The sequence below is a fragment of the Oncorhynchus mykiss genome, chromosome 5, assembly GCF_013265735.2.
Source record: "Oncorhynchus mykiss isolate Arlee chromosome 5, USDA_OmykA_1.1, whole genome shotgun sequence".
Lineage (NCBI taxonomy): Eukaryota > Metazoa > Chordata > Actinopteri > Salmoniformes > Salmonidae > Oncorhynchus > Oncorhynchus mykiss.
The window spans coordinates 47,996,652-48,140,830 of record NC_048569.1 but is presented as its reverse complement, the minus strand read 5'-3'; the positions used below and the strand labels follow the sequence as shown (position 1 = coordinate 48,140,830).

Sequence of the window (144,179 nt, the reverse complement as noted above, 5' to 3'; positions counted from 1 at the left end):
AGTTTAATAATTCAATGGGGCAGGCGATAGACAGGTCCAGACAGGCTGGGGTCAGCAAACCAGAGGTGGGGCAATGGTACCGGATGGCAGGCAGGGTCAGGGTAAGGCAGAGGTTGCTAATACAGAAGGGGACAAAGGTACAGGTCGGCAGGCAAGCTCGGAGTCAGGGGCAGGCAAGGGTCAAAACCAGGTGGACAAGGAAACAGGAGACAAAGGGCTGTGAGACATGAATTTGACTCTGGACTCATGAAAGGTGGGATGTATACAAAGTGTACAGGACAACAGAAGACGAACATCAAATGGGCTAATGATCTGGGAGATGGAAATGGGCTGATAAACCGAGGGGAGTGTTTGCGGGATTACACCTGGAGGGGCAGATCCCGGGTGGATAGCCATACCTTCTGCCCGAGACGATACCGGTGAGCTGGGGTCCGATGGCGAGCCGCTTGTCGTCGATACCTGGAGGTGGACTTGAGGAGGACCGACTGGGCTCTCCTCCAGGTACGACAACAGCGGCGGACAAACATCTGGGCAGAAGGTATGCTGACCTCCTCTTCCTGCTCAGGGAAGAGCGGGTGCTGATACCCCAGGGAACACTCAAACGGTGATAGGCCCCTTGGCAGAGCAGGGAAGGGTGTTGCGGGCGTCTTACACCCACACCAGCTACTGGCTCCAGGTGGTGGGGTTGGCAGAGAACAGTCAGCACAGGGGAGTCTCAATGTCCTGGTTGGCTCGCTCTGACTGGCAGTTAGACTGGGGATGGAACCCAGAGGACAGACTGGCCGACAACCCAATGAAGGTGCAGAATGCCTTCCAGAACTGGGATGAGAATTGAGGGCCACGGTCGGAGACCATGTCCACGGGCAGTCCATTGATCCAGAAGACGTGCTGCACCATGAGCTGGGCCGTCTCCTTGGCAGAGGGTAACTTGGGGAGAGAAATTAAGTTGCCGACCTTGGAAAAGTGATCCACCACGGTCAGGATGGTGGTGTTGCCATCAGACGGGGGAGACCCGTGACAAAGTCCAGGGAGATGTGAGACCATGGGCGGTGAGGGAAGGGCAGATGTTGGAGGAGGCCAGTCGGAGCTTGTCGATGGGTCTTGTTCCGTGAAAAGACCGTGCAGGTGGCGACAAAGGCGGCAACGTCCGGAACCATGGTAGGCCACTAAAAGCGTTAGAGCACGAAGGCCAGGGTTTGCTGGGAGCCCGGGTGCATGGCAAGCCTGGAGGAATGGGCCCACTCCAGGACCGTGGAGTGGACAGCATCAGGCACGAACATCCAGTAACCTGGCCCCCCCCCAGGGTTCGGCTGGGACCGCTGCGCCTCCCGAACCTGTTTCCCGATTCCCCAGCTGAAGTGCGTCGCCGGGCACAAGGTGGGAAGAATGGTCTCGGGCTCTTGGGTGGTAGCCGTGGGGCTATAGTGGCGAGACAGAGAATCCGGCTTGACGTTCTTTGATCCCGGCCGGTCGGAGAGGGAAAAGTTGAACTGGGAAAACAGCAGGGCCCAACCCACCTGCCTGGAATTGAGACATCTGGCGGTGTGGAGATACTGCGAGAAGCTCCCGATTCCCCACATCGTAATTCCTCTCCGGTGGCGGTGAGGTGATGGGAGAAGGCGCAGGGATGCAGCTTAAGCTCCAGGGCAGAATGTTGGGACAGAACAGCCCCCACTCCGACGTTCCTGCAGAGATGATGTAGCCCAGAAAGGGAATGGTGGAGCGATGGAACTATTTTTTCTGCCTTAACGAACAACTGGTTCTCCAGAAGGTGCTGGAGAACCTCCCGAAAATGGTGCACGGGTTCTTGGGGGGAGCGGGAGAAGACGATGATGTCATCAATGTAGACGAAGACGAACAGGTTCAGCATGTCAAGGAGAACGTCATTCACCAGAGGCTGGAACACGGCAGGGCCGTTGGTGAGGCCAAAGGGCATCACCAGATATGTGTAGTGGCCACTGGCCGTGTTGAAGGCAGTCTTCCACTCGTCCCACTCTCGTATCCGCACCAGGTGGTAGGCATTTCGTAGATCCAGCTTGGAGAACACAGTTGCCCCATGGAGCGGCTCGAAGGCTGAGGAAATTAGTGGTAGCGGATAACGGTTCTTTACAGTGATGTCATTAAGTCCCCAGTAGTCAATGCACAGGCGCATGGTCTTGTTCTCCATGAAGAAGAACCCCTGAGCCAGCGGGAAAGGAAGAGGGACGGATAAATCCAGTAGCTAGGGAGTCCACAATGGAGTCCTCCATAGCCTTGGTTTCAGGTCCCGACAGCGTGTAAAGACGCCCCCGGGTAGTGCTAGGGAGAAAGTCAATCCCACAGTCAGAGGGGCGGTGCGGCGGAATGGAAGTGTCCCGGGACTTGATGAACACCTCCCGAAGATCCTGGTACTCCGCAGGAATGGCGGAGAGCACCGGGAAACACCTCAGAGGACTCAGGAAGGGGTCCCAGGGGCATGTTGCGCTGACTTCAGACAATGGCCGTGGCAGAACAGACTCCAGTCCATGATGGCACCCGTAGACCAGTTGATGTCACTGGAGCCAGGAGAATTCCAAAACCACAGGAATCTGCGGGGCCTTGATGAGCAGTACTGAATGGTCTCACTGTGATTCCTTGACACACGTAGGTTGATGGAAGTGGTGTCATGGGTGACCCAACCTATAGAACGCCCGTCCAACGCTCTAACATCCACGGGAATGGAGAGAGGCTGAGTGGGGATGTTCAGCTCGGAAGCCAGTGTGACATCCAAAAAGCTCTCATCGGCTCTAGACTCAATGAGGCCCTGGAGACATTTGGACTGGTTTCCCCACAGCAGAATGACATGAAAAAGGCTGCAAGTAAGGCAAGCAAAAAGGTTCCCCATATGGCCCACTAGGGTACTCGCTCCTACCGGTGAGCCTGGTCTTTTACCGGACACGAGGACACAAAATGAACAAAAGTCCCGCAATATAGATAGCTCCTTGTGCTGATCCGGTGTTCCCGTTCCGCTGGCGACAGCCCAGCCCTGTCTAGTTACATGGACTCGGGAAACAGTGCCTCGGCACTCCTCTGTGACTCTCAAGGAAGGTCGCGAAATCTCAGAGGCTCTTGGCCACGGGACTGTCGGGGTCTTCCAGGATGAATCGGAGGTGAGGTGGAATCCCTGAACGTGTGAGTGAAATCAAATATCCTCTCCATCCGCCATTCCCACAATTTCCCATCAATGCGGATGGTCAAAGCAATGAGGGAGTCAAAATCTATGGGCAACTCCAGAGCCACAAGCTCGTCCTTAACCTCCTCCGAGACATCGTGCAGGAACATGTCGAACAGTGCTTTCGGGTTCCACGCACTCTCCGCTGCCAACGTATGGAAATCCACCGGATAGTCAGCCAGAGATGCCAGAGATGGATTAACTTCCCTGGCAGCTTCTCTCCCGGAGAACGGGACATAAAAAATCTTCCTCACCTTTCCCAAGAACCACTCCAGGCTCACGCTTATGACCGGCTGCTGTTCCCATACCGCGGTAGCCCAGGTGAGCGCCCTTCCAGACATTAGTGTGATGAGGTAGGCTATTTTGGAGCGATCCGAGGGGAAGGAGGAGAGCTGAAGCTCGAAAATGAGGGCACATTGAGCAAAAAATGCCCGACAGGTGTTCTGCTCTCCATTAAAGGTTTCCAGAGGAGGTAACCAGGGCTCCCGGGAAGTTGGAATGGCCGGTGGAGTGGCACTGCTAACTGCCGAATTGCTGAGGGACGGTGGGTTTACCACCGAGGCAGGCTGCCCCCCAGATGACCCGCGGAATTGCTCCAGCAGCATGTCCAACGCCCGGTCATGGCACTCAGCCAACGTTTGGACCCCCTCCATCAGCCCACAAAGCAATTCCCTGTGCCTAGCAATGGAGGCTCCTTGGGAAGAGATGGCGTTGCGCAGCTGGTCCGGACCTGCTGGGTCAGTTATGGCCAATTTGTACTATCAGGTATGTAGATAAGACACAGATGCAGGCCATGTCGAATAAACAATAGTTTAATAATTCAATGGGCAGGTGATAGACAGGTCAAGGCAGGCAGGGGTCAGCAAGCCAAAGGTGGGGAAACGGTACCGGACAGCAGGCAGGCTCGCGGTTAGGGTAAGGCAGAGGTCGGTAATCCAGAAGGGGGCAAAGGTACAGGTCGACAGGCAGGCGAGGCAGACGTACTGGCAACAGACAAACAGAGAACACAGGTATAAATACACAAGGGATAATGGGGAAGATGGGCGACACCTGAAGGGGGGTGGAGACAATCACAAAGACAGGTGAAACAGATCAGGGTGTAACAGTTATACTTAAACCCAAAATGGTTCTTCTGTAGATTATAAAGAAAGGCTCAGCCGTCACAAAAAAAATCATTTTTGCCTTTATACAGATTACAACTGATTTCAGACTAATTGAAATTTTGTTTAAAGTGTCACCCTTTCTTAAAACCCTGAAGGGAACACGCCCTCCCATTCAGCTGATAAAAATATTATTTAGAAATATTTAACTTTCACACATTAACAAGTCCAATACAGCAAATGAAAATGTTAAAATGTTTTACAGCAAAAACACAACATATATTTATGTTAGATGACCACCAAATTCAAAAACACACAGAGCGATATTTCACAGTCACAAAAGCATAAATATAGATAAAATGAATCACTAACCTTTGATTATATCCATCAGATGACACTCATAGGACATCATGTTATACATGTATTGTGTGTTTTGTTCGATAATGTGCATATATATATATATATATATATATATATATATATATAGAAAAAATCTCAGTTTAGATTGGCGCGTTACATGCAGTAATGTTTTGATTCCAAAACATCCGGTGATTTTGCAGAAATACTCACAATAAACATTGATAAAAGATGCAAGTGTTATTCACAGAATTAAAGATAAATGTATCCTCTATGCAACCGCTGTGTCAGAATTTTTTTATCTGAGAACGGCGCTTTTTGGCATCAACAGAAGCTACAAAAAACACTATAAATATTCACTTACCTTTGAATATCTTCATCAGAAGGCAGTTCCAGGAATCCCAGTTCGACAATAAATGATTGATTTGTTCCATAAAGTTCCAAAAAGCCCATCATTTAGCCACTTGTTGTTAGCTTGTTCAGCCCAGCATTCAACCCTCAAAAAGCACGAGCAATTCCTCCAGACAAAAACTCAAAAAGTTCCATTACAGGTCGTAGAAACAAGTCAAATGATGTATGCAATCCATATTTAGGATGTTTTAAACATTAATCAGCAATAAGGTTCCAACCGGAGAATTTCTTTGTCTGAAGAAAAGCATAGGAACGGTAGGACACTCTCTCGTGACCGCGCGTAATGAGACCAAGGCTTTCTACCAGACCACCCACCCAAAGAGCTATTATGAGCCCCTCCTTCATAGTAGAATCATACAACCAGAATCTAAAGACGGTGACATCTTGTGGAAGCCGTAGGAAGTGCATTCTCATCCATATCTAAGGTGGACATCCAACGGCACTGTTTTCTATATTAAGTTCTCACTTCCTGTTTGGATTTCTTCTCAAGTTTTTGTCTGCCATATGAGTTCTGTTATACTCACAGACATAATTCAAACAGTTTGAGAAACTTCAGAGTGTTTTCTATCCACCAGAAATAATACTATGCACATATTCCCATCTGGGAAAGAGTAGGAGGCCGTTTACTCTGGGCACGCCTTTCATCCAAAAGTGAAAATACTGCCCCCTAGCCTCAACACAAGTCATACAAAGCTGGTTACAATTTAAAATAAACTAAAATAAAATACAATGTATTTATATAGCCCTTCGTACATCAGCTGAGATCTCAAAGTGCTGTACAGAAACCCAGCCTAAAACCCCAAACAGCAAGCAATGCAGGTGTAGAAGCACGGTGACTTGGAAAAACTCCCTAGAAAGACCAAAACCTAGGAAGAAACCTAGAGAAGAACCAGGCTATGAGGGGGGGCCAGTCCTCTTCTGGTTGTGCCGGGTGGAGATTATAACAGAACATGGCCAAGATGTTCAAATGTTCATAAATGACCAGCCTGGTCAAATAATAATAATCACAGGCAGAACAGTTGAAACTGGAGCAGCAGCACGGCCAGGTGGACTGGGGACAGCAAGGAGTCATCATGCCAGGTAGTCCTGAGGCATGGTCCTAGGGCTCAGGTTCTCTGAGAGAGAGAAAGAAAGAGAGAAAGAGAGAATTAGAGAGAGCATATTCAAATTTCAGTTTTATCCTCCAGAAAAGAGAACAATTATTACCACAAATGTTATGGTTAAACTCAAATATACTGATTAATAAAGCATTATTTTTTACGGAAGAAAATGTTAATTTTTTAAATTATATTTATTAATTATTTTATGAATATAAACAGTGCAGCTATCGAAAATGTATGAGAATGTCTGCCCAATCCAAACCAACTGATTGCAGCATTACCACAAAATGGAGGAGGCAAGTGGAAAAGGGAGAAGGTAGGGAACATCTTTCTCTGCAATATATTTAAGATACAAATTGGCTTAAAGGAATTGGTAAAAATAGAAAAATATACCAGTTTCATTTGAGGACAAAAATGTTGACAGCTGCGCCATACAGGTTGCAAAATAAATGGTAAGAGATTTTTGATGTACTGATTCCATGGCAAATGGTTTATGAACTGGTACAAAAAACACTTGATTCAACACTTCGAGTTTTTCAATTTCAATTATACAAAATTCTTTCCACCAACAGAAAGCTGTATATATGTGGCGTACAACAATCACAGCTCTGTAGATTTTTCTTGGAAGAGACAGAATTACTAGGCCATTTATTCTGGTATTGTATTGTATTGTTTCTGGTCACAGGTTCAGGAATGGTAAAAAAAATCACAACGTTCACTTAAAATTGACCCTGAAAATAGCAGTGTTGGGCGATTTGGAAAGCCATAGACAGTCAATAAATAACATAATAATACTTGTAGGAAAGGTTTTCATCTTTAGCTCACAATCTGTGGATACTATACGATTAGAAAGGTTCAAAATGTATGTAAAACATCACAGCACAATTGAAAAATATATGGCACATGGAAACCAAATGAGGGTGGTCTATGGTGATAGGTGGTATGGGCTGAGAGTGGGTGAGGGGTGAGATTAAAAAGCTTATGTTTAGTTAATGTATTGATTGTATTAATATATTGTTATGAGATTGCTTTATATAAAAGTACCATGTATGTAAAATGTGTATGCAAAATGTATGTACAGTATCAGTCATTCATTTTTCTTTATTTTTACTATTTTCTACAATGTAGAATAGTGAAGACATCAAAACTATGAAATAATACATATGGAATCATGTAGTAACCAAAGTGTTAAACAAATCAAAATATGTTTTATATCCCCGACCTCAACTCTATTAAGATGGTTTGGGATGAGTTGGACCGCAGAGTCCAGCATATGTGGGAACTCCTTCAAGACTGTTGGATAATCATTCCAGGTGAAGCTGGATGAGAGAATGCCAAGAGCGTGCAAAGCTGTCATCAAGGCAAAGGGTTTGTCACGAATACCACCAAAGGTGGCTCCCCTTCCTGCTCGGGTGGCGCTCGGCGGTCGTCGTCGCCGGTCTATTAGCTGCCACGATCCCTTTTTCCTTTTCGTTTGTTTTTGTCTAATTGTTTTCACCTGTTCCTTGTTGGGGTTTTGGGATGGGTGTTATTTAAGTTTGTTTTGCCCGCTGGTGTTTGTGCGGGCTTGTTGGTTGTTACGTTTGGTGATGTATCGTGTTTTGGTTTTGGGTTTTTCGCTGTCCAGTGTGCGTCTAGGTTTTGGGTTGGTTTTGCGCCAGTGTTTTGGGCATTCACCCATGTTTTGGACCTGTTACGATTTGAAGGACATTAAAGCGTTTTCCCGTTCATTTCGCTCTCTGCATCTGACTCCTCACTCATTCCACTCACCCGTCGTTACAGAAGCCCGCACCACCAGATGGAGTCAGCAGGAGCAGCGACCACCCCTCTCCCCACGATGGAGAAGAGAGTCCTTCATCATATGTCCATCCTCCATCGGATCAGCAATAGATCAATGATGGAGGGGATGGATCGTTGGGAGAGGAGTGGTCTCCCTACTACCCCACCTACCCTCCCACCAACAACTCTACCATCTCCTCCAGCGGGATCCGGTGCCACTGCTCTGCGCATCACGCCTCCGAGGGAGTACGATGGAACGGCGGCGGGGTGCCAGGGATTTCTGCTACAACTAGAGCTCTACTTGGCCACCGTTCGGCCTGCTCCCTCAGATGAGGAGAGCGTGAGTGTCCTCGTCTCCTGCCTGATGGGTAGGGCCCTGGAGTGGGCCAATGCCGTTTGCAACGGGCCCGACTCAGCGAGGGGCCACTACCTGGAGTTCACCCGCCGTTTCCGGGCTGTGTTCGATCATCCTCCGGAGGGCCGAGCGGCGGGTGAGAGGTTGTTCCATCTACGGCAGGGGACGAGGAGCGCGCAGGACTTTGCGTTGGATTTCCGGACTTTGGCCGCTGGAGCTGGGTGGAACGACAGGGCCCTGATAGACCATTATAGGTGTAGCCGAAGAGAGCACGTCCGCAGGGAGCTGGCTTTTCTTTTCGGGACACTACGCTCAGCTTGGATGAGCTGATCGGCATGTCTATCCGGCTACACCATCTGCTGGCTGCTCGCGGACGTTCTGAAAGGGTCCTGTCAGTTCCACCACCTGCCCCCCCCCCCCCCCCCCCCCCCGCTCCAATCCCAATGGAGCTAGGAGGGGCTGCGTCTAGGGAGACCGGAGGAGGAGGCTCCTCCTGTACCCATTGTGGCCAGAGAGGGCACACTTCCGGTCGGTGCTGGAGGAGTCCATCTGGGAGTCGAGAGGGCAGGCGGAACACTCCTCGGTCACCCCAGGTGAGTCAGCACCACACTCTCCCAGAGCTTCCTGTTGGACACATGTTTTTGTTAATCTGTTTCCTTAAGATTTTCCCCTCTCGCCAGTATAAGGCACTAGTCGATTCAGGTGCAGCGGGAAATTTTATAGATCACGGACTCGCTCAGAGGTTGAGGATTCCGTTAGTTAAGGTAGATCTTCCCCGTGCACTACTTAGATAGTTGACCGTTAGGGTCAGGGCTGGTCAGGGAGGCCACGATTCCTCTGGAGATGATTAAGCAGGGGGATCATAAGGAACGGATTAGTCTGTTCCTTATCGATTCACCTGCGTTTCCGGTGGTACTGGGGATTCCCTGGCTGGCTATTCACAATCCTAAACTTTCGTGGAGATGGGTGATTTGTGGGTGGTTTGCGTCCGTGTATTGATTATCGAGGTCTAAATTCCATCACTGTGGGTTTTATAGTTACCCACTACCTCTCATTGCAACGGCGGTGGAATCATTTCACGGGCGCGATTTTTCACGAAACTGGATCTCAGGAGCGCGTATAATCTGGTGCGTATTCGGGAGAGAGATGAGTGGAAAACCACATTTAGTACCACATCTGGCCATTATGAGTACCTTGTCATGCCGTACGGGTTAAAGAATGCTCCAGCCATCTTTCAATCCTTCGTTGATGAGATTCTCAGAGACCTGCACGGACAGTAGTGGTGTATATTGATGACATCTTGATCTACTATGCTACACGCGCCGAGCATGTGTCTCTGGTGCGCAAGGTTCTTGGGCGACTGCTGGAGCATGGCCTGTATGTGAAGGCAAAGAAATGTGAATTTTCCAAACGAGACGTTTCCTTCCTGGGTTATCACATTTCCACCTGGGGGGTGGTAATGGAGGGTGATCGCGTCAAGGCTGTGCGTAATTGGCCGACTTCCACCACGGTAAAGGAGGTGCAGCGGTTTTTAGGGTTTGCCAATTACTACCGGAGGTTTATCCGGGGCTTTGGCCAGGTGGCGGCCCCTATTACCTCACTGCTGAAGGGGGGGGGGGGGGGGGGGGGGGGGGGGGGGGGCGGGGGCGGTGCGTTTACAGTGGTCAGCAGAGGCGGATGGAGCGTTCCGCCGTTTGAAGGCGCTGTTCACCGAAGCGCCAGTGTTGGCGCATCCGGACCCTTCTTTGGTATTTATAGTTGAGGTGGACGCATCCGAGGCTGGGGTTGGAGCTGTGCTCTCCCAGCGCTCGGGTACGCCACCGAAGCTCCGCCCCTGTGCTTTTTTTTCGAGGAAGCTCGGGCCAGCGGAGCGGAATTATGATGTGGGGGATAGGGAGTTGTTGGCCATGGTTAAGGCTCTGAAGGTGTGGAGACACTGGCTTGAGGGGGCTAAGCACACTTTTCTAATCTGGACTGACCATCGTAACCTGGAGTATATCTGATCAGCTAGGAGACTGAATCCTCGTCAGGCAAGGTGGGCCATGTATTTCACCCGATTTCGTTTTACGATCTCGTATCGACCAGGTTCCCTCATTACTAAGGCCGACGCGCTGTCCCGCCTATACGACACTGATGACCGGTCCATCGATCCTACTCCCATCATTCCGGCTGCGAAGCTGGTAGCACCGGTAGTATGGGAGGTGGACACGGACATCGAGCAGGCACTAAGGGAGGAACCTGCGCCTCCACAGTGCCGGGAGGGTCGTAGGTACGTGCCGCTCGCTGTTCGTGATCAATTGATTCGATGGGCACATAGTCTACCCTCATAAGGTCACCCGGGTATTTCGAGGACGGTGCGAAGTCTTAGAGGGAAGTACTGGTGGCCTACCTTGGTGAGAGACGTGTGATTCTATGTCTCCTCCTGTTCGGTATGCGCTCAGAGTAAGGCTCCTAGACATTTGCCACGAGGGAAATTACAACCCCTTCCCGTTCCACAACGGCCGTGGTCCCATCTATCAGTGGATTTTCTTACGGATCTTCCCCTGTCTCGATCCTGGTCGTTGTGGATTGGTTCTCTAAGTCCTGCTGTCTTATCCCGTTGCCCGGACTCCCTACGGCCCTGCAGACTGCGGAGGCACTATTCATCCATGTCTTTCAGCACTACGGGGTGCCCGAGGATATCGTTTCTGATCGGGGTTCCCAGTTTACGTCCAGAGTATGGAAGGCGTTTATGGAGCGGCTGGGGGTCTCGGTCAGCCTGACCTCGGGTTATCACCTGGAGAGTAATGGGCAGGTGGAGAGAGTGAACCAGGAGGTGGGTAGGTTTCTGCGGTCGTATTGCCAGGACTCCAGGGGAGTGGGCGAGATACATCCCCTGGGCAGAAATGGCCCAGAACTCACTAAGCCACTCCTCTACCAACATGTCACCGTTTCAGTGCGTGTTGGGGTACCAGCCGGTTCTGGCTCCATGGCATCAGAGCCAGACCGAGGCTCCTGCGGTGGAGGAGTGGGTGCAGCGCTCTAAGGAGACCTGGAGAGCCGTCCAGGAGTCATTGCGTCAGGCGAGTGGACGGCAGAAGAAGAGCGCTGACCGTCACCGCAGTGAGACCCCCGTGTTTGCACCGGGGGACAGGGTCTGGCTCTCGACCCAAAACCTGCCCCTCCGCCTGCCCTGCCGGAAGCTGGGTCCGCAGTGTGTAGGGCCATTTAAAGTCCTGAGGAGAATAAACGAGGTGTGTTATCGATTGTTACTCCCTTCGTATTATCGTATTAACCCCTCGTTTCATGTGTCTCTCCTCAGGCCGGTGGTAGCTGGTCCCATGCAGGAGAGTGAGGTGCCGGAGGTCCCTCCGCCCCCTCTGGACATCGAGGGGTCCCCGGCGTACACGATACGGTCCATTCTGGACTCCAGGCGCCGGGTGAGGGGCGGGGGATATATTGGATCCCACTATACTAAGGGAGTTCCATCGCCTCCATCCGGATCGCCCTGCGCCTCGGGTTGTCCCCGAGGCCGGTGTCGGCGCGCTGCGGGAGCCGCACGTCAGGGGGGGGTACTGTCACGAATACCACCGAAGGCGGCTCCCCTTCCTGCTCGGGTGGCGCTCGGCGGTCGTCGTCGCCGGTCTATTAGCTGCCACCGATCCCTTTTTCCTTTTCGTTTGTTTTTGTCTAATTGTTTTCACCTGTTCCTTGTTGGGGTTTTGGGATGGGTGTTATTTAGGTTAGTTTTGCCCGCTGGTGTTTGTGCGGGCTTGTTGGTTGTTACGTTTGGTGATGTATCGTGTATTGGGTTTTTTGCTGTCCAGTGTGCGTCTAGGTTTTGGGTTGGTTTTGCGCCAGTGTTTTGGGCATTCACCCATGTTTTGGACCTGTTACGATTTGAAGGACATTAAAGCGTTTTCCCGTTCATTTCCCTCTCTGCATCTGACTCCTCACTCATTCCACTCACCCGTCGTTACAGGGTTTGAAGAATTTGAAATATATTTTGATTTGTTTAACACTTGAATGACTGGTACTGTACATACATTTTACATACATGGTACGTTTATATAAAGCGATCTCATTCCATACTTGTTATTTCATAGTTTTAACGTCTTCACTATTATTCTACAATGTAGAAATAGTAAAAATAAAGAAAAACCCTGGAATGAGTAGGTGTCCAAACTTTTGACTGGTACTGTATGTGATAGTAGAGTAGTGGCTTGAGGGAACACACTTAATGTGTTGAGAAAAGTGTTATGAAATGTAATGTCCTGTAATATTTTAAATTGTATATAACTGCCTTAATGTTGCTGGATCCCAGGAAGAGTAGCTGCTGCAAATACAAATACAACGACTCAGCTGCGAAGTGGTAGGCCACACACGCTCACAGAACGGGACCGGTGAAGTGCGCAGCACGTAAAAATCATCTGTTCTCGGTTGCAACACTCACTACCGAGTTCCAAACTGCCTCTGGAAGCAACGTCAGCACAAGAACTGTTAGTCGGGAGCTTCATGAAATGGGTTTCCATGGCCGAGCAGCCGCACACAAGCCTAAGATGCGCGATGCCAAGCTTCGGCTGAGTGGTGTAAAGCTTGCCACCATTGGACTGTGGAGCAATGGAAAAGCGTTCGCTGGAGTGATGAATCACGCTTCACCATCTGGTTCTCCGACGGACGAATCTTGGTTTGGCAGATGCCAGGAGAACGCTACCTGCCCCAATGCATAGTGGCAACTGTAAAGTTTGGTGGAGGAGGAATAATGGTCTGGGGTTATTTATCATGGTTTTGGCTAGGCCCCTTAGTTCCAGTGAAGGGAGATCTTAACGCTACTGCATATAATGATATTCTAGACTATTCTGTGCTTCCAACTTTGTGGCAAAAGTTTGGGAAGGCCCTTTCCTGTTGAAGGATGACAATGCCTCAGTACACAAAGTGAGGTCCATACAGAAGTGGTTTGTGAAGATCGGTGTGAAAGAACTTAACTTGCCTGCACAGAGACCTGACCTCAACTCCATCGAACACCTTTGGGATGAATTTTAACGCTGACTGCGAGTCAGGCCTAATCACTTTCCAACCTCACTAATGTTCTTGTGACTCCTGCTTTATTTAACTAGGCAAGTTAGTTCAGAACAAATTCTTATTTACAATGACTGCCTACACTGGCCAAACCCGGACAACGCTGGGCCAATTGTGCGCCTCCCTATGGGACTCCCAATCACGGCTAGTTGTGATACTGCCTAGAAAAATTCATTAGTCCAACAAGAATCATTTTGACAGTTGTGAGGGTGAGTGAGTGTCAACTGTTATTAAGTTGTGAGGAAGACTATTATCCCAATCACTGGGAAAAAACATTTTGCAACAGACCAATGTTTTGCAACATAATCTGACTAATTAAGGTTTTGTCTAGATGGCGTACAGCTTTTGTCAAAATGTACTTTTCGTAACAAATTAGGAGAATTTACGCAGCAGGTTAGGATAATTAATGTAACTGGTTAGGATAATTAAGTTAAGGTTCGAGGTAGGGTTATTTAAAATGCATAACAAAAGCTGTATCCCTTCTAGACATGACCACTAATGAATACACCCCAGGTGAGGTGTAGATGATGTGGCTTTTCAATTGACCAAGACATTGTGTAGCCTATGTTTTATGATGATGTAAACTAGATGCTCAATTTCAAATATACAGTAGAAACTAGAGCATTGAATTGCTGTCTGAAAAAAAACGTTTTTATAATAAATTCACTATTTCAACTTATATGTTAGAACTATATCAACTGAACGTTTAATTTGCGGGGGAGATTGTGACAGCCTGTTAAATGGCGTCCCTTGAGAAGGCAAGAACAAAATGTCTGTCAGAAGTGCAGTATTATTATAAGGAGGAATGAAGGGAAAAGAGAGGTAGAGGAGGTCTGAGAGAGGGAGGAAGAGGGCGAGCTTGAGTGACGGGAAAAAGGGAGATGGTTTGTTAATAAAGAAGACTGGTAGAAAGTGTAAGCAGAGTGAGCTCAAGACAGGAGGAGAAATGGAAGTGAATGAGTGCGAACTATCTGAGGTGGTAGGTGTGGTGAAGTTCTCTTAGCCCGAGGCTTGCACCGAGGGTTAGGTTAAAGATGAGTCTGTGACAGTAGGAGTTGAGTTTTTTTTAAAAAGTGGACAGTTGCCTTTTGGCTGATCCATTTGTGGTTTCAGGGTGAGTGAAAACAGAGTTGGGTGCTGTGGAATCGGTGAGAGTAACCAGAAGTGGTCTTGTGATAATTGGATGTGTTTCTGCTGGTTAGAGAGAGTTGGCGCTCCGCGTTAAACGAATGGGGGCAAGAGATGTGAATTGTTTTGCTCGCAAGAAAAGGGCACAATTTTTACCATTGAGAACCACTTTGGAAACAAGCATTTTAATTAAAACTTTTAAGTGATATCCTTTGGGTCCACATTGTACATTTTGTTGTATATGTCTGTTACCCAAAATAAATGCAATTCAAAGGAGTGATTACTGGGGTAGTGGTAAATGTGAAAGCTGACCAACTGAAGGGGAAGATTCCTGGTGTTTGTGATACTCGTAGTATACTGCGATGCAGACAGGGTGGTGTGAGTGGTGAAACAAAAGAGTTTTGTCTGTTCTTTTGAGTTTCGATGTTGAGGCTTTGCCCGACAATGTGAAGTCAGGATATATAAGTTATTTTGCACAAGCTTTTGTGCCGAATATATTACATTTTTACAGGTGTCAAGCTTATGGGCATGTGGCAGCAGTGTGTAGGAGGGAGGTTACTAGGTGTGAGATGTGTGCAGAAGGGCATGAGACCAAAGAATGTGTAGCATTGGGGAAAGTAGTGGTATACTGTATGTAGGGGTGCCCAGGGGGCTGGGGATCAGAAATGTCCCATGCGAGAGAGGCAGGTTGAGGTTTCCAGGGTTATAGTAGTGCAGAGGTTGTCATATGCTGAGGCAGTGAAGAAAGTAGGGGAAGAAGGGTCAAGGATCCTGAGAGGAGTGGTGTGAGTAGATCGGTACCAATACAGAGGGATAAACCAACAAGTGATATATGTTTCAGTTAGCATTTATAGCAATGGTTATGAACTGTACTGCAGGGATGGAATGTAAGTCGCAGAAAATTGAGGTTGCGGTGGCAGATGCAGAGAGGTATTTGGGTGTGCGAGACTGAACGTCAGAAGAGTTACAGGGTGTGTTAAGTGGTGGTGTCCCATCCTTTCAGGCTGTTGGCCTGAAGTAGGACTAAATATATTTAAACATTGGAGTATGCTGTTTTTTGTGAGTGCAGTGTTAGATAGTAGGGTATTTGTTTATTTGTTTAAAAAAATTAAAGCAAAGTTATAAAGCAGTTATACTCCAGTCTAGTAGGTGGCTGTAATGCAACATTTATTGGATGCCAACCACCATTAAACCTCATCAAAGAAGAAGAAAAATTTATTTCGCGGAACTATACAATCCAACGACACTTCCTGCACGGACCCAATTTGCTGTGAACAGGAGTAATCATGGCGTTCAACTTTGGCGGCGCTGCCACCAACCCAGCAAGTAAGGAGATATTTCCATCTATTGATATCGAATTTATGAGAAAGCACTTTACATTAATATCAACAGCAGAGATTCTGATGGACGGATGGCTATGATTTCATTTACGTACGCCACAGCTAACGAAACCACAAAAGTAAGAAAGGCGGCCTTGACTGCAGGTCAAGCCAGTTAAGGTTAGCTAACTAGAATGTTCATACACTAGCTAGCTAGTCAGTTTGTATGAACTATTCTCACATAAATAGAGAATCATCGATTTAAGTCAGCTTGCTATTTAAACTGCCAGTTGTAAGCTTTCTAATATAGTTAACTAGCGAAGCAAACTAACTACACTAGCTACCTAGTCGTCAGCAACATTCTGTTGAATCCCTTATTTTGCGGACGAGCAAGTGTAAGGACGTCAAATATTCATCCTTCCGCATAGACTCTAGTTTAGATCGCCTGGTTAAATTGTGTTTAGGATTTTTTTAACAATTTTTTTATCTATCTAACTGGTTAAACTAGATAAGAATATAGCAATGTGGTAACATCTGCGTTTGCTTCATTTACTATTATCCTAAATTAGGATATTAAATTATTTTACCACATACTTCTTTCCATGATGTTATGATTGTGTTCCTACATTACACAAATTTACGTTTTGACTACATCAAATTGGCGGGAATTACACACAATTGTTCCCTCAGATTGGTGATGTTAGTTTAAAAGTGTATAGTCAACACAATGACACAATTGCATAAAATGTATCAATATCTTTGGTTTTGTACTCATTTTGCAGGATTTTCACAAATGGCACGGATAATTTATATTTTTCTCCCAACTAGCCATTTAAGTGACCATTTAAATTAACATTTTGACTGACTTTTAATGTTAGATGGCTAGTTGCCGATTATGATTTTTCAACGCGCCGATACAGATTATTGGAGGACCAAAAAAAGCCGATAGTGATAAATCGGGTGATTTTTTTAATTATTTTTTATATATATATATATATATATATATATATATAGTTGTACTAATGACAATTACAACAATACTGAATGAACAATGAACACTTATTTTAACTTAATATAATACATTAATAAAATCAATTTAATCTCAAATAAATAATGAAACATGTTCAATTTGGTTTAAATAATGCAAAAACAAAGTGTTGGAGAAGAAACTAATGTGCCAAACAAATGCCAAGTTCCTTGCTCAGAACATATGGAAGCTGGTGGTTCCTTTTAACATGAGTCTTCAATGTTCCCAGGTAAGAAATTTTAGGTTGTAGTTACTATTAGGACTATTTCTCTCTATACCATTTGTATTTCATATACCTTTGACTATTGGATGTTCTAATAGGTTCTTTAGTATTGCCAGCCTAATCTCGGGAATTGATAGGCTTGAAGTCATAAACAGCGCAATGCTTGAAGCATTGCGAAGAGCTGCTCGCAAACGCAGTAAAGTGCTGTTTGAATGAATGCCTATGAGCCTGCTGCTGCCTACCACCGCTCAGTCAGATTGCTCTATCAAATCATAGACTTAATTATAATATAATAACACACAGAAATACGAGCCTTAGGTCAGTAATATGGACAAATCCGGAAACTATCGTTTCGAAAACAAAACGTTTATTCTTTCAGTGAAATACAGAACCGTTCCGTATTTTATCTTGTCATCCATAAGTCTAAATATTGCTGTTACATTGCACAACCTTCAATGTTATGTCATAATTCTGGCAAATTAGTTCGCAACGAGCCAGGCGGCCCAAACTGTTGCATATACCCTGACTCTGCGTGCAATGAACGCAAGAGAAGTAACACAATATCCCTAGTTTAATATTGCCTGCTAACATGAAGTTTTTAACTAAATATGCATGTTTTAAAAAATATACTTCTGTTTATTGATTTTAAGAAAGGCATTGATGTTTATGGTTAGGTACATTCGTGCAACGATTGTGCTTTTTTCGCAAATGCGCTTTTGTTAAATCATCCCGTTTGGCAAAGTTGGCTGTCTTTGTTAGGAAGAAATAGTCTTCACACAGTTCGCAACGAGCCAGGTGGCCCAAACTGCTGCATATAGCCTGACTGTTGCACAGAACGCAGGAGAAGTGACACAATTCCCCTAGTTAAAAGAAATTCATGTTAGCAGGCAATATTAACTAAATATGCAGGTTTAAAAATATATACTTGTGTATTGATTTTAAGAAAGGCGTTGATGTTTATGGTTAGGTGCACATTGGTGCAACGACAGTGCTTTTTTTTGTGAATGCGCTTGTTTGGCAAAGTAGTCTGTGATTCAATGATAAATTAACAGGCACTGCATCGAATATATGCAACGCAGGACAAGCTAGATAACTACACATGGTTGATGATATTACTAGTTTAACTAGTGATTATGTTAAGATCGATTGTTTTTTAAAAGATACATTTAATGCTAGCTAGCGCCTTACCTTTGCTCCTTGCTGCACTCGCATAACAGATAGTCAGCCTGCCACGCAATCTCCTCGTGGAGTGCAATGTAATCGGCCATGATCGGTTGATGATTACCGATTATTATGAAAACTTGAAATCGGACCTAATTAATCGGCCATTCCGACTAATCGGTCGACCTCTAGTATTCACATTTTCCACCGGAAACACTCTTCTACGTCTAGGGGCTGCAAAATTAGAAGCCCTGTAGAACAGACTCAATGCTGCCACCGATGGTCGACCAAAATAACTGTCATGTACTGCTTGAAGACACCGACACACTGGCTGCGGTCCAAACACTTAAAAGACACCCTACCCGCTCAGCCCTCAAGTTAAGTTGACACTTCTGATGACGTCTGACGAGTATACACTTGCAGGGAGGAAGGCATGATTTTTTTTACTTCTTATGGGCAAATTCAAATACCAAATTCAAATATTTAACATTCTTGAAAATATATGTTATACATAGAAATAAAGTGTAACGTCTTGTTAATCCAGTCGCTGTGTCAGATTTCAAAAAGGCTTTACGACGAAAGTAAACCATGCGATTATCTGAGGACAGCGCCCCGCATACGAACACATGGAAATCATATTTCAACCAGGTAGGTGTGCCACAAAAGTCAGAAATAGCAATATAATTAATGCCTTACCTTTGAAAATCTGTTGGCACTCCAAAGTGTCCCAGAAACATCACTAATGGTCCTTTTGTTCGATGACGTCCTTTTTTATGTCACAAAAATGTTACCTGTAGACTTGGTCCAAACATTTCAAACAACATTCCTAATCCAACCTCAGGTACCCTAAAATGTAAATAATCGCAAAAATGTAAGACTGAATAATACTGGATAAAATACCAGATAAAAACAACATGGAGCAAGCTCCAGTTCATGCGCACCAAAACAGTGGAGTCCACCTGGAGTGACACTTAAAATGAATAGGACTACTTCATTTCTCAAAAGAAAAACATAGAGCAATTTCTAAAGACTGTTGACATCTAGTGGAAGCCATAGGAACTGCAACCAGGTTCCTAATAATAAGGGTATCCCATAGACAACAATTGGAAAATCCTAAGGCATCTATTTTTTTTCCCCCTGGATGGTTTGTCCTCGGGGTTTCGCCTGCCATATCAGTTCTGTTATACTCACAGACATTATTTTAACAGTTTTTGAAACTTTAGAGTGTTTTCTATTCTACCAATTATATGCATATCCTAGCTTCTGGGCCTGAGTAACAGGCAGTTTACTTTGGGCACGCTTTTCATCCGGAGGTGAAAACACTGCCCCCTACCCGGGAGAGGTTATCTGGACCACCCTTGGCCGTGAAATTCGTCGCTCGTTTATTCCGCGATGATTGTGTTTTCAGCCACCGGTAGCTTGTGGGTGCTTTATATGCGCTACAGTCAATTGAGTGCATGTCTACTTATATTAAATATATTATTATTAATACACGCCTACTCTATGAAAGCTGGCAAATTTAATATAAATGATAATTTAAATGGCTAGTTGCGGTACAAAGCTAGGTACATTTGGGCAGTCTCTACAGAAGTCGCTGGCCACACCAATACACGGATTTGAAAGTCAACCAACATATCACTTAAATAGCAGCCAACCGTGGTCACTGTTGATATCCTATGGCGGGTCGTGATTCATTAGTTAACTAACAGAACTTATTTATGTTCCCATTACCATGATGGAAGCCTCCCGAAATCAACACCCGCCATGCCAAACTATAGATGGATGCTTTCAACAAATTCTCATCTTAACCAACCATGTATACGTTTTTCCAAGTTTCTGTGGCACCTTTGAATAGTGTTAATTTTAAACAGTGTTACACCCCAAACCTTTCCCCCCTGTTCTATTGATTTCAGGGTGATCTCAATGGAAGTGATAAACCCACTTAAAAAAAATTAGATCTGCCTTCTACAAATTGTCTTTTAACCAGTGATGTACACATTATTGCCAGATTCCATGTGGTTTTTGAGCTGTTTGTTTTTACAGGACTTGCAACCTCATATCCCCCCTCTCGTGCAATTGATTTCAATGTGATTATTGATAGGAGTGATTCTCAAAGCAGTGTTGTTTCTCTTTCTGTATTGTGACCCTCTGTATCAAAATGCGACATTCTGAAATGTAGCAGCCTGTTCTGCAGGTTGTCTTTTAACTCAGGGATGCAGTTGCCCATTGCGGCATCAACTTTATCCACTTCATCCATCCTCATAACATTCCACTGTCTGACTACGTATTTTGTCGTTGGTCAAGACACCAACGGATTTTAATTTGGTTCATTTGCTGCCAAAACAACAGCACCCTCAGCTTTTGGCTTTGCCATGACCACCACCAGTGCCTCATCGGGATTTGGTAGTAAATATCTCTGTTCATTTTCAAGGCACAGCAGCTTCCCCATTAACCAAAATGCATTCTCATCACTCAGAAGAATAAGAGTAATCTGCTAACTAGCTAGGCTACTTGCTTGAGAATGTAGACCGGTGTAGAGGTTTCTCAAATAATCCCAGGCGGAGTAAACAGTAGCTCAACCAAGTTCAGCACAGTCTGTAGGCGCAATAGCATGCTTATGCTGCAATTTCCTATGCTGAATAAATGAGGTTGCTTTATCCAACAAAGATCAACTTTTTGTAGTCTAGCTATTAAGGACCTTTATGATTGCAAATAAAGCAGATCACTCTGCCAGCACCCCACAAAAGACTTGATGATTAAACATGAACAGGACCTTGAGAGAAATTATTTATCATGCTCCACCACATTTCTCGTCTCGTTGGCAAGAATGATGAGACAAGGTTCACTGGCAGTATTCTAATACCACTGTTTAGTCCCTGGGGACTGTCTTGCATCTTTGATTGGGGCTCTGTGAATACATGGGTGGTGAAATGGAACAGAATTCTGGCAAAGCAAAGGATGACTGAAATATTCAGACTCAGCAGCAGTAAGTACATTGCAATGGCCCTGGCCCCACACACTATCACTGATTCATGGAGGTGAAGGGGAATTTTAAACTGCACTGTCTCATCCTGCTCTTTCTCTCCTCTCCCTGAAGAGTTTGTTGTGGTTCTTCCCCATTGTAAAGACTTAAATTATTTTCTTCCTGGCTATAGCAGGTCTTGCAGTCCCTGGTTTCGGGACCACCACCACTGCTGCGGCCCCCGCTGGCTTCGGCGGCTTCGGCACCACCACCACAGGTAAGACTGGGACTGTCCACTACATCAGTGTTTGACAGTCACGCCAACTTCACTAACTAACCAGCCAACTAGCCCTGTACCACATCTGTTTGTTCTCTTGCTTACTTCATTGGCAAACCAAACAGCATGATGATGTTTTGCATGACAATGACAGAAAGAGTTTAGTCTTTTTAGACAGACTGATTTCCTTCCAGCCTAACTTGTCTGTACATATACAATGTCAGTTTGGAATAGAGGAAAGGGCAGAGTTCTGCTTTCATAACTGCTTTATCTGCTTGTTGCCCTAGCGTAAACGTCTCCTGGACACACAATAGTATCATAGAGGTTATTTTAAATGAGTGTTTTTTTACTAGTTTGCCTCAACTACCTACACTGAAACCACTGCAAAGGTTTTGATTGTGAACTTAGGTATAGAATCGTGACGTTCTGGCATGTCTGCCTATGGTAAGTTTTTCATGAGCACAATTCCTGCCTACATTTTAAGCCTTGCCTACCCAAACTCGTGATTTGTTGGGAGAGTTGTCTGTTTGAAGAGAACTCCCCAGGATCTTTTCTTTTTCGTAGTTGCCAAGAGAATCCGTGCTATTTCTGCCCTAGGTCTGGGATTTCCGAAACTATAAGGAGTTGGCAAGAGAGTAGAAACAGACTGGCACCCAGGCTACCAGCTTACCACATAAGTGTGAAATGTGGTTACTACTAAATAACCATCCAACTACACCCGTGTATTCAGCATAATACTAGTATCTTATTCATTTACTGACTGATTAACAGAGCAGGGAGTTGAGGTTTGTGGCTGTTAATTAGTTTCAGTTGCATCTCCTCTGCTTAGTAATTCCATCAACTGAAAACATCACTGTTGGGGCTCATCTGTTATGACGCTACCGGGCGTACTCTTGTACATACAATGTGTTTGAAGCTTTCCCAGTGTGCGACTGTCGCGGTGCTCTTCTCTACACTAACCCTCCTCTGCACCCCTTTCTCTCTCTCTCTCACTGCCTGCCTTGCCTGCCTGATGGCTACAGGATTTGGGGGGCTAGGAGCCGGGAGCACCACGTCTGGTGGGTTTAATTCTGGGGGGTTTGGATTAAATGCAGCATCTCCCAACGTGGCTGCAATCAGCTTTAATGTTGGGGGCTTTGGTGCAGCTACCACAGCAGCCACTGTGTTCAATTTTGGTAATAGCCTGGCTAGCGCAGGCCTTTAACAAAAAAATATATATATTAATCAGTCAATCCGTCTAGTATGTCTACAGCACATATTTGTCCTCTCCATTTCTCCCTACACGACTGTGTATTATTTTGGTGTGGTGTTTTTGTATATCTCCATCTCACCCTATGCATATGTTAAATGCTCATCTAATGATGTTTTGCATGTTGCCTGTTTTGGATACATCTGCTACAACAGCCTTTGTCAGCACAGTCCCTGTGTCAAACTGGTGGGCTCTGATTACGGAGTTGGGAAAGGCTGTGCTAGATTCTTTTTGTGGAATGTTATGTGTTTCTTATCGCATTTTCCTGAATCTGTTAGGGCACTGTTTGCCTGGCAGGCACATGACATGTTCTGTGTTATTTCTCAAGAGTATTAATCCTCTCCACTCTAAAAAAGCATTAGGGACCCCCTCCCTTGGAGAAATCAATTGATCTCTTCTAGGGTTGCACATTTGGGGGAATATTTAGAGGTGGAAACTTTCCGTGGGATATCAAGTCAAGTCAAATTTATTTTATATAGCCCTTCGTACATCAGCTGATATCTCAAAGTGCTGTACAGAAACCCAGCCTAAAACCCCAAACAGCAAGCAATGCAGGTGAAGAAGCACGGTGGCTAGGAAAAACTCCCTAGAAAGGCCAAAACCTAGGAAGAAACCTAGAGAGGAACCAGGCTATGTGGGGTGGCCAGTCCTCTTCTGGCTGTGCCGGGTGGAGATTATAACAAAACATGGTCAAGATGTTCAAATGTTCATAAATGACCAGCATGGATATATGGGAATTAACGGGAATATATTCAAAATAATATTAATACCATTTAAATGTAGATGTTTTTTGCATTGGATATATTTACCATATCATATAAACCTTTTACCTTATCATAAGTTGACATAATTGCAAATGATTAAATCCTTCCAATAGACATAAAAAATAAAAAAAAATTAGTTACGAATTCAACTTTAATTAAATGAGTTGACTCTAAACATGGGACGATTTCACTGAACAACAAAAGGGAATTTTGAATGATCCCCAATGATCCATCGCCTCTCCCAAAAACGTTTTCAACATATCTGTACAATGATAGTCTAGAGACTAAAGCTTTGGTTGTCTTCCTCTCAGGCTTCCATGTCTTCTCCCGGGACCTCCTCAATGTCCACCTCTTGAACATCAGATTCTGAGGCCTCATCTTCACTGTCACTTTCCAACCATTTTGGGGATGGCTCATTGTCAAATGCCAAACGTCCTGCACGGTGTTGGGCTGTAAGCACAACCCCCACCTGTGGACGTCGGGCCCTCATACCACCCTCATGAAGTCTGTTTCTGACCGTTTGAGCAGACACATGCACATTTGTGGTCTGCTGGAGGTTATTTTGCAGGGCTCTGGCAGTGCTCCTCCTTGCACAAAGGCGGAGGTAGCGGTCCTGCTGCTGGGTTGTTGCCCTCCTACGGCCTCCTCCACCACTCCTGATGTACTGGCCTGTATCCTGGTAGCTCCTCCATGCTCTGGACCCTACGCTGACAGACACAGCAAACCTTCTTGCCACAGCTCGCATTGATGTGCCATCCTGGATGAGCTGCACTACCTGAGCCACTTGTGTGGGTTGTAGACTCCGTCTCATGCTGCCACTAGAGTGAAAGCACCGCCAGCATTCAAAAGTGACCATAACATCAGCAAGGACGCATAGGAACTGAGAAGTGGTCTGTGGTCACCACCTGCAGAACCACTCCTTTATTGGGGGTGTCTTGCTAATTGCCTATAAGTTCCACCTGTTGTCTATTCCATTTGCACAACAGCATGTGAAATGTATTGTCAATCAGTGTTGCTTCCTAAGTGGACAGTTTGATTTCACAGAAGTGTGATTGACTTGGAGTTACATTGTGTTGTTTAAGTGTTTCCTTTATTTTTTTGAGCAGTGTATTTAAAAATGGCAGTTTCCTCTGCTTGGAGCAACAGTGAAGTGGGCAGGACGGTACGGACTTCTTCTCTTATATTTGCAAGCAGAGTCTGAACATCAGACAGGATGGCATTGTCTCCCTCAATCCGTGCAATGGCTACTGCTATCGGTTTCAGGAGTTTCAGGCTACTTACCACTCTCTCCCAAAACACATAATCTAGGAGGATCCGTGCTGTCCATATCGGCAGACTGTGATATGGCCATTTCTTGGAGACACCTTCCCCTCCAGGAGACTGTCAAACATGATGACAACACCACCCCCACGGGTGTTGCTGGGCAGTTTGAATGTGGTGCTCTTCTCCTCACTTTGCTTGGTGAGGTAGATTGCTGCTATAACTTGATGATCCTTCACATACCTAACCATTTCCTTGGCTCTCTTGTAGAGTTGATCCATTGTTTTCAGTGCCATGATGTCATTAGACCAAGCAGCCGTCATGTTCGCAGCATTGTCTGTCACCAGTGCAAATACCTTCTGTGGTTCAAGGTCATTGATGACTGCCTTCAGCTCATCTGCTGTACACAGCTTTTCCTTCTACATTAGTTGCAGTGAAATATCTCCACACATCAGATAGTGCCCGTGGCATTTTCCTGTCAAGATTAGATGTAAAAAAGAATATATATATATATATATATATATATATATATATATATATATATATATATATATATATATATATCACACACACACACCATGTACATATAAATAGTTAAGCGGTTAGATTAAACAACTCCTTTGTAAGATAAATGTTTTAAAATGAAACATGTATGGAAACAGGTGAATTAACACTCAGTTAGCAGGCTCAAGCAAGCCAAAACCCACAGTTTTTGCTACCAACTAGCAAAAATTGTTAACTAGTTAGAAATGATTTAAACACACATTGTTGTAGGTTACTATTTACTAGTTAACAAAAAATAATGTATGCCATATAGAATATATTCACCTCACCCAGTATTGTAATTAAAACTTACCAGAAAGTATGTTGTCCTTGGCTCAGACAGTGTATTAGTGTTGGCTCAATAGCATCTCCTTAGTGTGCAAGCTCTTGAGAATCGGCATCATGTGATGGAAGAACGCACTGTGCATGCAGAGGGTTGCAATTCCATTGAATTGGGGATAGTTTAACCAAAATATGCCACAAGACCTAGAATTGCCGTGTGTGTATTCCACAAAAAAGGTTCACTGTTATAAGCTAACTTTTTTTTGATGAATTTAAGCAACATTACTGGGCTTAACTTACCATGAAAATTTCCGGAAAGTTCTCGACCCTTTGCAACCCTAATCTCTACGCCCTCCCTCTCATCTTTCTTTCCATTATCCATCCATTCATCCATGCTCTCTTACTTCTGTCTGATGGTCTGGTTTGTCTTGCTCAGGTGCTTTTGGGGGTTTTGGGACAACCACTACATCCGCTGCTGCGCCTGGGTCAACTTTCAGCTTCGCCGCTCCTGCAAGCACAACAGGTCAGGACTGTGGAACTCGCTGGGGCAGGGCTGGGTACAGACAGAGAGAGCCAGGGCAGGAACGGCCTTGTCCTACTCTGCTTGCTCCTACTATTCTGCATGGCAACTACTAGATGGTGCACTCTACCATAACATGTTATCTCCTTGCCATAGCCTCTCCCGATACTAGCATTCCATTCTCAGATTACCAACACACTATAACCCGAACCTAAGATTCTAAGCCAAAATACTCAACAAATCCTTATATTTTCCATTTAATGGTTTTATTGATATAATTATTTATCCTTCCAGGAGGACTGTTTGGTAATACCCAGAATAAGGGATTTGGGTTCTCCTCTGGGCTGGGCACTGGCACTACTGCTGCAGCTGGGTTTGGAACAGGTCTGGGGACAACTCTAGGAGGTGGATTTGGTGGCTTCAATATCCAGCCACAGCAGCAACAGCAAGGTAAGTGTTCCTCTGGCTAAGAGCAGGGGTGAATCTCAAAAGTCCTTCCTCAATTCCTAGGGTCCTCTCCTCGCTGCCTTAACCTTAGAGGGAACAGAAGATCCAACGATTTGAGACTGAGACGAGGAGAGAACGCAAGGAGGAATTAAGGATAGACTATTGCGATTGACCCCCGGTGTATGCAAACCAAACAAGTTATGTTTTGCTAGGATAGCTAAGTTCTCTTTTGTGTTGCGCTATATAGGAAGCTTTTTTGGGCAGCAGGCCCAGGCCCCGGCCCAGTCTAATCAGCTCGTCCACACAGCTAACGCCCTGTCTGCCCCCACCCTGCTTGGGGACGAGAGAGATGCCATCTTGGCCAAGTGGAATCAGCTCCAGGCCTTCTGGGGAACAGGCAAGGGCTATTTCAACAACCAACTCCCCCCTGTAGACTTCACACAGGAGAACCCTTTCTGCAGGTTCAAGGTAATGCCTCGTATCAGCATATTTTGACATTAAGTGTTTTGTTATTTTAATAAAGCAAATTGCTGTTTTAATCTTAAACTTGTTTTCACATGTTGATGAGGTTTGTTGTACTATTCCTTTCTTTTACCGTCTGACGGTAACTGCAGTGGTGTAGACCAGTGCTTTGGAGTTCAATTAACTGTCACAAATATGTCGGCATAAGGGAGACCATCAAAGTTCTATCTAGAGAATACAAAGGACATAAACTGCAAGTTTATCATATCTGTTTGTGTCTGCAAGGCGGTGGGCTACAGCTGTATCCCAGGCAGTAAGGATGAGGATGGTCTGGTTGTCCTGGCCTTCAATAAGAAGGAGGCTGATGTTCGTAGCCAACAGCAGCAGCTGGTTGAGTCTCTACACAAGGTGCTGGGAGGGAACCAGACTCTCACCGTCAACGTAGAGGGAGTCAAAGCCCTGCCTGATGACCAGTGAGTAGTAGTAGACACTACCAGGCACAGTCTATGGGTACACAACAGAGAATATACTGTATGTAGTATCGTTAAGTTTATCACATTGACCTCATGATCTGTCAGTCCCTGCATCCATTGTTCAATGTATGAGCCTATTAACAGAGATTACATTTCTCCAGCCCCAATACTCACTTTGATAGCAAACCAAGTGGCAGGGCTGCCATTTTCTTGTTTTTCAAATGAGTGAACGTTTAGAAGCCCTCTAAGTGGACCGTGTAACACTGAATGCCTGTCTATCTTTCTAGGACGGAGGTGGTGATCTATGTGGTGGAGCGTTCTCCTAACGGCACATCTAAGAGGATCCCAGCTACAACATTGTACAGCTATGTAGAGCAGGCTAACACTAAGGCCCAGCTCACACAGCTAGCAGTTTTCATGTCTGTTACACGCACTGAGCTCTCACCAGCACAGCTCAAACAGCTGCTGGCGAATGCACCAGCAGGTAAATTTGGTTGTGTGTCTTCCCCATACTCGCTCTTCTCTCACCTCCGTCACAACTAAGTTAACTGAGTCATTATGTTGAGAGCATGGTCCCATTCCCCGGCTCAGACGTTGCTGATGCATGCCAGATTTTACAGCGTCTGAATAGGTATTTTCCATATCAGCTTAAGCACATTATGTTATAGCAATCTGGTGCCCGGATGACACAGTCGATGATCTGACACGCAACCATTGGTTTATGCATGCAACGTCTGAGCATGGGAACAAGGCCATGGCTTTTAGGTAACCAGATGTCTATTGTACAACAGCTGTGGCTTCATGGATTTCAGTTTGGTTTCATTTAATGGTTTATTGAAACAACAGCGTATGGACTACTTGGTTCACATGTAGCACTAAGAATGTGATTTGTATATGACTCAGAGTTTTGTTGCTTGTTTTCAGGAGTGGATCCCATCATTTGGGAACAGGCAAAGGTGGATAACCCTGATGCGGACAAGTAAGTTGTTCAATGTGAATCAAGGTTATTAAAAGCTTATCATTAATTCTTCTGAGCTAGATGATCATTTTGAAACTGTATATGGAACTGATGATATTCGTAATCCTACAGGTTGATCCCCGTCCCCATGGTTGGTTTCAAAGAACTACTCCGCAGACTGAAGATTCAGGACCAGATGACCAAACAGCACCAGTCCAGAGTAGACGTGAGCTTTCCTCTACAATTGCGCTGCTAACCCGTACACATACAGTGGGGCAAAAAAGTATTCAGTCAGCCACCAATTGTGCAAGTTCTCCCACTTAAAAAGATGAGGCCTGTAATTTTCAAAATAGGGACACTTCAACTATGACAGACAAAATGAGGAAAAAAAATTCAGAAAATCACATTGTAGGATTTTTTATGAATTTATTTGCTAATTATGGTGGAAAAATAAGTATTTGGTCAATAACAAAAGTTATCTCAATACTTTGTTATATACTCTTTGTTGGCAATGACAGAGGTCAAATGTTTTCTGTAAGTCTTCACAAGGTTTTCACACACTGTTGCTGGTATTTTGGCCCATTCTTCCATGCAGATCTCCTCTAGAGCAGTGATGTTTTGGGGCTGTTGTTGGGCAACACGGACTTTCAACTCCCTCCAAAGATTTTCTATGGGGTTGAGATCTGGAGACTGGCTAGGCCACTCCAGGACCTTGAAATGCTTCTTACGAAGCCACTCCTTCGTTGCCCCGGCGGTGTGGGTTCTGTGATCATTGTCATGCTGAAAGACCCAGCCATGTTTCATCTTCAATGCCCTTGCTGATGGAAGGAGGTTTTCACTCAATCTCACGATACACTGCCCCATTCATTCTTTCCTTTACACAGATCAGTCGTCCTGGTCCCTTTGCAGAAAAACAGCCCCAAAGCATGATGTTTCTACCCCCATGCTTCACAGTAGGTATGGTGTTCTTTGGATGTAACTCAGCATTCTTTGTCCTCCAAACACGACGAGTTGAGTTTTTACCAAAAAGTTATATTTTGGTTTCATCTGACCATATGACATTCTCCCAATCTTCTTCTGGATCATCCAAATGCTCTCCAGCAAACTTCAGACGGGCCTGGACATGTACTGGCTTAAGCAGGGGGGCACGTCTGGCACTGCAGGATTTGAGTCCCTGGTGGCGTAGTGTGTTACTGATGGTAGGCTTTGTTACTTTGGTCCCAGCTCTCTGCAGGTCATTCACTAGGTCCCCCCGTGTGGTTCTGGGATTTTTGCTCACTGTTCTTGTGATCATTTTGACCCCACGGGGTGAGATCTTGCGTGGAGACCCAGATCGAGGGAGATTATCAGTGGTCTTGTATGTCTTCCATTTCCTAATAATTGCTCCCACAGTTGATTTCTTCAAACCAAGCGGCTTACCTATTGCAGATTCAGTCTTCCCAACCTGGTGCAGGTCTACAATTTTGTTTCTGGTGTCCTTTGACAGCTCTTTGGTCTTGGCCATAGTGGAGTTTGGAGTGTGACTGTTTGAGGTTGTGGACAGGTGTCTTTTATACTGATAACAAGTTCAAACAGGTGCCATTAATACAGGTAACGAGTGGAGGACAGAGGAGCCTCTTAAAGAAGAAGTTACAGGTCTGTGAGAGCCAGAAATCTTGTTTGTTTGTAGGTGACCAAATACTTATTTTCCACCATAATTTGCAAATAAATTCATAAAAAATCCTACAAGGTGATTTTCTGGATTTCTTTTCTCATTTTGTCTGTCATAGTTGAAGTGTACCTATAATGAAAATTACAGGCCTCTCATCTTTTAAGTGGGAGAGCTTGCACAATTGGTGGCTGACTAAATACTTTTTTCCCCCACTGTATATGGCCTGCTTCTAGAAGTGTTATAAACGAGTGTAGAGGGATAGGGAAATTGCAGTACCATAAAATGAATAAAGAACCTTAGGTTGCTGGTTCTTATTCAGCTTGAAGGACTGTGCAAAGGAGACTCTGATAGACGAATCTGGGTACCCGTGACCTATCCAGGAGGGGAGCTACGTTACGCTGGCCTTTGTTACAGCTGTCCTGTACTGCCTCAGCTTCTCAGTACCCTCCTTTATATGCTGTCGGTGGGTTCCTCCTATGTAGTTATGTACACGTTTCCTGTGGTCTTTCACCAGATCATCTCTAATGACATCAGTGAACTGCAGAAGAACCAGGCAACAACAGTGGCTAAGATCGCTCAATACAAGAGGAAGCTGATGGATCTCTCTCACAGAGTACTACAGGTATGTGCCATACATTATTATTAAGTCAAGTCATCTGGCTGTTGTCAGTTGGTACAGCGGTGTGTGAACATATTTTGAATGCCGACAGTTAACTTAATGATATTCTGTCTTGATTAAATATTTATTAAACTATGTGTGTATAATAGGGCTGACCCCAGTTAGTTGATTGTTTGGTTGTTAGGCTGTTGGTCGACCAAGATTATTTTAGCCGAGCAGTAATATACAGTACCAGTCACAAGTTTGGACACATCTACTCATTCAAGGTTTTTTCTTTATTTTACTATTTTCTACACAGTAGAATAATAGTGAAGACATCAAAACTATGAAAAAACACATTTGGAATCATGTAGTATTATTAATTGTATTAATTGTGCTTTTTGTGACTCCTCTCTTTGGCTGGGGTTTTCTGGGAGTTGGTGGTGATCTAACATAATCGTTTGTGGAGCTTTCGCTGTAAAGCATTTTTTAAATCAGACACTGTGGCTGGATTAACGAGAATTGTATCTTTAAAATGGTGAAATTTGATTTGAGATTTCTGTTGATTTGTATTTGGCGCCCTGCAATTTCATTGGCTTTTGGCGAGGGGTTCCGCTGATCCTAGACCGGGTAACTTTTTACGGATAGGGGGCAGCATTTTCACTTTGGATGAATTGCGTGCCCATAGTGAACTGCCTCTTACTCTGTCCCAGATGCTAATATATGCATATTATTATTACTATTGGATAGAAAACTCTGACGTTTCTAAAACTGTTTGAATTATGTCTGTGAGTATAACAGAACTCATATGGCAGGCAAACTTCCAAACAGGAAGTGGAAATTCTGGGGCTGGTTGATTTTCAACTCATCGCCTATTCACATCCCAGTAAGATATGGATCTGTTCCCACTTCCTACGCCTTCCACTAGATGTCAGTCAGTAGAACGTGGAATGAAGCCTCTAGTGTGATGTGGGACCGGATGGCAGCCATTTGAGTCAGTGGTCTAGCAGAATGCCAGTTCCTGGCCAGGCGCATTTCTCATGATATTGTCATGTGTTCCATTACTCTGTAGACAAAAACGAATGCTCCGGTTGGAACGTTATTAGATATATATGATAACAACATCCTGAAGATTGATTCTCTACTTAATTTGACCAGTTTATTCAACCTGGAATATAACTTTTTAAAGTTTTCGTCCGAGTTCGCCTGGACTGGCGCCAGCGTTTGGACATGTGAACTAAACGTGTTAGCAAAAGTAGCTAATTGGACACTAGTAATGGACATTATCGAACAAAACAACGATTTATTGCGGAACTATAATTCCTGGCACTGCATTCTGATGAAAGATCATCAAAGGTAAGTGAATATTTATGATGTAATTTCGTATTTCTGTTGACTCCAACATGGCGGAGACATGTTGTGTACTTCTGAGCACCATCTCAGATTATTGCATGGTATGCTTTTTCCGTAATGTTTTAAAAAAAGTCTGACACAGTGGTTGCGTTAACAAGTGTATATTTTTTCTGCTAGCGGAACATGTGTCCTAGACAGGTTAAGAAGGAAAGAAATTACACAAATGGACTTTTAACAAGGCACACCAGTTAATTGAAATGCATTCCATGAAGCTGGTTGAGAGAATGCCAAGAGTGTGCAAAGCTGTCATCAAGGCAAAGGGTGGCTACTTTGAAGAATCTAAAATATATTTGATTTGTTTAATACTTTTTTTTGGTTACTACATGATTCCATATGTGTTTTCTTAGTTTTGATGTCTTCACTATTGTTCTACAATGTAGAAAATAGTAAAAACTAAAGAAAAACCCTTGAATGAGTAGGTATATCCAAACCTTTGTGTGCGTTCGTGCGTGTATGTAATATATACACATACATACATACTACCATTCAAAAGTTTGGGATCACTTAGAAGGCACATTTTAAAAAATAACATCAAATTGATCAAATGCAGTGTAGACATGGTTAATGTTGTAAATGACTATTGTAGCTGGAAACGGCAGATTTTTAAATGGAATATGTACATAGGCGTACAGAGGCCCATTATCAGCAACCCTCACTCCTGTGTGCCAATGGCACGTTGTGTTAGCTAATCCAAGTTTATAATTTTAAAAGGCTAGTTGATCATTAGAAAATTGCAAACAGGTTATGTTAGCACAACTGAAAACTGTTCTGATTAAAGAAGCAATAAAACTGTTTGAGTATCTGGAGCATCAGCATTTGTGGGTTTGATTACAGGCTCAAAATCACAATAGTGCAAATTGTCTCTAACCAGAATAGAAAGAAGTGGGAGGCCCCGGTGCACAACTGAGCAGGAGGACAACTACATTAGTGTCTAGTTTGAGAAACAGATGCCTCACAAGTCCTCAACTGACAGCCTCATTAAATTAAATGGTACCTGCAAAACACCAAGATTTTTTTTGTTGTTGTCAGGGACAGCCTTAGTTTATAAACTGTGTGTGTGTGTTTAGGTGCTGATCAAGCAGGAGATTCAGAGGAAGAGTGGCTATGCCATCCAGGTAGATGAGGAGCACCTAAGAGTGCAGCTGGACACCATCCAGTGTGAACTCAATGCCCCCACGCAGTTTAAGGTAAGTTCACTGCAACATCTGGTTATTCCATACAAACGCTGGCACTCTGCCATGCCCTACGTGACTATGCTAAAAGCTGACTTTTAGCTGCAACTCTGGACACCCTACCTATTTACATTTTGGTCATTTAGGAGACGCTCTTCTTATCCAAAGCGACTTACAGGTACAATTAGGTTTAAATGCCTTGCTCAAGGGCACATCAGCAGATTTTTCACCTAGTCTGCTCGGGAACTCAGCAACATTTCTGTTACTGGCCCAATGCTCTTATCTGCTATGCTACCTGTCGCCTCTCACTGATTCAGATTTGATGACCCTGCTCTTTTCTTGTTGGATGTACAGTATTTCTCATGTAATTTGAGGACCTTGTCTATAAAATTCACTTGAAATGGTTGTTGCTCTATAAGGGGCGTCTGAACGAGCTGATGTCTCAGATCCGGATGCAGAACCACTTTGGGGCGGTGCGCTCAGAGGAACGATATAGTGTGGACGGAGACCTTCTCCGAGAGATCAGACAGGTGAGACTGTTAAAATTCTATTTTTTTTTCTTTCTTTTTTCAGTAGTTCTAGGTGTCTTTGTTTATGTGTGTGGTTGGTCAGTATTGCTGACCGAGTGTCTCACCGTTCTCCTCTCCACAGCACCTGAAGCAGCAGCAGGAGGGTCTGAGTCAGCTTATCAGTGTGATCAAAGATGACGTGGAAGACATCAAACTGATAGAACATGGCCTCCTGGACAGACTCGGCTGACCTCAAAGGTCCTCCCAGGCCCCACGTGACCCTGAATCTCTCTCTCACTGCTGACAAAAGTTAAAGGTTTATGCCTCTTCTTAGCAAGGCATATATCTGTATTTTCTATGGTCTGTCTGTCTTCAATTCAGAGGTGCTTTCTCACACAGATTAATCCTTGTCCTGGCTAATGGCTCAATATTGAATCTCAATCAAAAATCCTTTTTAGTCCAGGACTAGGTATAATTTTTGTCTTGGAAACTGCCCCTAAAATCCCCAAACATCTAAACTGGAACAAGACTGCCTTAGAAAAACTGCCAGACCGTCTGGTGGACACTCTGGTTGACAGCCAGTGAAATGTGACTGTTTGATGATTTGGTGTGATATTCAAGTGCGATATTCAACACATTGTAAATAAATACGCCTTTTATTATTGCTTTAGTAATATTTTATATGATTGAATAAGAATTATACACAACCCCAACATGGTTTAATAAAATGTCATTGAGGAGCCTTTTTCAACATGACTCTCCTTCGTTTGGATCTCTTTCTTACCCAAGTGTAACCGGTGTCAGTGCTAGCTTAGCAGCTTTGTTTCCTCCCTCAATCTGCCTCTGACTGGGCTTGAACCAGGGTCCTCTGTCTCCCATGAATGCCCGCTTGACAACATACAAACCAGTTGTTACACTGAAAAGGATCTGATTCAATGGCACCATTAGCAACATTTTAGTCTGTTGGTGAGTTTATCCGGTACAGTCTTAATCTGTTACACAAGCATAGGCACCATTTCTAAAACGAATGCTTTGCAAATCCATATCCCGTGTTCTGTCTGGGTCTCTCACACAATGACTAGCCAATGGCTGTATAGTTTTCATCTATAGAATCAATATTTCCTTAGGTCATAATATTATTATGGTCACCTATTGAGAGAGGCCTGTATGAATAATCAATATGCCCCAAAATCTTTTCAATCTTGTTCTTTTTTCTGACTATGTTGCATCTTTTCTCATTGGTTCTAAATATCTGTCCTTTTGGAGATGCTGGAAATGGGTCCATTGATTGGAATAAGTAGATTCCCAGTTTGTAGTGTATTTTCTCTAGAAGTAGGTATCAGAGAAATAAACTCAAGAGGTTCATCCCCCTCCTTTTTCACTAGCATTCCTGTAGTCCCTCCCCGCAGCATGGTGGAGCACCATGAGGCTGGCAAGCAAGACTACTGTTAATGTGGCAGCAGGTTGCTGGAAGCCCTCGCCCGATCATACTGTTGACCCCCTCCAGGGCTAGGCCATTGATTTGAATGGGTAGATTCCAGTTGGTAGTAATATACTGTATTTCCTCTTGAAGTGCTTTATCATGTCCGTTGTTGCAGTAGGTCGGCTGGAAGCCCTACTATGGTACTGTTGACCATTGTTTGCAATGAGTAGATTCCAGTTTGAAGATGTGTCAGTGGGGGTCACCTTCATTCTGCAGTAGGTCTCCTCCCACTAGCCGGAAGGCCTCCATGAACTCGTTGATGTCTATGCTGCCGTCTTTGTTGAAGTCGATGGAGACGGCCAGGTCACTGATGGCCTCGTCACTGATCTCTGTCTGCAAATGGGAGCTAAGCAGCTTCCACGTCTGACGGAACTCTTCAAACGATATCAGACCTGGGAGACAATGAAATAGAATAGTGCTTTGTATTTTAGATCATGGGCTCTATTCAATCTGCATCATGGAAGTTTAGCATTAAAGTGTGATTGACATTTAAATGCAATGTTATGCAGTGTTAACCGTGAATGCAATACAGTGCCTTGCGAAAGTATTCGGCCCCCTTGAACTTTGCGACCTTTTGCCACATTTCAGGCTTCAAACATAAAGATATAAAACTGTATTTTTGTGAAGAATCAACAACAAGTGGGACACAATCATGAAGTGGAACGACATTTATTGGATATGTCAAACTTTTTTAACAAATCAAAAACTGAAAAATTGGGCGTGCAAAATTATTCAGCCCCTTTACTTTCAGTGCAGCAAACTCTCTCCAGAAGTTCAGTGAGAATCTCTGAATGATCCAATGTTGACCTAAATGACTAATGATGATAATTACAATCCACCTGTGTGCAATCAAGTCTCAGTATAAATGCACCTGCACTGTGATAGTCTCAGAGGTCCGTTAAAAGCGCAGAGAGCATCATGAAGAACAAGGAACACACCAGGCAGGTCCGAGATACTGTTGTGAAGAAGTTTAAAGCCGGATTTGGATTTCCCAAGCTTTAAACATCCCAAGGAGCACTGTGCAAGCGATAATATTGAAATGGAAGGAGTATCAGACCACTGCAAATCTACCAAGACCTGGCCGTCCCTCTAAACTTTCAGCTCATACAAGGAGAAGACGATGCAGCCAAGAGGCCCATGATCACGCTGGATTAACTGCAGAGATCTACAGCTGAGGTGGGAGACTCTGTCCATAGGACAACAATCAGTCGTATATTGCACAAATCTGGCCTTTATGGAAGAGTGGCAAGAAGAAAGCGATTTCTTAAAGATATCCATAAAAAGTGTCGTTTAAAGTTTGCCACAAGCCACCTGGGAGACACACCAAACATGTGGAAGAAGGTGCTCTGGTCAGATGAAACCAAAATTGAACTTTTTGGCAACAATGCAAAACGTTATGTTTGGCGTAAAAGCAACACAGCTCATCACCCTGAACACAACATCCCCACTGTCAAACATGGTGGTGGCAGCATCATGGTTTGGGCCTGCTTTTCTTCAGCAGGGACAGGGAAGATGGTTAAAATTGATGGGAAGATGGATGGAGCCAAATACAGGACCATTCTGGAAGAAAACCTGACGGAGTCTGCAAAAGACCTGAGACTGGGACGGAGATTTGTCTTCCAACAAGACAATGATCCAAAACATAAAGCAAAATCTACAATGGAATGGTTCAAAAATAAACATATCCAGGTGTTAGAATGGCCAAGTCAAAGTCCAGACCTGAATCCAATCGAGAATCTGTGGAAAGAACTCAAAACTGCTGTTCACAAATGCTCTCCATCCAACCTCACTGAGCTCGAGTTGTTTTGCAAGGAGGAATGGGAAAAAATTTCAGTCTCTCGATGTGCAAAGCTGATAGAGACATACCCCAAGCGACTTACAGCTGTAATCGCAGCAAAAGGTGGCGCTACAAAGTATTAACTTAAGGGGGCTGAATAATTTTGCACGCCAAATTGTTCAGTTTTTGATTTGTTAAAAAAGTTTGAAATATCCAATAAATGTCGTTCCACTTCATGATTGTGTCCCACTTCTTGTTGATTCTTCCCAAAAAAATACAGTTTTATATCTTTATGTTTGAAACCTGAAATGTGGCAAAAGGTCGCAAAGTTCAAGGGGGCCGAATACTTTCGCAAGGCACTGTATATCGACTCAATCGGGAATGACCTTTACATTTCTATTGTGGAATCTGGTTGCTTCAGCTTTACATATTTGAATAGAAATGTGTGTCCCCCCCCCCCCCCCCCCCCCCCCCAGATCACTCATTATTTAATCTGTAGTGCACCAGAATAATTTTAGGGGTCTTTGAGTGAAAGACGGTGACAATCTGCCGTTTTAAACCTGGCTTCATATGGTACTGATTTATACTAATTCGGGTGGGTTTATTTCACATGTAAGATATATAGCCCACAGATCAGACAAGGAAAAATAAAGTACATCAGGTCTATGTGTTCTGATATGTGCCTGTGTAACAGAGTTGGATTCGTAGCCTCACTCCCCAGCTTGAAATGTCTCTAGTTGCCCTATCGATTCACTAGCTTTTCTATAGTGTAATTGGTCAAGGGATGCGATCACGTGTTTGCGCAAGGCAGAGGATCTGAGATTGAGTACCACCAGTGTGGGCTTTTAGGAAAGAAACTATAGCCTACTGTAGGCTGTCATTGTAATTAAGAATTTCTTAACTGACTTGCCTAATTAAGTACTGTTAAGCAAGCACAACGTCTGTTACATGCGTGTCTGTTGTTCCTGTAGGTGTCCTATGCTGGTGACACATCCAATTTTCCCTCTGGGGATCAATGCAGTTCAATTAATCTCTTTGTTTTCAATGGAACATCATATTCAGCTTGTTACTAATAAGCTCTCTGTATGTTATGACAGAGAGGGGCCTGAGAGGCTTGAGAAAGGTCATGTTTGTAAAACACAACAAGGCAGGTATCTGGGCCAAGCTGATTATTTACTCACCTGAGTTGTCTGTGTCTATGATCCTGAAGATGGTCTCCAGGTTGGAGTGGTGCTTATACATGGTCTCAAGCAGACTGGCATTCGAGAGCTGGTAGATAAAAGGCAGCAACCAGGAATTTTGTTAGGCGCTTGTTTGCTGGGTTTTTTTTTGTGTGTGTGTGCGTATGTATGTTTATGTTTGTGTGTTAGTAAACCTCACCTCTGTGTTGGGCTCGGTGATGGACAGTTCTCTGAACCAGAGATGGTAGTCCAGCATGCCATCCAGAGTGTCTCCCACTAGCTGAGTCCGCAGCACCCTCCAGGGTAGACCCAGCCTCAACACAGCCTCCATGGCACAGGCCCAGTGGCCCAGAGAGATCAGCCCTGAGAGACCACACAGCCATATTACAGAGACCATGCCGCAGTCACACAGTCAGCCTCAAACTGCTACACTAACCCTTCAGGGTAAAACCAATCTCAACACAGCCACAGAGAGATCAGCCCTGGGAGAGAGACCAGACCATGCAGTGATCACACAGATAAACATAAAAAACGGACAGACTTTTTACTGCATAAATAACTTTTATCTATATCCTATACTGGGCCATGAAGACAATCATCACAGAGAGAGATAAAATAAAACATGATTTGATGTTGACACCATTCAGTGTACATTTGGAACCTTTATGGTAGGATTTTAAGACTGCTAAATATACTGTTGCCACTAGATGGTGATGAATAGTAGTCAACATTATATAATGTATTCACTAAAGTACTAAGGGGAACAGAGGTTCCTGGTAGGTGATATGAGTGAAACGGTGAGTGCGTGGTTCAGTACCTGTATTTTCCGGGTCGTATTCTTGAAAGGAACTGATAAGGTCTGACTTATGTGCAAACAGCTTTTCCCTCAAAGCCCTGAGAGCTGAACGCTCAGTCCGCCCAACACTGAAAACACAAGGCATCAACCACCTCACACACAGTGGATAATGTGTCTGAGGTATACAAGGAATTCACTGCAGGGTTTTTAGTGTGGTATGTGTGAGATGTCAGACATATACACATCTGAGGTAATCTTATTTTAGTCTGATATTCAATTGTTCAGAGTGCCATTTCATGACCTCCGCACAGATGACACAATGGTTGTGTTTACACAGGCAGTCCAACTGATCTTTTTCCCCAATTATTGCCAAAAGAGCTGATCTGATTGGTGAAAAACACTAATTAGCTGGGAAAAATATCAGAAATTGGGCTGCCTGTGTCTGAGTCATTTAATCATCTATCTGTGGCTCGTGTGACCTATGTTACCTTTGTCTCAGTGTGAGTGCCCTGGTAGCCCTGTTGGCCTGGTACTGGATGAAGTGAGGCACCAGGTCAGGACCCATCCTGATGTACGCTCCTCTGTTGCTTCCCACCTCATAGTAGTTAGATGCAGAAAATATAGTTAGGACCTAGAGAAAGAGAAAGAACAAGCATTATTCAAAGGTTCTATTTTGCTTTAGAACTCAAAGCTATTTTGCCTACTCTTAGAGGATTTTATCAAACACTCACAGAGTTTGTATTCCTTTTTAATTTGAAATAGATGGCTGCAGTAAAAACATTTTGCTACAGTTTATTGCATATTTCATTCTCTTTTGATTGTGCTATGTCTGTGGCTTTCCTAACCCTGCGGTTGTGGCAGAACTCGTAGCCCTCTTGCTTGCACTCATGTGAGCGTATAAGCAGTGTGAGGTTGTGACGTCGCAGGACCTCTTCTGTCACATCAGGACCCCAGTAACATCCTCCACCTCGCACCTCGTTGGGGACACAGCCATCCTGGGGCATGGGGTCGCTCCATAGCATGTCTACAATCTGCAGCCCAGACAGACAACACCAGGGTGTAGTTACTAGTTAACACCACCACTAGGGGAATGGCCATTCACTGGTTCTGTAGACTAACAATGTCCACCCAAATCAGTCTATCTCTTGCTTTCAATCATCTTTGCTATTCTTCAAATAAAGGTAGAACTCAAATCAATTCCACCCCATAATATAAACAAATGTCAGCCTTTAACTCCATCAGCTCCTGCTATCCTAATCCTTTCACCCCAATATGGATAATCCTCCTAAAACATCACAAACTGTTATTTTAACTTTATTCATACTCTAACAAATATGTGATGTAAATGGTGTATGATCTCAGTTACCTGTTTCCACTCGTCCCCGTACGACTCCAGCAGCTCTCCAGAGTCTGGGTCAGAGTCAGAGTTAGCCAGGGAGTTACGGAGGTCTCCGTAGGACTGGCTAAGTCCGGCCTGCCTGCGTCTCTCCTTCAGCTCCTCTTCTACAGAGCACGTCACCCTGTTGTTCAGGCCCTGCAGGGAGCGACGCTGGACCTCATGCCTGGTCCCCGTGCTGCTGCTGTGGGTCAGGGAGTGGACACGGCGCCTGCTGCTGTCCACAGGCTTGGCGGTTGGGTCATCGTCTTCTAGATCGGAGTCCGTCATACCTGACCTGTTTTGCCTCTTCCTCTTGGGAGGCCGGAGAGCTGAAACATACTACAGATACAAGTATTGTCATGATCCATTCTACAGTGAGCAATGCTGCACTTAGCACAGACATTATTAAACAATGAGCAAAGTGATCTGGGCATGCAATAAACTTAAGCTTCTCAGGCCCTCTATATATTTAGGCTTAGGGATATTTAGGGACCCACTATTTTGGGGTGTTCATTACACCTGTCTATACTAAGGCTAGAATAGGCTAAGATGAATCATCAATTAGTGTCTAATTGATGCTCAGCTACATTTAAGTAATGTGGGTGAACTAAAGAGAAGGGTTCTGTAAGGTTATACTTTGTTACAGGTGAACTATTCCTTTAAGTGAGGTGTTAGTGTGGTTTTACTTTGTGTCTGTCCACCCTGGATATGAGGTGAAGGTCCGTGGTGTCTGAGATACCGCCGTGCAGAACCAACACCTTGTTGTCAATTACTGTCGCCAGGGGCAACCAGCTAAAGATCTTCTGGAGAAGCTTTAGAATCTTCTTGCCATGAAGCTAAGCACAAGTCAAGTGACAACAATGTCGATCAGAATATTTCTTATTATGCATATGTTAGTATAAGATTCAACATGTCAGCGTCATTGATTATATTGAAAACTATAAGGCCTGTGCAGTAACCTGTGTAGTGCTATTTTTTCCTTTTGGGATACACACTATTAACACATCAAATACAGTAGGTCTTTAATCAAGAACTAAGCGGATGTGGATGGTGTTATCTACCAACAGTTTATCCATTGGCTACTGTAACCATGTAACCTAAAACAAACAGGTATTCCTGACTAACTGGGTCAGTGTGCTGGCTATTTAAGACTGACTGACACACGTACACAAACACACAAAGATAGAGAGGAAGAGGAAGAGAAAGAGAGTCACGAAGAGTCACACAGTTGACGGAGAGAAAGATCCTGTAATCTCCTTAGTCAAGAGGGAGAGTGACCCACATTACACACTGAAATAGATAGGCTTGATATAAGTGGACTCTGATCACTGGTTAACATAATACTCAGGAAGATTAGATGATTCTGATTAGCAGAATAAATTACCTATGATGTGGTTCATCCATATCAAATAAATAGGACTGCCCTGGGAAAATCATAGTTTTTTTAAAAAAACACTTGGTTTGGGGCAGAGGCAAAGCAATTTTAACAATTATCCAATGTTATAGAATGACACAAGGTAAGACCTACCCTGTATTTTCCAAGCACCTCTTTGGTAAAGCCATATCTGGGGGGGGAAAGAAATGTGTGTTGAATGATGTTTCTACTGGGGAATACCAGAGAAGAAGATATTATTTGTATTTGTATTTGTATTTATTATGGATCCCCATTAGCTGCTGCTAAGGCAGAAACTACTCTTCCTGGTGTCCAGCAACATACATACAGTTTAAAATACTACATTTTCATAACACCTTACCCATCACATTCAGGCCACCACTCCATCACCACATATTTACAATACAACATCCAGGTGCACGAGTGTAGAGTGCGTGTCTTATCATGTGTATGTGCCTATGTGTATCTCTTTACAGTCCCTGCTGTTCCATAAGGTGTATTTTATCTGCTTGCATCAGTTTCCTGATGTGGAATAGAGTTCCATTTATCCATGGCTCTATGTGCACCTCTCATATTCTGTTCTTGACTCTGGGATTGTGAAGAGATCTTTGGTGGCACGTCTTGTGGGGTATGCATGGGTGTCTGAGCTGTGTGCTAGTAGTTTTAATTAACATACACCTTGGTGCATTCAGCATGTCAAATCAAATCAAATCAAATTTTATTTGTCACACACACATGGTTAGCAGATGTTAGTGCGAGTGTAGCGAAATGCTTGTGCTTCTAGTTCCGACAATGCAGTAATAACCAACAAGTAATCTAGCTAACAATTCCAAAACTACTGTCAACACTTCTTACAAAAATAAGTAGAGCTGTTCTGACCTGTTTGCAAATCGGTTATGTAGCCAGACTTATTTGCTGTTTCTTTTTCCTCAGTTACTAATAGGCATGCAATTTTTCAATTCCTCAACAATCCACAGGGATATAACAGTTTTTACAGTCATTTTCTTAATGTGTGCATGCTTATTAGTAACTGAGATAAGCAACTTCATAAATGTGTCAATTGCAGCATCTGGTTGTTCCTCATTACACACAACAGACCAACACATATTATTTACATCAACAACATAGGAATCACTACAAAACATATTGTATGACCTCTTATACACTATATTAGGCCCAGCCTTTGGAAGTTTGGTTTTCCTAGATATGGCTACTGTAGTGTGATCACTTGTTCTGATTGTAAACGGCAACATCTCCACCTTTGGCATTTCTGTATTTTCTGTAGAATACATGTTATAACCATGTATCATCAAAGGTATTATCTAAGTAAGTTTCAGAATTGTCAGAATAGGAATGTCATCTACATATGTTAATGTGGGCTATTTTTAGCACAGCTTGACTGTTTTCATTGCTTTACTGGGAAGCTTAGCTGAAGTAGACATGTCCATGTTATGTATGTTAATGCAGGGATTATACTGTACATAGAGTATGTCTGATAGTACCTTAGGTTAACGATATGGTCCTCGTGGTTGCCTCTGTTCAGATGGACATCATTAGGATAGACCAGGAGAAAGGAAAACAGGATGAGGAGGATCTCCAGGGAATCTTTTCCTCGATCCACAAAGTCTCCATTGAAGACATAAGGCTTCTCAGATGATGGTAAACCATTCTAATCAGGATAGGTAAGCACATGTCAAATACAAAGAAAGCTTAAATTAGTTTGCCTTCATTATGAATGAGAACCATGTCATGTGAATTGTGATGTGGTGCGTTGACAAAAAAGTGGCATCCACCTTGTAGAAGACCAACAAAAGATCCTCAAGATGTCCATGTAAGTCTCCTGTTGGGAGGGAGAGGGTTTACCAGTGAGTGACAAGAAGCAATAAAGCTATACAACCAGTGAATTGTTTAAAAGCCTGATGTGTGGTTATGTGTCTACCACAGATGGTGATCTCCTTGCTGTGGCAGGTGGAGATCTGACTGATGTTGGGGAGGATCCTCAGCAGCCTCCAGGTCTCCCCAAGGAGCTGAAGGACATAGCGAGAATGGAGCTGCTACTGGGAAAAACAGACAGAGAAGAACAGAACGCTTGAGGGAAAAACGAGAAGTCAGAGGAAAGTCGTTAGTAGAAAGTCAACAACAGACGGCAGTCAGCAGAGAAAACTAGCATAATGGCAAGCCTCTGCCCAACAGTTGGTGGTAGAATGGATGTTTGGCACATGGAGGCCACTGATGGCCCTGCCTACACTTGCTTGCTGGATCACTTGTGAGTAGGAATACCTACTTGTTTGTTCTTGAAGGCCTCCACCAGCTCAGCTGCATTGGAACATGTTATGGGGAAAGAGAGATGGGGACCAGAGTACAGCTTTGGTACCTCAATGCTCTTGTAGCAGAAGTACCTCTCCCAATCTACATTACGGCAGATGTTGTTCTCACGGAAGATGTGTGAGATCAGGTTCCCTAAGACAGAGATAGGACACAGGTTTTTCAGAGGACGTACTGTAGGTAATTAGTCAAATTAGCTAATGGGAGGAAAGCTGGGCTGCATCCCCAATGGCAATCTAGTATTCACTATGTTGTGCACTACCTTTGACCAGGGCCCATAGGTAGTGCACAATATGAAGAATAGGGTGCCATTTGGGACACATCCCTAATCTCGTACACCTGACTTCTTTGCCTATAGCCTGGGGATGAGGTGAGAGGATAGCTTACGCTCACTGCTGGCTGGAGTGAAGTGATCCATGAGGTAGCCAAAGAAGTTGTAGAGCTGAGATAAAGAAGTCGAACAAGAAGAAGTAGAAGAAGAAGAAGAAGAAGAAAATACACAATTGATTAAATTCTATTTGAAAAAAAAAACTAAAAGAATCACATGGTGTCATATGAATGTGTAGTTTTTCCGCAATGCTAGGTATGTGTGTCTGTTGTCCCACCTTAATCTGATCCTGCTCTCCTGCGTACTCGATGGATTGGAAGATGTTCCAGGTGCACCTGCGTCTCATCTCCAGCCGTGCCACGTACTGACGGTACCAACGTTGGATTAGGAGAGCTGCCCTCATTGCTGGGGGAATGAGTAGCGTCGGGAGAGAGCATATTACGCATACACATAGGCACTTACAGTATGTGATCCCTGTGGGACTTGAACTCACAACCCTCTCATTGCTATCACGATCCCATTACCAAAAGAACACACAGGTATACAGTGCAAATGTAGATAGTTATCATTATGGGACCTACTATATCTTATAGTTGTTTCACTTTAGTTTTTAAAAAAAAACAGTATTACAGCTATTTGTAGCTTGTCTGAGTGTCTGATACCCGTCTGAAGAGTTCTACAGCTATTCTTAGCTTGTCTGATGATAATATTAACGGTAACTACTGGAGCACTCAGTCATCAATTACAAATTCAGATCCTCAAATACCCCATAATGATCTGTAGTGATTTAGTCCTCGAGCTGAAGACTGACTGACTCACCTGTGGCAGCTTCACATCACGTTGTAGGTAACAAAGACACATAAACCAAAGAAGTACAAGTGTTAATCTTAGTTAATCAAGTGTTATCTTTCACAGTATGTGATGTTGATAATAACATTGATGTCCATTTTGAAAACAAATTTGAATTAGCCAAATGTTGAATTGTAAGACTTTACCTGGGACTAATAGGCTGGCTATAAGTAACAGAAAAACAAGACAGAGAAGATTAGTTAATTTCTCTCTATGCTAATCCAAACTGGTTTATAATGGTTTAATTGTTTATAGAGGTGATAATACATGAGAAAAAGCATTTACTTTCTCTGTCGCGTTTCTTCAGCTGGTCTGATTTTGCAAAGCCACATCCCATGACCTTGTGTGAGGTACAATTGTAGTTATATAAAAAATATAAAAAATAATATGCATTTTTTTCATTGAAGACATTTACAAGCACTATTTCCATGATTAAAATTTGCATTTAATTAACTGTTCTGTGATTGATTAATATTTGGACATATAAAATGGGCCTGGCAAGATTAGCTTGAAATTATAGTCAACCAACAAACCCTATAATGATCATATTTTACAACAACCTTCTCTATTTCAAGCAGTCAAATCCCTTCATCACACTAGAAAACTGCAACACAATTGCAAGACCCATCTTACCTGGCCAGGTTGCCTCTCCACGATGAGGTCTCTCCCTCAGTATTTTAGCACATCAGCAGCAAAGACCTTATTTTTCTAACTCTTTTCAGCCTCCAGAACACATTGAAGGAAGAGAAAGGGATGTTTGGAGGATTTTTCAGACATATTTATTCAAACAGGAGACAACTTGTTCCAGTTGTTTTTGTGATGATGGGTGGTACCTCTAGGTTGGTACACACATGGCCTCAGTCATTCTCCAGGTGTAGTATAGCTCTCTCTAGTCCAGTCCATGGCTATAGGCTGGTAGTGAATATCGCCAAGTGTCTTCTCAGACAAGCCCCGTGACCACTTAATCAAAACAACAAGCCACAAATGGATTAGGATTAAGCCTCACAGTCACTATGGCTGGCCTCTATACTGAATATATGGATGAAGGATCTGATAAAGGGCAACACATGGCAGAAGGAAACATACATTGCTGTCAGAAAGTATTAATACCCCTTGACTTATTCCACATTTTGTTGCATTACACCATCCACACATAATACCCCATAACGACAAAGTAAAAACATGTTTTTAGAAATGTTTTCATATTTATTGAAAATGAAATACATAAATATCTCATTTACATACATAAAGGGCACTTTTCGGCATTTGCTGTATGATCAATGAGAAACTCCATATTGCAAATGTACGGTCCCTTACTAGACGGCCGCGAATGTTTGTCAAATTCGCCGATGGCGGCGGGCCAGATCTTGCTGGCCCCGGTTGTCTCTCAGACATTCAGTTTCCGTTTATTCAAATGTTCAAATTTTGGTAATTTTTCCGCTGTCCCGGTAAATTCCAGCCGATGGTGAATGGAATCTTATTGCAAATGTACAAAACATCACCAATCACGACATGGCCATTTCTCCTAAAAGGAAAAGACTTTGAAGACTAAACTTGGTGAGCATAGGTTTGGACTAATGGGCTGTTAGCCCCGAAACAAGATGGCGTCGAGGCCTCAATGCTTTTTGAGTTAAGTGTTACGGGAATTAAATTCCTATATGTTTTAATACCCAATTAAATTAAACACTCTGTCCACTCCTAAGAATTTGTAAGATTCTTATTTTCATAAAATGGACAGAGACCAGTCCCAAAATCAATCTGTAGTGTTTATTCTCGAGAGTAATGAACACGATACTGTCACGGCCGTCCTCCTCTTCATCTGAAGAGGAGAGGCGAGATGGATCTGAGGACCAATACGCAGCGTGGTAAGTGTCCATGGTGAATCTTTAATAAAGAAAGACTGAACACTATGCAAAAGAGTAACAAAAACAATAAACCAAATACGACCGTGAAGCTACAAAATGAGACCTGTGCTGACACAAGCCACTAACATAGACAATCACCCACAAACAAACAGTGCAACCCAGGCTACCTAAGTATGATTCTCAATCAGAGACAACTAATGACACCTGCCTCTGATTGAGAACCATACTAGGCCGAAAACATAGAAATGCCCCAAAACATAGAAAAACAAACAGACTGCCCACCCAACTCACGCCCTGACCATACTAAATAAATACAAAACAACGGAAATAGAGGTCAGAACGTGACAGTACCCCCCCCAAAGGTGCGGACTCCGGCCGCAAAACCTTGACCTATAGGGGAGGGTCTGGGTGGGCGTCTGTCCGCGGTGGCGGCTCTGGCGCGGGACGCGGACTCCACTTCCTCATTGTCTTAGTCCGCCTTATTGTCCGCCTCCGTGTTTTTCTCACCATGGCCCCCCTACTCAATGACCCCACTGGACAGAGGGGCTGCTTGGGACAGAGGGGCAGCTCGGGACAGAGGTGGGGCAGCTGCTCGGGACAGAGGGACAGCTCGGGACAGAGGTGGGGCAGCTGCTCGGGACAGAGGTGCGGCAGCGGCGCCGGACAGGCGGGAGGCTCCGGCAGAGGCGCCGGACAGGCGGGAGGCTCCGGCAGAGGCGCCGGACAGGCGGGGGGCTCCGGCAGAGGCGCCGGACAGGCGGGGGGCTCCGGCAGCGGCCCGGCGGGAGGCTCCGGCAGAGGCGCCGGACAGGCGGGAGGCTCCGGCAGAGGCGCCGGACAGGCGGGAGGCTCTGGCAGAGGCGCCGGGCAGGCGGGGGGCTCCGGCAGCGGCGCCGGGCAGGCGGGAGGCTCCGGCAGCGGCGCCGGGCAGGCGGGAGGCTCCGGCAGAGGCGCCGGACAGGCGGGAGGCTCCGGCAGAGGCGCCGGACAGGCGGGAGGCTCCGGCAGAGGCGCCGGACAGGCGGGAGGCTCCGGCAGAGGCGCCGGACAGGCGGGAGGCTCCGGCAGAGGCGCCGGACAGGCGGGAGGATCCGGCAGCGGCGCCGGACAGACAGGACCACCTGCAGGGAGGAGACAGAGAGACAGCCTGGTGCGTGGGGCTGCCACAGGAACCACCAGGCTGGGAAGACCTTCAGGAGGCTTGGGGTTAAGAGGAGGCACCTGAAAGACCGGGCTGTGGGGGAGCACTGGAGCTCTGGTGCGCAACCTTGGCACCACTTCCCCAGGCTGGATAACCACTCTAGCCTGGACCCTCCAGAGTGCAGGCACAGGTTGAACCGGGCTGTGGGTAAGCACGGGAGATCTAGTGCTTACTACACGCACCTCTCCCTTAGGCTCCATTCCCACATTCGCCCGGCATGAGCGGAGCGCAGGCAGAGGACGCACTGCACCCTCCCAGCGCCCCGGAGACACAGCACGCAGAGCCGGCGCAGGATACCCTGGACCAAAACTGCGTACCGGCGACCAGACCGGCTGAGCAGGCACCATACGCCTTGGCTCGATGCCCGCGCTCGCATGACACTCTCGGGGGGCTGTCCTATAGCGCACCGGGCTATGGACACGTACTGGCGACACCGTGCGCTTAACCGCATAACACGGTGCCTGACCAGTAACGCGCTGCTTATAATAAGCACGAGGAGTGAGCGCAGGTCTGCTACCTGGCTTAGCTTCACCCCTCGTGTGCCCCCCCCCCAAAAAAATTTGGGGCTGTCTCTCGTACCTGTCGCACTGCCGTGCTGCCTCCTCATATCGCCGCCGCTCAGCTTTCGCTGCCTCCAGCTCTGCTTTGGGGCGGCGATATTCCCCAGCCTGTGCCCAGGGTCCCTCTCCGTTCAGTATCTCCTCCCATGTCCAGGAGTCCTGTGATACCGGCCGCTGTTGTTGTTGCTGCTGCTGCTGCTGTCGTCGCTGTTTTCTACCACGCCGCTTGGTCCTTGGTTGGTGGGTGATTCTGTCACGGCCGTCCTCCTCTTCATCTGAAGAGGAGAGGCGAGATGGATCTGAGGACCAATACGCAGCGTGGTAAGTGTCCATGGTGAATCTTTAATAAAGAAAGACTGAACACTATGCAAAAGAGTAACAAAAACAATAAACCAAATACGACCGTGAAGCTACAAAATGAGACCTGTGCTGACACAAGCCACTAACATAGACAATCACCCACAAACAAACAGTGCAACCCAGGCTACCTAAGTATGATTCTCAATCAGAGACAACTAATGACACCTGCCTCTGATTGAGAACCATACTAGGCCGAAAACATAGAAATGCCCCAAAACATAGAAAAACAAACAGACTGCCCACCCAACTCACGCCCTGACCATACTAAATAAATACAAAACAACGGAAATAGAGGTCAGAACGTGACAGATACAGTTTACCACAGGTTATAAACTGAAAATGACGTCATTAGATTTCGAACTGTCCCGTCTCTTCTCCCACCCTGGTACAAAGGCAGTATCTCAAGCCTTCCCACATCGTCTCCCTACCAATTTAATATAATTTATGACCGAGCCAAGGTCTTCCTGTGTAGATAAGCATTCTAGCCAGTCTGACGATAAGTTCATTCATTTCTACCAAGGAACAGACAGTCATTGTTCTAATTTTGATTATATTTACACACATTATATTCAGTACTAAGATTAAAAGAAAATTCATACATCTATACAGTAACATAATCATATTCTAATTAGTCAGTCCTGATTGAAATGTATACATAATTAGTCATTATTGATAAAATAATAACATTAAGGCCATTTTTCTGGGATTAAAGGTCAAAAATGAAAATGCATTGCTAATTTGACCGCTTCACATCAAAGTACATGAACCTACGGTGTAAGGAAAAAAAGAACCAGACATGTATCTATCATAATGTAAGAGAAATCGTACAATGTACAAATGTGTTTTTTCCCCAAGAAATTACAGATCCAGTTGCGGCATGTTCAGACGAATATGTTATGGTGGGTTTCGGAACTCTACGTGATTTTTGTGATTTTCTGTGATTTTCTGAAATAACACTCAATCATTCAACCCTCTGTAAATAAGTCAGTTCTTAACGTAAAAGACTTAAAACTCAAAAATCTGTAAGAGCCTACCCCAAGGAGGATATGTGTTCACTTTCAGTTTCCTGCGTCAACCGGAAGTGCCTTAAATTGGGGTCATAGCGGCTGTTTTGAAGGGTTAAAAAGATCACATCTTTCCAAAACTTCATATGTGTGATTAGGCAACCCGTATGAACTGTAATCAGTCATTTCTCCCAACAGAAAATAAAAACTCACACACACACACACACACACACACACACACACACACACACACACACACACACACACACACACACACACACACACACACACACACACACACATACACACACACACACACACACACAGCAAGGATGGAGAGACACAGTGCGGGGCTTAAAGAAGCACAAAGCCATCAGGAGCATTCCTGAGGTCCTCCCGATCTGTACAAGCCTAACCTTGACCTTGTGGCATTAACCCTTAACAGTGAAAATAAGGTGTTTACATCAAACAGTTTGCAATGACTTCTCTCCCCATAGGAATACATTGCCTGCTCCCCGAAATTCAACCGGAAGCCTATGTGGGTTATGAATGCCTTATGAACGTGTCTTCGATGACAATTCCTCAGGTCGCTATGAGGTCTACCTGTGTTGATTCTAAGCTTCCTGGATCAACCGGAAGTGGTTAAAATCACCCTAAAGGTGTTTTGATGTACAAAACCTGTGTAAATCAATCAATTCTTAGCGTAACGACTTTAAACTCAGGATTCTGTAAAAGCCTACCCCTATGAGGATATGTGTTTACTTTCAGCTTCCTGTGCCAACCGGAAGTGCCTTAAATTGGGGCTGTTTGGAAGGGTTAAAAAGGTCAGATCTTTCCAAAACTTCATATGTGTGATTAGGCAACCCTCATGAACTGTAAATCAGTCATTTCTCCCAACACATATCAAAGAAAAAACTCTCACGCACACACACACAGACAGCAAGGATGGAGTGACACGGTGCGGGGCTTAAAGACACACAGAGCCTGCAATGGCATTAGCATACTCTCTAGGCCGTGCCGAGTTCAACGAGATGCCCCGCTTGACCGTAGCTCACTCGGCCTGAGCGGTGACAGCGAGAGAACTGTTAGGGTTAGAAGCACAATTTGACCTCAGGAAGGTTCCTGGTTCCTGTCAGCGGGTGTATAAGAGGCGAAGTCATGATGGGTTAAATACAAGTAGATTGATTGGGGACATGAAAACCAGGTGTGTATGAAAACAAGACAAGACGAATTGATATATGAAAAATGGAGCGGCGATGGCTAGTAAGCCAGTGACGTCGATCGCCGAACACCGCCCGAACAAGGAGAGGCCCCGACTTCGGCGGAAGTCCTGACACATATACTCGGAAAGAGAGAACAATTATAAAAACCCAGAGACAGGGGTAATAACCAATAGACAGAGTGCAATAATCAGAAAATAAAAATAACGTGGATATCAACAGGAGGGAATAGGGTGTGGTCAAGCCATCAAGGGCTTAACAGACCGTAAGGAAGATTTAGCCCTGGGCCAGTAGGGAGAAATCTAAGAACAAGAGAAAGAGAGTGTCACGACTCCTACCGAAGGTGGCTCACCTTCCTGTTCGGGTGGCGCTCGGCAGTTGTCGTCACCGGCCTACTAGTCGCCACCTCTTTTCCCCCTTGTCTGTTTTTTAGTTACACCTGTGTTTAGTTAATTGGTTGGGCTTTATTATCCAGCCGGCCCACCTGCTGAGTGTGCGGGATTGTTTTCTGTGTACCTTTGTGCACGCCTGTAAGTCACGGTTTTGCGTATACATGTGTTTTTCTGGACTGTTTAGTTCCCCTGTGTTTTGGGGCATTTGTTTGAGTGGCGTCGGTGCGGTGAATAAAAAAGTATCGCAACTCTGAACTCTCTGTTTCCTGCGCCTGACTTCTTCCTCCACTACACCCCGGGCATTACAGAATCCCGCACCTCAAGAATGGAGTCAGCAGGAGCAGCTGCCAACCCCCTCCCATCGATGGAGGAACGTGTCCTCCACCACACCACCGTCCTCAATCGGATCGGATCCGCGATGGACCAGATGATGGAGAGAATGGACCGATGGGAGAGGAGTGGTCTACTCTCTCCACTTTCGGTTTCCCCAGCTCTGGATTCCCATTCTCCTCTCTCCCCATCCCCCGGCTCCAGCGCTCTCCATCTTGCATTCCCGAGGGATTATGATGGAGCGGCGGCGGGGTGTCGGGGGTTCTTGCTCCAACTAGAACTGTACCTGGCGACCGTGAGGCCCACTCCCTCGGGAGCGGAAAGGGTGAGTGTCCTCGTCTCCTGCCTGACGGATCGTGCTCTGGAGTGGGCAAACGCGGTCTGGAATGGCCCAGACTCAGCGAAGGAGCACTACCGGGGTAGGAGAGAGTGATTGTTCCACCTTAGGCAGGAGAAGAGGAGCGCCCAGGATTACGCTTTGGAGTTCCGGACCTTGGCTGCTGGGTCTGGGTGGAACGACAGGGCCCTGATAGACCACTACTGGTGTGGTCTCCGGGAGGACACCCGCAGGGAGCTAGCGTGCCGGGACACCGCTCTCTCCCTAGATGAACTTATTGACATGTCTATCCGGCTGGACAATCTGCTGGCTGCCCGCGGGCGTTTGGAGAGGGTCCTGTGCATTCCACCACCCAACGCCCCCGCTCCCATTCCTATGGAGTTGTGGGGGCCGTGCCGAGGGGTACCGGAGGAGGAGGCTCCCCCTGCACCAGCTGTGTGGCCGGAGAGGACACACGGCCGATCGGTGCTGGGGGGGCCCGTCTGGGAGTCGAGATGGCAGGCGGAACACTTCTCGATCACCCCAGGTGAGTCAGCACCAAACTCACCCAGAACCCCCTGTTGGTCACATATTTGTCTTGATTTTTTAAATGGATTTTTCCCCCTTCCCAGCATAAGGCGCTAGTCGATTCAGGTGCAGCTGGGAACTTTGTGGATCACAGACTCGCCATTAAGCTGGGTGTTCCGCTCGTGCCGATAGATTCTCCCTTCCCCGTGCACTCCCTAGATAGCCGGCCATTTGGGTCAGGGTTGGTCAGGGAGGCCACGGTTCCAGTGGACATGGTGACGCAGGGGAATCATAGGGAGCGTATACGTCTCTTTATTATCGATTATTCATTATCGATTATCATTATCGATTCATTATCGCCTGCGTTTCCAGTGGTGCTGGGGATTCCCTGGCTGGCTAGTCACACTCCTAAGATTTCGTGGAGACAGGGGGTTCTCCAGGGGTGGTCAGAGGAGTGTTCTGGAAGGTGTCTGGGAGTTTTCATCGGTGCCACGTCGGTGGAGAGTCCAGGCCAGGGTTACACGGTGCGCATCTCCCCCGAATATGCTGATTTGGCAATCGCTTTCAGTAAAAAGAGAGCGACTAAATTACCACCTCATCGACTAGGAGGGGATTGTGCGATAGATCTCCAGGTAAACACTGCGCTTCCCAAGAGTCACGTGTACCCATTGTCCCAGGAGGAGACATTGGCTATGGAGACATATGTCACAGAATCTCTGGGACAGGGGTACATTCGGCCCTACATCTCACCCGTCTCCTCAAGTTTCTTTTTTGTGAAGAAAAAGCAGGGAGGTCTGCGTCTCTGCCTTGAATATAGAGGTCTAAATGCCATCACAGTGGGGTTTAGTTACCCACTACCTCTCATCTCTACGGCGTGGAATCATTTCACGGAGCACAGTTTTTCACAAAACTGGATCTCAATAGCCCGTATAGTCTGGTGCGTATTCATGATGGAGACGAGTGGAAAACCGCGTTTAGTACCACATCGGGCCACTATGAGTACCTCGGCATGCTCCAGCCGTCTTTCAATCCTTTGTAGACGAGATTCTCAGGGACCTGCACGAGCAGGGCGTGGTTGTTTATATCGATGATATTCTGATCTATTCCGCCACCCGTGCCGTGCATGTGTCTCTGGTACGCAAGGTGCTTGGTAGACTGCTGGAGCATGACCTATACGTCAAGGCTGAGAAGTGTGTGTTCTCCAAACGAGCCGTCTCCTTCCTGGGTTATTGCATTTCCACCTCGGGGGTGGTGATGGAGTGTGACTGCATTAAGGCTGTGCGTAATTGGCCGACTCCTACCACGGTGAAGGAGGTGCTGCAGTTTTTGGGGTTTGCCAATTACTACCTGAGGTTTTTCCAGGGTTTTGGCCAGGTAGCGGCCCCCATTACCTCACTGCTGAAGGGGGCCCCGGTGCGTTTGCGGTGGTCGGCAGAGGCTGACAGATCCTTTAATAGGTTGAAGGTGCTGTTCACGGATGCACCCGTGTTGGCACACCCGGACCCCTCTCTCCTTTTGAGAGTAGCAGGAGAGGAAATGTCACATATTGGTGTATAGCCTCGGTTCGATCGATAGTGGTTCGTAGAGATTACAGTTTCTATGTGAAGGAAGACGTATGAGATCACGTCTTACCACACTAGTAGAGGCCAGGGATCAAATATCGCAGATTCCTTATGATAAGAAATTAGCTATATTTGCCACAGGAAAACGTAACTTGGGTTGAAGAATCTAGGCAAAATGCCAGGGGAATGGATTCTAAAGGTAACAAATGTAAATTATCTGGCCAAACACTCCTTGCAAACTCAGAAAGCCTTGGTTGTAAGAAAAAAAATTGATTTACATTTTATGTTGTCTTATTCTGAAATAGATTTCTAGAATGTAAGAAAGGGTGGAGGGGTAACAAGGAATTAGCAAAGGGGTTACTAAACCTAAAATTAACTTTACGTTTTTTCAGTTAGCTCATGAACATTATGGTGTGGTGGATATGGAGAACAGTGCATGCTAAAGAAAAGATACATAAACGTTGGTGGATTGAAACAAACATTTATTGATTGGAGTAAGGACAGTGGATTTACAATTATCATGTTTTGGTTTATAATTAATACTTTTGGCTTGCTGATTAAAATGTAGCATAGTGAATGCTAACGAAATGTACACTTTCTTTTCCAGAAGAGGGGCAAACAATTTGGACTAAATATGCATTGAGAGACTGATCTTTCATTACCAGCACTCGTGACAGGAAAACAAGGGACACAGGGGGGCTGTAATGGAAAGCGTTATTACAGGCAATGAAAGGTTCTGTTTATAAATGAATGTTCATACAGGGATGATGTGTGCTAAATTGATAAGCTAGAATTTGAGTCCTAGACTCGAAAGTAAGCACTAAGGACTGTCATTCTGAATTTGGGTTTGATCATTTGTAAAATGTTTTAGTTATGATTTGGGTACAGCGAGAGATAGTTGCTTTCAAACGGTGAGGGGTGGGGGCACTGCTACATTTATTAGGCATAGGAAGGCTCTAGAAACCTTATCTCTAAGTATCCTCCGAGAGGGAGCTTGTTAGAGAACTCACTGGATGATAGCTTGGGTCAACCATGAAGGTATTTGTGTTCTCTTTTGTTTTACCATGTCATCAGCATTGTACTGTTAAATCGCATTGATACATGGAGATGGCTGGATGATACGGAACAAGTAATTGCATACAAGGCTCATAGTCTGTGTTTTGCGATAACACCCATGGATGAAAATTAAGGAGAGGGCATGGAGACCAGCATAACATGGGCTGAGAACATAACTGATGGATGGTTCTTTCCCCAGTTTTAGTCATATCAAGGGTAGTGTGAAGTTGTTAACAAACTATAGTTATGGCAAGTCGGTTAGGACATCTACTTTGTGCATGACACAAGTCATTTTTCCAACAATTGTTTACAGACAGATTATTTCACTTATAATTCACTATATCAGAATTCCAGTGGGTCAGAATTTTACATACACTAAGTTGACTGTGCCTTTAAACAGCTTGGAAAATTCCAGAAAATTATTTCATGGCTTTAGAAGTTTCTGATAGGCTTATTGACATCATTTGAGTCAATTGGAGGTGTACCTGTTGATGTATTTCAAGGCCTAGCTTCAAACTCACTGCCTTTTTGCTTGACAACATGGGAAAATTTCAAGAAATCAGCCAAGACCTCAGAAAATAAATTGTAGACCTCCACAAGTCTGGTTCATCCTCGGGAGCAATTTCCAAACGCCTGAAGGTACCACGCTCATCTGTACAAACAACAGTACGCAAGTATAAACACCATGGGACGACGCAGCCGTCATACCACTCAGGAAGGAGACGTGTTCTGTCTCCTAGAGATGAACGTACTTTGGTGCGAAAAATGCAAATCAATCACCGAACAACAACAAAGGACTTTGTGAAGATGCTTGAGGAAACAGGTGCAAAATTATCTATATCCACAGTAAAACGAGTCCTATATCGACATAACTTGAAAGGCCGCTCAGCAAGGAAGAAGCCACTGCTCCAAAAACTACCATAAAAAAGCCAGACTACGGTGGGGACAAAGATGGTACTTTTTGGAGAAATGTCCTCTGGTCTGATGAAACAAAAATATAACTGTTTGTCCATATTGACCATTGTTATGTTTGGAGGAAAAAGGGGGAGGCTTGCAAGCCGAGGAACACCATCCCAACCGTGATGCACCGGGTTGACCCCAAGCATACTTCCAAAGTTGTGGCAAAATGGCTTCAGGACAACAAAGTCAAGGTATTGGAGTGGCCATCACAAAGCCCAGACCTCAATCCTATAGAGAATGTGTGGGCAGAACTGAAAAGCGTGCGCGAGCAAGGAGGCCTACAAACCTGACTCAGTTACACCAGCTCTGTCAGGAGAAATGGGTCAAAATTCACCCAACTTATTGTGGGAAGCTTGTGGAAGGCTACCCAAAACGTTTGACCCAAGTTAAATAATTTAATGGCAATGCTACCAAATACTAATTGAGTGTATGTAAACTTCTGACTCACTGGGAATGCGACGAAATAAATAAAAGCTGAAATTTGTCATTCTCTATACTATTATTAGGCAAGTCAGTTAAGAACAAATTCTTATTTACAATGACGGCCTAGGAACAGTGGGTTAACTGCCTGTTCAGGGGCAGAACGACCTTGTCAGCTCGGGGGTTTGAACTTGCAACCTTCCGGTTACTTCCGGTTACTAGTCCAACGCTCTAACCACTGGGCTACCCTGCCGCCCCTGAGGCAAGTTTGATAAGGACTCACCCCGCTCCTGTACAAGGGACTGAAGACAGCCTTTTAACAAAGTGACTTTTTAACATGTTTTTCATGTCTTAAAAATGTTTTACCTTTGTTAGATCATTAGTACATATTTTAAATGGCTTTTTACAGATTTGATGTTTACAACAAAGTACTTTTATTCATGGTGGTTTTCATTGATTTTAACACGTACTTTTTAACAAATGTAAAATGTAACTTTCAAATGCCGTGTTTTATTCTTTGTTGCCGTTTTTATGTGTATAAATGATGTAAAAAATGTATGAGCTGTTTTTAAAGGAATTGTGTTAATAAAACTTTTCCAAAAGAAAAAATTATGTTGTAGTGGCATGTAAATGCATCATAATGCAGAAACCTCAACGGCCCAACTGTCTAAATACAAGCCTTTAATGTAGAGATGATAATACATTTAGATAATGCAGAACCTGATACATGAGTTAAAAGTTGAAGTCCATTTCCCATCTAATAATAACATACCAAACACAACATATGAACTTCCTGTCTAACAGAAATGCACATTGGGACACACTCTATTCTATTGGCCAAACTAAAATACTATTCTGTAAATACATTCTAGAGGAATCTGATCTTCAAGTTATACATTTTCATAGCCTTTATTGTTTACTTTTAGACAAATTGACCCCACACTATATGGCACAGGATAATTGTCTTAAATGTCAAACCTTGGTTTGATCAGCAAGTTCAGTCTAGAACCTGTCCTTATTTTACAGTGTGTACAGTGAAATAGGTTTGTTAGCTTGTCCACAATGGTAACAATAAGCCAATGATATGGTAGTTTCATAGAACTGCAGAGATACAGTGCAGACTGTAGTAGGATTACACATTTTAGACACCACACTCACCTAAGCAATGTAGGCAGATGTCACATTTCAAATGTCATATACATAACACTTAAAAATGCTCACTGTCACAGATCCCTCTGGAACTTTCATTGTGCACACCTGGCCCCTATTCCCACTGATTGTATTTGTATGTATGTGCCCTTTGTTCACCATAGTTGGTGAGTGTGAGTACCTGTGCTGTGTGTTTTGGCTTTCGTGCCATTCTGGATTGCGCAGATGATTACGGGTCTCGTCCAGTGTGTTAATCATTGTGTGCATGTGTTATTTATTTGAGGAACTCCTCGCTCTTTTGTTTTGGGTTTCTACCCTGTGTTGCTTTACGTGTATGTTTGGTCTTTGTCCCAGTGCCTTTACACGGCAGGGCATAATTTGGGCTTAATTAAAAAAACTATTACGCATTCCTGCGCCTGTCTCCCGAATCTATTCATACCAACGTGACACTGACTTGCAACCATATCACCACTTACAAGTTCATAGTGAAGGTAAACTATGTATTAGGTATGGACAGAGACATTTTCTGTAACATATTTTTATAAACATAGTTAGACTTCATTTTCGTTCCTTACATATTTGAACTTATTCAACTAACCAACTATCAATTTAATCAGTGCATTAAAAAAGTGATAAGCTGTAGAAATGTAATAATTAGAACGTTTAAAAAATTGCAGTGTTAACATGAATCCAAATTCATAAAAAGGACATCCTCATTGCATTAATTGTTTAGCCTTCGTTGCTCAATAGAGCATTTTACCACTTCCTTGACCTTCTTTGACAGTCATGGGTAGAGAATTATACTACATTTGAATCCATCCCATGATGCACAAGGGCATAGTTCCTAGCATAGTACCTAAATGAGTATACATACACCTTTAGGACACACACATGGAGTAGGGCTGGTTTCCCAGACAAAGATTAAGCCAGGTCCTGGACTAAAAAGCTGTTTCGATGGAGATTATCCATTGAGAAGGACTAGGCTTGATCTGTGTCTGGGAAACTGGACCATAGTGATCAGCTGGACTCAAACAACATGTTCCCTTCCCTTGCCATCTCTAATCATGCAATATAGTGATGGCTTTACTTAGCCCTCCACCATACTGTTTTCATCCATTCAATCAGGGGCAGAAGGAAGGATGCATATTTTTGTTAGAGGATATTTTATTTTTATTTACATTATATTACAATGAGATTAGAAGTGAATAACAGGTATCAAACAGTTAAACTTTTAGAGAATGTCTGAAACAGCAGGTCAAAGGGTCACATGTATTATCAACCAATATTACAGGGACTCTTGGAAGAATAGCCTCCATTGTGGGTTAAACGAGATCCAAACAAACAAACAAATGGGGAGATATCACAATAATAGTGTAACTTGTGTCACATTGATCAAGACTATAACTTTGAGGCACAGAAAGGCAACAATTCAACTCTGAACAGCAACTCACACACAGTAGATCTGTGAATCTCAACAACAACAAAAACGTCCCATTCCCTCCTCAAGACTTTTCAATAATTGGAGTCATGCCAATGTAGGTGCTGACATTTTTTTCGTCACCCTCCTTGTTGCTCACAGGAGAATAAGATGTGTCCTCCTTTGTTGTCATCTATAGATGGAGAGAGTTTAGGGAGGGAGGGAGGGAGGGGGTTACAGAGTACAATATTAGTGGCAAGACATTGGACAAAATAGCTTTTCAGGATCCTAATCTTTCAGATACAGTATTTGTTGTCCAATGGCGCCGGAGGAGAGGACTGCATCCTAACAAATTATGTGTGTTATTTCGCGTTATTTGTAACTTTTGTAAATAATGTTTCTGTCACCGTCGCTTCTGACCCAAAATAGGTTCTGGATATCAGGACAGCGATTGCTCACCTCGTACTGGACAAAGATTTTTTCTTTAACGAGTCGGATGCAAAGGATTTACTTCAGACATCCGACAAGGACCAAATTCCTGTCATTCGCATGAGAAAGGCACAGAGATATCGGGGACTTAGGTCGAGGTGCCTTGTAATGATCCGACGGTGAGTGGGCAATCTGCCTATTCAGTCCTAATCAGTCCTATTAGGCAATGTACAATCATTGGACAACAAAATAGATGAACTACGATCATGAAAATCCTACCAACGGGATATTAAAAACTGTAGTATCTTGTGTTTCACCGAGTCGTGGCTGAACGACGACATGGATAAGATACAGCTGGCAGGTTTTACGCTGCATCGGCAAGATAGAACAGCTGCCTCCGGTAAGACAAGGGGTGGCGGTCTGTTTATATTTGTAAACAGCAGCTGGTGTGTCACGACTCCGACCGAAGGTGGCTCCTCTTCCCGTTCGGGTGGCGCTCGGCGGTCGTCATCGCCGGCCTACTAGCTGCCACTGATTATTTTCTCCCCCTCCTTATGTGTTTATTGAGTACACCTGTTTTGAGTTGGTTATAATTAGTGAGGCTTTATTAGTCAGCCGGCCCGCCTGGTTCTTTGTGCGGGATTGATTGTTGTAACCCTGGTGTTTGCATTAGATGTACATGTTAGTGTATTTAGTGCTAGACTGTTTTTGTTTCCCTGTGTCTGGGGCATTTGGTTTAAGCACCCGTAAGAGTGGTGAACATAGTTCACCGTGTGTGCATTAAAAAAAGCACTTTATTGAACTCTGCTTTCCTGCGCCTGATTTCACCCTCACGACACCCAGGACCTTACATGGTGCACAAAATTATGGAAGTCTCGAGTTTTTGCTCACCTGAGGTAGAGTATCTCATGATAAGCTGTAGACCACACTATTTGCCACCACAAACCAATACTGGCACTAAGACCGCACTCAATGCGATAAGGCTATAAGCAAACAGGAAAACACTCATCCAGAGGCGGCGCTTCTAGTGGCCGGGGACTTTAATGCAGGGAAACTTAAATCCATTTTACCAAATTTCTATCAGCATGTTAAATGTGCAACCAGAGGAAAAAAAACTCTAGACCACCTTTACTCCTACAAAGCTCTCCCTCACCCTCCATTTGGCAAATCTGACCATAATTCTATCCCGAATCCTGCTTACAAGCAAAAACTAAAGCATGAAGCACCCGTGTCAATAAAGAAGTGGTCAGATGACACAGATGATAATGTACAGGACTGTTTTACTAGCACAGACTGGAATATGTTCCGGGATTCCTCCGATGGCGTTGAGGAGTACACCACATCAGTCACTGGTTTCATCAATAAGTGCATTGCTGACATCGTCCCCACAGTGACCATACGTACATACCCAAACCAGAAGCCATGGATTACAGGCAACATCCACACTGAGCTAAAGGGTAGAGCTGCCGCTTTCAAGGACCGGGACTCTAACCCAAACGCTTATAAGAAATCCCGCAATGTCTTCCGACGAACCATCAAACAGTCAAAGCGTCAATACAGGACTAAGATTGAATCGTACTACATCGGCTCTGACGCTCGTCAGATGTGACAGGGCTTGCAAACTATTACAGACTACAAAGGGAAGCACAGCCACGAGCTGCCCTGTGACCTGAGCCTACCAGATGAGCTAAATTACTTCAATGCTCGCTTCGAGGCTAGCAACACTGAAGCATGCATGAGAGCATCAGCTGTTCCGTACGACTGTGTGATCACACTCTCCATAGTCGATGTAAGTAACACTTAAAAAATAGGTCAACATTCACAAGGCCGCAGGGCCAGACGGATTACCAGGACGAGTACTCCGAGCTTGCGCTGGCCAACTGACAAGTGTCTTCACTCACATTTTCAACTGAATCTGTAATACCAACATGTTTCAAGCAGACCACCATAGTCCCTGTGCCCAAGAACACTAAGGTAAGCTGCCTAAATGACTACCGTCACGTAGCAATCACATCTGCAGCCACGAAGTGCTTTGAAAGGCTGGTCATAGCTCACATCAACACCATTATCCCAGACACCCTAGACCCACTCCAATTTGCCTGCCGCCCCAACAGATCCACAGATGATGCAATCTCTAATGCACTCCACACTGCTCTTTCCCACTTGGACAAAAGGAACACCTAGGTGAGAATGCTATTCATTAACTACAGCTCAATATTCAACACCATAGTGCCCTCAAAGCTCATCACTAAGCTAATGACCCTGGGACTAAACACCTCCCTCTGCAACTGGATCCTGGACTTCCTGACAGGCTGCTCTCATTTGGTAAGGGTAGGTAACAATACATCTGCCACGCTGATCCTCAACAAGGGGGCCGTTCAGGGGTGCGTGCTCAGTCCTCTCCTTAACTCCCCGTGTGGCCAGGCACGACTCCAACACCATCATTAAGTTCACCGAAAGTGGTAGGCCTGATCACCAACAACGACGAGACAGCCTATAGGGAGGAAGTCAGAGACCTGGCCGGATTGTGCCAGAATAATAACCTATCCCTCAACGTAACCAAGACTAAGGAGATTATTGTGGACTACAGGAAAAGGAGGACCGAGCACACCCCCATTCTCATCGACAAGGCTGTAGTGGAGCAGGTTGAGAGCTTCAAGTTCCTTGGTGTCCACATCAACAACCAACTAGAATGGTCCAAACACACCAAGACAGTCGTGAAGAGGGCACGACTAAGCCTATTCCCCCTACAAGAAACTAAAAAGATTTGGCATGGGTCCTGAGATCCTCAAAAGGTTCTACAGCTGCAACATTGAGAGCATGGTTGCATCACTGCCTGGTACGGCAACTGCTCGGCCTCTGACATCACTGTGGCTAAGCTGCCTGCCATCCAGGACCTCTACACCTGAAGGTGTCAGAGAAGGCCCTAAAATTGTCAAAGACCCCAGCCACCCCAGTCATAGACTGATCTGTCTACTACTGCATGGCAAGCGGCACCGGAGTGCCAAGTCTAGGACAAAAAAGGCTTCTCAACAGTTTTCACCCCCAAGCCATAAGACTCCTGAACAGTTAATCAAATGGCTACCCGGACTATTTGCATTGTGTGCCCCCCCCAACCCCTCTTTTTTACGCTGCTGCTACTCTCTGTTTATCATATATGCATAGTCACTTTAACTATACATTCATGTACATACTACCTCAATTGGACCAACCAACTAGTGCTTCCGCACAGTGGCTAACCGGGATATCTGCATTGTGTCCCACCCACCACCCGCCAACCCCTATTTTACGCTACTGCTACTCTCTGTTCATCATATATACATAGTCACTTTAACCATATCTACATGTACATACTTCCTCAATCAGCCTGACCAACTCGTGTCTGTATGTGGCATCGCTACTTTTATAGCCTCGCTAATGTATATAGCCTGTATTGTTTTATTTCTTTACCTACCTATTGTTCACCTAATACCTTTTCTGCACTATTGGTTAAAGTCTGTAAGTAAGCATTTCACTGTAAGGTCTACCTACACCTGTTCTATTCAGCGCACGTGACAAATAAACGTGGATTTGATTTGACAGCCTATAGGGAGGAGGTCAGAGATCTGGCCGTGTGGTGCCAGGATAACAACCTCTCCCTCAATCAAGACAAAAGAGTATTGTGGACTACAGGAAAAGGTAGGACCGAGCACTCCCCCATTCTCATTGACAGGGCTTTAGTGGAGAAGGTTGAGAGATCCAAGTTCATTGGTGTCCATATCACCAACAAACTATCATGGTCCAAACACACCAAGACAGTTGTGAACAGGGCACGACAAAACCTATTCCCTCTCAGGAGACTGAAAAGATTTGGCATGGGTCCTCAGATCCTCAAAAAGTTCTACAACTATCAAAACTCAGGAAAAGACCCAGATACAGATAGCTAGAGTCACAGATGTTTATTGACCCAAACAGGGGTTAGGCAAAAGACAGGTCAAAGGCAGGCAGAGGTCCGTAATCCAGGGCTGAGTCAATAAGGTACAGAACAGCAGGCAGGCTCGGGGTCAGGACAGGCAGAGGTTTGTAAACGGGTCAGAGTCAGGCATGTACAGAACTGCAGGCAAGCTTGGGGTCAAGGCAGGCAGAATGGTCAGAACCGGGGAAACTAGGGAACAGCACTTGAGAAAGCACTGAGAAGGGAAAACACGCTGCTAAGACCTGACAAGACAAGACGAACTGGCAACAGACAAACAGAGATCACAGGTGAAAATACACTGGGGATAATGAGGAAGATGGGCAACATGTGGAAGGGGGTGGAGATGAGCACAAACACAGGTGAAACAGATCAGTTTGTGACAACAGCTGCACCTTGGTTGCATCACCGCCTGGTATGGCAACTGCTCGGCCTCCGACCGCAGGTCACTACAGAGGGTAGTGTGTACGGCCCAGTACATCACTGGGGCCAAGCTTCCTGCCATCCAGGACCTCTATACCAGGTGGTGTCAGAGGAATGCCCTAAAAAATGTTAAAGACTACAGCCACCCTAGTCATAGACTGTTCGCACGGCAAGCGGTGCCGGCGCGCCAAGTCTAGGTCCACAACGCTTCTTAACAGCTTCTACCACCAAGCCATAAGACTCCTGAACAATTAATCAAATGGCTACCCAAACAATTTGCATTGCCCCCCCCTTTTACGTTGCTGCTACTCTCTGTTTATTATCTATGCATAGTCACTTTAATTCTACCTACATGTACATATTACCTAAATTACTTCGACTAACCTGTGCCCCCGCACATTGACTCTGTACCGGTACCCCCTGTATATAGCCTTGCTACTGTTATTTTACTGCTGCTCTTTAATTATACATTTTTCTACATTTTTACTTATCTATTTTTTACTTAACACTTATTTTTCTTAAAACTGCATTGTTGGTTAAGGGCATGTAAGTATTTCAATGTAAGGTTGTATTCGGTGCATGTGACGAATGCAATTTTATTTTATTTGACCTATGTTATGCTGTACAAAGGTCTCGTTTTCTGGATACAGATTAGGCCTAGTCTTGGACTAAAAAACATGGTCAATGGAGAATCTCCACTGAAATACCTTCTTAGTCTAGGACTAAACGTAATCTGTGTCCGGCACAGGAAGCTGCAGAGAGGAGAACGGCTCATAATAATAGCCGGAACGGAGCAAATGGAATAGCATCAAACACCTGGAAACCCCGTGTTTGATGTATTTGATACCATTCTACTGATTCCGCTCCAGTCATTACCACGAGCCCATTCTCCCCAGATAAGGTACCACCAACTTCCTGTGCTGTGGAAACTTCCTCAAAATAGTTTAGCTTTCAGGATTATGATTAATCAGATTGTTAACATATTAACATAAAGTGGGGCAAAAAAATATTCAGTCAGCCACCAATTGTGCAAGTTCTCCCACTTAAAAAGATGAGAGAGGCCTGTAATTTTCAAAATAGGTACACTCAACTATGACAGACAAAATGAGAAAAAAAAATTCAGAAAATCACATTGTAGGATTTTTTATGAATTTATTTGCAAATTATGGTGGAAAATAAGTATTTGGTCAATAACAAACGTTTATCTCAATACTTTGTTATATACCCTTTGTTGGCAATGACAGAGGTCAAATGTTTTCTGTAAGTCTTCACAAGGTTTTCACACACTTTTGATGATATTTTGGCCCATTCCTCCATGCAGATCTCCTCTAGAGCAGTGATGTTTTGGGGCTGTTGTTGGGCAACACGGACGTTCAACTCCCTCCAAAGATTTTCTATGGGGTTGAGATCTGGAGACTGGCTAGGCCACTCCAGGACCTTGAAATGCTTCTTACGAAGCCACTCTTTCGTTGCCCGGGCGGTGTGTTTGGGATCATTGTCATGCTGAAAGACCCAGCCACGTTTAATCTTCAATGCCCTTGCTGATGGAAGGAGGTTTTCACACAAAATCTCACGATACATGGCCCCATTCATTCTTTCCTTTACACAAATCAGTCGTCCTGGTCCCTTTGCAGAAAAACAGCCCCAAAACATGATGTTTCCAACCCCATGCTTCACAGTAGGTATGGTGTTCTTTGGATGCAACTCAGCATTCTTTGTCCTCCAAACACGACGAGTTGAGTTTTTACCAAAACATTCTATTTTGGTTTCATCTGACCATAAGACATTCTTCCAATCTTCTTCTGGATCATCCAAATGCTCTCTAGCAAACTTCAGACGGGCCTGGACATGTACTGGCTTAAGCAGGGGGACACGTAGTGTGTTACTGATGGTAGGCTTTGTTGCTTTGGTCCCATCTCTCTGCAGGTCATTCACTAGGTCCCCCTGTGTGGTTCTGGGATTTTTGCTCACCGCTCTTGTGATCATTCTGACCCCACGGGGTGAGATCTTGCGTGGAGCCCCAGATCGAGGGAGATTATCAGTGGTCTTGTATGTCTTCCATTTCCTAATAATTGCTCCCACAGTTGATTTCTTCAAACCAAGCCGCTTACCTATTGCAGATTCAGTCTTCCCAGCCTGGTGCAGGTCTACAATTTTGTTTCGGGTGTCCTTTGACAACTCTTTGGTCTTGGCCATAGTGGAGTTTGGAGTGTGACTGTTTGAGGTTGTGGACAGGTGTCTTTTATACTGATAACAAGTTCAAACAGGTGCCATTAATACAGGTAACGAGTGGAGGACAGAGGAGCCTCTTAAAGAAGAAGTTACAGGTCTGTGAGAGCCAGAAATCTTGCTTGTTTGTAGGTGACCAAATACTTATTTTCCACCACAATTTGCTAATAAATTCATTAAAAATCCTACAATGTGATTTTATGGATTTTTTCTCTCATTTTGTCTGTCATAGTTGAAGTGTACCTATGATGAAAATTACAGGCCTCTCTCATCTTTTTAAGTGGGAGAACTTGCACAATTGGTGGCTGACTAAATACTTTTTTGCCCCACTGTATGTTATTCAAAATAGTGTATAATTTTTATCAATGACAATGTACAGTAAATACTGTTCACTAGCTCAAACATAAGAGAGGATTATGAGAAAACTATCATGCTAATTATACATGTAGGAAGGCAATGACATAAAGAATCAAGAATTACCAATATATCTTAATGATAAAGGGAAGAACTATGTAGGATTATTAGGATTTACAGGAGCTGAATAGAGAGCTTCGCCAAAAACAATATGTTTAAATTTATTCTGAACAGAAACATAATGGAAGCACATGCATACAGTATACTCTTACAATGGTTTAAGATGCACTGGTTAAGACATTTACTGAATCATGGTGGCATCATAGTTAAGAAAATGATTAGTTACACAAACATGTTAGTAATTTAGCATTGTGTTAATGGGCGTCTTAAGACAACTGGAAACTTGTAAAAACAAAAAGAAGGTCAAATCATAACTTCAGTGATCTTCAGGTCAGAATGTCAGAGCTTTAGAAAGATGCCAGAGTTTCTGACTTGTAATTCCAAGTTGGATGACGGTTCAAACCGATTGAGGTGCTCTATGCAACACCCTTAAACAATTCCCTTAAGTAAGGGGAAAATATCACTTAAGGGAAACACTTAATATGTTTTATCCAACCGAGCCCAGGACTTATTCTTGACCATATGACTTGACCAGGAAAAACTCTGGGCCCTAACTATAGTATATTGATTAAAAGACATGTTGTTCTGCTTCTACCTTACTGCACATCTACCTCAGCTAAGCCCTCAACACTCCCACAGACACACAGGTCAGTGGTACCTTCAGTTTGTGTTCACAGACGATGAGGCAGGTGAACACCAGCAGCAGCAAGACCCCCAGACCAACAATGATGAGAGGGAAGTTGGACACCAACGTCACCATCAGCAACAGCTTTTGGAGCTTTGCAGCCGACGTGTCGTCTATCACCACCGTCTGAAGAAGGGGGTAAAGAAGGTGCAGAATATATCAGCACAGACAGAGTAGACACTGTTAACTCACTGACAATGTACAGTCGTGGCCAAAATAATTGAGAAAGACACAAATATTAATTTTCACAAAGACTGCTGCCTCAATTTGCATATACTCCAGAATGTCATGAAGAGTGATCAGATGAATTGCAATTAATTGCAAAGTTCCTCTTTGCCAAACAAATTAATTGAATCCCCCCAAAATATGTCCACTGCATTTCAGCCCTGCCACAAAAGGACCAGCTGACATCATGTCAGTGATTCTCTCGTTAACACAGGTGTGAGTGTTGACGAGGACAAGGCTTGAGATCACTCTGCCATGCTGATTGAGTTTGAATAACAGATTGGAAGCTTCAAAAGGAGGGTGGTGCTTGGAGTCAATGTTCTTCCTCTGTCAACCATGGTTACCTGCAAGGAAACACGTGCCATCATCATTGCTTTGCACAAAAAGGGCTTCACAGGCAAGGATATTGCTGCCAGTAAGATTGAACCTAAATCAACCATTTATCGGATCATCAAGAACTTCAAGGAGAGCGGTTCAATTGTTGTGAAGAAGGCTTCAGGGCGCCCAAGAAAGTCCAGAAAGCACCAGGACCATCTCCTAAAGTTGATTCAGCTGTGGGATCGGGGCACCATCAGTACAGAGCTTGCTCAGGAATGGCAGCAAGCAGGTGTGAGTGCATCTGCACACACAGTGAGACAAAAACTTTTGGAGGATGGCCTGGTGTCAAGAAGGGCAGCAAAGAGGCCACTTCTCTCCAGAAAAAACATCAGGGACAGACTGATATTCTGCAAAAGGTACAGTGATTGGACTGCTGAGGACTGAGGTAAAGTCATTTTCTCTGATGAATCCCCTTTCCGATTGTTTGAGGCATCCGGAAAAAAGCTTGCCAGGAGAAGACAAGGTGAGCGCTACCATCAGTCCTGTGTAATTTCAACAGTAAAGCATCCTGAGACCATTCATGTGTGGGGTTATTTCTCAGCCAAGGGAGTGGGCTCACTCACAATTTTGCCTAAGAACACAGCCATTAATAAAGAATGGCACCAACACATCCTCTGAGAGCAACTTCTCCCAAACATCCAGGAACAGTTTGGTGACAAACAATGCCTTTTCCAGCATGATGGAGCACCTTGCCATAAGGCAAAAGTGATAACTAAGTGCTTCGGGGAACAAAACATGGTCCATGGTCAGGAAACTCAGGAAACTCCCCAGACCTTAATTCCATTGAGAACTTGTGGTCAATCCTCAAGAGGCGGGTGGACAAACAAAAACCCACAAATTCTGACAAACTCCAAGCATTGATTATGCAAGAATGGGCTGCCATCAATGTGACCCAGAAGTTAATTGATAGCATGCCAGGGCGGATTGCAGAAGTCTTGAAAAAGAATGGTCAACGCTGCAAATATTGACTCTTTGCATCAACTTCATGTAATTGTCAATAAAAGCCTTTGACACTTATGAAATGCTTGTAATTATACTTCAGTATTCCATAGTAACATCTGACAAAAATACCTAAAGACTAAATCTAAATGCAGCAGACTTTGTGAAAATTAATATTTGTGTCATTCTCAAAACTTTTGGCCATGACTGTACTATCTGGGGGTGTCACTTACAGCACAGCACCCTGTAAAGGGATACAGTACAATCGAAAAGGACAGAGTTGTCATTGCAAATTTGCGTTCAGTGCTCAGATAAAATATTATTTTGTTTAAATTAAATGTTATATTCTCCCAAAGTTGTATGTTTTTTTGTAGTCGATGTGATCTTACCTCATTGATAAACATGACAGGAAAGATAGTCTCATTCAGGAATTTGGTTTTCCTGTGAAGGAGAAGAGATTGTAAGAAAATCATTCAACAAAGAAAGGAAATAATATAGAAAGAATTGGTGGTTGTGAGATGGAAATCATTAAACAATGGAAGGAAATCAAATAGAAACAAAGATTATAAAAGCCTTTAGCTATTTGAACTTGGGTTGTGGTTGTGGATTTGTGATATCTCACGGGAAGCCAGAGATTCTGTTGATGAGGATATTGATCTGAGCCTTCTTACTGGCACGGATAGGAACACCAGTGGTCTGGAAGTGTAGAAAAACACATACACACTTTTGATGAGCCATGTGAACTGCAGGTGTTATGCTCAATGTACTAGATACATGATTTATGTCTAGGTTAAACATGAATAAATATGGGCTGGTAGGTTGGGAACACCATTTAATGTTTTACAGTTGGTGCAATTCTCTATTCCACAATTGTAACACTAGGTGGTGCAACAATGCATTTTAAAGTCGATTATCTATTCTACTCTAGGGCAGACCCTAGTGAACACTAGAGGGTAGTGTACCGGGTTCAGGTCCAGGTAGGTCTGGTGGTGCTCTCTCACAGGACTCAGTCCTTCAATGGCGTTAGTGTAGTTTTCTTCGCCCAGGTAGAAATGAGGGAAAGACACAACCACTGGAGCACCTGGAGAGCAATGGTGGTCAGTGCAGTTTCAGTGCCAATTTTTTTTCATGATCATCACCTTATTTCTATTACAGCATATTGGATGACTGTCACTCATATTCCATTCATCCAGTTAAAAGAAACAGCGATAGGTTTAGGCTTCTACATGATACTCAAATTTTCCCTATACTCATTATGAGGTTGCTACAACCTAGCCTATGAATGAAAGTTTACAACGTAGGTGCACACAGGTCAAGAGACAAATTTGATGTGTCAGACAGTGACACATGGACAGACAGGGACAATCAATACCGTCTTACATACTATTGCCTGTATCTAGCTGGTATTGGGTGTAATCATTAGTCCAACAGTTGCAAACAATAGATTCTATTGGACAAATTCAGGTATGTTTATCCCCGTTTTGTTCAGTTTGCTTCTGTTTAAAACCTGTTATGGATGATGCGAATTTTCACAGCTTTTTGTTAAAAATCGCGCAACATTTCAAAGTCCTGCTACTCATGCCAGGAATATAGTATATGCATACGATAAGTGTCTGGATAGAAAACACTCTGAAGTTTCTAAAACTGGTTAAATCGGGTCTGTGGCTATAACAGAACGTGTTTAGGAGTAAAAATCCCTGGTAAAACTGTTTTACCAAAAACAAAAACTAAAATATTCGTCCGCCATTCAATGTATTGTTAAAGGCGACCTAAAATAAATGAGCTTTCACACGATGTCGCCATTGCTGTCATTTTCAGATTAATTTATCCTTGGTTACAACACGAATAGACCCCTCCTTTCTTGAGGCGCACCACAGTATGTTGTGAAACTGAAAAAATGGACGATGATTTCCAGACTTGCTGCTATCGAATACAGATCGCCCCGTGATCAATTTGATACATCATTAACGTTTATTAATACCTAAAGTTGGTTTATAAAAGTTGTTTGAAGTGATTTGTAAAAGTTTATAGGCGACTTTTGTAATTTTAAAAAGTGACGTTGCGTCTTGTAAATTGACTTTTCTCAGCATCAGACTGGTCTTCAGCAAATTACATTTTGGGTATACAATGACGGATTTAATCGGGAAAAAGACCCAATTGTGATGTTTATGGGACATATAGGAGTGCCAACAAAGAAGCTCGTCCAAGGTAATGAATGTTTTATATTTTATTTCTGCGTTTTGGGTAGCGCCGGCTACCGCAAAATCTGTTGTTTACGTGTCGTGCTGGTATTTTGGGGGGTGCATGCTATCAGATAATAGCTTCTCATGCTTTCACCGAAAAGCATTTTACAAATCTGACTTGGTGGCTAGATTCACAACGAGTGTAGCTTTAATTCAGTACCTTGCATGTGTATTTTTATGAAAGTTTGAGATTTATCGAGTACTATACTCAAGTACTATAGGTGGCGCTCTGAAATTTCCGCTGAGCTATCCCTGTGCAGGGACCACCTCCATAAGAAGTTGAAACATTTTCAACAGAATCGGCAGGATTAATACATATGTGACCAGGCGAATAAACCTTTCCAAGCCAAACCGCAACACACAGCCTACATCGTTGTCACCATATTAGCTAAAGTAATGTCATAGCTAATAGAACTAACGTGTTAGTAAACCTGCCACAATCATGCAGTAACATTACAGTGTACAGTCAGTAAGCAGTTACACCGGCGTGCTCCAGTGGCAATACATTTGTAAAACCAAAAGCTTACCTTAACTTAGAAAAGTTCCAGTATTGTGTTGGATAGTCATAGCAACCCTCTGTTTGAGCAGGGTGTTTCAGTAGGCGTAACTAGCTAGCTGCATTTTCTAGCTAAGTAAGTGAAACTGAAAGTGGAAAAAAATGACTCTCTCTCTCTCTATTTCTCTCCTGTTTCTCCTTCATTTAGGAGAAAATGAATTTGTTCAAAACTCTTCAACTATTTTCTACTATTCACCACATTTTATGCACTGCAGTGCTAGCTAGCTGCAGCTTAAGCTTTCAGCACGACATTAATTATTCTTTGAACCATGTCAGTTCATGCTGCAAGAGCTCTGATAGGTTGGAGGACGTCCTCCGGAAGTTGTCATAATTACTGTGTAAGTCTATGGAAGGAGGTGAGAACCACGAGCCTCCTAGGTTTTGTATTGAAGTCAATGTACTCACAGGAGGATGGAAGCTAGCTGTCCTCCGGCTACACCATGGTGCTACCCTACAGAGTGCTATTGAGGCTACTTTAGACCTTCTTTGCAAAATAATGTGTTTTAATAAATTATTTGGTGACATGACTATATTTGGTATAGTTTATCTAAAAATTATAACTTTTTAAATGTTTCAAAATAAAAAAAATATGAAATTCACTGAGGAGGATGGTCCTCCCCTTCCTGCTCTGAAACTCTGATGACGAGAAAAGGGAGAGGCAGTTCAAGCTCAGTGAGGAAGTAATCAAATGCGATTGGATCCTCTTGTTTGCAATATATTAGTGAAATATGTCAAATGTGAATGGGCAGCAAAAGAAACAAACCCTTGAGATGCAACTAATACTAGATCAATACACAGATGGCTCAGGATTCACAAGACCAATAAAACCACATCCTGAACAGTGTAGTTGTCACGACTTCTGCCGAAGTCGTTACCTCTCCTTGTTCGGGTGGTGCTCGGCGGTCGACGTCACCGGTTTTCTAGCCATCACTGTTTTCAATCCCACACCTGTTGTGTATTTAACCCTCTGTTTCCCCTCATGTCTTTGTCAGAGATTGTTTTATTGTCAGTGTAGTTTTAGGTTGTATAGGTGCGCGTCGGGTCCTCGTACCCATGTTTGTTTATGTCTGTACATTTTTGTGTTATGGAGCATGTTACGTCGTCAATTATTAAAAGACTCCATTTACACTCCATTTTGACTCTCCTGCGCCTGACTTCCCTGCCACCTATACACACGACGCTGACAGTAGTTCTCAGGGGGTAGGTGTTATGGGTGTAAGATGGCACAGTGATGCCATCTGTTGGTAAATGTTCATTACTGCAACTCATGTGTTTTACCGGTGTGTTTGAGATACCCGGATGTATTGTGATGTACTGAACAAGACTGGTTACTCGCATCAATGCCTGTCTCGTCATTTAACATTCAAACAGCAGGGTCCTAAATATGCATCACTGTTATCAGTCACCAGAGCAACAACAAAACAACAAGGTTTAAGACAAAACAGTAGTTGGCCTCTAACTTTCCAGCTTACGGAGAAGAGACCTCCCACTGGGCACATACTGATTGAATAAACATTGTTTCCACATCATTTCAATGAAGGAGGCTTTGTCCTTGAAATACTGTTGTGATAGGATCTGTCCCTTTCCCTTCAGAGCACGGCTAGTCATTCTATAGGTTCTATAGTTGCCGTGGCAGCCTAGGCAGAGAATCATGTAAATGATGAAATATGTCTCATTAGCTAAAGGATTAGAATTACACATTCTGACGTCGGGTTGTTTTTCACCAACGGTGATCCAAGACGAGGATATACATGCAGAGTTGGCATTGGGACAACTTTTTCATTACTCAGGAGGATACTTCTGAAGTAAGGAGTGAGCTGTATTCTGTGGGGAGCTCAAACTTCATAGAGTCCCAATAAAGAATCTGCAGACGTCAGATACACCCTGATGACATCGAGCTGCCTGCCATCCTGCGTGCTTGCCCTTGCACGTGCTGACCTGACCACCACCTCCGACCACCGCCTCCGCTGAGCATCTAGCTTCCGGATCTTCTCATGACCACGGCTGCCCATCTGGAGGCTTCAAGAAGCACTCAGACTTGATCCGACCATAAGCCGCTGCAGAGGGTACTGTAAATGGCCCAGTACTTCACTGGGACCAAGCTTCCTGCCATCCAGAACCTATATACGAGGCGGTGTCAGAGGAAAGCCCCAAAAATTGTCAAAGACTCCAGCCACCCAAGTGACTGTTCTCTCTGCTAAGTCTCGGTCCAAAAAGCTCCTTAACAGCTTCTACCCCCACGCCATAAGAATGCTGAACAATTAATCAAATGGCTAACTGGACTATTTGCATTGACCCCCCCCCCCCCCCCCCACACTTTTGTTTTACACTGCTGCAACTCGCTGCTTATTATCTATGCTGAGTCACTTTACCCCTACCTACAGTACATGTACTTATTACCTCAGTTACCTCGACTAACTTGTACCCCCGCACATTGACTCGGTACCGGTGCCCCCTGTATATAGCCTCATTATTGTTATTTTATTGTTTCTTTAAAAATGGGTTTATTTAGTTGATTTTGTAAATCATACACTTATTTTCTTAAAACTGTATTGTTGTAAGTAAGCATTTCAAGGTCAGGTCTACTACACCTGTTGTATTCGGCACGTGACAAATACGATTTGATTCATTCCATCCAACCTGTATACCCCAGACCCAGACTACAAAGACTTCAAAGACAACAAAAACAGCCTGGATCAAATGTGAGTAATCTTATTATGATACAGACTCATCACATCTCAGCTACAGGCACTAAACAATTTATCAGACTTGGCCTATTAGAGCTCTCAGTCCTAAACCTGCACTTAAACTGTAAATGAACTTATTACTAACAGGCTCTCGAGTGGCGCAGCGGTCTACGGCACAACATCTCAGTGCTAGAGGCGTCACTACATTCAGCTTGTTTTCTAACCAGAGTGTATCACAACCAGCTGTGATTGGGAGTCCCATAGGGAGCCGCACAATTGGCCCAGTGTCGTCCAGGTTTGGCTGGTGTAGGACGTCATTGTAAATAAGAGATTGTTCTTAACTGACTTGCCTAGTTAAATAAAGTTTATTTAAAAAAAAAAAAAGATGGATATTATGAGTTTATCTGAGACCTGATGAGTATGTGGCTCAAAATGAGGCATCTCCAATGGGAAATCTAGTGAATCAGGAAGAGGTAGTGGGATAACCTTCATTCAAGAGCCCAGACTCTGTTTAAAACCTATTGTTGCTACTGACTTTTCCTGCTTTGTGGTACTCTCTAAACTATACCATGCTTAAGGCAAAATACTACTTGAATTTTGCAGGCCACCTGGTCCTTATACTATGATTTTGCCAGAATTTGCTGAATTCTTATCAAACCCTGTAATCCTATATGACAAATTAGTAATTATAGGTGATTTTAATGTACATGTGGACAATAACAGTGATGCCCTGGGAATAGCATTTTCCTCTCTTATAGAGTATTTTGTCTTTGCTCAGAATGTATTGTGCCCACCCGCTGCCATAGCCATATGCTAGATCTAGCCCTATCCTATGGTATTGATATTTTAAATGTATCAGTCTCTCCTCAAAATCCTGTACTCTCAAACCATGTACTCAGAACTTTTTAAATTCAATTGATAGTCCGCCCTAGAACCTGGATGAACCTGGATTTTTTTCCCAGAAATTATAGATTCTAGCATTAATACCACAATAGCATTCCTCCAAGCTTGAAGTATGCTGGCTGGCATGGCAAGACAGACAGCATCACAAATTACAAGCAAGCCTTAGGGTCTGCGCATGCGTCCTACTCCTAAATTAAGAGATGATAACAAAAAGATTAGATTTCTCTTAAACACTGTAGCCAGACTCACATAGAAGCAGGCCCCAGCCTGCCTGAGCATTTTCTAGCCTCACCTGTGAGAGATTTTATGATTTTTTTAAATTAGAAAATTACTACAATTAGAGTTAAAATCTCAATGAAGTCATCTGATATGCCACAAACCCTACAGGAGTATGAGGAGATCACAGCTCCTCTGTATTCTTTAACACCCCTGACTTGGTTTAACTCATTATGCACTCCAAGCCTTCCCCCTGCCAACTTGACCCTATACCCACGAAGCTCGTCAAATAACTTCTCCCACTAATAATTGTAAACACATCTTTCCAAACTGGAATAGTCCCTGAATCTCTTAAATTGGCTGTAATTAGACCTCTTAAAAAAAACAATATTATAGGCCTAAAAAAGAAAAAACAATAGGCCAATCTCAAATCTCCGTTTCCTTTCTTAGATACTAGAGACATCAAATCAAATCAAATCAAATTTTATTGGTCACATACACATGGTTAGCAGATGTTAATGCGAGTGTAGCAAAATGCTTGTGCTTCTAGTTCCGACAATGCAGTAATAACCAACGAGTAATCTAACCTAACAATTCCAAAACTACTACCTTATACACACAAGTGTAAAGGGATAAAGAATATGTACATAAAGATATATGAATGAGTGATGGTACAGAACGGCATAGGCAAGATGCAGTAGATGGTATCGAGTAAAGTATATACATATGAGATGAGTAATGTAGGGTATGTAAACATTATATTAAGTAGCATTGGTTAAAGTGGCTAATGATATATTTTTACATCAATTTCCATCAATTTCCATTATTAAAGTGGCTGGAGTTGAGTCAGAGTGTTTTGGCAGCAGCCACTCAATGTTAGTGCTGGCTGTTTAACAGTCTGATGGCCTGGAGATAGAAGTTGTTTTTCAGTCTCTCGGTCCCTGCTTTGATGCACCTGTACTGACCTCGCCTTCTGGATGATAGCGGGGTGAACAGGCAGTGGCTCGGGTGGTTGATGTCCTTGATGATCTTTATGGCCTTCCTGTGACATCGGGTGGTGTAGGCGTCCTGTAGGGAAGGTAGTTTGCCCCCGGTGATGCGTTGTGCAGACCTCACTACCCTCTGGAGAGCCTTACGGTTGTGGGCGGAGCAGTTGCCGTACCAGGCGGTGATACAGCCCGACAGGATGCTCTCGATTGTGCATCTGTAGAAGTATGTGAGTGCTTTTGGTGACAAGCCCAATTTTTTCAGCATCCTGAGGTTGAAGAGGCGCTGCTGCGCCTTCTTCACGACACTGTCTGTGTGGGTGGACCAATTCAGTTTGTCCGTGATGTGTACGCCGAGGTACTTAAAACTTACTACCCTCTCCACTACTGTCCCGTCGATGTGGATAGGGGGGTGATCCCTTTGATGTTTCCTGAAGTCCACAATCATCTCCTTTGTTTTGTTGACGTTGAGTGTGACGTTATTTTCCTGACACCACACTCCGAGGGCCCTCACTTCCTCCCTGTAGGCCGTTTCGTCGTTGTTGGTAATCAAGCCACTGTAGTGTCTTCTGCAAACTTGATGATTGAGTTGGAGGCATGCATGGCCACGCAGTCGTGGGTGAACAAGGAGTACAGGAGAGGGCTCAGAACGCACCCTTGTGGGGCCCCAGTGTTGAGGATCAGCGGGGTGGAGATGTTGTTACCTACCCTCACCACCTGGGGGCGGCCCGTCAGGAATTCCAGTACCCAGTTGCACAGGGCGGGGTCGAGACCCAGGGTCTCAAGCTTGATGACGAGTTTGGAGGGTAGTATGGTGTTAAATGCTGAGCTGTAGTCAATGAACAGCATTCTCACATAGGTATTCCTCTTGTCCAGATGGGTTAGGGCAGTGTGCAGTGTGGTTGTGATTGTGTCGTCTGTGGACCCATTTGGGAGGTAAGCAAATTGGAGTGGGTCTAGGGTGTCAGGTAGGGTGGAGGTGATATGGTCCTTGACTTATCTCTCAAAGCACTTCATGATGACGGAAGTGAGTGCTACGGGGCGGTAGTCGTTTAGCTCAGTTACCTTAGCTTTCTTGGGTACAGGGACAATAGTGGCCCTCTTGAAGCATGTGGGAACAGCAGACTGGGATAAGGATTGATTGAATATGTCCTTAAACACACCAGCCAGCTGGTCTGCGCATGCTCTGGGGATGCGGCTGGGATGCCGTCTGGGCCTGCAGCCTTGCGAGGGTTAACACGTTTAAAGGTTTTACTCACCTCGGTTGCAGTGAAGGAGAGTCCGCAGGTTTTGGTAGCGGGCCGTGTCAGTGGCACTGTATTGTCCTCAAAGCGGGCAAAAAAGTTATTTAGTCTGTCTGGGAGCAAGACATCCTGGTCCGTGACGGGGCTGGTTTTCTTTTTGTAATCCGTGATTGACTGTAGACCCTGCCACATACCTCTTGTGTCTGAGCTGTTGAATTGCGACTCTACTTTGTCTCTATACTAACGCTTAGCTTGTTTGATTGCCTTGCGGAGGGAATAGCTACACTGTTTGTATTCTGTCATGTTTCAGGTCACCTTGCCCTGGTTAAAAGCAGTGGTTTGCGCTTCCAGTTTCATGCGAATTTTACCATCAATGTACGGTTTCTGGTTTGGGAATGTTTTAATCGTTGCTATGGGTACGACATCGTCAATGCACTTTCTAATGAACTCGCTCACCGAATCAGCGTATTCATCAATGTTGTTGTTTGACGCAATGCGGAACATATCCCAATCCACGTGAACGAAGCAGTCTTGAAGCGTGGAATCAGATTGGTTGGACCAGCGTTGAACAGACCTGAGCGCGGGAGCTTCTTGTTTTAGTTTCTGTCTATAGGCTGGAAGCAACAAAATGGAGTCGTGGTCAGCTTTTCCGAAAGGAGGGTGGGGGAGGGCCTTATATGCATGGCGGAAGTTAGAATAGCAATGATCCAGGGTTTTACCAGCCCTGGTAGCACAATCGATATGCTGATACAGTTTAGGGAGTCTTGTTTTCAGATTAGCCTTGTTAAAATCCCCAGCTACAATGAATGCAGCCTCAGGATATGTGGTTTCCAGTTTGCATAGAGTCAAATAAAGTTTGTTCAGGGCCATCGATGTGTCTGCTTGGGGGGGGAATATATACGGCTGTGATTATAATCGAAGAGAATTCCCTTGGTAGATAATGCGGCCGACATTTGATTGTGAGGAATTCTAAGTCAGATTAACAGAAAGACTTGAGTTCCTGTATGTTGTTATGATCACACCACGTCTCGTTAATCATAAGGCATACCCCCCCACCCCCCCACCCCCCCCGACCCTCTTCTTACCAGAAAGATGGTTGTTTCTGTCGGCGCGATGCGTGAAGAAACCAGCTGGCTGCACCGACTCCGTTAGCATCTCTCGAGTGAGCCATGTTTCCGTGAAGCAAAGAATGTTACAGTCTCTGATGTCTCTCTGGAATGCTACCCTTGCTCGGGTTTCATCAACCATGTTGTCAAGAGACTGGACATTGGCGAGTAGTATGCTAGGGAACGGAGCGCGATATGCCCGTCTCCGGAGCCTGACCAGAAGACCGCTTCGTTTGCCTCTTTTACGACGTCGTTGTTTTGGGTCGTCGGCTGGGATCCAATCCATTGTCCTGGGTGGAAGGCAGAACACAGGATCCGCTTCGGGAAAGTCATATTCCTGGTCAAAATGATGGTGAGTTGACGTTGCTCTTATATTCAGTAGTTCCTCCCGACTGTATGTAATGAAACCTAAGATTACCTGGGGTACCAATGTAAGAAGTAACATGTAAAAAAAACCAAAATACTGCATAGTTTCCTAGGAACGCGAAGCGAGGCGGCCATCTCTGTCGGCGCCGGAAGTAGCAATAGCCCAGCTGCTGACATTTTTTTCATTCACACAGTGTCTTTGAAACATACCATTCCAGTTGTAGACCATTTCACAGGACTGAGTCTGCACTTGTCAAGGTAGTAAATTACCTACTTCTGTCGTTGACCTAGGTCACGTCTCTATTCTTGTTCTCTTAGATTTAAGTGCTGCCTTCGATACAATTGATCATGCTATTCTCACTAAGAGGCTAGAAGACTTGGTTGGTCGATGAGAATTGGTTCAAATCATACCTTTCTGAGTGGTATCAATTTCTTCAGATGCGTAATCATTAATCTGAAGGTTCCAAGGATGAATGTGGCGTTCCCCAAGGTTCTGTGCTTGGACCCCTTTAATTTTCCTTGAACTTGCTTCCCTTTGGAAATGTAATTCGTAAGCACAACAACATTTCTATGCTGATGATACCCAATTGTATTTATATTTTAAACCAGACAATGCTTTACAGTCAGCCTAACTTGAGACTTGCATCACCAGATGTAAACACTGGATGACAACCAACATCTTGCTTTTAAACTTTGATATACGGAAATTATGCTTCTTGGCCACAAGAAACTTACAAAGTGTCAGACCTCACTCTCAACATTGATGGTTGCCTCATTACATGATGTCTCTATTCTAAAAAAAAATCTTTTTTTTTTTGCTTTCACATTTCCACAATTATATGGTTGTTAAAAACCTTGGTGTTACCTTTGACCCCGGCCTAACTTTGGACAACAACATAAAAAGCACATCCAAAACCACATACTTCAATCTCAGGAACATTTCTAGAATTCACCTCCAGCCAGATGCCAAAAAACAAGTCCATGCATTTGTTTAATCTATTCTAGGCTAATATAATGCCCTCCTCTCCAGCTGCTCAGACTCTTATATTAGGAGTTTACAACTTGTACGGAACACTGCAGCTCAGATTATAACCAACACTGGTACCTTCACATCACTCCAGTTACTCTGTGACGCATCAGTCTGATTTTAAATTTTAAGGATCTTACTCCTAACTTTTAAGGCACTGCATGCCCCTTCTTATCTGACAGACATGCTTGTTCCTTACAATCCAGTGAGGGCGCTCCGCTCCCAGTCCTAGATGCAGAACCAAGGCAGGGGGCGGAACATTCTCTATTAAAACACATCAGTTGTGGAACAGCTTGCCCTGTCAGGTAAGAGGGGCAAACACCATTGAGGTTTTTAAATCACTATTAAAAACACACCTCTTGAGCCGGATTTTAATAATAGATATTTTTGCTTTCTATGTTCTTCTGTTATTGCTTTAATGCAAAGTGTGTTGCAATTCTAAATGCAAATATAAAACATTTTTTGATTTGAGTTTGAGTGAGTGGTGGTGTGACTAAAATGCTAGCCACGGTCACCTGAGAGAGTGGGCATAAGCATGGCAAGCAAAAGACTTCATAACACAAGAGCTTTGTCCCAAATGGCACCCTTATCCCATATAGTGCACTTTTGACCACAGCCCACGGTGTCATTCAGGAGCATATACAGTTGAAGTCGGAAGTTTACATACAACATAGCCAAATACATTTAAACTCAGTTTTTCACAATTCCTGACATTTAATCCTAGTAAAACGTCCCTGTCTTAGGTCAGTTAGGATCACCACTTTATTTTAAGAATGTGAAATGCTAGAATAATAGTAGAGAGAATTATTTTTTTCAGCTTTTATTTCTTTACATACACTCAATTCGTATTTGGTAGCATTGCCTTTAAAATGTTTAAATTGATTAACTTGCGTCAAACATTTCGGGTAGCCTTCCACAAGCTTCCAACAATAGCTTTTTGGCCCATTCCTCCTGACAGAGCGGGTGTAACAGTTAGGTTTGTAGGCCTCCTTGCTTGCACACGCTTTTTCAGTTCTGCCCACAAATGATCTATTGGATTGAGGTCAGGGCTTTGTGATGGCCACTCAAATACCTTGTTGTCCTTAAGCCATTTTGCCAAAACTTTGGAATTATGCTTGGGGTCATTGTCCATTTGGAAGACCCACTTGCGTCCAAGTTTTAACTTCCTGACTAATATCTTGAGATGTTGCTACAAAATATCCACGGAATTTTCCATCCACATAATTTTCCAGCCTCATGATGCCATCTATTTTGTGAAGTGCACCAGTCCCTCCTGCAGCAAAGCACCCCCACAACATGAATGCTGCCACCCCCATGCTTCACTGTTGGGATGGTGTTTTTCGGCTTGCAAGCGTCCTCCTTTTTCCTCCAAACATAACGATGGTCATTATGGCCAAACAGTTATATTTTTGTTTCATCAGACCAGAGGACATTTCTTCAAAAAGTACGATCTATGTCCCCATGTGCAGTTGCAAAATGTGGCGGTTTATGGCAGTTTTGGAGCAGTGGCTTCTTCATTGCTGAGCGGCCTTTCAGGTTATGTCGATATAGGACTCGTTTTACTGTGGATATAGATACTTTTGTACCTGTTTCCTACAGCATCTTCACAAGGTCCTTTGCTGTTGTTCTGGGATTGATTTCTACTTTTCGCACCAAAGTACGTTCATCTCTAGGAGACAGAACATGTCTCCTTCCTTGCTGAGCGGTATGACAGCTGCGTGGTCACATTGTGTTTATACTTGCGTACTTTTGTTTGTACAGATTAAACGTGGTACCTTCAGGCATTTGGAAATTACTCCCAAAGATGAACCAGACTTGTGGAGGTTTCCAATTTATTTTCTGAGGTCTTGGCTGGTTTCTTTTGATTTCCCATGATGTCAAGCAAAGAGGCACTGAGTTTGAAGGTAGGCCTTGAAATGCATCCACAGGCACACCTCCAATTGACTCAAATGATGTCAATTAGCATATCAGAAGCTTCAAAAGCCATGACATCATTTTCGGGAATTTTCCAAGCTGTTTAAAGGCACAGTCAACTTAGTGTATATAAACTTTTGACCCACTGGAATTGTGATACAGTGAATTATAAATGAAATAATCTGTCTGTAAACAATTGTTGGAAAAATTCCTTGTGTCATGCACAAAGTCCTAACCGACTTGCCAAAACTATAGTTTGTTAAAACTTCTTCAGGATCGGTGGGTCCCCATGGGACGGTTGAGCTAACGTAGGCTAATGCAGTTAGCATGTGGTGGTAAGTAACAAGAACATTTCCCAGGACATAGACATATCTGATATTGGCAGAAAGCTGAAATTCTTGTTAACCTTTTGTGACTAGGGGGCAGTATTTTCATTTTTGGAAAAATAACATTCCCGTAGTAAACGGGATATTTTGTCAGGACAAGATGCTAGAATATGCATATAATTGACAACTTAGGATAGAAAACACTCTAAAGTTTCCAAAACTGTAAAGATATTGTCTGTGAGTATAACAGAACTGATATTGCAGGCGAAAGCCTGAGAAAAGTCCAATCCGGAAGTGACTCATCTTTTGAAAGCTCTGCGTTCCAATGCGTCCCTATTGAGCAGCCTATCAACCAGATAACTTTTTCTCTGTATTCCCCAAGGTGTCCACAGCATTGTGACATAGTTTTACGCATTTATGTTGAAGAATACCCGTAAGCGGCTACATTGCGCAAGTGGTTCTCAGAGTGATTCTCGCGTAAAATACACAGGTAGCCATTATTCCAATCGGTCCTACTGAAAAACCAATTGTCCCGGTGGATATATTATCGAATAGATATTTGAAAACACCTTGAGGATTGATTATAAACAACGTTTGCCATGTTTCTGTCGATATTATGGAGCTAATTTGGAATATTTTTTGGCGTTTTCGTGACTGCAATTTCCGGCCGATTTCTCAGTCAAACGTGAAGAACAAATGGAGCTATTTCGCCGACAAAAGTAATCTTTTTGGAAAAAAGGAACATTGGCTATCTAACTGGGAGTCTCGTGAGTGAAAACATCCGAAGCTCATCAAAGGTAAACGATTTAATTTGATTGCTTTTCTGATTTCCGTGACCAAGTTACCTGCTGCTAGCTGGACAAAATGCTACGCTAGGCTATCGATAAACTTACACAAATGCTTGTCTAGCTTTGGCTGTAAAGCATATTTTGAAAATCTGAGATGACAGGGTGATTAACAAAAGGCTAAGCTGTGTCTCAATATATTTCACTTGTGATTTTCACGAATAGGAATATTTTCTAGGAATATTTATGTCCGTTGCGTTATGCTATTTAGTGTCAGTCGATGATTACGCTCCCAGACCCGGGATGGGGAGTTACTAGAGGTTAATTTATCTGCACTGTGCAGTTTACGGTAGATTTTACAGTGAACTAATATCATGCTATTGTTTGAGGAGAGTGCACAATTTAGAACTTGAAAAGTTATTAATAAACCAATAAGGCACATTTGGGCAGTCGTGACAAAATTTTTTTAAACATAAATGCAATGGTTCATTGGATCAGTTTAAAACGTTTCCCATACACTGCTGCCATCAAGTGGCCAAAATGTAAATTGCGCTTGGGCTTGAGTAATACACTATAGCCTTTTAAAGATGATGCAAAAAAAAAATATATATATATATATATATCTTTGTATTATCTTTTACCAGATCTAATGTGTTATATTCTGTTATATTCCTTTCACATTTCCACAAACTTTAAAGTGTTTCCTTTAAAAAAAAGGGGCAGAAGAAGTTTTAACCAACAGCGCAGTTCAAGAAGAGTCAAGAAAATATTTAACTAATAAACTAAAGTAAAAAATAATAAAAAGTAACACAATAACATAACAATAATGAGGCTGTATACAGGGGGTACTGGTACTGAGTCAGTGTGCGGGGGTACAGGTTAGAGGTCATTTGTACATGTAGGTAGGGGTGAAGTGACTATACATAGATAATGAACAGTAGTGTACTAAACAAATGGAGAGTGGGGGGGAGGTCAATGTAATAGTCCGGTGGCCATTTGATTAATTGTTCAGCAGTCTTATGGCTTGGGGGTAGAAGCTGTTAAGGAGCCTTTTGGTCCTAGACTTGGCGCTCAGTCTGTTATATAGGTCCTGGATTGCAGGAATCTTGGCCCCAGTGAAGTACTGGGCCATACACACTACCATCTGTAGTGCGTTTAATTCAATTTTTTTTAACCTTTATTTAACTAGGCAAGTCAGTTAAGAACAAATTCTTATTTTCAATGACGACAGATTTGTACCTTGTCAGCTCGGGGATTTGAACTTGCAACCTTCCAGCTATTAGTCCAACGCTCTAACCACTAGGCTACCCTGCCGCCCCTGCCGCGTTACAGTCAGATGCCAAGCAGTTGCCATACCAGGCGGTGATGCAACCGATCAGGATGCTCTCGATGGTGCAGCTGTATCATATGGTGTGTGTGTGTGTGTGTGTTTGTTTGTGCATGTCTCTCTCTCTCTCTCTGTGTGTGTGTGTGTGTGTGTGTGTGTGTGTGTGTGTGTGTCTGTGTGTGTGTGTGTGTGTGTGTGTGTGTGTGTGTCTGTGTGTGTGTGTGTGTGTGTGTGTGCATGTAAGTGTGTCTGTGTTCTGGGGTGTGTATATCTCAATTTGTTCCCTGAACACACCTGATTGAAATGGAATAGGGCCTACTACACCGATCTGAAATACAGAGAAAGAGGAGAGGTGGAGAGGAGGTGGAGGTAGAGAGCTGGAGCTAACTACCTTTTTTACACACGCTAACTTTGAGTACTCCACTACCCAGGCACTCTTTGGGGGAGACACAGAAGCCTTCATTGGCTGGGTTCTCCTCCTTGCTGGCCAGTACGTCACGAGGAGGGGTGAAACGATATGCTGGGAGTCCCTTCACCTCCACATCCTTCTCAAACTCCATGAAGATGGACCTGAGGATCACAACAGAAAAAGTAATGTCTAACAGGGTGTCATATTGACGCCATGTCTCTTTTTCAAATGAGACCTGCACAATAAAAAACACACACATCAATATAAAACACAATAAAATACTAAATTACAAACATGATTATGAAAAACAAGCACAATATTCACTTAGAGCATTCCCCACTAATGTTTAAAATGAATACAGCTCATAATATCTGCGGAACTATCTTGCTCACATTTGGACTGATATGAATGAATGGAGCCACACCAACAGTAAGGGTGGTCTTTTAATTAAATTAAGTGTTGCATTCCCCCTAGTGAAAAGGGTTACATTTTGCTAGTGAACTGTAGTGCACTAGACAATATGATAATGGTGTAGGCACCATACTGTAAACATGGCCATGGATTCTGTGGTGTTTAGAAAAGATGAATGCCAACACACAGTCTGAGCCAAGGCTGGAAGGATACTGTAAGCAGACCTGGGATCAAATAGTATTCGAAATCTTTCAAATCCTTTGAAAGTTTGTTCTAAGCTACTTGGAGGCGATTGTGACGATTCTATTGGTTCCATTATGCCAGGCAAGATGAAACAAGCACAGCTAAAGTATCTGAAATTATTACAAATAGTACTTGAACCCAGGTCTGACTGTCAGGCCTTCAGGTAGGCCACCTGCAACAATGCTCTTTATTGTCTGAGACATGAGCTCATCTTTCAGAAAGCTGTGTAATGGTGAACATGTGTTGAACTACACTTGCTTCTACCCACACACCCTCCAATTTACATGCATAGGTTAGTCAAGGGGTCACAGGTCATGACACTCTTAACAAGTCACCCACAGGGGAAATTACTTCTGGAGATTCCTGAGGTACCGGTACCCAGGTTTCTGATCAATTTCAATTAAGTTAACTCAGGGCATAAACTGACATTCTAAACGTAATTGACCAAAACCCTAATGCTAACTCCAGATGATCTTTAAATTGTTTACATTCCTCTAATCTTGAAATCCACAACTAGATCTTTAATTTTATTTAACTTTAAATTTATATATTTATTTTTCATGAGAGATTAACATTCTTCCAATGTGGAATTAAACAGAAATTCCAAATGGAATTGATCCCAAAACTGGTACATCCAGTTGACTTGATCCTTCGGTCATTGCCAAAGGACATTTTGCCGATGTGGGACATAGTGCATCAGCTCTTCCCTAATTCTTAAAACAATGTGTGTAAAAAGGACTTACAGTGCCTTGCGAAAGTATTCGGCCCCCTTGAACTTTGCGACCTTTTGCCACATTTCAGGCTTCAAACATATAGATATAAAACTGTATTTTTTTGTGAAGAATCAACAACAAGTGGGACACAATCATGAAGTGGAACGACATTTATTGGATATTTCAAACTTTTTTAACAAATCAAAAACTGAAAAATTGGGCGTGCAAAATTATTCAGCCCCCTTAAGTTAATACTTTGTAGCGCCACCTTTTGCTGCGATTACAGCTGTAAGTCGCTTGGGGTATGTCTATATCAGTTTTGCACATCGAGAGACTGACATTTTTTCCCATTCCTCCTTGCAAAACAGCTCGAGCTCAGTGAGGTTGGATGGAGAGCATTTGTGAACAGCAGTTTTCAGTTCTTTCCACAGATTCTCGATTGGATTCAGGTCTGGACTTTGACTTGGCCATTCTAACACCTGGATATGTTTATTTTTGAACCATTCCATTGTAGATTTTGCTTTATGTTTTGGATCATTGTCTTGTTGGAAGACAAATCTCCGTCCCAGTCTCAGGTCTTTTGCAGACTCCATCAGGTTTTCTTCCAGAATGGTCCTGTATTTGGCTCCATCCATCTTCCCATCAATTTTAACCATCTTCCCTGTCCCTGCTGAAGAAAAGCAGGCCCAAACCATGATGCTGCCACCACCATGGTTGACAGTGCAGTGGGGATGGTGTGTTCAGGGTGTTGCTTTTACGCCAAACATAACGTTTTGCATTGTTGCCAAAAAGTTCAATTTTGGTTTCATCTGACCAGAGCACCTTCTTCCACATGTTTGGTGTGTCTCCCAGGTGGCTTGTGGCAAACTTTAAATGGATATCTTTAAGAAATAGCTTTCTTCTTGCCACTCTTCCATAAAGGCCAGATTTGTGCAATATACGACTGATTGTTGTCCTATGGACAGAGTCTCCCACCTCAGCTGTAGATCTCTGCTGCAGTTCATCCAGAGTGATCATGGGCCTCTTGGCTGCATCTCTGATCAGTCTTCTCCTTGTATGAGCTGAAAGTTTAGAGGGACGGCCAGGTCTTGGTAGATTTGCAGTGGTCTGATATTCCTTCCACTTCAATATTATCGCTTGCACAGTGCTCCTTGGGATGTTTAAAGCTTGGGAAATCTTTTTGTATCCAAATCCGGCTTTAAACTTCTTCACAACAGTATCTCGGACCTGTCTGGTGTGTTCCTTGTTCTTCATGATGCTCTCTGCGCTTTTAACGGACCTCTGAGACCATCACAGTGCAGGTGCATTTATACGGAGACTTGATTACACACAGGTGGATTGTATTTATCATCATTAGTCATTTAGGTCAACATTGGATCATTCAGAGATCCTCACTGAACTTCTGGAGAGAGTTTGCTGCACTGAAAGTAAAGGGGCTGAATAATTTTGCACGCCCAATTTTTCAGTTTTTGATTTGTTAAAAAAGTTTGAAATATCCAATAAATGTCGTTCCACTTCATGATTGTGTCCCACTTGTTGTTGATTCTTCACAAAAAAATACAGTTTTATATCTTTATGATTGAAGCCTGAAATGTGGCAAAAGGTTGCAAAGTTCAAGGGGGCCGAATACTTTCGCAAGGCACTGTATCATTATCAAAAACCTTTGGGTTACTGATTATGATATTAGTATAGTGAATGCTAATGAAATTGAATTATTTTTCCAGCATAACGGGGTTAGTCATTTTCTCTCTTTGAAATGTTTCACAGGGCTATGGTCTTGGGGAGAGCGGTGCGTGAGATTGAAACCGTAAACTACCAAATTAAATAAGGTCTGGCCTTTATTGTTTGTTTTTACCTTAAGGTTTGCAAATACCCACACACAACACACTTGCTATGACTAGTTGTTGGTGTTTTAAAATACTATGTTTGAGCTATTGTGAGTGTGCTTTTTCATTTGGGTTTAGTGAGTTTTCCGTTTGTCTTTGTGCCAAGGAATCAACCTCTCTGGGATATGTGGGATGCTAGCGTCCCACCTGGACAAAAGCCAGTGAATTCAAATTCAAATAAATTAATATAAAAATCTAACTTTCATGAAATCACACATCCAAGATAGCAAATTAAAGCTACACTTGTTGTGAATCCAGCCAACATGTCAGATTTCAAAAAGGCTTTCCGGCGAAAGCAAACGATGCTATTATCTGAGGATAGAACCTCCGTAAACAAAGAGAGAGAAGCATATTTCAACCCTGCAGGCGCGACACAAAACGCAGAAATAAAAATATAATCCATGCCTTACCTTTGACGAGCTTCTTTTGTTGGCACTCCAATATGTCCCATAAACATCACAAATGGTCCTTTTGTTCGATTAATTCCATCGATATATATCCAAAATGTCCATTTATTTGGCGCGTTTGATCCAGAAAAATACAGATTCCAACTTGCGCAACGTGACTACAATATATCTCAAAAGTTACCTGTAAACTTTGCCAAAACAATTCAAACTACTTTTGTAATACAACTTAAGGAATTTTTTAACGTCAATAATCGATAAAATTGAAGACGGGATGATCTGTGTTCAATACAGGAGGAAAACAAACTGGAGCTAGCTTTCTGGTCATGAGCAACTGTCTAACAGAACACTTCAAGTTACCCTCGTTCTGGATGGCCGTACTTCTTCATTACACAAAGGAAAAACCTCAACCAATGTCTAAAGACTGTTGACATCCAGTGGAAGTGGTAGGAACTGCAAGAAGGTCCCTTAGAAATCTGGATACCCAATGAAACCTCATTGAAAAGAGAGTGACCTAAAAAAAAAATCTGAATGGTTTGTCCTCGGGGTTTCACCTGCTAAATAAGTTCTGTTATACTCACAGACAAGATTCAAACAGTTTTAGAAACGTCAGAGTGTTTTCTATCCAAATCTACTAATAATATGCATATCTTATATTCTGGGGATGAGTAGCAGGCAGTTGAATTTGGGAATGCTTTTCATCCAAAATTCAGAATGCTGCCCCCTATCCTAGATACGTTTTTAAAGGGACACACATACATGGATTTTTCTGAAGTTATTATTTTCTGAGTTTTAATTGAACATATGAAATCTTTTGATAAGACAAGTACTGAAAACTTACTGGAACCCTAGGATACGAAATGTATGAAATGTTTGACTGTTTTTTATTAATTAGTCTAATATAGTAAGAAACACTTATTTGAAGGGTTTGTATGACCTCTGACCTCTGTCCTGACTTTCCTGTGTGGTTTGATCACCCTCACTGGAAAGTCATTTGGATAATGAATTTAAGGTAATTTGTAATACTGATTTGAAGGTAATTTGTAATATTGATAATTATGATGAAGTTTATAGTTCTCAGCCATATTTGTGATTTGGACCAATGTGAAGAAGGAGAGGGCGTTGCCTTTGACTAAGGGTAGGCTGTCTTAAGTCTATTTTACTATGACCGTATGGGTATAATTATTTTTCTTCATGGAGATATTAAGGGTAGTGATGCTAATTAGATTTTGTTGTTTTATTTTTTAACCAGTAGTACTGTTTAATTTTTTTAAATATTTGTTTTACACATTACTCACATTGGTAGTCATGTGTCAAAATTATGGGGGAGGTACTAGTCCTCTGAGGTTTTAGATTGAAGTTTACACACCTTGAGTGATACAGTTGAAGTCGGAAGTTTACATACACCTTAGCCAAATACATTTAAACTCAGTTTTTCACAATTCCTGACATTTAATCCCAGCAGAAATTCCCTGTTTTAGGTCAGGTAGGATCACGACTTTATTTAAAAAATGTGAAACGTCAAAATAATAGTAATAGAATAATAATAATAGAAAGATTTTATTTCTTTCATCACATTTCCAGTGGGTCAGAGATTACATACACTCAATTAGTATTTGGTAACATTGCCTTTAAATTGTTTAAGTGCTGTACAGAAACCCAGCTTAAAACCCCAAACAGCAAGCAATGCAGGTGTAGAAGCAAGGTGGCTAGGAAAAACTCCCTAGAAAGGCCAAAACCTAGGAAGAAACCTAGAGTGGAACCAGGCTATGAGGGTTGGCCAGTCCTCTTCTGGCTTTGCCGGGTGGAGATTATAACAGAACATGGCCAAGATGTTCAAATGTTCATAAATGACCAACATGGTCAAATAATAGTAATCACAGTAGTTGTCGAGGGTCAGTCGGCATTTCATAGCCGATCGTTAAGAGTATCTCTACCGCTCCTGCTGTCTCTAGAGAGTTGAAAACAGCAGGTCTGGGACAGGTAGCACGTCCGGTTAACAGGTCAGGGTTCCATAGCCGCAGGCAGAAAAGTGGAAACTGGAGCAGCAGCACGGCCAGGTGGACTGGGGACAGCAAGGAGTCATCATGCCAGGTAGTCCTGAGGCATGGTCATAGGATTAAGGTCCTCCGAGAGAGAGAAAGAAAGAGAGAATTGGAGAGAGCATACTTAAATTCACACAGGACACCGGATAAGACAGGAGAAGTACTCCAGACATAACAAACTGACCCTAGCCCCCCGACACATAAACTACTGCAGCATAAATACTGGAGGCTGAGACAGGAGGGGTCAGGAGACACTGTGGCCCCATCCGATGATACCACCGGACAGGGCCAAACAGGAAGGATATAACCCCACCCACTTTGCCAAAGCACAGCCCCTACACCACTAGAGGGATATCTTCAACCACCAACTTACCATCCTGAGACAAGGCCGAGTATAGCCCACAAAGATCTCCGCCACGGCACAACCCAAGGGGGGGGGGCGCCAACCCAGACAGGAAGATCACGTCAGTGACTCAACCCACTCATGTGATGCACCCCTCCCAGGGACGGCATGGAAGAGCACCAGTATGCCAGTGACTCAGCCCCTGTAATAGGGTTAGAGGAGAGAATCCCAGTGGAGAGAGGGGAACCGGTCAGGCAGAGACAGCAAGGGCGGTTCGTTGCTCCAGAGCCTTTCCGTTCACCTTCACTCTCCTGGGCCAGACTACACTCAATCATATGACCCACTGAAGAGATGAGTCTGCGTCTCTCACATGGGTAGGCAGACCATTCCATAAAAATGGAGCTCTATAGGAGAAAGCCCTGCCTCCAGCTGTTTGCTTAGAAATTCTAGGGACAATTAGGAGGCCTGCGTCTTGTGGTCTTGTGACCGTAGCGTACATGTAGGTATGTACGGCAGGACCAAATCGGAAAGATAGGTAGGAGCAAGCCCATGTAATGCTTTGTAGGTTAGCAGTAAAACCTTGAAATCAGCCCTTGCCTTAACAGGAAGCCAGTGTAGGGAGGCTAGCACTGGAGTAATATGATCAAATTGGGTCAAATGTTTCGGGTAGCCTTCCACAAGCTTCCCACAATGAGTTGGGTGAATTTTGGCCCATTATTCCTGACAGAGCTGGTGTAACTGTGTCAGGTTTGTAGGCCTCCTTGCTTGCACATCCTTTTCAGTTCTGTCCACAAATGTTCTATAGGATTGAGGTCAGGGCTTTGTGAAGACCATTCCAATACCTTGACCTTGTTGTCTTAAGCCATTTTGCCACAATTTTGGAAGTATGCTTGGGGTCATTATCCATTTGGAAGACGCATTTGTGAACAAGCTTTAACTTCCTGACTGATGTCTTGAGATGTTGCTTCAATATATCCACATGATTTTCCAGCCTCATGATGCCATCTTTTTTGAGAAGTGCACCTCCTGCAGCAAAGCACCCCCACGACATAATGCTGCCACCCCTGTGCTTCACAGTTGGGATGGTGTTCTTCAGCTTGCAAGCCTCCCCCTTTTTCCTCCAAACATAATGATGGTCATTATGGCCAAACAGTTATATTTTTGTTTCATCAGACTAGAGGTTTTGGAGCAGTGGCTTCTTCCTTGCTGAGCGGCCTTTCAGATTATGTCGATATAGGACTCGTTTTACTGTGGATATAGATACTTTTGTACCTGTTTCCTCCAGCATCTTCACAAGGTCTTTTGCTGTTGTTCTGTGATTGAGTTGCACTTTTCGCACCAAAGTACGTTTACCTCTAGGAGACAGAACACGTCTTCTTCCTGAGCGGTATGACGGCTACGTGGTCCCATGGTGTTTATACTTGCATACTATTGTTTGTACAGATTAAACATGGTACCTTCAGGCATTTGGAAACTGCTCTCAAGGATGAACCAGACTTGTGGAGGTCTACAAAATGTTTTCTGAAGTCTTGGCTGATTTCTTTTGATTTTTCCCTTCTCCCACTGATTTTGAAGGTAAGCCTTGAAATACATCCACAGGTACACCTCCAATTGACTCAAATGATGCAAATTAGCCTATCAGAATATTCTACAGCCATGACATATTTTCTGGAATTTTCCAAGCTGTTTAAATGCACAGTAAACTTCTGACCCACTGGAATTGTGATACAGTGAATTATAAGTGAAATAATCTATCTGGAAACAATTGTTGGAAAAATTACTTGTGTCATGCATAAAGTAGATGTCCTAACCGACTTGTCAAAACTATAGTTTGTTAACAAGAAATTTATGGAGTGGTTGAAAAACGAGTTTTAATGACTCCAACCTAAGTGTATGTAAACTTCCGACTTCAACTGTATGTACGAGTGTATTGAGTGATATGTAAAGAAGAGTATTGCTGTGTTGCTTGTGTTGTTTGTTCTGTTCGTTTTGATACAAATCTCACCAGATTAGGTCTGATGGCTGGTTGGGATTTCTCCCGATGGGTTATAGGTCTAACTTCCTTATCCTGTAGCTCTGCGATGAAGTTGACAGTGTAATGGGGAGTATAGCCAATTTGAAAAAATTGTTTCAGTGGAATGTGTTATTCTCTTTGACATATGTTTAGACATTGGTATTAAGAATAATTGGTAAAAGTAATAATTTATCATATAGTCAATGCTTGTCTTGATTTCTTGAATCAAAAATTAACTGAACTAAACTGTTGTTCTGATCTGTCCTCTCTTGAGGTTATCATGAAAGGTGTTAGTTGGTGTCTTAATGCATGGAAGAGATAATTGGACCAAACAGTGTGTGTACTTCAAAACCCCCTTTAACTGGCTGAAGAAGAGCGACAAATGCGTTCAATACAGCCCCGTCCGCACCACTTCTAATGTCTACTGAGAGACCTGAGACATAGCCAGCAACGGGTGTACAGCACCCAATCTAAGCTGTTTTTTCTCTCAGGAGTGTGACAGGAGTCCATGTGGTGGGGAGAAATCTGTTCTAAACTTCTCTTATGTCGCTGGTATACTGGTTGACAAATGGACAAGACATAATGGGTGGTAAAGGTGGTGGTGGCTCAGGTGAGACATTGAAATTGGGACATTATCATGGGCCATCCACTCTACAACACTGCTAAAATTATTGTCATTTAGATTAAGAATATATTAGGACACTGATCTGTAATTATAATTATGATAAGAAAGTTAATACTAGAATTATAGGATAATTATACTGTATGTTAATATAAATGTACATTCTGCCAATGTCGATGTGTGTTAAATTGAGGATTTTAAGTGATTGGTCCTATCACTGAGCAATGTCATTCTACATTTTGGTTGGATAATGAATTGGGTTCTAATTATGATTTGATAACTGAATGATTTTTAAAACTGAAGGATTGATTTGAGTTAAATATGTTAATAACTATATGAGTGGAGCAATTAATGTATGATGGATTGATTGTTTTGATTGCTGTTGTGAGCTAAAGATGTTGACACTATTCTCAGCATGCCCTGGTGAATGGAAAGGGTGAACTCTGATCTGGAGAGTGAAACTGATCCTAATATTTTTTTATCTATAGGTATTGCCTTATAAATAGTGGAATCATGATGCTTGTCTTGGGTCATGTTCATTAGGCACCAACGTAATACATTTGACTTAAATCAGGAGCCACTACCTGGATTTGTCCAACAAGCTTTTAGCTTCTGGGATGGAAATAGTTATTTCCACCTTGCTGATCCATTAGAGTGTGATAGAAAACGAAAGCTTATTTTATTAAACTCCATTGTTGCATGCACTGCATTATGCATTAAATATGAGATTTTCACTGTCTATGAAGATATAGCCTTGAATCATATAAACTGCAAGCAGGTGTCTGTGTATCAGGACCGCCCCAGACACATTGTGTTGGAGGTTGAAATGGGTTTCTTTGGAGGAGGCTGAGCCAGTTCTATAGCAGCCTGTCACATGCAGAAATAAATGCAATGCAATGCAATGCTTCTTGTTTTATGAAGAATGTATGCATTTTCTACAAGTGAATTAATGTTCTTAAAACTTGTAATTTTGTTTTAAATTGAGAGGACTCTCAACATTGGGGAATGTGAGATAAATTACAAGATTATGTTGTAATACTGTTATTGCATCAAATGGTTGTTTTATGCCACCGAATAAGGGGTTGTTAAAACACTCATCTGTGTGTGTGTTCTACTGAGGATGGGCCTTACGATGGATTAGTGATAAACCTAACAAGCCGACCTTCCATAGCATGATTAGTGTCTGTGCGCCTGACTGGAAGGTACCAGGGAGAGATGGCTCGGGGCCAGACCCTGGTCTCTACACAATGATAACAGTTTTTACAGCAGACACAGTCTTTGTATCTTTCATACAAATATTAACCTTGTGACCCATTCCATACATCTGTTGTTTGTCATGCAGACTGAAGGAGGTGTATTTTGGCTATAAAAGACCTTTGTACCTTTGTCTCGGACTCTCAATGAATCATCTGAGGGTGATTTGTCGACCAGCTATCATTATCATAGCTCACTCAATCGATTAACTTTATATGTGTGTGTTGTATTGACCCTTATTAATAAGAGAATAAAGATTTTGTTTAAGTATAACTCCGAATTGTGTGATAAGTTTGTCTCTCCTCATTTGATAGTAAAGAAACTACCACAAAAGTCACACATGAGACCACAGGCCATCGCTCAAATGAGCAACATCGCTTCTGAACTTACAATTTTCTTATGGGATCCATTTACCAAAGTAAAACTGTATATATTCAACACTGACCTTTGACATACTGTTTAGCAGAGTTGGGGTCATTTCAATTTCCTCATTTAAAAGCAATATTTCCTGACTTGACTTGAAATGGATTTGACCCCACCCTGTCAAAATGTGTGCATTTTAGTGACCTCTGACATAAAGTTTAGTGAGACATCTGTTCTGATCTGTAAGATTCTGAATTGTAGCCTACCTGCACAGGTCAGGACTGAAGATGTACAGTCTCTCCTTCTTGGACAGCAGGGGGTGGAAGGCACTGCCATCTGTACCGTTGATCATGTTACTCTGCTCAGATGTCCACAGACTCAGTTTGCTGAAACACAAAATGTATTTCTAAATGTAACGTGATTAAAGAAAAAACATACATGTACATCTTTATAATACCTATTAAACACAAATCGCCATCTAGCCCAATGCTTGATTGTTTAGGCTTGTGTGACTTATCAGTCAACATATTAAAGAAAGCTAATCAACATTTGTGCTTTATCTAATCAAAGGGGGAAGGAAAGGGTGCTGCATGATACATACTGGTAGGTCTGTTATTACATTAGAAGAAAGCTAACAGGAAGCCTTCATTGAGACCTTTCCAACTGGGCTAAGTACTAGGATGTGTCAAGCACACAGCTCTGTGCTCTGGGTTCTGGCTAGGCCAGGGGCCTCTGGGGAGTCTCTATTTCTGGTGCTGCAGTCTGCATTCCAAATGGCCATAGGGGCTCTGGTCAAAAGTAGTGCACTACATAGGGAACATTGTGCCATTTGGGTCATAACCCTGTCCTCTGATACTATCTGGCAGTATGAAGAAGTTCTCAGGAAACAGATGGACTGTTCTGTTCCAGTCCTTTACACTTACTCAATGATGGGTTTCATATCATTAGAATAAAGATATAAATCTTGGACAGAATGTCCAGTGTGTGTTTAGGGAAGATGATGTGCAGTATGTATTGTAGGAGGTAGTTACAACACAGCATCTTTTGGAGTGCTGTACATTTATTTCTCTAAAGAATTGACTAATGAGGATCCAGCAGTCAACTTTTGAGAATGATTTTTGAAGGATGGTCTGTTGATTTACAAATTGCTTTATTGATTTTTAATGCACTGTTCGGCATGGCACCCGAAAACATGTCATGATCTTCTGTCACTGGTTGTTTAGTCGTTCCAAAGATCAGAACCAAAACATTTGGTGAGGCTGCCTTAATTTTAAGTCACTATGGTCCTGGCCTTTGGAACAGTCTTACAGAGGATCTGAGAGCTTCAGAAACTGTTGACACTTTTAAGAAATATCTTAAGACAGTGCATTCAGAAAGTATTCAAATCGTTTGACTTTTTCCACATTTTGTTACGTTATACAGCCTTATTCTAAAATGTATTAAATTTGAAAAAATCCTCATTAATCTACACAAAATACCCCATAATGTATTAAAATAGAAATACCTTATTTACATAAGTATTCAGACCCTTTGCTATGAGATTCGAAATTGAGTTCAGGTGCATCCTGTTTCTGTTGATCATCCTTGAGATGTTTCTACAACTTGATTGGAGTCCACCTGAGGTAAATTAAATTGATTGAACATGATTTGGAACAGCACACACCTGTCTATATAGGTTCCCACAGTTGACAGTGCATGTCAGAGCAAAAACCAAGCCCTGAGGTTGAAGCAACTGTTGGGTAGAGCTCAGAGACAGGATTGTGTCGAGGCACAGATCTGGGGAAGTGTACCACAAAATGTTTGCATCATTGAAGGTCCACAATGCCTCCATCATTCTTAAAGGGATGAAGTTTGGAACCAGCAAGACTCTTCCTAGAGCTGGCTACACAGCCAAACTGAGCCATCGGGGGAGAACGGCCTTGGTCAGGGAGGTGACCAAGATCCCGATGGTCACAAAGTTTCGGTCACAAAGTTTCACAAAGTTTCTCTGTGGAGATGGGAGAACCTTCCAGAAGGACAACCATCTCTGCAGCACTCCACCAATCAGGCCTTTATAGTAGAGTGGCCAGACGGAGCCTGGACTTGAACCCAATCTAACAACTTTGGAAAGACCTGAAAATAGCTGTGCAGCGATGCTCTCCATCCAACCTGACAGAGCTTGAGAGGATCTGCAGAGAAGAATGGGATAAACTCCCCAAATATGGCCACTATGTACCTTTCTCCTTTAAATCTGGCTATCCTGCCATAGTCCATGAAGTCTGCCTCCCCGGTATGGTAAACAACTTCACCATCATTGCTTCCATTTTTCTACAGAGTGGAAAAGAGAAGGAAAATCATTCTAAAAGGCCATTCATATTATTTTATTATACTAATATTTTATATTCAGGTGAAAGTGGTAACCACCAGCAGACACAACAGGTATCAAGGACCATAGACAGTTTAAATTGTTCTTTACAGAACTTATAAAGGGTTGAGTGTGTCAGATGTTGTATTTTGTATTCATTCCCTGACCTACCTTATACATGAGGCCAAAGTACTCGTCGATCTCAGGGTTCATGGGGTGTATGCGGGACAGCAGAGGGTCCTTGAAGCCCCACAAAAGCTCATTGACGGAGTGCGTCATGAACATGCCCACATGCAGGGAGTTCATCCAGATAGACACCAAAGAACTCTTCCAGAAGCTATCCTTTACCTTGTTCATCACAGCCTGAGCAGGGGAGGGAGGGGGAGGGAGTGTAGGATAGATAGAGGGAGAGAGATAGAGAAGGGATATAGATAGATAGATAGAGATAAGAGGGGGAGACAGAGAGAGAGCGCGAGAGAGAGAGAGAGAGGGGGGGGGTTAATGGAAAAGGTGGGAGAGATTACTTATTGTTAAACACAATGACCAAAAAACAACTAGTTCAAATAACAACAAGAAAAAAGAGAAAACAACAAAAAATTAAGAAATGAATGGTATGCTTCAATTTAGAAGCTGTTAAACCTCTACATACACAACACTTAACATGATAGTTGGCTTTAGAAGAGAAAAATAAGAGCTCATAACAGTGTAAACACACACACACACACTTTTACTCACCACAGCTGGGATGTTGATGGTTGTGATCATGTCTATGTCAGGATCACCCACTGACCTCTCTGGCAGAAACACAAAGGTCTTGCATTGGTAGGCAGCGACCCTTGTCCCATTCTCTAAAAAGGTCACGTTCTCCTTGGGCCTGTACTCCCTGGGACAGAGGAGACATGGGGAAAGTCAATATCTCCCTCCCCTCCTGGAGGATCTGAGCCCTAGGACCATGCCTCAGGACTACCTGGCCTGATGACTCCTGGCTGTCCCCCGTCCACCTGGTCATGCTTCTACTCCAGTTTCAACTGTTCTGCCTGCTGCTATGGAACACTCGACCTCTGAATGACCCTGCTGTTCGTTTGAACATCTTGAAGAAAAATCTGGCCTTTATGGCCATGTACTATCTCCACAGCCAGAAGAGGACTGGCCACCAGTCCTTATATAAAACCATTTCTGTATGGACCTTGCTTAGTGCACAGGGGCATTGTTACTGCTGAAACATGAAAGGGTCTTCCCCAAACTGTTGCCACAAAGTTAGATGCACAGAATCATCTACAATGTTATTGTACGCTGCATCGTTACGATTTCCCTTCACTGGAACTAATGGGCCTGAATCATAAAAAACAGCCCAGACCATTATTCCTCCTCCACCAAACTTTACAGTTGGCACTATGCATTTGAGCAGGTAGTGTTCTCCTGGCATCCACCAAACCCAGATTAGTCTGTCAAACTGCCAAGCATCGGCTGGAGTGGTGTAAAGCTCGCCGCCATTGGACTCTGAAGCAGTGGAAACGCATTCACTGGAGTGAGGAATCATGCTTCACCATCTGGCAGTTTGCAAAATCCTGATTGCGATCAAATGTCAAAGCAACTTGACAAAGCAACCTCAAAACTAATACCAGTAACAATAAAAACATCAAACAAGGTTGGGTATGGTGTGTCAATGACAAACACTGTGGATCACTAGTTTATATAGTGTCAAAGGACACACACATAGGTCTCCCTAGGAGAGGGGGGGACATCATATATTTATTGTTAAAACAAGAGGCTGCCTGGATCTTTAATTTAAAGACCCTTGCTCCCTTTGGTCTCAACGTACAGTACACCATTCCTGTTATTATTGTGATTTTGCTATTCATTGTAAATGTTTGTAGGCCTATTTAGCCAAATTGTATCTATGATCGTAGGCTATCATTCATGTTTTTTATATTTATTTTTATATCTAAGAATTAACCAAGGATATCAGGCCACACTCTGCCATGATGACACCTTTGATACTATATAAACTGGTCACCCGCAGTGTTTGCCATTATACCCTGATGAAGACAGCTTGTCTGTCGAAACGTTGGATATTATGTTATTCAATTATTGCATCTGAGTGTGGGTCTCTCCTAGTGTGGGTCTCTCTTTTTCTTTTACAAAAACTGACGGACCTTACTTTTTTCAATCTTTACTAACGACATGCCACTGGCATGTAAAGCTGGCATGTCTATGTATGCGGATGACTCAACACTTTACACGTCAGCTATTACAGAAACTGAATTGGAACAAATCATTCACTAAACCCTAAACCTCAACTAAATCTTGTAATGAATAATGTGGAAATTGAGCAAGTTGAGGTGACTAAGCTGCTTGGAGTAACCCTGGTTTGTAAACTGTCATGGTCAAAACATATTGATATAACAGTAGCTAAGATGGGGAGACGTCTGTCCATAATATAGTGCTGCTCTGCCTTCTTACTATCAACAAGGCAGGTCCTACAGGCCCTAGTTATGTCACACCTGGACTACTGTTCAGTGGTGTGGTCAGGTGCCACAAAGAGGGACAATTGCAATTTGCTCAGAACAGGGCAGCACGGCTAACCCTTGGATCTACACAGAGAGCTAACATTACTATTATGCATGTCAATCTCTCCTGGCTCAAAGTGGAGGAGAGATTGACTTCATCACTACTTGTATTTTTATGAGAGGTATTGACATGTTAAATGCACCGAGCTGTCTGTTTGAACTACTGCCACACAGCTCGGACGCCCATGCATACCCCACAAGACATGCCACCAGAAGACATGGCAGCAGATCAGGCTATGGGAGGAGCACAATACTACATAGAGCCATGACTACATGGAACTCTATTCCACATCAAGTAACTCATGCAAGCAGTAAAATGTTATTTAAAAAACAGATAAAAATAAACCTTATCGAACAGCGGGGACTGTGAAGAGACACAAACACATGCACAGACACACACGATAACATATGCACTATACACACACGTACACATGCATTTTGTGTTGTAGATATGTGGTAGTAGAGGTGGTCTGAGGACACACACATAATGTGTTGTGAAATCTGTTGTGAATGTATTGTAATGTTTTTAAAATTGTATTACTGCCTTAATTTTGCTGGACCCCAGGAAGAATAGCTCAGCTAATGGGGATCCATAATAAATAAAAATACATATCTCACCATCCGTTATCATCGGCAGCGCTAATGTGAGAAACATCTTCGTTCCCAATGCAAAAACATTGTGCTATCCTGAAGCTCGGACACAGGCTGCTTCCTATCGTTTTACGCAAGAACATGGGGGCTGTAGCTGTCGTAGTCCATGTGGGATCTAATGACATTGGGATGGCTAGCTCAGACCAGCTGAAACAAGATTTTAAATAACTGTTTGGAACTCTGAAAGACCAACAAGCATTTAATTATTTCAGGCCCAGTGCCCAACCATAAATTGTCAGTATTATCATCATACTGCAGGCCCGCAACATGTAACCAGCTTGTTTTAGCCCACGTACCAGCTCTAGGCATAGGCCCATTTGTACAGTTCTAGACAATATATCTATTTGTGGACATTCTGGTAATATCTGAAACTTGGCTAATTACGACTGCCGGATACAGATGTCTCTTTGACTGTTTATAATGTGTTTAAATCCAATGGAGTTGACAGAGGTGGAGCTGTCTCCATATTTACAAACGACAACTTAAATGTTTCTGTATCTCTCTCTTGTTAACAATGCCGAATTTATGCTAGTGGGAATTTATCACCCTCCCTCTGCCTCAACATGTGCTCTTAGCCGATAGTCTGACTTGCAATCTAACTATGCTAAATCTGAATTATTAATTTTGGGTGATCCTAATCTGGATTGGTTGATGCCAGCTTTTGATAGGCTGAAATATATCTGCATTGAGCTAAATCTAACTCAGCTGATAACTGAACCAACCCGCCTTAACTTTAACCTTTTACTGCAGTGGGCTAAATCAGGGGTACACAGAATGATTCTTAGTAGACATAAACAAATACATTTTGAAACAAAAGTATACACCTCACACAAAGGGGTGCCATATGGCGCCAGTGACCATTGTCCCGTTGCCTGCATGAGAGATGAAAAGCTCCCTAAATCTCAGCCTCACATTATGTAATGGGTGCGTGTTGGTGGAAGGGAAGTCAGGCGAAGGAGAATCGAACTTGGTATAAACGGAGTCATTTAATCAGTGCTTCACAAAACTCCAAAACCAAAATACAAAATAACAAAAAGTGGGTACAAAACCACCAACACATAATCCACAAACATACAATCAAACAATCTCCGACAAGGAAATGAGGGGAAACTGAGGGTTAAATACACAACATGTAATTGATGTGATTGGAACCAGGTGTGAAGGAAGACAAGACCAAACCAATGGAAAATGAAAAATGGATCAGTGATGGCTAGAAGGTCGGTGACGTCGACCGCAGAACCCCGCCCGAACAAGGAGAGGGACCGACTTCGACAGAAGTCGTGACACCTTATTACAAAGAGACAGTACCTCCCCACCCCCCCCCCGACATGCGGCTCCAGCTGCGCGTCGGCACTGAACTCGGGGACGAGAGCGATCCGGATGGAGACGGTGGAAATCTCGCAGCATGGAAGGATTCAACACGTCCTCCACCGGAAACGCAGCATCTCTCCCCCGGACCATACCCCACCCAGTCCACGAGGTACTGAAGGCCCCTCGCCCGAAGTCTTGAATCCAGTATGGGAACGAACGGAGTACGCCGGGGCCCCCTCGATGTCCAGAGGGGGTGGAGGAACCTCCCGCACCTCAGACTCCTGGAGTGGGCAAACCACTTCCGGCCTGAGGAGAGACGCATGGAACGAGGGGTTAATGCGGTAATCGGGGGGGAGTTGGAACCTGTAACATTCAATCTACTCAGGACTTGAAATGGCCCCACAAACAGCATACCCAGCTTCCGACAGGGCTGGCGGAGGGGCAGGTTTCGGGTCGAGAGCCAGACCCTGTTCACACCGGGGCCTCACTGCGGTGATGATCTGCGCCAACTTTCTGGCGCAGTACAGTGCGCTGAAGGTGGACATGGGCGGTGTCTCATGTTTCCTCCGTGCGCCGGAACCAGTCGTCCACTGCAGGAGCCTCGGTCTGATGCCAAGGAGCCAGAACCAGCTGATACCCCAATACACACTGGAAGGGAGAAAGGTTAGTGGAGGAGTGGCGGAGCGAGTTCTGGGCCATCTCTGCCCAGGGCACGAACGGCGCTGACTCCCCCGCCCGGTCCTGGCAATAAGACCTCAGAAACCTACCCACATCCTGCTTAACTATCTTCACCTGCCCGTTACTCTCAGGGTGAAAACCTGAGGTAAGGCTGACCGAGACCCTCAGACGTTCCATGAACGCCTTCCAGACCCTTGACGTGAACTGGGGACCCTGATCAGACACTATATCCTCAGGCACCCCGTAGTGCCGGAAAACGTGTGTAAACAGGGCCTCCGCAGTTTGCAGGGCCTTAGGGAGACCGGGCAAAGGGAGGAGAAGACAAGACTTAGAAAAACGATCCACAACGACCAGGATCGTGGTGTTACCCTGTGAAGGTGGAAGATCGGTTAGGAAATCCACCGACAAGTGCGACCATGGCCGTTGTGGAACGGGTAAGGGTTATAACTTACCTCTGGGCAGGTGTCTAGGAGCCTTGCACTGGGCACACACCGAGCAGGAGGAAACATAAACCCTCACGTCCTTAGCTAAACTGGGCCACCAGTACTTCCTACTAAGACAGCGCACCGTCCGACCAATCCCAGGATGACCAGAGGAAGGTGAGCCCAATAGATCAGCCGGTCGAGGACAGCAGACGGAACGTACAGACGCCCAGCTGGACCCTGAGGGGGAGCGGGCTCTGCACGTGATGCCCGCTCAACGTCTGCGTCCATCTCCCACACTACCGGGGCCACCAAACAAGAGGCGGGAGTATGGGAGTGGGATCCATGGCCCACTCCTCTGTGTCATACAGCCGGGACAATGTGTCTATCTTAACATTCTGGGAGCCTGGTCTGTAAGAAAGGGTAAATACAAAGCGGGTGAAAAACATGGCCCACCTTGCCTGGCGAGGGTTCAGTAGGAGACTGAGTCTGACGAGGAGTCGCTGCCTGGATGTACTCCAGATTGTGGTTATCAGTCCAGATGAGAAAAGGGTGTCTAGCCACATCAAGCCAATGTCTCCACGCCTTCAGGGCCTTGATGACAGCCAACAACTCCCGGTCCCCTACGTCATAGTTTCGCTCCGCCAGGCTGAGCTTCTTCGAGAAGAAGGCGCAAGGGCGGAGCTTCGGTGGGGTACCCGAGCGTTGAGAGAGCACAGCTCCTATCCCAGCCTCGGACGCGTCCACCTCCACTATGAACGCCAAAGAGGGATCCGGGTTGGCCAGCGTGGGAGCCGAGGTAAACAAAGCCCTCAGGTGACTGAAAGCCCTGTCCGCCTCAGCCGTCCACTGCAAGCGCACCGGGCCCCCCTTCAGCAGTGAAGTAATGGGAGCCGCTACCTGACCAAAACCCCAGATAAACCTCCAGTAGTAATTGGCAAACTCTAAGAATCGCTGCAACTCCTTTACCGTGGTGGGAGTCGGCCAATTACGCATGACTGCAATGCAGTCACTCTCCATCTCCACCCCTGAAGTGGAATTGCGGTACCCTAAGAAGGAGACAGACTGTTGGAAGAACAGGCATTTCTCAGCCTTGACGTACAGGTCATGCTCCAACAGACGACCAAACACTCTGCGCACCAGGGACACATGCTCGGCGCGTGTAGCGGAGTATACCAAAATGTCATCAATATACACCACCACACCCTGCCAGTGCAAGTCCCTGAAAATCTCATCTACATAAGCTTGGAAGACTGATGGCGCATTCATCAACACGTAAGGCATGACGAGGTACTCATAGTGCCCAGAGGTGGTACTGAAAGCCATCTTCCACTCGTCTCCCTTCCGGATACACACCAGGTTGTAAGCGCTCCTGATATCTAGTTTGGTGAAGAAGGGCGCCCCGTGCATTGACTCTATATCTGTGGCTATGAGCGGTAGCGGGTAAATATACCTCACCGTGATCTGATTTAGACCCCGATAGTCAATACAGACGCAGACCTCCCTCTATATAAAATAAACTCGATGAGACGGCTGAAGTGGAGGACCGAATGTAGCCCTGACGCAGGGATTCGGAGACATATGTTTCCATAGTCTCTGTCTCCGCCTGTGAGAGGGGATACACGTGACTCCTGGGAAGTGCAGCGTCTACCAGGAGATCTATCGCACAATCGCCCCGTCGATGAGGTGGTAATTGAGTCGCCTTCTTTTTAGAGAAGGCGAGAGCCAAATCTGCATATTCAGGGGGAATGACTCACCACCGTAGTAACACCAACGGAAACCCCTAAACACCTACCTGAGCACTCTCGCGACCACCCCGCGAGAGCCCTCTGTGGCCAAGAAACAGTGGGGTTATGACAAGCTAACCAGGGTGGCCCAGCACCACGGGAAACACAGGAGAGTCAATAAGGAAAATACACATTTTCCCTGCGTCACCATGCCCAAAGGAGCGGTGACCTCCCAAATGAACCCTGACCCTAACTATCTCAGGAGTTAACCAGGGAAGGACACATCCACAGGAACAATGGGGGTCCCTAAACTATGAGCTAACGCTCTATCAATGAAATTCCCAGCCGCGCCTGAATCTATGAGCGCCTTATGCTGGGAATGTGGGAAAAACTCAGGAAAAGTGACAGACACAAACATATGTGCAACAGAGGACTCTGGGTGAGAATGATGCCAGCACACCTGGGGTGACGCCAGAGCACCCTGCCTGCTGCCTCGACTCCCAGAGGAACCAACCCGGCACCGACCAGCAGTCTGACCTCTGCAGTCACAGATGGTGCACGAGCGGAAACCCCCTCCGGTCTCCCAGCACACCGCCTCTCCCAGCTCCATGGGTATCGGAGAGGGGGTGTGGGAGGACGGAACCACCAGACCCCGATCTGGACGTCCACGAGTAGCCAGCACAGGTTGTCCAGCCGGATGGACAGGTCCACCAGCTGGTCGAAAGTGAGGACATCCTCGCGCAGACTGCAGCGGTAGTGGTCGATCAGGGCCCTGTGTTTCCATCCCGCGCCGGCAGCCAGGGTCCTAAACTCCAGGGTGCTCCTTGTCTCTTGCCTCAGATGGTAGAGGCGCTCACCCGCCGCTCATAATACACAAACATACAATCAAACAATCTCCGACAAGGACATGAGGGGAAACAGAGGGTAAAATAAACAACATGTAATTGATGGGATTGGAACCAAGTGCGAAGGAAGACAAGACAAAACCAATGGAAAATTAAAAATGGATCAGTGATGGCTAGAAGGTCGGTGACGTCGACCGCCGAAAACACCGCCCGGACAAGGAGAGGGACCGACTTCGACGGAAGTTGTGACATCTTATTACAAAGAGAAATTATATGAATTTAAATTAGCAACAATTCTTGTGTGTTCTGGGATTATGTGAATGGGGAGTTTTGTGTTAGATATCTCTGACTTGGATCAGGCCCTAAATTGGTTTACTTATTTGCTCAACTCAATTTCAGATAAGCATGGACTGGTTAATAAACTAAGGATAAAGGATAGAGCTAATCCTTGGTTTACCTATGAACTATCAGAGAAATGACAAGAGCTTGGACTAAGGCTGACTGATTAGTCAGTCTGACTGGCAGTCTTTCAGACACTTGAGAAATAGATGTCTATCCCTGGTAAGAAAAGCAAAATCAACATACTTCTTGAACATTGGATCTGAGAATAGTGGGAATCCAGGTGCCTTCTGGAAGGTAGTCAAATCTCTGAAACAAAACTCCACCCCCTTATTACTGTAGCATTTTATGACAGCCTCTAAGATGGACATTTGTGGTGCTTTTAATAACCACTTTTCCTCAGCGGGCCACCTATTCTGTGAAATAGCTTCTGAAAACTCAGATTCCAGTAGAGGGAGTCTTTTGCTCACATCAAGCCAGTTTGCAAAGAACGATACATTCCCAGATCCACATTCCTCATTGTCTTTTCAACCATTTGATGTCTATGATGTACTAAGTGCCTTATTGAAGATCAATGTAATAAAAATTCACTAGGGCTGACTCACTTGATCCCTTTTTTCTGCTGTGGTTTGACCCACTTATTGCAGACTGGACAATGGCACAAGTCCTCCCCCTACATAAAGGCGAAGAGCCTTCTGACTTGAACAACTAACGTCCAATTTTCAAGCTATCTTGCCTTGCCAAACGTTTAGAGACCCTGGCCAACTCTCTGCTAAGATTTTTTTTTACTTCTCGTTCTGGTTTGAGACATGAACACAACACTGTGGCCATACTTGTCTTAGATGATGTGCAACAGTTGAAGTCAGAAGTTTACATACACTTATGTCTGAGACATTAAAACTTGTTTTTTAACCACTCCACAAATTTCTTGTTAACAAACTATAGTTTTGGCAAGTTGGTTAGGACATCTACTTTGAAGCGACATCTATATTGAAGCAACAGCTCAAGACATCAGTCAGGGAGTTAAAGCTTGGTTACACACCTTTCGTAAGGTGAACTAGATTCGATACCGTCAGTAAGCTAGATACTGTAGTTTTTGAACCAATATGTACATTTCACATTCTTAAAATATAGTGGTTAAAATATAATATAACCACTTTATTTTAAGAATGTGAAATGTCAGAATAAATAGTAGAGAGAATTATTTATTTCAGCTTTTATTTCTTTAATCACATTCCCTGTTCAAAGGTTGTCTGAAATAGGCCTATATTAGTTCAAAAACTACAGTATCTAGCTTACTGACGGTATCAAATCTAGTTCCTCAATATTCTGAAAGGTGTGCTGCATGGGTCAATTTTGGGCCCTGTTCTCTTCAGTATTTATATAAATATTATTGGTCTATCTGTTAAAACCTCTAACATTCATCTCCACACTGATGATTCAGTTATTTACTCCTGTGCCCTCTCAGTACAGCAGGCCATTTATGACCTTCAGCATGGTTTTGACTCAATTCAAAAATTGCTTACTGATCTTAAACTAGTGCTAAATGCTTATAAAAGCATGTTTATGTTGTTCTCTCGATCTTGTCATATTGACTCTGAGAACCTGCACATTTGCACACAAATCTCTTTTAAAACACACATTGAAAAATAAAAAAAGCTGAGAATTAAGATTGCTTAGATAGAGTCAAGGATATGTTTTGTATAATTCTACAAAGTCCTAGTAAAAACATAGGACTATAGCCTATTTTTGTTTCCCTTACAATAAAAACATTACAGTGTAATTAATTTGATCAACTTTATTTGTAGATTCGATTAGTTTTAGACTTAAAGGAATTAATTAAGTCCAGTTATAGCTTCTTTTGAAAAGTAGAAACGAAAAGATGATAATAATAATATAATCAGCCAGGTACAGGTGAAAATATTTGCTGTATTCCTAAATAAAAGCACCAGTGTATGAACAACTGGATTAATTGCATAAAGAAATATTAGTGGAAGTATATTCATGACAAGAACACTCATTTGGTAATTGTATCAGACACTGTAGTGCCATTATACCCGTACCTTTACTCATGAATCAATCGTACCTGTTGACATGACAGTGTGTCTTATTTTTCCCGAGTGGGAACTGTGGTGCTTGGGGAAAAGGGAGAAGAGGGAGAGCAGGACCTGCAGCCTGCTTGGCGGCTGTAGCTTCTTTCTTGGCTGTCATGTGGTTCTCACAAAGCTCACATGCCAGATCCAGTGGGATTCATGGTGCAGAGGATGCAAACACTCATATTTATTTTACATCTGTACACCGTGATTGTTGCTTTACCACTCTCCATCACTGATGTGGAGTACAGCTCCACTGCTCAGTTGTTTTGCGCAGAGGGGGGTAGCTCCCACCTTTGTTTGTTCATGAGAAAAGGGTGAAAAACGTCTCTAGTTTGGTCAAACTTTAAACTTCATAATGGCTTCATAAAGGCTTTATAAGCACTACATAAATGCTTCACGTATCATTTATAAGCAATGTCATACTACATAAAGGGTGATTTAAAATATCAATATAGCTGGTGCTTTGCCTACATATAGCTGTAGGTGTATGAGCCAACCTGAGCGATAAACTAGAAGTTAGCTTCATACATCATTCAAAAAGTATTTATAAACACCTCATCAATTCATCACAAATCCTACCTGTATGTGTAAGGGCCAACCTGAGAGACGAAAGGCTTGGCTCCAGCCAGGAACTCATCTGGGTTGGTGACGTTAAAAAAGAAGTACTGCATGAAGATGGGAGGAGGAGGGTTCTTCCATGTTTCAAACACACGGCTGCCCTCTGTCAGAGTTACCTCCTGAAAGACACAAACATAGAACCAATCAATCAAATGTATTTTATAAAGCCCATTTTACATCAATTGTCAATTTGAATATGAAGAATGCTGAATAATGTGGTCTGTTTTGTGCACTTCAACTTCTGTATTGCCTGCTCTTTGGTGTTTAGGCCGGTGAGAACATGGTGCAGTTGAAGTCGGAAGTTTACACTTAGGTTGGAGTCATTAAAACTTGTTTTTCAACCACTCGACAAATTTCTTATTAACAAACTATAGTTTTGACAAGTCGGTTAGGACATCTACTTTGTGCATGACACAAGGAATTTTTCCAACAATTGAATCCTACAGACGAAGAACCATATATGTGAAATTTAAAAAAAAAGAGAGATATACATGAAAAATCCGTATTGGACACCATTTTTCTATAGTGAACCGGTTTCACAAGCTTTCCACGCGCTAATTAACAATAATTTTAAATTTAAAGATAGGCTCTCGTGGAATTACCGTTTATGTGCACCACTCAGAATGGACGGACAAGCGCACAGCCTTTCTGTTGCTGATGAAAATCGCAGAAATGTGGGAAAGAAACGTAAAACAAAACTAAAAGAATGGAAAGACAGGCAAAGAAAGATCTTACGGGATGCGGGAAAACCCTATACAAATCGTAAGGGTCAAGAAAAAACTGGGAAAAGCTGTCCAAAAGAGGTATGTGGAAGAACCGTATATCAAACAATCAAGCTAGCTAGCTATAGAGTACAGTAACTAACATGTATGTTCTGTGTTGTCTAATTTGTAACTATAGAGAAAACATATTAGCTAAAGTTCGTTGGCTACTAACTCATACATTATCGTTACAAATGTTATTGCTAGATTATAGAAGAAACATAGCTAGCTACTTTTTCTCCGTCCACCGGATGATTCGACATGGCTACAGTAGCTAGCTAGTTACACTGTATCCTGCAGGAAAGAGCGTGTTCCACGACGTGCAGAAAGGATTGTGGAAAGTTGACTGATGAACGCAAGCTGCATCTGTTCAACAGGTTCTACACTGTCCCATACGAGAAATAACAAGCGTTGATTCTCTCCGGCTTAGAACAGGTTATAAATAAGACAAAACGCCTATTATTATAATAGCTATATTGAACACTTGCATAGTTTAACTTTGACAGTAATGATACGTACATTAACGTTAACTCTAAAAGTGCTGTGTTACACAATGGTGCAATGCAAACTCATTCTGTGTATAGATTGGGAGTGTGTGAAAGATGGAGGTCCTGATCAAGCAATGTCCTGAATGTGCTACAGTATATTAAATTCTGAATTCATCATTGTCAATTTTTATTGCAGCATGAGGTGAAACGGAGACGTAAACCTGAGGATACAAAGGAGAACAAACGACGGAAACAAACCTTCAAATACCATGTACAGCAAGCAGGCCAGAGATTGAATATGTGCAAGGTTACTTTCATGTCTGTGTTCCAGCTAACCAACAGCCGTCTTCAGGCAAGTGAAAATATGAATTAATGTCTATATGAATATCAATTACAAACATATTGTATTCTCTGTACTAGTTTTTAATAACCTGCTAATTGAAATGTAATTGTTTTGGTCAGGTTATTCAGGAAAAGTTAGCTGAGGCAGGTGAGGTTGCAAGGTCTCCAGATCAGGCTACTGAGGCTAGGTCTCCTTTAGAAGATGGAAGAGGGAAGCATAGCAATAGGTAATGCGCTATGAGGACTGAGTGCCGATTACCTTCCCCCTCCCACCGGACAGCACTGGCCTAATTCTCGCCGCCCTACAGGACCACCCGGCCACAAACGGCAATGGCGTGACCGGGATTTGTACCCCGGTTATAGCGACACAGTTGCACTCTAAAGCAGGTCCCTAGACCATTGAGAGAATACAAGTTTAACAACACCTTGTTGTCTCCTTACAGGCCACATCGGATACATGCTACAGTGAAAGAGGGCATCAAGGAGCACATTCTATCTTTCCCAATAACCCAGAACCACTACTCACGGATGAAGGGGGATGTACACAGAGAATACCTCAGCCCTGATCTGAATTTGTTGCGAATGTACCGACTCTACAAAGAGAATAATACCACATCATCTGCAAAATTCTGGGTTTATAGGGACATTTTCAAACAGCAGAGTCTCAATTTCGGCCAACCCAGGAGTGACACCTGTGGCAAATGTGACGCATTCTTCACTAAGATGTCAGCAGCAACATCTGGAGAGGAAAAGAGGAAGATTGCAGTTGAAAGTGAGTTACACCATCGAAAAGCCGAAAAGGCCTACACACAGCTTCAAAGTGACACTGAGTGGGCTAAAGCCAATGCTGACTGCCATGTCATTTCTGTGGATCTACAGGGGGTGATGTACACCCCTAATCTGACCCACTCCAATGTCTGCTACCAGCGGCAGCTGTCAAATTTTAACTTTTGCATCCAGGAACTTGGAAAAGAAGATCCTGCATACATGTGTGTTTGGCATGAGGGGATTGCACACCGAGGGTCCATTGAGGTGGCAAGCTGCATAATGAAGTGGGTGAAGACAAAACCAGAGGTGCGCAAGTTGATCATATTCAGTGACAGATGCTGTGGGCAGAATAACAACTGGCGGATGCTCAATCTGATGTCGATGCTCGTCTCTATGGGTTACTTTACCCAAGTTGAGCAGAAGTTCATGGTCTCTGGTCATTCTTTTCTTCCTTGTGATCGAACTTTTGCCACCATCGAGAAGAGGCGCAAGGTGTCAGTCCTTCATACACCTGATGATGTTTCAAAGATGATACTTGAAGCACAACCAGCAAAACCATTAAAGGTGATGAGGATGCAATGTGAAGACTTCAGGCACCTCCCAGATTCTGTCCTCAAGCGACCAGCTGGACTACAGATCACCTCAGTGAGGTGGTTAAAAGTCACAGGTATTGCACAGAGAATAGTTTACTAACATCCCATCAACATGCAACATGTTGTTCTAACAATAACATATCCTAATGCTTGACTGTGAAAGTTGTTATTGATGTCAGGAACTTAAAATGTTTCTGTTCTAATTTCAGTTGAGGATCCTTGGAATCTGTACGCCAAACAGAGCCACAGTCTATTTGAGGGATGGAAGTTGTGGCTGATCTCCAAACCAAAACAAGGAGCTACACCTCCCTATTTTGCAAGCCACTACCCTAGAGCATATGAGAGTCCTCTGCCCATCAAAAAAAACAAGTGATGACCATGCTGATGACCTGCTCAACTACTTGCCAGCTGCTGCATGCTTTTTTTATGAATCACTGCAGAGTGAATCATTTGTTGTTAAACCAAGCTACATAATTAAACGTTTTTTCTGTGAGTTTATGATCCCCTGAACCTGTATAGTATGTTGAATCTGAATACATTTCAGAAGACATGTTACCCATATTGTAGGAAATTAAATGTATCGTAGGTGTTTTCTATGTGAATCAATTTGTGTATGATTTGAACCAGCACAATATATTGAATTAATTTAATTTTAAGATGTTGTTCCTAGTGTAGAAAATGTTATGTACAATGTGTTCTGTTGATAATTATTTTGTGTGATCATTTGAACCTTTTTTAATCTGAATGAATTAAAAACAAATAAGTCATCACATACAGTATGTGAGTATTAATTTGATCTTGATTCCCTTTTTTTATTCATTACAATATACACTGTCTCTCTGCCACCACATTTAGCATTAACTCTAAGCAGTTAATACTTATTTACTGCTGTCACCTCAGTGCAGAAGGACATTTCTTGCCTTTAGCTTGGGTTTAACGCAATTCACAACGTAATTGCTGATCATAGTGTTAAACGCAAAGAGAATGGTTTTCTGAACGTTTTGTAATATTGACCTTCGGGACCTGCATAATGGACATGCATATTGGCACATCACATTTATCCCTATTTGATATTTACAAGTTGTGCTTGTTTTGATTGAATTCATTTAATTGTATTCTATTTTGGTAGTTCTATGGTATGTTCACATTGAGGGCTTCATTTTAAATGAGACTAAGATTTCATGACTTTGACTTTTAAGAATAGTCATCAGTGCTAAAGTTGATAGACCACCTTTAAATGAACCTCCATACAAATGAATTAACTGCATATTGCATTTAAGTTATTTACATGAAGGGCATATGTACTTGAAAGTACTTAAAACATCCTATCAGGTGTTAAAAAAGGACATCTTACAAGAGTCATGCAAAATGTAACATATACTGTTTTTCCACAAACTGAAATCATCACTGGAGATATACTGTTCTTCCACATTCTAAAAATTAAAACGGCAATAAAAAAAGTATTATTTGAAATAACAAAAAAATATAAATTGTTGTTGGAAGATATGGGTATGGTGAATTATTTCTCAACCATAAAACACCTAATGTGGTACACACAATTAATAATATAAAAATAACTGATTATCTTAAAATTGAAAAATTGTCACATATATGGTTCTTCGTCTGTAGGATTCAATTGTTTACAGACAGATTATTTCATTTATAAATCACTGTATCACAATTCCAGTGGGTCAAAGGTTTACATATACTAAGTTGACTGTGCCTTTAAACAGCTTGGAAAATTCCCGAAATTGATGATGTCATGGCTTTAGAAGCTTCTGATAGGCTAATTGACATAATTTAAGTCAATTGGAGGTGTACCTGTGGATGTATTTCAAGGCCTACCTTCAAACTCAGTGCATCTTTGCTTGACATCATGGGAAAATCAAAAGAAATCAACCAAGACCTCAGAAAAAAAAACTGTAGACCTCCACAAGTCTGGTTCACCTTGGGAGCAATTTCCAAATGCCTGAAGGTACCACGTTCATCTGTACAAACAATAGTACTCAAGTATAACCACCATGGGACAACACAGCCGTCATACCGCTCAGGAAGGAGACACGTTCTGTCTCCTAGAGATGAACGTACTTTGGTGCAAAAACAGGTACAAAAGTATCTAAATCCACAGTAAAACGAGTCCTATATTCACATAACCTGAAAGACCACTCAGCAAAGAAGCCACTTCTCCAAAACCGCCATAAAAAAGCCAGACTACGGTTTGCAAATGCACATGGGGACAAAGATCGCACTTTTGGAGAAATGTCTTCTGGTCTGATGAAACAATAATAGAACTGTTTGACCATAATGACCATCATGTTTGGAGGAAAAAGGGGGACGCTTGCAAGCTGAAGAACACCATCCCAACCGTGAAGCACGATGGTTGCAGCATCATGTTGTGGGGGTGCTTTGCTGCAGGAAGGACTGGTGCTGGTCAAAATAGATGGCAACATGAAGATGGAAAATTATGTGGATATATTGAAGCAACATCTCAGGACATCAGTCCAGAACTTAAAGCTTGGTCGTAAGTAGGTCTTCCAAATGGACCATGACCCCAAGCATACTTCCAAAGTTGTGGCAAAATGGTTAAGGACAACAAAGTCAAGGTATTGGAGTGGCCATCACAAAGCCATGACCTCAGTCCCAAAGAAACTTTTTGGGCAGAACTGAAAAGGGTGTGTGAGCAAGGAGGCCTACAAACCTGACTCCGTTACACCAGCTCTGTCAGGAGGAATGGGCCAAAATTCACCAAACTTATTGTGGGAAGCTTGTGGAAGGCTCCCCAAAACATATAATTTAAAGGCAATGCTAGCAAATACTAATTGACTGTATGTAAACTTCTGACCCACTGGGAATGTGATGAAAGAAATAAAAGCTGAAAAAAATAAATTCTCTCTACTATTATTCTAGCATTTCACATTCTTAAAATAAAGTGGTGATCCTAACTGACCTAAAACAGGGAATTTTTACTTGGATTAAATGTCAGGAATTGTGAGAAACTGAGTTTAAATGTATTTGGCTATGGTGTATGTAAACTTCCGACTTCAACTACACATTTTACAAACCCTGTATATTTTACATTGGTTATCTTGTTTTTATTAGTCCCACCCTTCAGCTCCATTCAACCCCTCCCATCTATCTCTTAACACCATCATTTTTGGATTTCTATTTGCTATATATTTTTCAACTGTGCCGTGATGCTTCACAAAAGTACTGAACATTTCTATTCTCATAGCTTCTACAGATTGTAAATTAAAGATAAACATTTATAATATTATTGCTCGATTGACTATGACTTTTCAAATCACCCAGTATTGCTATCTGCAGCGTTACAGTGCCTTGCAAAAGTATTCATCCCCCTTGGCATTTTTCCTATTTTGTTGCATTACAATCTGTAATTTAAATGGATTTTATTTGGATTTCCTGTAAAGGATATAAAAAAATATTACTGTTACTGTTTGATCAGGTTGCAATTCCAAGATCCATTTCAATAGCTCAGTGTTCTCATTTCACTATACAGTGAAACAACAGTGAATGTAATGTGATTCATTTCGGATTTCAAAGCTACTTTTGCACTCAACAAGTATAAACTTTGATACAAAGTATGAGGATTCAGGAATGAATCCTAAAGTAACTTCTTAACATCAGCTCCACTGATGTAAACATCTACTATGCTTAACCATGTCAATATTTGATTTACGCTGGTATACAGTGCATTCCCTCTGGCCCAGCCAGAGCCCAAACTTGAACCCGATCTAACATTTCTGGAGAGACCTGAAAATAGCTGAGCAGTGACGCTCCACATCCAACCTGCAGAAAATAATGGGATAATCTCCCCAAATTCAGGTGTGCCAAGCTTGTAGCGTCATACCCAATAAGACTCGGGGCAGTAATCGCTGCCAAAGGTGCTTCAACAAAGTTCTGAGTAAAACTTATGTAAATGTGATATTTAAGGTTGTTTTTGCTTTGTTATTATGGGGTATTGTGTGTAGATTGATGATGGGAAAAAACAAACAATTTAATCTATATTAGAGGAAGGCATTAATGTAACAAAATATGGAAAAAGTCAAGGTGGCTATTAGGTGGCTTCCCATGAAAGGATACTTATTTACCTCAATCATAACTCTTTAACTGCTAGAGCAGCATGTCCAACGTTTTAAAATTGAAAGTTCCTTCCTAACTTTGAACGCCATGGCTGCAAGAAAACAAAAACATGCCTCCCTGGGGATTTGGGGGTATAGGCGATGGAGGGGAGGAGTGGTAGAGGGATGGAGAGGAAAGGCCCTCTCTTTGTCTACGGTAACCAATGGAAATCCTTTGACCAGCCAAGCTGACTGAGAGAGACACTTTAATTTGTGTGTGTGTGTTGATCATGTGATTGGTGAGCTCCATTACACTGACATCTGGTCTGAACACACACACTCACAGAGAGAGAGAGAATGAGAGAGAGAGAGAGAGAGAGAGAGAGAGAGAGAGAGAGAACGAGAGAGAGAGAGAGAGAGAGAGAGAGAGCCCCAGTGGATGTCTCTCTGTGTTAATGATGGCCACGGTGGCACAATTACCCAGGCACAGGGACAAAGACCCAAGCCACCAGTGGGTGTGGTGGGTGAGGGGCGAAGATATGCCCTCTCAACCTCTCCAATGACAAAACGACCAGCTGAGTTGCTCAGGATAATGTGCCTGTCATCTTAGATAGGAGTGACTTGCCTAGTTAAATAAAGGTTAAATAAAAGTAAATAAACACAGCATAGAAGGTGATCAACCTCAGTCAGGGTTGTTGTTTTCATGCAACTTTCTATGAAAAATATGTAACATTTTCTGGTGCAGATCTAACATGTAGGCTTTGATTTTGAGGTCTTTCTTCATGTTGACAAGCTAGGGGTTAAGACCAAATGCATTCATACATTTCCTTCCGTATACAGCCTTCTCTAACATGTTGGTGGGCATTGTTCTGGTCTGGGCTAAGATCACCTCTCTAGTTGGCCGATGGTGATCCTTTACTACAGTGACCCAGATAGGGGCTGTGGAGCTGCCAAACACTTCAGGGCTGTGTCTTAAATGGCACCCCATTCCCTATACAGTGCACTACTTTTGACCAGAGCTGGTCAAAAGCAGATCACTATATAGGGAATTGGGTGCCACAGCTCTCGTTGTTACCCAATAAGCCAGCCTATCATGCTGTGTGAAAGAGGCTTACCACACAAAGAGGGAGTTCAGAAGGGTTTCTGTGGTTTGAGTTATGAGCTCGGTTCTGTCCCAAATGGCACCTTATTCCATATGCCCACAACCTTCTTTCAAGCCATGAGTTGATATGAGGAGTGGTCTTTCCATTATGCCGAGAGGTCCAAGACAATAAACAAGTTTGTCTGCACGTGCGTTTGTGTCTGTGCACCTGTTGCATTTCCAGTATGTTTTCCTGGCCATCCCTCAGCATCATACAGTCACTCAGTGCACAATGCCTGCATCCCAAATGGCACACTTTATAGTGTACTACGTTTGACCAGGGCCCATAGGGTAGTAGTGCACTTTATAGGGAATAGGGTGCCATTTGGGACATAACCCTTTAATGAGTAACATAATTAAACAAACACTAGAGGCTAAACAAACATTTGTTGTTTCAACATCCACATTTTGTAACATTCACTCCAGAGATAAAGTCCAGATTTGTGTGGTAAATTCATGGTCAGGTCAGTCACATCAGGACAGTGTGTGTGTTTATGTGTATGTGTGTCTCACATCAGGATAGTGAGTAAAGGACCATGGTTTGCTTGGCTGGCATAAGCTCTACATATCTCACGGTAAACAGGGGTAATACTGTAGATTTAGGTCAGTTGGAGCAGACTAGCCTAATTATCTGACAACATGTCCTATGTATTATTTGTTTATGAAAAGACAGATGCACCTGGGATGGTATGTCAGGGTGGCACAACTGTTACTACTAGTTCACATCTGGCTTATTTTACACTTGTCTCTCACCCAATTGGCTGACTCCTAAGATCTATAACCCTGGTCTGTCACCCAATTGGCTGACTCCTAAGACCTATTACCCTGGTCTGTCACCCAATTGGCTGACACCTAAAATCTATAATCCTTGTCTCTCACTCATTTGGAAGACTCCTAAGATTTAGAGGCCTTGTCTGTCACCCAATTGGCTGACTCCCAAGACCTAGAACCCTAGATGGGCAATGGCTGTGATTGGAGAAAGCTGAGGATGGATACACAACGTTGTAATTACTCCACAATACTAACCTAATTGACAGAGTGAAAAGAAGGTATACAAATATTCAAAAAATTGCATCCTGTTTGCAACAAGGCAGTAAAGTAATACTTCAAAATATTTGGCAAATCAATTCACTTTTAGTCCTAAATACAAAGTGTTATGTTTGGGGCAAATCCAATACAACACATTACTGAGTACCACTCTCCATAAGCAGAGTGGTGTCTATGGGTATAATAATAATAATAATAAATCACATTTCTCTAGTGCTTTTCATAGAATCTCAAAGCGCTTCAAGAGCAAACATAAACAAGCAATATATCATGACAGGTCAACCAATAGAAGCCAAGTCTTTGAAAGCTGCATCCTCCAAAGATGGAGAAGGTCAGTTCATGGCTTGAGCGAAGAGAGCTGGTCAGAGGAGGGTAGATGGTGATGGAGTCTGCTGATGATCTTGCAGAGGGCAAGTCTGGGAACCAGCCTGTGTCTTATAGCCACTGGACTTCTCCTCTTCCACTCTGTGTAGCACCCACTTGGGTGATGCCTCAGCAGCTCTGGGTGCCAGAAAGATCACCACACAAAGTTCAGAATAGTAGCCAGTCGTCCTCACTACGAGCCCTCTGCCTCAGCACTGCTCGATTCCTGTATCTCCTATTCCTCTTACGCTTCAGGCGACTCCTCAAATAATTTTCTCAGAAGATCAGGAATTGGCAGCAAGGTGAAACAAAAAAGCTGCTACTGTGTCCAGATGCAAAAACATTAGACAGCTAGCAAAATCCAGGAGGAAAACTTGGTTCAGCCTGCTTTCCACCAGATACCGGGATATTAATTCACCTTTAAGGACAATTCGGTCACTCAGACAACACAGGGCCAAATCTACACTGGAGTTGCTTACCAAGAAGACAGTGAATGTTCCTGAGTGGCCGAATTACAGTTTTGACAAATCTACTTGAAAATCTATGGCAAGACCTGAAAAATGTTTATCTATTATTGATCAAAAACCATTTGACAGAGCATGAATAATTTTTTTATGAATAATGGGCAAATTTTGCACAATCCAAGTGTGGAAAGCTCCAATTTTAAATAAATGTTGCAACACATTTTAAAATATGTTTTCACTTTGCCATTATGGGGTATTGTGTGTAGATGGTTGAGAAAAAAAACTATTTAATCCATTTTGAATTCAGGCTGTAACACAACAAAATATGTAATATGTCAAGTGGTATGAATACTTTCTGAAGGCACTGTATTTCCTTAGTAATTTGTTCAGCTCAGGAAAATGCTTCTGACGGAGCTGCTTAAACGAGAACATGGAAAAGATTAAGAAGAACACATGCAAGCACCCATGACCATCACACATCCCCATTAAAGCCACACATAGAAGACACTCAGTGATTTTGAACAGTACTTATCACAACAACAATAACAACAATGACATGTCATGTCACAACAAAGGTTTATCATATCGAGGAATGAATGCTATTGTCAACAAAGGACTCAAAACTGTATTTTAAAATTAGACGACCCACTGTTTTGCTTGTTAGGCTTCATAGATGGTCTACGTTGACACACTAAACTCTTTAGACAAGAAGATTGACTGGAAACACAAACTAAGATTGTGTAATGATGATGGGGTTCTCTAATACATATTCACATGCTACCTTCCCTTATTGTCAACGTTAATGTGCCCCTGCCACACCCATGATATCCAAAATCGAAGTATTTGGCAAAATACAATTTCAGTAGCCTATTTGTGTAAACATAAAAGTAGTACAAAATATGTACACACTAAAATGTATATTATGCTCTTTCCCTAGAGATAAATGTTGACACAGCCTACTTTCCCTCTTCCCTGCTAGGCTGAAATACCATAGTTTAGTGTAGCAGGTGTGTGAACAACATACAATTCCATCATTGTAGTGACTTATCTACCAACATTCTTATTATGGGTTTTATTTTCAAACAGAGCTGCATTGAAAGGATAACACACTCATTGGAATGAATAGGCTAGGCACTAAATGGCAGAATGGGCTGGTTGATGATCAATGAGCACTGATAATTTCAGTGAACAATTATAATTTCAGTAAGGAAATGCTGGTGTCAGATCTGTTATCTTAGAGAGCAAGTATTCTGTATAGGTAAGTAGGCCTGCTATGCTTTAAAAAAATATTTCCCAATTCTCATACTTTGGTATGGACAACCTGGACTCAGAGGTAACATAACATAGTGAACGAAAATCAGGGACACTCAAATTAGTGTGATATGTTACATATGGATGTATTAATTTGTGGATGTTCATCAACCATTTTGTATGTTATGCTGCAAATTCCAATTTGTATGATATGTTACGAATTGCAAGTCATACAATATTTTACGAATTTGAAATACGTATATGTTGCAAATTCAAATTTGTTGTGACTAACGCTAACGTTAGCTAGGATGGATAATGCTAACGTTAGCCAGGTGGCTAAAGTTGTCCGTGATGATATTTGAACACACAACCTTTGGGTTACTACACGTTCATGTTATATGCCTACCCTTCCACCATCATTTCATGTTTGCTGTTTCACTTTACACTCCAACATGATAGGAAAACGTCATCCTGACATGGTTTTGCAAAAATGTAGCTGACATGTTTCTCAGTATGTTGCAGTAAATGGAAAAAGATGACTGTCGCAGGGTTAACATTTTTCTTGTTTATCTCATGTCTGTCTCTGTCTCACTCTCTACCTTCTCTTTATCCCTCCCTCGCTCATTATCTTCTCTCTTCCTCCCCCTTCTTTCACACCCTCCACCTCTCTCACCCTCTCTGTCTCAAGTTCTATTCACAATGGTATTCAGTTGGTAAGAGACAGACATTCCGTAAATACTAGGAATAGATTGTCCACTATCTATGCGTTATCCAGACAGAAAAGAGAAATAGGCAAAATAACATTTTGATTTAGAGCAATAAAGAAATGGAATAAATTAACTGAGCAAACTAGAAACCTTTCAATATATAAATTTAAACATTATCTTAAAACAATTTAAATATAGTATATAGAAATGATGTGGGACTATAGTAGATGAAGAATCAATATTTTTTAGATTGAGTATTTATTGGGTCATTATTCTAGTATATTATGTATGTTTGTAATAGTGTGTTATATGTGAAAGTGTGTTTGTATTATACGGAAGAGACAAGACAAGACAAGACAAGGACAGACAGACAGGACAGGGCAGTCGTAACCATACCAAGTGTAACATATCATACTAATTTGAGAGTTCCGGATTTTCATTAACTATGTGACATCTAGTCTATGAGACCAGCCTGGTCTGGATAGAACCCCTAAAACTCACTGATATATGCATTGATTCTGAGAAAACGTCAGCTGCAGTTTGTTGGTGAACTTCACACAGGGGTGCACTAAGCTACTTTGTTCTCTGTACCCCAAGCAAAATTATTCGGACAGATTGGTGCCCGATGATTTGCAGCCGCTAACCTGTATTTATGATTGTCTCATTAGGCGGGTGCTTACATTTGTCCTATTTTACACATGTACACGTGTGTGAATTAGAAATTAGTTTTTTTTTTGTTGCATATCCTACTCCCCTGAAACACCCTCAGAGAGTGAGCTCTGACAAATTGAAAACTCTAGTCATTGGCGACTCCATTACCCGCAGTATTAGACTTGAGAATCATCCAGCGATCATACACTGTTTACCGGGGGGCAGGGCTACCGACGTTAAGGCTAATCTGAAGATGGTGCTGGCTAAAGCTAAAACTGGCGAGTGTAGAGAGTATAGAGATATTGTTATCCACGTCGGCACCAACGATGTTAGGATGAAACAGTCAGAGATCACCAAGCGCAACATAGCTTCTGCGTGTAAATCAGCTAGAAAGATGTGTCGGCATCGAGTAATTGTCTCTGGCCCCCTCCCAGTTAGGGGGAGTGATGAGCTCTACAGCAGAGTCTCACAACTCAATCGCTGGTTGAAAACTGTTTTCTGCCCCTCCCAAAAGATAGAATTTGTAGATAATTGGCCCTCTTTCTGGGACTCACCCACAAACAGGACCAAGCCTGACCTGCTGAGGAGTGACGGACTCCATCCTAGCTGGAGGGGTGCTCTCGTTTTATCTACCAACATAGACAGGGTTCTAACTCCTCTAGCTCCACAATGAAATAGGGTGCAGGCCAGGCAGCAGGCTGTTAGCCAGCCTGCCAGCATAGTGGAGTCTGCCACTAGCACAGTCAGTGTAGTCAGCTCAGCTATCACCATTGAGACCGTGTCTGTGCCTCGACCTAGGTTGGGCAAAACTAAACATGGCGGTGTTCGCCTTAGCAATCTCACTAGGATAAAGACCACCTCCATTCCTGTCATTATTGAAAGAGATCATGATACCTCACATCTTAAAATAGGGCTACTTAATGTTAGATCCCTTACTTCAAAGGCAATTATAGTCAATGAACTAATCACTGATCATAATCTTGATGTGATTGGCCTGACTGAAACATGGCTTAAGCCTGATGAATTTACTGTGTTAAATGAGGCCTCACCTCCTGGCTACACTAGTGACCATATCCCCCGTGCATCCCGCAAAGGCGGAGGTGTTGCTAACATTTACGATAGCAAATTTCAATTTACAAAAAAAAAAATGACGTTTTCGTCTTTTGAGCTTCTAGTCATGAAATCTATGCAGCCTACTCAATCACTTTTTATAGCTACTGTTTACAGGCCTCCTGGGCCATATACAGCGTTCCTCACTGAGTTCCCTGAATTCCTATCGGACCTTGTAGTCATAGCGGATAATATTCTAATCTTTGGTGACTTTAATATTCACATGGAAAAGTCCACAGACCCACTCCAAAAGGCTTTCGGAGCCATCATCGACTCAGTGGGTTTTGTCCAACATGTCTCTGGACCCACTCACTGTCACAGTCATACGCTGGACCTAGTTTTGTCCCATGGAATAAATGTTGTGGATCTTAATGTTTTTCCTCATAATCCTGGACTATCGGACCACCATTTTATTACGTTTGCAATTGCAACAAATAATCTGCTCAGACCCCAACCAAGGATCATCAAAAGTCGTGCTATAAATTCACAGACAACACAAAGATTCCTTGATGTCCTTCCAGACTCCTTCTGCCTACCCAAGGACGCCAGAGGACAAAAATCAGTTAACCACCTAACTGAGGAACTCAACTTAACCTTGCGCAATACCCTAGATGCAGTTGCACCCCTAAAAACTAAAAACATTTCTCATAAGAAACTAGCTCCCTGGTACACAGAAAATACCCGAGCTCTGAAGCAAGCTTCCAGAAAATTGGAACGGAAATGGCGCCACACCAAACTGGAAGTCTTCCGACTAGCTTGGAAAGACAGTACTGTGCAGTACCGAAGAGCCCTTACTGCTGCTCGATCATCCTATTTTTCTAACTTAATTGAGGAAAATAAGAACAATCCGAAATTCCTTTTTGATACTGTCGCAAAGCTAACTAAAAAGCAGCATTCCCCAAGAGAGGATGACTTTCACTTTAGCAGTGATAAATTCATGAACTTCTTTGAGGAAAAGATTATGATTATTAGAAAGCAAATTACGGACTCTTCCTTAAATCTGCGTATTCCTTCAAAGCTCAGTTGTCCTGAGTCTGCACAACTCTGCCAGGACCTAGGATCAAGAGAGACACTCAAGTGTTTTAGTACTATATCTCTTGACACAATGATGAAAATAATCATGGCCTCTAAACCTTCAAGCTGCATACTGGACCCTATTCCAACTAAACTACTGAAAGAGCTGCTTCCTGTGCTTGGCCCTCCTATGTTGAACATAATAAACGGCTCTCTATCCACCGGATGTGTACCAAACTCACTAAAAGTGGCAGTAATAAAGCCTCTCTTGAAAAAGCCAAACCTTGACCCAGAAAATATAAAAAACTATCGGCCTATATCGAATCTTCCATTCCTCTCAAAAATTTTAGAAAAGGCTGTTGCACAACAACTCACTGCCTTCCTGAAGACAAACAGGTGGTAAATGACATTTTAATGGCATCGGACCGAGGCTCTGCATCTGTCCTCATGCTCCTAGACCTTAGTGCTGCTTTTGATACCATCGATCACCACATTCTTTTGGAGAGATTGGAAACCCAAATTGGTCTACACGGACAAGTTCTGGCCTGGTTTAGATCTTATCTGTCGGAAAGATATCAGTTTGTCTCTGTGAATGGTCTGTCCTCTGACAAATCAACTGTAAATTTCGGTGTTCCTCAAGGTTCCGTTTTAGGACCACTATTGTTTTCACTATATATATTTTACCTCTTGGGGATGTTATTCGAAAACATAATGTTAACTTTCACTGCTATGCGGATGACACACAGCTGTACATTTCAATTAAACATGGTGAAGCCCCAAAATTGCCCTTGCTAGAAGAATGTGTTTCAGACATAAGGAAGTGGATGGCTGCAAACTTTCTACTTTTAAACTCGGACAAAACAGAGATGCTTGTTCTAGGTCCCAAGAAACAAAGAGATCTTCTGTTGAATCTGACAATTAATCTTAATGGTTGTACAGTTGTCTCAAATAAAACTGTGAAGGACCTCTGCGTTACTCTGGACCCCGATCTCTCTTTTGAAGAACATATCAAGACCATTTCAAGGACAGCTTTTTTCCATCTACGTAACATTGCAAAAATCAGGAACTTTCTGTCCAAAAATGATGCAGAAAAATTAATCCATGCTTTTGTCACTTCCAGGTTAGACTACTGCAATGCTCTACTTTCCGGCTACCCGGATAAAGCACTAAATAAACTTCAGTTAGTGCTAAATACGGCTGCTAGAATCCTGACTAGAACCAAAAAATTTGATCATATTACTCCAGTGCTAGCCTCTCTACACTGGCTTCCTGTCAAAGCAAGGGCTGATTTCAAGGTTTTACTGCTAACCTACAAAGCATTACATGGGCTTGCTCCTATCTATCTCTCTGATTTGGTCCTGCCGTACATACCTACACGTACGCTACGGTCACAAGACGCAGGCCTCCTAATTGTCCCTAGAATTTTTAAGCAAACAGCTGGAGGCAGGGCTTTCTCCTATAGAGCTCCATTTTTATGGAACGGTCTGCCTACCCATGTCAGAGACGCAAACTCGGTCTCAACCTTTAAGTCTCTACTGAAGACTCATCTCTTCAGTGGGTCATATGATTGAGTGTAGTCTGGCCCAGGAGTGGGAGGGTGAACGGAAAAGCTCTGGAGCAACGAACCACCCTTGCTGTCTCTGCCTGGCCGGTTCCCCTCTTTCCACTGGGATTCTCTGCCTCTAACCCTATTACAGGGGCTGAGTCACTGGCTTTACTGGGGCTCTCTCATGCCGTCCCTGGAGGAGGTGCGTCACCTGAGTGGGTTGAGTCACTGATGTGGTCATCCTGTCTGGGTTGGCGCCCCCCCCCCCCCCCCCCCTTAAGTTGTGCCGTGGCGGAGGTCTTTGTGGGCTATACTCAGCCTTGTCTCAGGATGGTAAGTTGGTGGTTGTGGGGGCTGTGCTTTGGCAAAGTGGGTGGGGTTATATCCTTCCTGTTTGGCCCTGTCCGGGGGTGTCCTCGGAGTGGGCCACAGTGTCTCCTGACCCCTCCTGTCTCAGCCTCCAGTATTTATGCTGCAGTAGTTTATGTGTCGGGGGGCTAGGGTCAGTTTGTTATATCTGGAGTACTTCTCCTGTCCTATTCGGTGCCCTGTGTGAATCTAGGTGTGCGTTCTCTAATTCTCTCCTTCTCTCTTTCTCTCTCTCGGAGGACCTGAGCCCTAGGACCATGCCCCAGGACTACCTGACATGATGACTCCTTGCTGTCCCCAGTCCACCTGGCTGTGCTGCTGCTCCAGTTTCAACTGTTCTGCCTTATTATTATTCGACCATGCTGATCATTTATGAACATTTGAACATCTTGGCCATGTTCTGTTATAATCTCCACCCGGCACAGCCAGAAGAGGACTGGCCATCCCACATATGCTCTCACTAATTCTCTCTTTCTTTCTCTCTCTCGGAGGACCTGAGCCCTAGGACCATGCCCCAGGAATACCTGACATGATGACTCCTTGCTGTCCCCAGTCCACCTGACTGTGCTGCTGCTCCAGTTTCAACTATTCTGCCTTATTATTATTCGACCATGCTGGTCATTTATGAACATTTGAACATCTTGACCATGTTTTGTTATAATCTCCACCCGGCACAGCCAGAAGAGGACTGGCCACCCCACATAGCCTGGTTCCTCTCTAGGTTTCTTCCTAGGTTTTGGCCTTTCTAGGGAGTTTTTCCTAGCCACCGTGCTTCTTCACCTGCATTGCTTGCTGTTTGGGGTTTTAGGCTGGGTTTCTGTACAGCACTTTGAGATATCAGCTGATGTACGAAGGGCTATATAAAATAAATTTGATTGATTGAGGTCACGGCCAGGGATCAGCCATTATTGACAGCAACCCTAGAGCAATTAGGGTTAAGTGCCTTGCTCAAGGACACATTGACAGATTTTTCACTCAGTTGGCTCAGGAACCTAGTCAAAAAATGACCTTTCGGTTAAATGCCCCAAGGTTCTTAACCGCTAAACTACTTGCTCCCACGCCTCATGACATTGTAACACTGCTGTAACACTGCATTTTGATTTATTTGGCACCTGTGGAATATTTGACGCGCAAATATAACATGAAAAGTTATAAAAACTTGTGCATTCTGCTTAACTTACCTTTTTTAGCCGGTTATGTATTACAGTTTGAAATACTTGAGACACAAATAAACCAATCCCGATGAACAGCAGATGAGCGCAGACAATCCCAACTCCATATACAGCACAAGATCTTTGAGTCATGATGCAGGACAACAGCGCGTAAAAGTTGTAACACAGCAAGAAGAGGTCTATACGGTTGAAATGTGGCAACTGAGCCGGCTGCGCTTTTATCTTCAAGTTCCTTCAGTTCACGTGCACACATTAGGCACAAAGCATCGTCAAAGTTGACCTTGTTGTCCTCTTTTGTGGTTTGTGGTCAGTTTTTCCGTAACTTGTAAAGTGGTAGAACTTGGATTCTGTATTAGTTACCGAATTTATTTGTTTATTCTAGTCGACTATAATGGTAATCACTTCTTTACTCTTCTTAGTTTTAAGTCATTGCAAGAAAAGGAATGTATGCTAAATTGAGTTATCTGTTGCCTGGTTAATAATGAGATCTTTCACAATAAAAGGAGGTCGTCTGCAATCCGGGGTGGTGAAGGTGTAATAAACTGTATGAATAATCCCAGTGGATATTTGTAGGGTGGTGCGAAGGTCGCGCTTGTGCGCTAAGCGAATGTTGATTGGTCACACCGCAATGTCTGCTGTTCTCCCTGTGTCAATACGGTTACTGTTTCTGCCTGATTGAGAGGAAAAGTAACAGTGTTGTTGTATTCATTCGTGCACACTGTAGAAAACCCTTTGCAATTAAAACGAGCGTTTGTTATTGGACAAGTTCAGGTTAGCCGGTCCCCGCTTCGGCTTGTTCTTTTTCTGTTTGCTTCCTAGTGAGTACACCTCAGGGTTGGCTGTCTTGCAACTCACACAGGTTATGGGCAGACAGCCTAAAATTCACCGAGATCCTTGTTTCATAATGGTGCATAAAAGAGCTGGATAAAATAATTTGAAGTCATAAACAATAATCCATGTGGAGATAATTTAATATATATATATTTTTTATGTAATTAATTGTTTCACACTATTTGCATGGATTGAAATGATTTGACATCAAACTACAAGGGCAAAACTATTTTTTTTAAAACTAATGTCAAATGATAATTCCAACCCTGTCAACAAGTGTAATAAGTAATATAAGAACGTCTAGACATTTCATATAGTAACCTATTCAAATATAAAGGTATTAGTTTAGTTATAGGATGTTTAAAATACCATTTGTCAGTTGCAGAGTTAGATGGAAAACATGTTGACTCTAAGACATAGTTTGTAAAACATTGCGTGTTAAAGCTTAGAGTGTTATTTCCTTTTCTCTCACAAACAAATTTTCAGTTTAGTTTGCCCCTCATTTCGCACTGAATGTCTAATTTACAAATAATAGGATGGTAACGGGCCATTGAGGCCAAGGAGAGTCTTGACCCGGAAATACAGTGCTATCTTAAAAAGTTCTCTGAATACCCAGAAGGTCGGGTGTGGCACTGGCTAGGATAAATAATGTCAGACACTATACATTTGCAGCATGCCAAATGAGCATCTATGTAAACTTGTATTTGTATGGACTAGTGATGCAATTACAAATAAAATAATGTCAAAGCCTTTTTTTTTCTCTATCCATACAGTATGATGCACCTCATGATATAGAGAGTGTATTCTAGAAATGACCCACATGTTTTTGGAATCAGAACTTTTAGAGAGTGAAGAACTAAATATAAAACATACGGATACTGTATTTATCATGCCTTAGCCACACCTGACCTTCTGAGTCTTCAGAAGACCTTTTTCCAACTTCGGGCAAAGAGTGATGGTTAGGGGGCCATCTCATCAAAATAAATACTTTTAGAGGGGGGTTGAATAAGTGCTGCACCCATGTATTACACATACTGTATATAGAGGGCCTCAGGGCAATGAAATAGCCAGTTATTTCCTAAGTATGAGTTCTCTGCAGGGATCAAATTACATTTGGGCTATGAGGGGTAGGGCACCTCCATAACAAATCAGGACCACCCCAAGTTTTGTAAGTGAGACTATCAGCACATTCAGATAACAGTGTAACCCATCCCTTAATAATGCTCGCAGGAGCCTCTGACTTGTCCAAGCAACACGAGTCTGGCCAGCGAGACTTTTGGGGGCTGTTTTGTTAGACTTCAGTGCAGCTTTTGACATTATTGATCATAGTCTGCTGCTGGTAAACATATGTGTTATGGCTTTACACCCCCTGATATAATGTGGATAAAGAGTTACCTGTCTAACAGAACAAATAGTGTGTTCTTTAATGGAAGCCTCTCCAACATAATCCAGGTAGAATCAAAATCAACATCAAATAAAATAAAATGTATTGGTCACATACACATTGTTAGCAGATGTTATTGCGAGTGTAGTGAAATGCTTGTGCTTCTTGTTCCGACAGTGCAGCAATATCCAACAAGTAATATCTAAGGATTCCACATCAAATACCTAATACACACAAATCTAAGTAAAGGAATATATAGATATTTATTTGATCAGTTAAGTTGACTGAAAACATTCTCATTTATAGCAATGTCCTGGGGAATAGTTACAGGGGAGATGAATGAGCCAATTATAAACTAGGGATGATTAGGTGACCATGATGGTATGAGGGCCAGTTTGGGAATTTAGCCAGGACACCAGTGTTAACTGGTGAATAAATCACAGACAGTGTTACCAAGAAAAACACCCACACCATAACACCTCCTCCTCCATGCTTTAAGGTGAGAAATACACATGTGATGATCATTCGTTCACCCACACCGCGTCTCACAAAGACACAACTGTTGGAACCAAATATTTCCAATTTGGACCCAAGTCCAAATTACAACTTTCCACTGGTCTAATGTCCATTGCTCGTGCTTCTTGGCCCAATCAAGTCTCTTCTTATTATTGGTGTCCTTTAGTAGTGGTTTCTTTGCAGCAATTTTACCATAAAGGCTTGATTCACACAGTCTCCTCTGAACAGTTGATGTTGAGTGTGTCTGTTACTTGAACTATGTGAAGCATTTATTAGGGCTGCAATTTCTGAGGCTGGTAACTCTAATGAACTTGTCCTCTGCAGCAGAGGTAACTCTGGGTCTTCCAGGTTTTTAACTTCAGGTTTTCCATTCCTGTGGAAGTCCTCGTGAGAGCCTGTTCCATCATAACGCTTGAGGTTTTTTGCGACTGCACTTGACTATTGACTGACCTAATGTCTTAAAGTAATGGACTGTCGTTTCTCTTTGATTATTTGAGCTGCTCTTGCCATAATATGGTCTTTGCTTTTTACCAAATAGGGCTATCTTCTGTATACCACTCCTACCTATATATTTTTCACAGCTGAATTTCTCCAAATCATGTCTCCTACCAGTCCAGTACAAATTGTACCTTGGAGGATGCCTCAAACATGATTTAAAGATCATTATAATGCTGAAAAGTCTAATATTATATTCATCTGTTAATACACAATGTTCACAATTAATACACAATTAAAGAAATATTGCAAGGTTGTAAATCTCCAAATAATATCTCATATCATTCCTATATTAGTTTGATGGTAGACATAATTGTCTATCAGAAATGTATTGAAAATGTTTCACATGTAAAACACGTCAAGTCTCTCCTAATAGTTAGAAATCATTTTTACGGGTTACAATACATGTCTTCTACCAGGCCTGTATGTGTTGTATGTACGTGTTGTATGGTGGCAACTTCAGGCACCGACAGAGAAGGCCACCTCGCTTCAAGTTCCAAGGAAACTATGCAGTATTTTGTTTTTTTTTACGTGTTATTTCTTACATTGTTACCCCAGGAAATATGAGGTTGTATTACATACAGTAGGGAGGAACTATTGGATATAAGAGCAACGTCAACTCACCAACATTACGACCAGAAATACGACTTTCCCGAAGCGGATTCTCTGTTTGTTCCACCAACCAGGACAATGGATCGGATCCCAGCCGGTGACCCAAAACAACGGCGCCGCAGAAGGGGCAGACAGAGCGGTCTTCTGGTCAGGCTCCGTAGATGGGCACATCGTGCACCGCTCCCGAGGATACTACTCACCAATCTCTTGACAAGAAGGTAGACAAAATCCGAGCAAGGGTTGCCTTCCAGAGAGACATCAGAGATTGTAACGTTCTTTGTTTCATGGAAACATGGCTCACTCGGGATACGTCATCAGAGTCGGTACAGCCACGTGGCTTCTTCAAGCATCGCACCGACAGAAACAAACATCTCTCTGGTAAGAAGAAGGGGCGGATGTGTATGCCTTAGGATTAACGATACGTGGTGTGATCATAGCAACATACAGGAACTCAAGGCCTTTTGTTCACCTGACCTAGAATTCCTTACAATCAAATGCCAATCGCATTATCTACCAAGAGAATTCTCTTCGATCATAATCACAGTCGTGTATATCTCCCCCAAGCAGACACATCGACGGCCCTGAAAAAAATTAATTTGACTGGAAACCTTGAAACCACATATCCTGATGGCCACCACATATTATTGTAGCTGGGAATTTTAACAAGGCTAATCTGAAAACAAGGCTCCCTAAATTTTATCAGCATATCGAATGTGCGACCCGGGCTGGCAAAACCCTGAATCATTGTTATTCTAACATTCGCGATGGATATAAAGCCCTTCCCTTGCCCTCCTTTCGGAAAATCTGACCACGACTCCATTTTGTTGCTCCCAGCCTATAGACAGAAACCAAAACAGGAAGCGTCCGTGCTCAGGTCTGTTCAAAGCTGGTCCGACCAATCGGATTCCACGCTTCAAGATTGCTTCGATCAAGTGGGACAATAACATTGATGAATATGCTGATTCGGTGAGCAAACTTTATTAGCAAGTGCATCAGTAATGTTGTACCCACAGCTTCAATTAAAACATTCCCCAACCAGAAACTTTGGATCGATGGCAGCATTCGCGCAAAACTGAAAGCGTTAACCACTGCTTTTAATCAGGGCAAGGTGACCGGAACAATGACCGAATACAAACAGTGTAGCTATTCCCTCCGCAAGGCAATCAAACAAGCTAAGAGTCAGTATAGAGACAAAGTAGAGTCCCAGACACGAGAGGTATGTGGCAGGGTCTACAGTCAATCACGGACTACAAAAGGAAAACCAGCCCCGTCGCGGACCACGATGTCTTGCTCGCCGACAAAATAAACAACTTCATTGCTCGCATTGAGGACAATACAGTGCCACCGACGTGACCCGCTACCAAAGACTGTGGGCTCTCCTTCTGCGTGGCCGACGTGAGTAAAACATTTAAACGTGTTAACCCTCGCAAGGCTGCCGGCCCAGACGGCATCCCCAGCCGCGTCCTCAGAACATGCGCAGACCAGCTGTCTGGTGTGTTTACGGACATATTCAATACATCCCTATCCCAGTCTGCTGTCTCCACATGCTTCAAGATGGCCACCATTATTCCCGTTCCCAAGAAAGCTAAGGTAACTGAACTAAATTACCATCGCCCCGTAGCACTCACTTCTGTCATCATGAAGTGTTTTGAGAGACTAGTCAAGGATCATATCACCTCCACCCTACCTGTCACCCTAGACCCATTTCAATTTGCTTACCGCTCCAAAAGGTCCACGGACAATGCAATCGCCATCACACAGCACACTGCCCTATCCCATCTGGACAAGAGGAATACCTACAGTGGCTTGCAAAAGTATTCACTCCCCTTGGCATTCTACCTATTTTGTTGCCTTACAACCTGGAATTCAAATGGATTTTTTTGGGGGGGTTGTATCATTTGATTTACACAAAATGCCTACCACTTTGAAAATGCAAAATATTTTTTATTGTGAAACAAACAAGAAATAAGACAAAAACAGAAAACTTTAGCGTGCATACAGTGGGGCAAAAAAAGTATTTAGTCAGCCACCAATTGTGCAAGTTCTCCCACTTAAAAAGATGAGAGGCCTGTAATTTTCATCATAGGTACACTTCAACTATGACAGACAAAATGAGAAAAAAAAAATCAAGAAAATCACATTGTAGGATTTTTTGTGAATTTATTTGCAAATGATGGTGGAAATTAATTATTTGGTCACCTACAAACAAGCAAGATTTCTGGCTCTCACAGACCTGTAACTTCTTCTTTAAGAGGCTCCTCTGTCCTCCACTCGTTACCTGTATTAAGGGCACCTGTTTGAACTTGTTATCAGTATAAAAGACACCTGTCCACAACCTCAAACAGTCACACTCCAAACTCCACTATGGCCAAGTCCAAAGAGCTGTCAAAGGACACCCGAAACAAAATTGTAGACCTGCACCAGGCTGGGAAGACTGAATCTGCAATAGGTAAGCAGCTTGGTTTGAAGACATCAACTGTGGGAGCAATTATTAGGAAATGGAAGACATACAAGACCACTGATAATCTCCCTCGATCTGGGGCTCCACGCAAGATCTCACCCCGTGGGGTCAAAATGATCACAAGAACGGTGAGCAAAAATCCCAGAACCACACGGGGGGACCTAGTGAATGACCTGCAGAGAGCTGGGACCAAAGTAACAAAGCCTACCATCAGTAACACACTACGTCGCCAGGGACTCAAATCCTGCAGTGCCAGACGTGTCCCCCTGCTTAAGCCATGTCCAGGCCCGTCTGAAGTTTGCTAGAGAGCATTTGGATGATCCAGAAGAAGATTGGGAGAATGGTAAAAACTCAACTCGTCGTGTTTGGAGGACAAAGAATGATGAGTTGCATCCAAAGAACACCATACCTACTGTGAAGCATGTTGCCCAGCAACAGCCCCAAACATCACTGCTCTAGAGGAGATCTGCATAGAGGAATGGGCCAAAATACCAGCAACAATGTGTGAAAACCTTGTGAAGACTTACAGAAACCGTTTGACCTCTGTCATTGCCAACAAAGGGTATATACAGTGCCTTGCGAAAGTATTCGGCCCCCTTGAACTTTGTGACCTTTTGCCACATTTCAGGCTTCAACCATAAATATATAAAACTGTATTTTTTTGTGAAGAATCAACAACAAGTGGGACACAATCATGAAGTGGAACGACATTTATTGGATATTTCAAACTTTTTTAACAAATCAAAAACTGAAAAATTGGGCGTGCAAAATTATTCAGCCCCTTTACTTTCAGTGCAGCAAACTCTCTCCAGAAGTTCAGTGAGGATCTCTGAATGATCCAATGTTGACCTAAATGACTAATGATGATAAATACAATCCACCTGTGCGTAATCAAGTCTCCGTATAAATGCACCTGCACTGTGATAGTCTCAGAGGTCCGTTAAAAGCGCAGAGAGCATCATGAAGAACAAGGAACACACCAGGCAGGTCCGAGATACTGTTGTGAAGAAGTTTAAAGCCGGAGTTGGATAAAAAAAGATTTCCCAAGCTTTAAACATCCCAAGGAGCACTGTGCAAGCGATAATATTGAAATGGAAGGAGTATCAGACCACTGCAAATCTACCAAGACCTGGCCGTCCCTCTAAACTTTCAGCTCATACAAGGAGAAGACTGATCAGAGATGCAGCCAAGAGGCCCATGATCACTCTGGATGAACTGCAGAGATCTACAGCTGAGGTGGGAGACTCTGTCCATAGGACAACAATCAGTCATATATTGCACAAATCTGGCCTTTATGGAAGAGTGGCAAGAAGAAAGCCATTTCTTAAAGATATCCATAAAAAGTGTTGGTTAAAGTTTTCCACAAGCCACCTGGGAGACATACCAAACGTGGAAGAAGGTGCTCTGGTCAGATGAAACCAAAATGGAACTTTTTGGCAACAATGCAAAACGTTATGTTTGGCGTAAAAGCAACACACCATCCCCACTGTCAAACATGGTGGTGGCAGCATCATGGTTTGGGCCTGCTTTTCTTCAGCAGGGACAGGGAAGATGGTTAAAATTGATGGGAAGATGGATGGAGCCAAATACAGGACCATTCTGGAAGAAAACCTGATGGAGTCTGCAAAAGACCTGAGACTGGGACGGAGATTTGTCTTCCAACAAGACAATGATCCAAAACATAAAGCAAAATCTACAATGGAATGGTTCAAAAATAAACATATCCAGGTGTTAGAATGGCCAAGTCAAAGTCCAGACCTGAATCCAATCGAGAATCTGTGGAAAGAACTGAAAACTGCTGTTCACAAATGCTCTCCATCCATCCAACCTCACTGAGCTCGAGCTGTTTTGCAAGGAGGAATGGGAAAAAATGTCAGTCTCTCGATGTGCAAAACTGATAGAGACATACCCCAAGTGACTTACAGCTGTAATCGCAGCAAAAGGTGGCGCTAAAAAGTATTAACTTAAGGGGGCTGAATATTTTTGCACGCCCAATTTTTCAGTTTTTGATTTGTTAAAAAAGTTTGAAATATCCAATAAATGTCGTTCCACTTCATGATTGTGTCCCACTTGTTGTTGATTCTTCACAAAAAAATACAGTTTTATATCTTTATGTTTGAAGCCTGAAATGTGGCAAAAGGTCGCAAAGTTCAAGGGGGCAGAATACTTTCGCAAGGCACGGTAGGTCCACTCTCATCAGTGTTAATTTAAAACTTTTTGCAGTGTTAATATTGAAACACTCTCTGATGATAACACTGCAGGTGTTGTCCAAATGACCCGTGTTTTTTCAAAACCCTCAGTATTAAGCAGCAACACCTTTCAGTGTTGAGGATCAACTCTAGAGAATGCATCCTGTAGCTGAATTGACACCAGGAAGTGCTAAATATTCACACTAGGAAATAAACACATTTTGTCTGGTTCTCTCCCACTCATAAATCAAGCCTGCAAGTTGCAGGTGAGTTAAAGGGGTGCAATAAAGGATTTGTTACAAAAGTAGTGACCCTGTTTTGTTTCATTTATTTAGGCCACAATGAGAGGGTGCATCAGAATGAAATCAGTGCATCACAGGCACATCAGAATGAAATCAGTGCATCACAGGCGCATCAGAATGAAATCAGTGCATCACAGGCGCATCATAATTAAATCAGTGCATCACAGGCGCATCAGAATTAAATCAGTGCATCACAGGCGCATAGGAATGAAATCAGTGCATCACTGGCGCATCACTGGCGCATCACAGAGAAAACTGTGAACTGAAAACTGCATCACAGGTTCCTTAAAAATGAAAACAGTGCATCACATGTGCATCAGAATGAAATCAGTGCATCACGGGCACATCAGAATTAAATCAGTGCATCACAGGCACATCAGAATGAAATCAGTGCATCACAGGTGCCTCAGTACATGTACTATTTTAGAACAAGAGTATTTTCAGAGTTGTTATTTAACACAAGTGGAAGTCCTAAAACTAGGTATGCAATTTTCTTTGGTTGTCAATAATCTGACTATTACTCAATCATGTCAATCAACGAACAACATAAAGGCTCTCATCAGCACTTTGAAGGACAAAAGGCTTATAAAATTTCAGATGATCAACTTTGACAACAACTTCGTCATCAACACCATCAAACACAGTGAATGCATTGTAATGTTCACTGAAATTATCAGTATGCAACTTGTCCAGCAATAGGTATACATTAGTCACCACAATGATCTTAGTTATTTTACAAAAGACTGGCATTTCATGCTCCATCTTACTGCAAACTAACTGTCCCACTCTGTACATTGTGCCATCCATCTTAACCCAGCTGGTAGAGTAAATGGATTTCTGCATAGTGACCTGAAGTGATGCTGCCAACTCCTCACCACCAGTAAAATCACTCAGGGAAAATGCTTTCAACAGTCCATAATAAGTATGTTGCAATGGTGATGTCTACCAGTTATGGCTAATAGCAAATGTATGTTTTTTGGCAAGGGGCTAAGTATTGTTCTTGAAGTTGAGGTTGTTCTTAAAGAGTTTGTGCTTTGCCTCAAACCTCACGCTCCACATAAGAAGTCACTGCTCCAAAACCGCCATAAAAAAGTCAGACTACGGTTTGCAAATGCACATGGGGACAAAGGTTGTACTTTTTGGAGAAATGTCCTCTGGTCTGATTAAACAAAATAGAACTGTTTGGCCATAATGACCATCGTTATGTTTGGAGGAAAAAGGAGGACTCTGGCAAGCTGAAGAACACCATCCCAACCGTGAAGCACGGGGGTTGCAGCATCATTTTTTATTTGATTTTATTTCACCTTTATTTAACCAGGTAGGCTAGTTGAGAACAAGTTCTCATTTACAACTCTGACCTGGCCAAGATAAAGCATAGCAGTGTGAACAGACAACAGAGTTACACATGGAGTAAACAATAAACAAGTCAATAACACAGTAGAAAAAAAAAGAGTCTATATACATTGTGTGCAAAAGGCATGAGGAGGTAGGCGAATAATTACAATTTTGCAGATTAACACTGGAGTGATAATTTATCAGATGGTCATTTGCAGGTAGAGATACTGGTGTGCAAAAGAGCAGAAACGTAAATAAATAAAAACAGTATGGGGATGAGGTAGGTAAATTGGGTGGGCTATTTACCGATGACTATGTAAAGCTGCAGCGATCGGTTAGCTGCTCAGATAGCAGAAGTTTAAAGTTGGTGAGGGAGATAAATAAAAGTCTCCAACTTCAGCGATTTTTGCAATTCGTTCCAGTCACAGGCAGCAGAGAACTGGAAGGAAAGGCGGCCAAATGAGGTGTTGGCTTTAGGGATGATCAGTGAGATACACCTGCTGGAGCGTGTGCTACGGGTGGGTGTTGCCATCATGACCAGTGAACTGAGATAAGGCGTAGCTTTACCTAACATGGACTTGTAGATGACCTGGAGCCAGTGGGTCTTGCGATGAATATGTAGCGAGGGCCAGCCGACAAGAGCATACAGGTCGCAGTGGTGGGTGGTATAAGGTGCTTTAGTAACAAAACGGATGGCACTGTGACAAACAGAATCCAGTTTGTTGAGTAGAGTATTGGAAGCTATTCTGTAGATGACATCGCCAAAGTCGAGAATCGGTAGGATAGTCAGTTTTACTAGGGTAAGTTTGGCGGCGTGAGTGAAGCAGGCTTTGTTGTGGAATAGAAAGCCAACTCTAGATTAGATTTTAGATTGGAGATGTTTGATATGAGTCTGGAAGGAGAGTTTACAGTCTAGCCAGACACCTAGGTACTTATAGATGTCCACATATTCTAGGTCGGAACCATCCAGGGTGGTGCTGCTAGTCGGGCGTGCGGGTGCAGGCAGCGAACGGTTGAAAAGCATGCATTTGGTTTTACTAGCGTTTAAGAGCAGTTGGAGGCCACGGAAGGAGTGTTGTGTGGCATTGAAGCTCGTTTGGAGGTTAGTTAACACAGTGTCCAAGGAAGGGCCAGAAGTATACAGTATGGTGTCGTCTGCGTAGAGGTGGATCAGGGAATCGCCCGCAGCAAGAGCAACATCATTGATATATACAGAGAAAAGAGTCGGACCGAGAATTGAACCCTGTGGCACCCCCATAGAGACTGCCAGAGGACCGGACAACATGCCCTCCGATTTGACACACTGAATTCTGAGTCTGCCGATAAGAATATGGTGATTGACAGTGTCGAAAGCCTTGGCCGGGTCAATGAAGACGGCTGCGCAGTACTGTCTTTTATCGATGGCAGTTATGATATCGTTTAGTACCTTGAGTGTCGCTGAGGTGCACCCGTGACCGGCTCGGAACCCAGATTGCACAGCGGAGAAGGTACGGTGGGATTCGAGATGGTCAGTGATCTGTTTGTTGACTTGGCTTTCGAATACCTTAGATAGGCAGGGCAGGATGGATAGAGGTCTGTAACAGTTCGGGTCCAGGGTGTCTCCCCTTTGAAGAGGAGGATGACTGCGTTAGCTGTCCAATCCTTGGGGATCTCAGACGATATGAAAGAGAGTTTGAACAGGCTGGTAATAGGGGTTGCGACAATGGCGGTGGATAGTTTCAGAAATAGAGGGTCCAGATTGTCAAGCCCATCTGATTTGTACGGGTCCAGGCTTTTGCAGCTCTTTCAGAACATCTGCTATCCGGATTTGGGTAAAGGAGAAGTTGGGGAGGCATGGGCGAGTAGCTGCGGGGGGGGGGGGGGGGGGGGGGGGGGGGGCAGGGCTGTTGACCGGGGTTGGAGTAGCCAGGAGGAAGGCATGGCCAGCCGTTGAGAAATGCTTGTTGAAGTTTTCGATTATCATGAATTTATCGGTGGTGACCGTGTTACCTAGCCTCAGTGCAGTGGGCAGTTGGGAGGAGGTGCTCTTGTTCTCTATGGACTTTAGTGTTCCAGAACTTTTTGGAGTTAGAGCTACAGGATGCAAATTTCTGCTTGAAAAAGCTGGCCTTTGCTTTCCTGACTGACTGCGTGTATTGGTTCCTGACTTCCCTGAACAGTTGCATATCGCGGGGACTATTCGATGCTATTGCAGTCCGCCACAGGATGTTTTTGTGCTGGTCGAGGGCAGTCAGGTCTGGAGTGAACCAAGGGCTATATCTGTTCTTAGTTCTGCATTTTTTGAACGGAGCATGCTTATCTAAGATGGTGAGGAAGTTACTTTTAAAGAATGACCAGGCATCCTCAACTGACGGGATGAGGTCAATATCCTGCCAGGATACCCAGGCCAGGTCGATTAGAAAGGCCTGCTTGCAGAAGTGTTGCAGAAGTGTTTTAGGTTTGACAGTGATGAGGGGTGGTCGTTTGACTGCGGACCCGTAGCGGATACAGGCAATGAGGCAGTGATCGCTGAGATCCTGGTTGAAGACAGTGGAAGTGTATTTGGAGGGACAGTTGGTCAGGATAACGTCTATGAGGGTGCCCTTGTTTACAGATTTAGGGTTGTACCTGGTGGGTTCCTTTATGATTTGTGTGAGATTGAGGGCATCTAGCTTGGATTGTAGGACTTCCGGGGTGTTAAGCATATCCCAGTATCCCAGCATATCCCAGGGGGGCGATCAATTCACAAATGGTGTCCAGGGCACAGCTGGGAGCTGAGGGGGGTCGGTAGCAGGCGGCAACAGTGAGAGACTTATTTCTGGAGAGAGTAATTTTTAAAATTAGTAGTTCAAACTGTTTGGGTATGGACCTGGAAAGTAAGACATTACATTGCAGGATATCTCTGCAGTAGACTGCAACTCCTCCCCCTTTGGCAGTTCTATCTTGACGGAAAATGTTATAGTTGGGTATGGAAATCTCAGAATTTTTGGTGGCCTTCCTAAGCCATGATTCAGACACGGCAAGGACATCAGGGTTGGCAGAGTGTGCTAAAGCAGTGAGTAAAACAAACTTAGGGAGGAGGCTTCTGATGTTGACATGCATGAAACCAAGGCTTTTTCGATCACAGAAGTCAACAAATGAGGGTGCCTGGGGACATGCAGGGCCTGGGTTTACCCTCACATCACCCGCGGAACAGAGGAGGAATAGTATGAGGGTGCGGCTAGAGGCTATCAAAACTGGTCGCCTAGAGCGTTGGGGACAAAGAATAAAAGGAGCAGATGGTATGGTAGAATATATTCAGGGCATAATGCGCAGACAGGGGTATGGTGGGGTGCAGTTACAGCGGAGGTAAGCCCAGGCACTGGGTGATGCTGGTTGTAATGGGTGAGGTCACCGCATGTGTTGGAGGTGGGACAAAGGAGGTATCAGAGGTATGAAGAGTGGAACTAGGGGCTCCATTGTAAACTAAAACAATGATAACTAATCTGAACAACAGTATACAAGGCATATGGAGCGGCAGGGTAGCCTAGTGGTTAGAGCGTTGGACTAGTAACCGGAAGGTTGCAAGTTCAAATCCCCAAGCTGACAAGGTACAAATCTGTTGATGGCGAAGACTAGGCAGAGAGGGTCGGATTAACTACACACAGAGCCTGAGTTTGCGGCTGGGGCCGACAGACAAAAGAAATAAACAGAATGGAGTACCGTGATTAATGGACTGTCCATCAGGCATCAGCTATGTAGCCAAGTGATCATAGTGTCCAGGGAGCAGCAGTAGATGGAACAGGGAACCTGCCACTACGCTAGCAGGCGACAAGGCGTTTAAAGTTAGTAGCCGGTTGAAGGCACAGCGGAGGGAGTATTCATCGGCAGACCAGTCGTGGTGGTGCGGCAGGGGGCCGTGTCGACAGAGAATCCAAGCCAGATGGCGAAAGAGGTATTGTAGAATTTAGTTTGCTGGCCGGGAGATGCTCACGGCTAACTGGTGCTAGCTTCGTGGCAGTGGCGTTAGCCAATCGGTAGCAGCGGTGATCCGGTGCCAAGGTCCAGAATTTACAGCAAGGATCCGGTGGAGTATCGGGCTCTAGCCGTGGGGTTCGGGTGAACAGCTGAGTAGGCCGGGAAGTGGGCCTCAGGGATAGCTTCGGTACTGGGTGCCACGGTGAGCTAGCTAGCTGCAAGCTGTGAGCTAGCTAGCTGCTAGCTAGCTGTGAAGATCAGAAGTAGTGGTCCAGGGATTACGGCAGGATTCCGGTGTTGTTGTGGAGAGACAGTCCGATACTGGTATAGTATTATCCAGGCTAAGAACAGGGCTGGCATCTGTGCAGAAGGTAAAAGCCGCTAACAATGACTGAATAGCTAATTAGCTCTTAGGTTCTTGAGGTTAGGTTCTTGAATGTGTTCTAAAATTAAAAATAATAGCGATACCGTATCACATTGGGTGAGGCAGGTTACCGGAAGGTATAATCAAATTAAAAATTGAAATATATATACAAAAAATACAAAAGTACACGAGACACGAACAAAACACGTCTTCACTGCTACGCCATCTTGGATGATCATGATTATGCTGTGGGGGTGCTTTGCTGCAGGAGGGTCTGGTGCACTTCACAAAATAGATGGCATCATGAGATAGGACAATTATGTGGATATATTGAAGCAACATCTCAAGACATTAGTCCCGAAGTTAAAGCTTGGTCGCAAATGGGTCTTCCAAATGGACAATGACCCCGAGCATTCTTGCAAAGTTGTGGCAAAATTTAAGGACAACAAAGTCAAGGTATTGGAGTGGCCATCACAAAGCCCTGACCTCAATCCTATAGAACATTTGTGGGCAGAACTGAAAAGTGTGTGCGAACAAGGAGGCCTGCAAACCTAACTCAGCTACAACAGCTCTGTCAGGAGGAATGGGCCACAATTCACCCAACTTATTGTGGGAAGCTTGTGGAAGGCTACCCAAAATGTTTGACCCAAGTTAAACAATTTAAAGGCAATGCTACCAAATACTAATTGAGTGTATGTAAACTTCTGACCCACTGGGAATGTGATAAAAGAAATAAAAGCAGATTTTTTTTTTCTCTACTATAATTCCGACATTTCACATTCTAAAAATAAAGTGGTGATCTTAACTTACCTAAAACAGGTAATTTTTACTAGGATTACATGTCAGGAATTGTGAAAAACTGAGTTTAAATGTATTTGGCTAAGGTGTATGTAAACTTCTGACTTTACCTGTAAATGTTATCTGTTATTAGCAAATTGTTGATTTCATTAACCTTATTTCTTAGTGTGGTGTGTTAATGTGGACTTTTTTAGCAGTTGATTGGTTTTATTGATTTACTGGGAGGCTTATTAGAGGTAGACATGACAGTGATATTTATGTTTGAGCTGCAAGGTGAACTGCAAGCAGTGGACTTTCTAATAGGGCAAACCTCAGTGCTAACTGTATAATTCAGGTTCATAGGTGCATGGTTACTGCATATAATAGCTGTAGGATTAACAGGCATTCAAAAGAGTTAGAGGGACAAATTAACTTACTTACATTATGACTGGCAACGCCTTGGGACAATGTAAATTTGCAGCAGTACTACGACAACTCAGCGACAAAATGGCTGGGATTATCTGAGCAGGGCTTGGGTCACTGATAAATCAGTCTCAGCACAGCCTTGAAATATGCAGATAGGGTCCAGGAGCAAAGATGACTTGGATGAACTCCGACATTCTTGTAGAGCATCTTGTTTCCAAAAGATGTCATCTATAACTTATCTATAAAAGTTACGCCAACAGAGCTACAGAAGTATTTTAGCCAAGAGTGTAATGCTGGTGGCCTCCTGAACTTTTCACAGCCTCGGCCCAGCGATGGTAGAATCAGTTCTTTAAAATCTAATTTTCAGCAGTTCAGCAGTGTAATGCCCTGATCTGTTTCACCTGTCTTTGTGATTGTCCCCACCCACCTCCAGGTGTCACCCATTTTCCCAGTTAGTCCGTGGGTATTTATTCCGGTGTTCCCTGTTTGTCTGTTGCCAGTTCGTCTTGTCTTGTCAAGTCAACCAGCCAGCATGTTTTTCCGTGCTCCTGCTTTTTCTGATCTCTCTTTTGCTAGTCCTCCCGGTTTTGACCCTTGCCTGCCATGACTCTGAACCCACCTGCCTGACCAGACTGCTTGTCCTGACCTCGAGCCTGCCCACCACTCTGTACCTCCTGGACTCTGACCGTGTTATGATATTTTACCTTTCCACAACTATTCTCTTGCCTGCCCCTTGGATTAAAATTAACCATCTGCCTCTCGTGTCTGCATCTGGGTTTCGCCCTGTGCCCTTATAGTACGAACTGGCCATGACAGACCCAGCAGACTTGGACCAGCTCCGCCACGCTGTCTCCCTGCAGGGAGCCACTATTGGGAGGCAATGAGGAGCTACTGCTGGACCTTTTGGAAGGGCTTCATTCCCTGACGGAAAGCCACGACCAAGGGTTCAAGGCTATTATGGTACAAATCAGTGAGTTAGCTCATAGGCAGGTACCTCTGATACCTCTCAACCACCCAGTAACCTTTTTACTCTTAGTGGTGGGTTTGTACAGCCAACCCCAGCCCCCCGAGAACCTCGCTTACCACCTCTGGAGCGATATTCTTGGGATCCTGGAACCTGCCGGGGTTTTCTTTCTCAGTGGTCCCTCATCTTTGAGCTGCAGCCATCTTCGTTCCCTTCCACTCGGTCGAAGATAGCGTATATTATTACGCTAATGTCGGGAAGGGCGCTCTCCTGGGTTACAGCAGTTTGGGAGCAACAATGCACTATTTGTCGTGATCTGGAATACTTCATGGCAGCGGTGAGGAAGGTATTCGATTCTCTGGTATCCGGGAGAGAGGCGGCCCGAAGACTACTGG

General features: G+C 43.4%; 4 protein-coding genes across 13 annotated transcripts; 2 read left to right on the top strand and 2 right to left on the bottom strand.

Moving 5' to 3' along the window:
* The first annotated feature begins 15,152 nt into the window (after positions 1-15,152).
* nup54 (nucleoporin 54) lies at positions 15,153-34,504 on the top strand. 8 transcript variants are annotated; one of them, XM_021603201.2, is made up of 14 exons: positions 15,153-15,804; positions 21,364-21,447; positions 22,470-22,505; positions 25,982-26,068; positions 26,360-26,515; positions 26,820-26,980; positions 27,260-27,447; positions 27,735-27,931; positions 28,372-28,426; positions 28,538-28,631; positions 30,571-30,678; positions 33,135-33,254; positions 33,659-33,769; positions 33,891-34,504. In XM_021603201.2, exons 1-14 carry the CDS (start codon positions 15,765-15,767, stop codon positions 33,996-33,998), a joined length of 1,545 nt encoding a protein of 514 aa, XP_021458876.1. In that variant the 5' UTR covers positions 15,153-15,764; the 3' UTR covers positions 33,999-34,504. The 8 variants fall into 8 exon arrangements, with proteins under 8 accessions (XP_021458876.1, XP_036833624.1, XP_021458874.1 ...); XM_036977729.1 differs by having other exon boundaries at positions 15,154-15,804; positions 21,367-21,447; positions 26,760-26,980; XM_021603199.2 differs by having other exon boundaries at positions 15,154-15,804; positions 26,760-26,980.
* Positions 34,505-34,598: 94 nt separating this feature from the next.
* Positions 34,599-44,812, bottom strand: LOC110522955 (serine/threonine-protein phosphatase with EF-hands 2). Its single transcript, XM_036979047.1, has 11 exons — positions 44,687-44,812; positions 44,469-44,523; positions 44,041-44,216; positions 43,696-43,810; positions 40,352-40,692; positions 39,831-40,016; positions 39,474-39,616; positions 39,007-39,113; positions 38,384-38,552; positions 38,190-38,263; positions 34,599-35,623 (listed from the first exon to the last, which is right to left on the bottom strand). Exons 1-11 carry the CDS (start codon positions 44,810-44,812, stop codon positions 35,421-35,423), a joined length of 1,695 nt encoding a protein of 564 aa, XP_036834942.1. The 3' UTR covers positions 34,599-35,420.
* Positions 44,813-58,424: 13,612 nt separating this feature from the next.
* LOC110523977 (lysosome membrane protein 2) lies at positions 58,425-127,836 on the bottom strand. Of its 3 annotated transcripts, none has more exons than XM_036977726.1 (12): positions 127,202-127,836; positions 109,288-109,445; positions 98,805-98,952; positions 98,241-98,432; positions 97,941-98,032; positions 95,992-96,111; positions 85,410-85,588; positions 70,295-70,413; positions 69,955-70,028; positions 69,722-69,773; positions 67,764-67,916; positions 58,425-59,791 (listed from the first exon to the last, which is right to left on the bottom strand). In XM_036977726.1, exons 1-12 carry the CDS (start codon positions 127,322-127,324, stop codon positions 59,684-59,686), a joined length of 1,518 nt encoding a protein of 505 aa, XP_036833621.1. In that variant the 5' UTR covers positions 127,325-127,836; the 3' UTR covers positions 58,425-59,683. The 3 variants fall into 3 exon arrangements, with proteins under 3 accessions (XP_036833621.1, XP_036833620.1, XP_036833622.1); XM_036977725.1 differs by lacking the exon at positions 127,202-127,836 and adding an exon at positions 117,473-117,691; XM_036977727.1 differs by lacking the exon at positions 127,202-127,836 and adding an exon at positions 109,929-110,341.
* On the top strand, positions 111,155-113,050 carry LOC110523978. Its single transcript, XM_036977728.1, has 2 exons — positions 111,155-112,352; positions 112,488-113,050. Exons 1-2 carry the CDS (start codon positions 111,446-111,448, stop codon positions 112,649-112,651), a joined length of 1,071 nt encoding a protein of 356 aa, XP_036833623.1. The 5' UTR covers positions 111,155-111,445; the 3' UTR covers positions 112,652-113,050.
* Positions 127,837-144,179: the final 16,343 nt, after the last annotated feature.

Coding starts and splice junctions, on each gene's coding strand:
- nup54 (XM_021603199.2), top strand. CDS start 15,765: ATGGCGTTCAACTTTGGCGGCGCTGCCACCAACCCAGCAA. Junction 15,805..21,363: donor CGCTGCCACCAACCCAGCAA/GTAAGGAGATAT, acceptor TCCTGGCTATAG/CAGGTCTTGCAGTCCCTGGT. Junction 28,427..28,537: donor GATAACCCTGATGCGGACAA/GTAAGTTGTTCA, acceptor GTAATCCTACAG/GTTGATCCCCGTCCCCATGG.
- LOC110522955 (XM_036979047.1), bottom strand. CDS start 44,812: ATGAGGGCAGCTCTCCTAATCCAACGTTGGTACCGTCAGTACGTGGCA. Junction 40,017..40,351: donor ACGGGGACGAGTGGAAACAG/GTAACTGAGATC, acceptor TCTGGGCTGCAG/ATTGTAGACATGCTATGGAG. Junction 39,617..39,830: donor AGTTCTGCCACAACCGCAGG/GTTAGGAAAGCC, acceptor CTCTTTCTCTAG/GTCCTAACTATATTTTCTGC.
- LOC110523978 (XM_036977728.1), top strand. CDS start 111,446: ATGAAGGGGGATGTACACAGAGAATACCTCAGCCCTGATCTGAATTTG. Junction 112,353..112,487: donor GAGGTGGTTAAAAGTCACAG/GTATTGCACAGA, acceptor TTCTAATTTCAG/TTGAGGATCCTTGGAATCTG.
- LOC110523977 (XM_036977725.1), bottom strand. CDS start 117,676: ATGCAACAGGTGCACAGACACAAACGCACGTGCAGACAAACTTGTTTA. Junction 96,112..97,940: donor GCCAGATTTAAAGGAGAAAG/GTACATAGTGGC, acceptor TTTGTGTTTCAG/CAAACTGAGTCTGTGGACAT. Junction 70,414..85,409: donor AGTTAGCGTGTGTAAAAAAG/GTAGTTAGCTCC, acceptor ATTGCTCTCCAG/GTGCTCCAGTGGTTGTGTCT.